We start from the raw sequence: 142209 nt of genomic DNA on the forward strand, positions 1-142209 counted from the left end.
TCTAAGCGCTTTACACGAATTAACTCCTCTGACCCTGCGCACCACCCCGAGGCAGGAGCCGTTGTGATCCCGGCAGGTTGGAAGAAACTGAGGCCCAGGGGGGCAGTCCCACGTGGGCGTCGCGCGCCGAGCCGGGTCGCTCCAGGCCCGGGGGCGGATGGGCGACGGGGGCCGCAGACCGGGCTGGACGGCGCGGGGACGGCCGCGCTCCCGCCCTCTGCCGGCGCCGGGCGGCCGCCCCACGTGACGGGAAGCGGCGGCGGCGGCGGGGCCGGGCCAGCCCAGGAGCGGCGGGCCGGGAGCGGGCGGCGGGCGGCACGGGGCCCCAGGCCCCAGGGTCTGCGCGGGACGGCGGAGGCCGACGGGCGCTGCGCCGGTGAGTGCGGAGGGAGACGGCAGGGCCGGGCGCGGGGTGCGGCGGGGCGCGCGCGGAGCGGGGTGGGCTGGAGGGCAGGGGCCTTGCGGGGGGGGGGGGGCGGGGGGGGGGGGCCGGGGGGGGGGGCGCGAGCCGGCAGAGGGCTGTTTGTGTGTGTGTGTGTGTGTGTGTGTGAGTGTGTGTGTGCACGCGTGTGCGGGGAGCAGGTGTGCAGGCTTGGGGGGCCGGGGGCTTGTTGGGGTGAGCAGGTGTGCACGTGCGTGTGGGCTGGGGCAGGTGTACCCAAGCGTGGGGTCAACGGGTGTGGATGGTGTGGGGTGTGCGTGTATTTGGGGTAGGGACAGATCGAAAAAGACCCAGTCCCGGGTTTGGGGTAGGCTTTCGGTTTTCCGAGGGGAGGAGCCCAGGACTCCACCCCTGCGCCCCAAGCCCCGCCACCCGGTGTAAGGAATGGTTTTGTCGCTTTAATAGATGTTTCCTGGAGCTCTTGGGATTTGAGAGTTCAAATTCCGGGTCACGTTCGGGCCTGAATTTTTGCCCCGCAGTGGGAGACTGGGCAGGGGTGTGTCGGGGAGGAGGGAAGAGACCACAGGTGCTGGAAGCTGCCATCCCTGTGGGAGTTTTCCTTTCCATTGCTGTCTGGAGGTGCAGGTTGAAGTTGGGTTCTCCTCCAGCCTCCTGTGCGTTATATGGGGACGACTTTCAAGACAGAAGCTGTGGTCTTCAGTTGTGTGCACCTGTCATTCCTTCTGTCCAGGGCCTGTTGGGTAACCTGAGAAAGCACCCCAGGCTAGTCGCCCTGGGGATTCTATCTGGCTGCTGGAAATGGGGGTTCCTACAGTGCTTTTTATTGCTAATGGACTGTGTTAGGCGCTGGGGTCAAAACGTGTCCCATCAGGATTTAATCCTGGATGAAGTGCTTGTGGGTAGGCACCTGTCCATCCAGAGTGAGGGCAGGCAGCTGCCATTGTGATTCTAGTGACACGTTAAGACACTGACAGAAGTGGGTGAGGAGGGTCCTAGGGCAGTGTGAGCTGGCCAACCCCGAGTCAGAACCAGAATGGAGGTCGTGGAGGGGCCTGCCAGTGCCCTCTGCTCCCTCCTGGTGGACTTGCTTCTCTCTGCTGCTCAGCTGGAAGCTCCCAGAGCTGGGGTCAGATAGGAAGGAACTTCTGGCTGGCTGCTTCCTTTGCTTTTTTCCTTCCATTTCTGCTAGCCGGGCAGATTCAGCAGTCGTTGAAGTGGCCTCTTTGATGTGTGGCACCAGGAAGAGTACTGACCAGAATCCCCTGGAACTTGTCTACAACTACCCTTCCCCGGCTCTAGTTCCTCTCTGAAATGGGGACAGAGCTACTCCATGATGGTAATGAGTATGGAGCTGCCGCTGGGAGCTGCCGCTGCCCTGCGCCTTCCGCTTCCTAACTGTGAGCCTTGGACAATTTACTGGTTGTTCTGTGTCTCGATTTCGTCAATCAAAATAGTGGTAATATTGGAAAGCTTGCATGCGTTCTGACAAGAAAATGTGCGTTTGGCACAGGGCCTGGCACTTAGTAGGTGCTCGATAAATTATTAAGAAATATAAATAAGGATCTGGAGCTGTAGGTCTCTCAGCTCTGGAAAGCAGTGGTTTTATGCTCTGAGAAATTGTCAACCCAATGAGTATTGTACTCCAGGTTAGGCTCCTTGTGGGTTCTGAATTCCCAGTTTTGCTGTACACATCACAGGATACATTTTACAAAGAGATCGGATGAGAGGTGTGCCCCTCGCCTTCGAGTCCTCTGCCTTTCCTCCTCTACTCATGACCATGAACGGCAGCCCTGTGGTCTGACAGTCGGCGGGGATCTTGTCCAACCACCACGAGCTCCTGGGCTGCTTCAGCCTCACCTGACCCTCTAGCCACAGCAGCTTGTAACAGGGCATCTTCCTCTAGTTGACAAGTTTTAAAAGCACAGAGCTCACTATTCTAAAAATGCTACATTTTCTAGGCCTGATTTGCGGCTAGCATTTGTAGTCAGGGAGAAAGAAAAAAAAAAAGTAGTTACTGTGGCTTCTTCACGCTGATATTAAACATTTGTGATCCTTTAAGAAAACTTGAGCGAATTTTCCTTATTGGCTTAAGCATCTTCAACTTGGTCTGAATCCAGTCCTCATTAGAAATACATTAAAGTAATCATTGGTGGTGGCCAGGTGTTTGGATACTGCTGGAATAATTTGGCTGGGACTTTACAACTCATCTCCTCTGTGGCAAACCTGACCCGTTTTTCTTTATTAAAAAATGCGTGGCTACTAAATGAATGTAGAAGTAACAAGTTAATTTGGGGCTGCCCCAGACGAGCTTGGGTGCTTCGTGCAAAAGAACGGGCACACTCATTGAGCATTTTGTGAAATCTTGCAGAATTGAGAGCAAGATCTAGTCTCGATAGTCCACCACTGTTGAGTAAATTGAAGACTCAGGAAAATAAGGTATGTGAAAGAGACCAACTGCCTAGCTTCCAGCAGGCGCTTGGTAATTCTTTATGGCTGTTTAAAGGTATTGAGGAAGTGCTCTAAAGGAGATGCCCTTGAGACCCATACTCCCACTCTGGTCCTCTTCCCCCCACCTTCCCCTCCCAAATCCCTTCAGTTATAACTGTTGATGGTAGGATGTATACATATATACATATATATACACACACCACGTGTATGCACAATGGTGTGTGTGTGTAACTGCATACATAGATACCTATATGTTTGTAGTATATATATACGTATGACGTCTTTATACCATATATGTGCATATAGGGCGTGTGGGTGTATGTGGTATATATAAGTAGTTATGTATGTATATACTTTTGTATGTTATGTTTACATGCATCTAAATAATTTTGATTAGTATTGCCAAGGAAAAGGATACCAACTATGAATAGTTACATATAGGTATGTGCCAGGATAATATCAAGGTGACAAGTTAGATGTTAGACCTTAGCTGTGTTTTTTGTTTTTTTGTTTGTTTCTCCTTTTGTCAGGTACACTTTTGGGTCACTGGAGCAGGTTTACTGTGCTATAGCTAGTCTTACGCTATCTCTGTCACACGAGTGCAAAGATAACATGAAATGGTTGTCAGGTAGTGTCCTGACTGATAGCAGGAAACATTGTGGCACAAGTCAGTAAATTTGCTGTTGATTCCTGGCAGATTTCATGTTTGAGTCATTCAGCAGATGGCCATGAGAACTTGGTGAAGAATTCAGGGGCCAGCATGGGGTGCCGTTGCAGAAGAACAATTTACGTCACACGAACACATACCCTGTTTTCCTAAGATTACTAGGTTAGTGGAGAAAAGTGTAAAGATATCATATCTGTGTCTGAAATGTAGCAAGGCAGTGCTGAGACTGAACCCCATTTGGTAGGAGTCAGTTATTTGTGACAAAAGTTGTTTAGGGTGCTGTAGAGCAGATGCCCGTCCTCAGTCCAGACATGGAGCAGTCATTACCCCTGGGCAGGCTGTGTGCGCGGTGCTTCTGGGTGTGGGCTCTTGAGTCAAGCTGCCTGGGTTGGAATCAGCTCTCCATGGTCGTTTAACCTTTCTAAGCCTGTTTGCTCTCCTGCAGAATGGAATAACGATAGTACTTGCCTGTAGGCTCCTTGTGAGTATGGAGATAGCACTTGATACAGAGTCTGGCACCCAGTGCGCATTCTGGAAGTCTTCTCTCCCCTACAGTACTCGCCTATAGTACTGTTATTAATACCCTTCCTCCAGAGGAGCTTGAGAATAGTACAGCGTAAGTATGTAGTCCAGTCCAAATTCCTATTTTTACAAGGACGCATTGGGCCCAGAAGTTTTAAGATCGTCAACAGGTACCCAAGCCATGAGAGCTCAGGATCCCCAGATTAACACTGAGAATGCCTGCCTTGGATCAGGCTTGCCTTACCACTCACTGTTCGCTGGGTTAGCCCTGGAGTCTCAGTTCTTACAGAGGGCATTGGAAGGTTACATTTCTGCTCTTTTCCAGTTCTGCTGACCCAAAGCCCTACTGTTCTCTATCAGAGTCCTTCGCCTGCCTGCTTCTCCTGAAGCTCATAGGATATCAGATTTTGGACCCAGTGGGAATCAGCTCACATTTACCCCAGTTCTGAACTTGTCTATGGGAAGAAGTACTTCAAATGAGCAAAAGTCCAAAACTCTCCTTTTTGAAATGTATTCTCAAGACAAAACCAAACCAAAACAAAACTTAATTTGTAGGTATTATTCCATACCTGTCATTTTAAGCTAGGACACCAAACTTGAGAAAAATCGTTTCCAAAAGTAACTGCATAAAACAGCTGGTAAAATCACCCCAGTAACCTGAGGCACGCAGGGTATTCTGCTGGAGTGCTGCCCATTGTGTGCTCCTTTTGGTCCTGTTTGGTTACAGACACTCAAGAGCATTCTGAGTGTCTCCTTTCCTGCTAGAAAAAGGACATTATTGGAGGTCTCTCATTCTCTGTTAGATTAAGGCAAGATAATAAACCAATAAACTGGGATTACATTTGTCTTTTCAACTTCCTGTTTTGAAGGTGACTCTGGGCTTACTGAAGAGTGAGAAAATAGTACAGATCTCACATGCACCCTTCCCCAACGTCCACTTTTGTTAACACCTTGTGTGACCATGGTACAGTGATCAAAACTGGTATGTTAACATCAGTGCTATTAACCAAACTACATGCTCTACTTATGTTCAGTTTTTCCCCTGACATCTGTTTTCTGTTCCATGGTCCTGCTTCTGATCCCATTTCCCCACATTGCATTTAGTTGTCATGTCTCCTTGGTCTCAGTCTTCATTTTTTATGACCTTAACACTCTCAAAGTGTCAGGGATTTTGTAGAGTGTCCCTCTGTGGGCTTGTTGGTGTTGTCTCACACTTAGGTTGCAGTGATAGATGTTTGTGTAGAATACCACAGTGGTGACGTGCCTCAATTACATTTTGACTTAATGTTGGGATGCACTCCATGTTTCCACCTCCCACCCCCGAAACAGCAGGAGAAACTATGCTGAAACTTTACTGGATCCCTCGCACTCTGCCCAGGCTCCAGTACACGATTCCCCTTGCCCGTGTCCCTCGTGAGCCAGGACAGAAATGTCTTCTTTGTCCCCATCGTGCCTCTCTTGCTTCTACATGTACAGTCCCCTGATTACCCTGTTATATTCCTTGAGGATTTGGGGGAGATTGTCAGAGGAGCCAATTTGCAGTTTAAAAAACAAAAATGTCAAGATTTCTTTTCATTAAAAAATTGTTGTACGTAAGCAATGAATCATGGGAATCTATTCCTGAAGCCAAGAGCCCACTGTATACGCTGTCTGTTAGCTAACTTGACAATAAATTATATTAAAAAAGTAAAAAATAAGTAAATAAAGTCATTGTCAAGGAGCTTTTGAGCCCTATCAAAGCTCATCTGACTCTAGAGTGGTCAGTAAGATAAGTCATATATTTTTCTTGATCTCAATTGTAGTTAGAGTCAATTTATATCCCAAGAAGAATGCTGATTGGCCCACAGGGCTACCAAAATTCATCTTTCAGGTGTGAACTAAAGTTTGGAGACACCGGTGTGTTTTAATTGAACGTCTTACGTCTGCAGACTAAAGGCGATTGTCAGCGCCCATAGGAATTGGGGGTGTTTAGCACTTTATTTTTAGTGGGGGACTTCAATTAACATTTTATTTTGCCAGTTCAGCACTAAGAAAGCATCTGAAGGTAGCTTGCAGTGGAAGAACTTTGGCTAGCAAGATTTGCCTTTTCCCACCCAAGAGAGACTTTTTCAGTCTGTGACTTGGCTGTTCATTCGTTCAGGAACATAACATAGGAAATAGACGTTTCCAGGCCAGAGGAGAAGTGAGTGTCCAGTCCCACCTACCTGCTCTGCCTGATGGCCACGATGAGTGTGGGGTGGGAGGGAGGAGGATGGGCGGGTCAGGGTTGGTGCTCAGTGCCACCAGGTACAGAGACAGAGGCTGGACACTGAACAGCAGGTCCCAAGCCACTGCCCACACTTTCTGCTTTAGGTAGCAAGCTGACCCGAGTGGGGCTGGCACCGGCACGTGCCCTCCACCCACCCGAGTCCATCTCTTAATGTTTCTGGCTGGCCCAGTCCAGGCATCAGGTCAGCCTCCACGGCTGGGACCAAGAAAATGGGCCTCTGCACTGGCTTCTAACTTTTCCCACCTGAAATATCCCTCAGGACCAGCCTGAAACATCACAGGAATCAGGCAGAGTGTTTTGCTGTGTTGCAGAGCACTCCCTTCTGGACCCTTCCTCCCCTCCACGATGCTGTGCTGTCAGCTCTGCCCTCTGCACTTCCGCTGTCTCTCCTGATCACAGGGGACCAACGTCATGACCCGTTGACATGGAGCTGAAAACAGCTGATGAAGCCTGGAAGGCTCTGTGTTCCCTCCCACCCCCTCTCCAAGAGTGTGAGAATGGATGATGGCTTTGCTTAACTCCCTTGTAGGTTTGGTTTTTAGAGCTGATTTTTTTTTTTAATTTTTCGCAGATTTTTCCCCTGTAATAGGTATTGGCTATAGCCTATGGCTTCAGTTTTAATAAGTATGTTTACCTAGGATGAGTGAGAAACTTCTTAAGAAACATTCCCCCCCCCCCCCCCCAAAAGGAAAGACCTTTATTAAAATGGCAAAATACAAACTTTTTATAAGTTCTTGTTTTTTATAGAAATACTGCAAATCACAGGGATATTCAGGAAAGCAGGCGCACTTCGACCTGATGCCTGAATTCCTGTGGTCAGCCAGTGAAGGGCTGCGGGTAAGTCTGCAGTCCCCCCATGCACAGGTCCGACACCAACTTGACCCCTGTATTACTTCTTTGCATGTGTGCAAATGACTAGATTTGGCCAATGGGAATGAGGCAGTGTTTTCTACCTTACGGATTATTATGTTGTTAAATTCAAACAAACCACTGTAGTTAATGATAACTATTTTCTGACTAATGGTTTCAGTCCCTTGGAAAGGTACCCAGAGAGTAGTTTGGGCTCAGGATCCCTCTTCACAACTGGTTGGTTTGTAGAGCACCTTGGACACTCGCAGCAGCTAGCAGACTCAAGAATTCAGAACCGAATGTAGCTACATAATAATAAAACAAGAGACTAATGTGGATAATATGAAGAGGTTAATAGCTATAACTTTATAAATAAGAGCGGAAAGGTTGGCTGGAGTTGGATTTTTAAGGGCTACTTATCTTATGCTGAGTTTGGAGTTCATGTTTTAGGCAGTGGTATACTCTGTGAAGTGTTTTAAGGACAGTATAGTGATGTTTTAGGCATGAGATCCACGTCCCTGCCCTTCCTCATGTATGACGTCAGACCTGCCCTGACTTCGGCCCAAACATAAGGATGACCGCTGGATCTCTGTTCGCTCACGATGGACCATCAGACACTCAAAAGAAATTAATATGAATTGAGAAAAATAGCAAATCTGAGTTTAGGTAGAGTGTCCTTTTTAAAATGTAGATGAAGAATTAATCCTTAGCTTGTTCATAGGAAAGCATCTCCTGTTAAAGGCTGTCATACACGTTGGTGAGTTTTTGAGTTTTTACCCTCTAAAGTGATGGCTCCTTGGGGCACATTTAGCCGCACTCAAGAGTTTGCTTCGTTTTCAAGTGTGGACGTCACCCTCCAATGTGAGATTTTTTTTTTTTGTAGACACACAGGACACCGTCACCACCTTGAGGCTGCACTCCTGTGCACATTCTGTGACCGGAGATAACAGAGCGTCATTCTTTTGGCTCAAGAATAATAATTACTGGAAAAGATCTCATCTTAGCAAGTGTCCCTTTGTCATGGCCTTCTTGTGGCAGAATGTATTTCTTTCTGGCTCAGGTCAGGGGTCTCTATGTGTGTTTTGTTTCTGTTTTTGTTTTTTTATTTAATCTTGTAATGTGGGACCTACAAGCCACTCTCTACATCTAGATGATCTGCTTCAAACCTGGCTTTTGTTCCATGCTTATTCTTTCTGTTTGACTTTTTAAAATGAGGCCTGGCCTTGGTGAGACTTAGTGCAGAGAAAAAGAAAAGGCAAATGAGGCAGTTAGTAATACCAGTCTTCAACCAGTTGAAAAATAAGAGTGGAGTTACAGGTGACCCTTGAAAAGCACAGGTTTGAACTACACAGTTCCACTTACGCTCAGATGGTTTCCCGCAAATACAGTGCCCTAGTGTAAATGTTATTTCGTCTTCCTTATGATTTTCTTAGTAACATTTTCTTTTCTCTAGCCTACTTGATTGTAAGAGTCCAGTATATAACACATATACCATACAAAATATGTGTTCATCTGCTGAGTATGTTATCTGTAAGCCTTCCTTCCGGTCACCAGTAGGCTGCTAGTAATTCAGTTTTGTGGGGAGTCAAAAGTTCCACATGGATTTTGGGTTGTGCTGGTGTGGGGGGAGGGTAGCACCTGGGTTATTCAAGCGTCAACTGTACTTGTATGAAAACTGAGGCTAGGGAGAGGTCCAGAAGGTAAGAGGCTGGCCTCTTGGAAGCTGGGACCCCAGAAGGTACAAATACCAACCCTGTCCAGGGCATTTACCTTCTTGGGCATTCCATCACATGTTAGTATTTTCCTCTGCCTTCTAAGAATCCAGGGGGATTTGTGGAAAATACCTGATAGGTTGCCCTCGATTGAACTTTGTAAATATGGGTACAGTAAAGTAAGCACTGGGTTTAGATGAACTGAGAAACTGTAAGTAAACCACTTACATCTGTGATAAATGTTTTCATTGGTGCCATTTTAAACAAGGAACATGCATGCTGTGAATCATCGAATTTATTAAGCTGATGTTCTATATCTATTTCCACAGTAAGCTGGTTTGAGGCAATCAGAATTTTAGTGTGTGTGTGTGTGTGTGTGTGTGTGTGTGTGTATACACATGTAATTTAATTACTATTTAATGACCTTAAAGAAATAGTTACAGTCTGGATTAGGATATAGGGAGTAATAATAAAAGCAACCTCAGCGTAAGAAACAGAACATTGTTAATACCTTTGAAACCCAGCCTATCCTTATTTTCCATGCAGCTTCCCTAGATTTGTGTTTATCATTCCCTTACGTTGCTTTATGGTCTGACTATGTAGGGCTGAGACCCTAAACATTTTATTAGATGGATGGTCAGGTTTTTGAGTCATACAGAGCCTTGTCTATCATTCAGTGTAGAGTGTTCGGCGACTTGCCCTTGAGCTTGAGATCAATGTCTGTGGATAGCTGCACCTCTGGCTGTCCAGCTGTTGAGTATTCCACCCTGTCCAGGGAATGTGAGTAGTTCCCAGCTTCCCTCTCAAAGAAGATTGCAGCCAATGTTCTTGCTTATGGTGTGGTAAACATAAATTCTGTAGGGCATATGCCTAAAAGTAGAGTCCCTGGCTTACTCCCAATGTCAAGGGCTTCTGCATAATGCCAGAATGGTCTTGCCAGTTTAGAAGCTTCCACCAGCCACGTAGAGAGTGATTGCTCCGTGTTCTTGCAAGCAGCTGCTGTCATCGGATATCAAATGTTCTGTCAGTTTCATGGGTATAAAATGAAGTCTCATGGTAGTTATAACTTGCAACTCCAGATGATGAATCCGGTTGAGCATTCTTTCATGTCTGTTGACCATGTTTCCTCTTCTGTGAAACGCTTGTTCACGTGTCTTGCCGACTTGTCTATGAGATTGCTGATACTTTCTTTCTGTAGGAGTTCCCTGTATCATCCAGGGATCTTTTATTGTCAGATATGTGACATCAGGGTCTTTTCCCATCTTAATTCCTCACTTTGTTTGGGGTGTCTTTTGAAGAACACAGGTTTTACATTTTAATGCGAACAAACTTTTTTCCTGGGGTTTCTGCTTTTTTTTAGATCTTTTTTAAAAAATATTTATTTATTATTTTTTTTGAGAGAGAGAGAGAGAGAGAGACACAGTATGAGCAGGGGAGGGGCAGAGAGAGAGGGAGACCCAGAATCTGAAGCAGGCTCCAGGCTCTGAGCTGTCAGCACAGAGCCTGACGCGGGGCTTGAAATCAACGAACTGTGAGATCATGACCTGAGTGGAAGTCAGTCGCTTAACTGACTGAGCAGCCCAGCCGCCCCTTTTTAGATCTTATTTTAGAAATTCTTCCCTACCCCAAGATCAGAAACATATTGTTTTCCATATTTACCTCTCAAAGTTTTAAAGATCTGTACCTAAGTATCTTAATCCATCTGGAATAATTTCAATACATGGTATACAATAGGAATCTAGTTGTTTTTTTTTTTCCCCTTCTTTGTGGATATCCAGCTATCCTGCACTGATCACTGAACACGTATAGACTCTATATACACCCCATGATATACAGTGCCTCTCTTGTCATAGTTCATGGTTCCGTATGCGCACGTCAGTTTCTGGCACCCAGACTTGTTCTCTTAGGTTTGCCTCATACCAGTACCCTGTTATCTAGCTTTACATTACATTTTGTCTGTTGAGTCAGGTCTCCTTACTTATCTTTTCCAGAAGTGTCTTGCTTTTTTTTGCCCTTCCTCTGCCGTATGAATTTTATAATCTGCTTTTTGAGTTACACACACACACACACACACACACACACACACACACACCTGTGAGAATTTTTACTGGAATTGCATACACAGACCCTAAGTGTACAGCTCAGTGAATTTTAACAAATGTATATACCTGTGTAACCGATGCCCCAGACAACATCTTGAGTATTTCTGTCACCCCGGAAAGTTTCCTTGTGTCCCTTTCCATTTGGTCACCCCTTTCTCTCCAAGGTAAACACTGTTCTGATTTCTGTTGCTAGAGATGAGTTTTGCCTACTTCTGAACTTCATATAAATGAAAACATACAGTATGTGTATACTTTTTTGTTTCATTTGTGTTGTTACCTAGCAGTTGTTTATTCCTTTTTACTTCCAAGTTGTGTGAACACCCCACATAGAAATGGGTACAAATGGGTGAAACTGGGTTGTTTCCTGTTTGGTGCTATTATGAATAAAGCTACTATGCACATTCTCATAAAAGTCTTTTTGCAGATACTGATAGATCCTCAAGAGAACTGGAAACCTTCAGAGTAATATTGTGGAGTAACAGGATAAATGCATGTTTAACTTTATAAAAAACTCACCTGATTTCAAAGTGATGGCACCATTTTGTTTGTTTGTTTTTTTTTTTTAATTGAAGTATATTGACACACAATATTATATTAGTTTTAGGTGTGCAACATAATGATTTCACAATTCTGTAATTTGGTACATTACTCAGTGCTCACCATGACAAGTGTGGTCACCATCTGTCACCATGCAACGTTATTACAATATTATTGGCTATATTCCCTATGCTGTACTTTTTCATCCCTTGACTAATGTATTTTGTAAATGGAAGTTTGTACCTCTTAATCCTCATCACCTTTTTCGCCCATCCCCCCCAATCTCCTTCCCTCTAGCAACCACCAGTTTGTTTCACGGTTCTGTCTCTGTGTTTTATGTTTTGGGGAGGGTTGCTTTTGTTCTCTGGTTCCACATGTAAGTGAAATCACATGGTATTCGTCTTTCTCTGTCTGACTTATTTCACTAAGCGTGATACCCTCTAGGTCCGTCCATGTTGTCACAAATGGCAAGATAGCATTTCTTACAGCTGACTAATAATATTCCATTATATGTTATATATAGTATATGTAAAGGACATTTCTAAAATTTTAGTAATTCTAATAGATTTGTGAGTTTCCATGTAAACAATGATAGCATCTATAAATATTTATAGTGTTGTGTCTTTGTTTTCAGTTTTTTATAATTGTTCCTTTTTAACTGGCAAAGACTCCATGCACAGTGTTGAGTAGAGATGGTGCATTAGTTTGCTGGGCCTGTCGTAACCAAGGACCATAGACTGGGTGGCTTAAACAACATACATTAGGGGCACCTGAGTGGCTCAGTTGGTTGAGTGTCCGACTTCGCATCAGGTCACGATCTCACAGTTTGTGGGCTCGAGCCCCACATCGGGCTCCGTGCCGACAGCTCACAGCCTGGAGCCTGCGTCGGATTCTGTGTCTCCCTCTCTGTCCCTCCCCTGCTCGCACTTTGTCTCTCTCTCTCTCTCTCTCTCTCTCTCTCTGTCAAAAATAAGTAAACATTAAAAAAAATTAAAAAAAAATAAACAACATACATTTATTGCCTCATAGTTCTGGAAGGTAGAAGTCTGAGGTCCTGGTGTCTGAGGGCTCTGAGACACACTATGCTGCAGGCCCTTTCGTCTGTTTCTGGTAGCTCCAGGCGTTCCTGGGCTTATACGTGGCCACCTTCTCCCTGTGTTTTCACGTGTCTTTCCGCTATGTGTGTCCGTTTTGCGTCCAGATTTCCTGTTTATAATGACGCCTGTCACATTGTATTAGGGCTCACCCTAATGACCTCATCTTAACTTGATCATCTGCGAGGACCCTGTTTCCACATAAGGTCCTGTTTGCAAGTAATGGGAGTTAGGACTTTAACACATTTGGGGGGATGTAATCTACCCCAAACAGATGGTAATAGTCTTGTTCCTTGTTCTATGCTTTTTGCCTTTATTTTGGAAATGTGAATTAAACCAACAGATTTTATTACCTTAAGCCAATATCACATGCCATCTTATTCATACTGTGTGTCTGTGTATTCAGTGTGCTAATATTTAATACTTTAGCATGTTGATTTATAAGTGAGAATGATTAGGATTTTCTTTCTTCCCACATCCTTATCTGGTTTGGATATTACAGTTCTACTTTATACTGGCTTATAAAATGAAGTGGGATATGTGCTCCCTCCACCCCCCCCCCCTTTTTTTAATTCTCCAGAAGATTTATTATTTAAAACTCGTATTATCTGATTCCTAAATGTTTGGTAGAACTTGCTAAGAGAGCCATATGGACACGGTGCTTGCTTTATGGGACAGGCAGTGTCCATGAAAGCCGAGCGTAGCCGGTGCTCTTGCGTTGCATATAAACTCATCCGAATCAGCTCTCCTGGGCTTCCAGAAGCCTGTCTAACTGTTGTCACAGGTCTTAAGTCAAAAACACGGAAAACATTTCTGAGGCTTATGAGCCTCTGCTGCCCAGCTCGGTATGTAGCCGAAAGAATGGGATTGTCACTTTTGAGCTGAGGTTTAAGAAGCCTAAAGAATCCGAGGCAAGATGCTAAAGCAGGAAGGCCCTTCACCAGTGGCTACAGTCATGAGCATAAAAGACAATTTTCTGTGTACACCTGCACAAGAAAATTAGTATTTTTCCACTAGTGTTTATAAAGACGCTCGCTTGGATTCTGATGTCACCCATGGCGTGTGTATGCTCTCAGTTTGGTGGAAAGTCATTGCTAATGTTTTAATTTTGTTCATTTGGTCATTACATATTGCTTTGCACTGTTACATGCTTCTTTTCCTCGTCCTTTTTCCTTAATAAGATGGGGATACTCCTGGAAAATGGAAGAGTGCCTTTTTGCTCTTGTTGTACACTGAGAAGTGTTTGTTGCATATATAATGGTATCTGTATTTAAACTGTTGCCCATGAATGTACTGATACTTTTAAGTCTCTTTCCCTCACCAGGTCTGTACTGTGCAGTTTTGAAAAAAATATTAAAAAGTTGATCTTTCGGGGTGCCTAGATGGCTCAGTTGGTTAAGCGTCCGACTTCGGCTCAGGTCATGATCTCACGGTCCGTGAGTCCGAGTCCTGCTTCAGGCCCTGTGCTGACAGCTCAGAGCCTGGAGCCTGCTTCGGATTCTGTGTCTCCCTCTCTCTGCTCCTCCCCTGCTTGTACTCTCTCTCTCTCTCTCAAAAAATAAATAAACCTTAAAAAAAAAAGTTGATCTTTCAATTAATAACCATTCTTTTAAGGTGACATTCTGTCAGAAAGTTTCAATTTCAAGTCAGTGTGAGATCACATAATAAAGCGTGAATTAAAATCTCTCTGACTTCAACCCCAGCAAGTTGGACTTAATGATAATAAGGAGAAGCATGGCCTATAGTTTATGTTTTCATGATTTCTATTTTAAGTGAGTTTATCCTGTGAGTTAGAACATGGAGAAAACTTCCTGCTGCATAAAGGAATAAACCACTTGCAAGTATTAGAATGTTACTTTCTCAGCTTTCAGTAAACCCCCATGTGATTCTGTTTCAGCAGCTGTGAAGTTCATAATACAGTGTGGCTGATAATCAGGAAGCTGTGCTTTGGTTCTCCAGGACTTATTTATCCCCTAGTTCCAAGTTTGTGCCCTAAACAACGTCTCCCCAGTTCCCCCACCCCCAGCGTCTGCTAAGAACCGTTTAACTCTCTGAGTTTGGCTTTTTTAGATTCCACATACAAGTGAGATTGTGCAGTATTTGTCTGTCTTTCTCTGTCTGAGTGATCTCACTTAGCATGATGTCCTCTAGATCCAACTGTGTTGTTACAAATGGCAGGATTGCTTTCTTTTTCGTGGATGAATAATATTCCATTGTATATACGTACACCACACTTTCTTTGTCCATTCCTCAGTTGAAAGATTTTCCTGGCCTGTGAGGGGTAAGTCCCAAATCCCTGGATAGCCTAATGGGGTTCCTTTGAAGGTTACTGTGCTTTTTCCCCTGGCTGCTTTTAGAGTCCTTCCTTTCGTCCTTAAGTTTTGACAGTTTCATTTGTAATGTGTCTTTTTGCATTAATCCCTGGATAGCCTAACGGGGTTCCTTTGAAGGTTACAGTGTTTTTTCCCATGGCTGCTTTTAGAGTTCTTCCTTTCGTCCTTAAGTTTTGACAGTTTCATTTGTAATGTGTCTTTTTGCATTGAGATAATAGGGTGATCTGTTTGCTTTGTGACGTTGGATGTCCCAATCTCTCCCTAGGCTTGGGAAATCCTCAGCTATTATTTCTTTAAATAATTTTGTGCTCCTTCCTCTCTCTCCTTCTGAAACTCCAGGTTTTCCAGTATTTGTTCTTTTGAAGGAATCCTATTGATCGCTTAGGCTTTCTTCACTCTTCATTCTCTCCTCTTTGTCTTCCCCTAACTGGGTTGTTTGAGAATCCTCACCCTCTAGCCCATGTTTTCTGGCCTCCATCCTCCTTACTGCAGATGCTCTGTTGCATTTTTCTTTTTAGAGAGAGAGAGAAAGCACGTGGTCAAGTGGGGGAGAGGGCAGAGGGAGAAAGAGAGAATCTTAAGCAGGTCCACGCTCAGCTCAGAGCCAGTTGCAGGGCTTAATCCTATGGCCCTGGGATCATGACCTGAGCCGAGAGTCAGATGCTCAACCGACTGAACCACCCAGGCACACCGCCCCCCACCCACCCATTGCATTTTTCATTTTACTCACTGAGCTCTTCAGCAGCAGAATTTGTATTGGGTTCTTTTTTAATGATTTCCTTCTCTGGTAAAAATCTCATTTTGATCCTATGTTTTCCCAAAGTTTCATTGAATTGTCTTCCTGAGTTTCCTTTGTAGCTCACTGAGTGTCTTCAGAACAGCTACTTTGAATTTTTTATCAGCTGGCTCACAAATTTCGTGCCTTTGAACTCAGTTTGGAGGGTGGTTATTCCGTCATGGCGTGTTTTCCTGGTTTGTTACGTTCGCTGTCGCTTGGCCTTGCTGCGTTCACATTTGTGGCAGCGGACAGCTTCTTAAATCTGTGCGAGTTGCCTGGAGATGGGGCATTCTGTGCACCATAGATGTCAGTGTTAAGTGGGTTTCCTCTCCGTGTGCGCGCAGATTTCCGCTCTGCTCTTCCTGCTCCCTCTTGTGGCAGGACTCTTAAGCTTTTGTGTCTTTGGTTCTTACAGTCCCACCTGCCGGCTACTGGAAACTTCTCCTTCGTTTTCCCCGAAGGAGGCACTGTAGCTCGCTTGTGGTTTCTCCCTGGCCCACAGGCAGCCCTGTGGTCCGTCTGAGCGGCTCTGTCTACTGAGCTTTCCCTGGTGCTGCATGTGGAGGCACGCACAGAGCCGCTGCTTGGTGGGAGGAGGTGTGGGTCAAGTGCGCAGGCATGGGGGTGGGGGGCGGGGGCGCCTGGAGACACACTAGTGAGATCCCCGGATGTGGCACTCCCACAGGGCCCCGCTGGACTTCCTGCTGCACACGATACTATTAACGCCCTTTGAAATTCCCATCCGCCTCTCTCCTCTTCCCCTTCCTCCCCGCAGTCATGGACATCCAGCCTCAGTACTATGGGTCCTGCTGGAGAGCAGTGGTGAGCCGCATCTCGCACAGCTGGGGGAGCCGGGCACTCATGCACCACTGTCCGCCCCCCTCCGAGGCAGAGGTTGCCCCCGCCTGATAGATCAGCCCCCTGATTCCGTGGCGGGGCGCAGCCCTGGGAAAGTTTCTCTTAGAGGCTGCCTCTGCTGTGACCGAGCTCAGACTGTTTAGTGTCCGGCTTGCTCCTGCGGCCTGCTGGAATCTCCCCTTGGGAAGGCTGGCCCTCTGCACATTCTCTCTCGTGTGCCGATCTGCCCGGGTGGGCATTCTGCAGGTTTCTCCCCGGTCACAGCGAGGGGGGCCTCGGTGGGTTTGGTGGCGCCACTGATTCCGCAGCCCGTGCTGGGTTCTGGCTGCCTGTTGCTGGATGTGCAAGTGGGTGAGACTTCCCTGGACCCATAGTGGGTGGCGCTAGATCCCAACACCCACCAAGGGGCCTTTTGTGCATGGAGGTCTAATTTGTTACGGAAAGAGGGGCTGAAAGGAGGAACATCTTAGCCACCATGATGCTGACATCAGTCTCCTGCTTCTTAGAAACTACATTTAATGTTTTTTAAAGGCCTGTTGTAGGGAACTTTAGCAAGACTTGAGGAGCTGTAGTTACCAGGTAGTGAAACACTATTGCATTTCTTCAATACTGTAAAACCGTGACTTTTTAATAAACCAGATGCTTTTCTTATAGCTCTGCCTCTCCCCTGCCTCCTTCTCTGCCCACCCAGTAGTTAGACTAAATATGAGGTGTGTGTTTGTTTTCCTGTATTCTTCACCGCAGATGTGTTTAGTTTATCCCTTGTGTGAAGTGAAGACAGGCTAGAATTATGTATGGACAGTACACCTTTAAAGAGTTACATCGAGGAACTTGCTTCTGAGTGCCCGAGGCCTGTTTCCCATTCCTTCTGCAAAGGGAAAGGTACAATTCACAGTTTCAACAGTAGAATCGCTCTATCTTGCCATTTTATTTATTTATTTGTTTATTTATTTATTTCTATGTTTACTTTTGAGAGATAGAGACAGCATGGGAGCGGGGGAGGGGCAGAGAGCGAGGGAGACACAGAATCCAAAGTAAGCGCCAGGCTCCGAGCTGTCAGCACAGAACCCGACACGGGGCTTGAACCCACGAACCGTGAGATCACGACCTGAGCCGAAGTTGGACGCCTAACCTGCTGAGCCCCCCAGGCGCCCGTATCTTGCCATTTTAAAGGATAGCCTTTATTAATGAATCAGTGAAGGCAGAAGTGTTCCATAATACTTAGCTTTCACAGACTTACCATTCATTGGTGTTGAAATAGAAAAAAAAATTATCGCCTGGGTTTAGTTTTGTGGTTCTTTTCGGTCATGACAAATGGATGGTAGTGTTAAAAAACTGTTGGTGTCAGAGACTGAAGCCTGCTTTTCCCTCAACCCTGGACTGTCCCTGGGACCCTGTGAGTTCCCTCAGCCCCAGAGAGACGGACACGATTCCTTCTCTGTGGTGCCTTCTGAGCTTCGTGCTTTACTTTCTTGCCTCTTTTCCATAGTCTCTGCGAGGATGAGCTTGCGTAAACGAGTATGAAACTGCCTGGGCTGGAGGAGGTTGTGTGTTGAGTGAGTGTCTGGCTTATGTTTCAGTCTGTCCTTCAGAGGAGATGGACACAGGTTATACGTAGCTAAGGGCAGAAGACAGCATTATTTCATTTCTTGGTGCGCGGCTTGGGAAGTAAAAACTGAAAGTAGGCTGGGGCTCTGAGAGGGATGTATTAAAGATTAGATCACAATCTTGTATCGAGTACTTGCCATGTGCCAGACAGGAAGTATATCGTGTGAGCTGACTTCCTTAAATCTCAAAATACTGTATGGAGTAGGTGCCATTATTACGTTCATTTTACAAACAAGGAAACTGAGGCATGGAGAAGCCGAGTGACTTTCCCAAGGTCACACAGCTAGTAGGGGACAGGAAGATAACTCTGATGGTGTCCAGTGGAAACACCTCATCCCCAGACCTGAGATACCCTCCTCCCTGGGGATTTTACTGACTCAAGGAAAAGGACCGGAATGCAGCTGTTGCTGCCCCTGTAGACGGGGGGGGGGGGTATGAGAAATCATAGCATTCTCCATTCTTTCTCGAATAGTTTCCAGAGGTCTTCCAGCCTTGGCTAGAACGCCTCAAAGGATTAAGGAATTTAGTCTGTCTGGAGGCAGCCCTACTTCTGGGCAGCCTGGAGTGATGGAAAAGTCCACCCAGCCTCTCCTAACTGACTGTACGTTGCTTTGGAACTAGATTTCTCCCTCCTGCTTGAGCAGATCGGGGACCCTGTGTGAGTTGCCTTCCTACTGGCCAAGAGATCAGGGAAAGGCCATCTCGCTCATTTCTGCTGCCTCTAGCTTTGTGGCACGTGAAACCAGAGTCCTCTTGAGAGGAGGAAGTAGGAAGGCAGGGATGAGAGGTCGGGGCAGGGTTGAGAGGTCGGGGCAGTCTGTCGTGCAGGGGGAGTCATCTGTGAACTGACAAGTGACCTTCTCACAAACCTGCTAGGTATCCCCCCTCCTTACCTGCCAGACACGGAGATTTGAGGCACGTCTTTACCACTCTGCATGAACACGTTTCCTCGGGGAGCCAGAGAGGGTGCTGGGAAGAACCCAGAGGAGTTCAAGGTGTGGTCCCTGCCTCCATGTTTCTGACAAGATCCGAGGGGCAGGATTTAACCACATGGCATAGTTGCGTCCCACCATTCCCTTAAATGCTAAAAAGGGGCCAGAGCAGCTCAGGGGAAGATTAATGAGGATCATTTTTGCCTTTTTCGAAAACATTTCTGTCGTGTTGTCTCTGGGTGAATACGTGTGCTTGTCTTCCGCCTGCAGGTTCATCTCCCAAGAACAATGAGGAAACTCCGTGTAAATCCCAGCTGGGTTGAGAATGGGCAGGATGGCTTCAATTAGGAGCACACGCGTGTGCTCTCCTGCTGGGGTCTCCCATTTGCCTGGTGGAAGGAGACCAGGAAGGAGAGCTTTTCTTCTCTGCACTGTTTCTTACCAGTGTCGAATGGTTTCCTTTCACTGAGGTTGTAACTGAGGAATCAGGTACATTCCCTGTGACCTGCCATGGTTCTGCTTATTGTTCGTTACCCTGAATTAACCTTCCCTTCCCTCTCCCCGCAGGTCGGCCAGCAGACATGATGAGCACCAAGGCCTTCACGTTGGTCTCTGCCGTGGAGCGGGAGCTGCTGGTAGGTGACAAGGAGCAGGGGCACATCGAATGCGTGGAGTGCTGTGGCAAGAACCTGTACGTGGGCACCAGTGACTGCATCGTCTACCACTTCCTGCTGGAGGAGAGGGCGCAGCCCGCAGGGACAGCCACGTTCTCTGCCACCAAGCAGCTGCACCGGCACCTGGGCTTCAGGAAGCCAGTGAGTGAGCTGCGAGCGGCCTCGGCCCTCAACAGGCTGCTGGTGCTCTGTGACAACTCCATCACCCTGGTCAACATGATGAGCCTGGAGCCTGTCCCCTCGGGGGCTCGCATCAAAGGGGCCGTGGCATTGGCCTTGAACGAGAACCCCGTGAGCGGAGACCCGTTCTGTGTGGAAGTCTGCATCATCTCGGTCAAGCGCAGGACCATCCAGGTGTTCCTGGTGTACGAGGACCGGGTTCAGATCGTTAGGGAGGTGTCGACGCCGGAGCAGCCCCTGGCCGTGGCTGTGGATGGCCACTTCCTGTGCCTGGCTCTGACCACCCAGTACATCATCCTGAACTACAACACGGGCGTCGCCCAGGACCTGTTTCCTTACTGCAGCGACGAGAAGCGACCCATCGTCAAGAGGATCGGGAGACAGGAGTTCCTCCTGGCAGGCCCCGGAGGACTGGGTGAGCCCCCGCCAACCTTCACCTCCCGTCTGTCCGTTCCTTTTGCCGTATCTCCGTGAACCCTTGTGGAGATCCGAGAGGGAGCGGTTAGCTGTGACGATAGATACTACACTCCTAAAGGGTGTTTGCAACACTGAGGATATGTAGCAAGATACAAACAGAACCGCGTAACCAGCATTTGCTACAGCTTCCTTAGATTGTTTTGTGAATGGAGGGTTAATGGAATAAATGGAGGCCCATCATAAAGGAAAGCCAGCCTTATTTCGTGCCAAAGAGGAGCCTGCAGGTGGCTCCGGGGAGAAAATCCCTCAAAGTAAATAACTACCAAATAAGAGTCTGTAAGCCTGCCTTACACAAATTTCTCACGTGTGTGGCTTTGTCAGTGGATTGTTTTTACTTTCCTTTATAAAGAGGAGTTGAGCTCTCTCGGAGGCATTTTCAAATGAGAAAACTTCAGTGCTCTGTCCCCAATTTTATCGACTGCAGTTTGATTCCACCACAGTTTCTTGTAGCTAGCTCCTGAAAAGGGCTCTGTTGTATGGCCTTGCTAATTCTCTGTGCTGCCTAATCGAAATTAAGACTCAGAACGGTTAATGGCATGGGTGGCTTGTACTTTCTTTCTGCCGTGGATGGCTCATTTTAGCGTTAGTGTGCGTCTGGGACATACAGGTGCTGGGGAGGGCGGGTCCCCTGACCGCTGGTACTCGCTAACCATAGTTTGGGTGTAGGTGTCTCATTTCAGGGTGATGGGCACAAACATATTTTCTGGTAACAACAAAAGTTGAGGTCATGAGCTAGTGAGCGTACACTGGCTGATTTTTAGGTTTTTAAACAGATTTTATTTTTTTTAATTTTTTATTAAAAAAAATTTTTTTTTAACATTTATTCATTTTTGAGAGACAGACACAGAGAGAGTGCGAGTGGGGGAGGTGCAGAGAGAGAGGGAGACACAGAATCCGAAGCAGGCTCCAGGTTCTAAGCTGTCAGCACAGAGCCCGACGCGGGGCTCGAACCCACGAACCGTGAGATCACGACCTAAGCCAAAGTCAGACGCTTAACCGACTGAGCCACCCAGGCACCCCAACGGATTTTATTTTTTAAGGAAATTTGGGGTTCACAGCAAGACTGAACAGAGAGTACAGAGTTCCCATATGCCCACTGCCCCCATACGTGCACATCCTCCTGCACTATCCACATCCCCCTCCAGAGTGGTATACTTACGATAATGGATGAATCTACACTGATACATTAACATCACCCAAAGTCCACGTTTACATTGGGGTTCACTCTTGGAGTTGTACATTCTATTGGTTTGGGCAAATGGAGCCATCTTTATGGTGCCATGCAGAGTATGTTCATTGTCTTTAAAACCATCTGTACTGCACCTGTCCATCCCCTCACCCCCAGCCTCTGGCAACCACTGATCTTTCCAGAGTGTCATACAGCATGTTACCTTTCCACATTGGTTTCTTTCACTTAGTAGTATGCATTGAAGGTTCCTCCGTGGCTTTTCATGACTTGATAGCTCAAATTTTTACTTTCTGGGAAAAAATTCTTTATCCCAACCACCTTCTTCTTTAACAAAAATTTCAATTTTAATGAAAAAAAGTTGTATTATGGAAAGCCTACATAAATATATATAGTAAAGAGAATATTATAATGAACTCAAATGTACCCATTCCTTGCTAGTTGTTTGATTTATGCACCTGACCGTTTCCTCTGCTCGATTATCCTAGCATCCTGGGCATCATAGCACTTTACCTATAAACCTTTCAGTATGTAGTTCTAAGTCACTTAAAAAAGGAAAAAAGAGGGGCGCCTGGTGGCCCAGTAGGTTGAGCGTCCGACTTCGGCTCAGGTCATGATCTCGCGGTCCGTGAGTTCGAGCCCCGTGTCGGGCTCTGTGCTGACAGCTCAGAGCCTGGAGCCTGCTTCGGATTCTGTGACTCCCTCTCTCTCTGCCCCTCCCCCACTCATGCTCTGTCTCTCTCTCTCTCTTTCAAAAATAAATAAACATTGAAAAAAAATTTAAAAAAAAAAAAGGAAAAAAGAGGGGCGCCTGGGTGGTTTAATTGGTTAAGCGTCCAACTTCGGGACATGATCAGGTCATAATCTCACTCACAGTTCATGAGTTTGAGCCCCGTGTCGGGCTCTGTTCTGCTTTGGGTTCTGTGTCTTCCTCTCTCTGTGCCCCTCCCCTGTTCACACTCTGTCTCTCTCTCTCAAAAATAAATAAACATTAAAAAATTTAAAAAAAGAAAGAAAGCCACAACACCATTACATACCTAAAAATTTTTAACAGTAATTCCTTAATATCATCAAATATCAAGGCATGCCATATTTCTCCTGTTGGTTACATATATGCAGAGAAACATGTAAATACCTATCTACATAAATTTATGTTTTAAGTATATGTTTATTTTTCAGCTTGATTGAATCAGATTCTGCATGAGGCCAGTATACTGCAGTTGACTGATGTGTTAAGCTTCTCTTGGTCTGTGAGTCCTCTTCCCTCCTTCCCTTTTGATTTTTCCTTAATTTTTTGTTGAAGAGGTTGGATCATTTCACCTATAGCATCCCACGGCCTGCATTCTGATGATTGTAACCCCTTATATTGTTTACTACGTCAGGCTGACCTTCATGTTTCCTGCCAGCCTGTACTTAGGATGACAGGTTTTATCAGATTCAAGTGTTTTTTATTGCTTGTTTTGGGGAGAGAAAAGGCTTCGTGGTGGGACTTCCATACGGTTGTGTAGTTTCTTTTTTTCTCTCCGTGATGTCAGTAGCTATTGATGAGTGAGATGTAGATCCTTAAATCATGGCGGGGGCGGTTGCTAAATGGCAACATTCTGTTTCTGTCCATTCCTCCTCCATACCTTAACTAGATTGCTTCAGTGAGGAAAAACTTCTTGTATTTGGTCGCCCCCAGGTACATTGTGTAAGACAGGCAGAACAAGAAGGTGATCCCTTCTCTTCCAGAATGACACTTTAAAAAGTATCATTACGCTTCATCTATCTGTGCTTGGTGGGGGTTTATCTAGGTTGACTGCTGAGCCCCCTTCACATGACCCTGGAACTTTGATGTCTTCCTTGCCTTCTGGTGTGACAAGGGGTTCCAGGTTCATTTTGTGCATTTCCTGCCCTAGATCTGGTTTCAGCCATTTCTCTATGGACCCCTGATGTTTAGAGACCACAGTCTGGGTGCTAGAGCTGCTTGTTGTGCATTGTTTTGAGGTCTCTTCAGTGGACAGGGTTAGAAGGATGCATTTTTTTAACGGTAAAGTCCATTCTGAGATCCTATTGATAGAACCACTTCAGGGCTGCAAGGGCATTGACCTCATCTGTCTCTATTCTTGTATCTCCTTTCAACCACACCAAAAATCTTAGTAAACCCCTAGCCCGACATGGCTGTTCCTTTGATTTATCTCACAGGACACACAACAGAATGACAATACTGACACCATTGCTCCCGTAGTGTAATGGCTGGAAAAAGTTTGATTGTTATAGTTCTTTTTGTTCTCAGGGTAGGGCATATATAACCTGTCAGGAATGTACAGTCACATCACTGTGTTCTAAAGTCCCTTGGAAGAGTTCCCCTCTGTGTGGTTATGCCACCACCTGCATATACAGTTCGATTAATTTGTTTTATTTTACTTTGGATATTTAGGAATTGCTTTATTTTATTTTATATTTTTACATGTAAATATTTATAAGGTTGCAGCTCAGGTGGATGCAGCAGGGTATATTCAGAGAACTGCTATCCTGTCTCCTTCACTTACTCTCTTCTTCTCCCATAGGTAACTTTTATTTTTAGGGTTTATCCTTTCATTTTTAAGGGAAAAATACAAACAGATGTGTAAACATTTGCATCTCCCTCCTTCTTGGCTTTTTTATTTTATTTTAATGTATTTTGGAGATCCTTTTGCCCTATAACACAGAAATATTCCTCATTTCACAGTTGCATGCTCCTTAGTCGTGTGGGGGCACCATGGTTGTTTTAAATCCCCTATTGGGGCATATGGGTTTTTGCCAGTTTTATGGTATTAATAAGGACTTATCTTTTTCTATTTTCCTGATGGATCTATGGGAATGCCTTCTATAAGTAGGATCATTGAGTCAAAGTAGATATGCATGTGACTTTTGCTAGGTATCGCCATATTCCTTTGATTAGAGATTGTCCCATTTTCTAGGGCACCTGGGTGTCTCGGTTGAGCGTCCGACTTCAGCTCAGGTCATGATCTCACAGCTCGTGAGTTCAAGCCCCACGTCGGGCTCTGTGCTGACAGCTTGGAGCCTGGAGCCTGCTTCAGATTCTGTGTCTCCCTCTCTCTCTGCCCCTAACCCACTCACATTCTGTCTCTGTCTCTCTCAAAAATAAATAAACATTAAAAAAATTTTTTTTTAAAAGATCGTCCCATTTTCTGTTCTCCCCAGCAACATATGATGATGCCTGTTTCCCCTCAGCTCTGCCAACAGAGTGGAGTATGTTGTCAGATTTTTGTGTTTTTCCCAGTCTGGACATAAGAAATGGGATCTCAATGTAGTTAATTGCATTTCTCCTATTAGGAGCAAGAGTGAACATTTTTCATACATTTAAGAGTCATTTGCATTTCTTTTGATGGGAATTATCTGTTCTTTTCTCTCCCCATTTATTTTGTGTTCTTTACGTATTTAGATACCAACCTGTCTGGTGTATGTTTCAAATATTTGTTTACAGTTTTTGGTACATAAAAGCTTTTCTTCAACATTTCTATATAATCAAATGTATTAACCTTGTTTTTCACTTTATTGCTTCTTGATTTTGAGTCATAATTAGACAAGAACTCTACCACTGAGCCACCAATCCAAGCAATTTTGAGTCATTGTTAGAGGTTTCCTTCTCTTCTGGTTATGGACAGATTTACCCATGTTTTCTGCTAGTACTTTTATGGCTTCCTTTTTTTTTTTTTATAGGCAGAGTATAAGGAATGGATTCAATTTTATCTTTTTCTGTATGACTGTCTGTTATGTCCACAAACTGATGGCAGAACCCACCTTCTATCACTGATTTAGGCAGCTGCCTTTAATGTACTCTCAATCTATGCCACTGGGCCTGTCTCTGGATTTTCTGTTTTGTTCTGTCAGTGTGTTTGCCTGCTTATAAACCAGTAGCTGACTGTTTCTGTTATAAAGGCTTTATAGTGAAAACATTTGACTAGTGTCACTTGTAAGTGCTTTCATACGTTACCTGTATACAGCTTCTGTATACGGCACAGCCATCACACCATCGTTACGCGAGTTCAGAAACTGAGTTCAAATAAATGAGTGTAATGACTGCAAATGCACCTTTCAACATGTGAAAGCCATATATTTTCATTTTGCTCTCGTTTCTCCCTGAAGACGGTATGTGCTCACCCCCCGTGTCCTGAGAAACCACTCTTCCCTTTTTGTGTTAGCTTACATCTTCCCATTTTCAGCAATACTTGGTTGAAATTTTCATACTGTGATTGAGCACTGTCACTTTCAACTCTGTATTTTGCTAATCCTTCTTGGAAAATGCAGATGGTTTAGCTACTCCTGACTCCATGTGGCCCCCTCCCCGCTCCCAGCTCAGAGAAGGGGGTCCTCTGACATTTAAAGGGTGCACAAGTTGAAAATAATGCTTTTTTTAAAAAGATGTACAATTTACACATTTGTTACATTTGCACTTGACTCTGACAATATAGAGACAGTAGAATTTGTCACCTGCTTAGCAAGTGTATAATTAATTAGTGTGTGTTAATGACAGTGCCTTCTGTTCCTACGTGGTTTTGTGGCACCTTATGCTGTTTGACCTGGGCCCCTCAATTGCCAGTTTTTGCTCTGCTCTTTTATTCTAGTGATGTCTTCTGCTTTTTGGGTGTGTAGAAGCCTTTGTTCTTGGCCTCTGGTTTCTGCCCTTTTCATTTCGAGAACATTCATGTCAGGGCCTCTGCGCTGCATACTTCCCAGGTCGGGCGATACCCAGACTAAGCAGGAAATGCAGTCACCCGGATTTAATGCCAAGATGAGGCTGGACCACGTCTTGCTGTCCACGTTCCCACGAGAGTGTGCTGTTCAGAACACGGTTACTTGACGGGAAGTTTCGCAGCATCTCAGGCTCGCTGTATGCTGGTCCCTCCGGGGGGTTACGTTGGCCAAGTGCCTGGCTGAGTGGCGTGCCAGCACCTATGCCCTTGGGTTCTTTTCAGCTGGCTGGCTCTCAACACACCCAAAAGTCAGGATAGTGCTAACTGAATTTCCTCCTCCAAAGCTAAGTCCTCATTCCAGATTCTTCATGCTTCCTAGAGCTCTGCACCTCGGGTTTCTCTCCAGCATTTTTTTTTTTTTAATTTTTTTTTTCAATGTTTTTTATTTATTTTTGGGACAGAGAGAGACAGAGCATGAACGGGGGAGGGGCAGAGAGAGAGGGAGACACAGAATCGGAAACAGGCTCCAGGCTCTGAGCCATCAGCCCAGAGCCCGACGCGGGGCTCGAACTCACGGACCGCGAGATCGTGACCTGGCTGAAGTCGGAGGCTTAACCGACTGCGCCACCCAGGCGCCCCCTCTCCAGCATTTTTTAATGCTGGCTGAATACTTGGGCGATGCAGCTGGTGGGCCAGTTCAGACTGTAATTATGTCCTCTTTGTTACTGTAAAACACTGGAAACGCCAAACCCCGTGCCTTCGGTCCCAAGTTCGTCTACCTCTGGGACGGTAGCAGACGGCTCTTACTGATCGGTTCCGCCTTCTAGCTCTGAGTTTTCTCGGTGGAGTTTTCCGTGTCTCCACTGAACTCCTGACTTCTTACCTGCTTTGGAAAGAGCTGAGATCAAAGGGGCCTCACCAGCCTCAGGAGCAGCCAGCCCTTGGTTGCGCTCTGCAGAGACGTTTTCTGGTTTCTGTCCTGTCCTCCTGTATTCTGCTGTGGCTTTGGATGTGCTCAGTGCACCAATTTGTTCCCCTTCAGGAAGCATGCTGCTATCGCCCGAGAAAGCGCTGAAACCCCAGTCTCCCCTCTCCCAGAAGTCTGTGACCTTGAGTTTGTGAAGTGCAAACATTGCCTCCTACCCGCATCCTAATCTCTGTTTCATTTTAGACTCCACGTGGTCGTGTTAATCCCGAGGCCAATAGCCGCATGGTGGCCCTTGACTCACCTTCTGTCTTGTTCCCACTGAGTCAGATGCCAGGTTCCCTGATTCAGCTCTGGAAGTCACTTCCCCTCCGTTTTGCCCCAGTGCTGGGCTGACCGAGACCTCCTTCTTGGTGGTGGGCAGCCGCCTGGCCTCCCCTGGGTCTGGCTCCTTGCACACAGCCCCCGTCCCCACTCCTGCCAGGTTGGCCTTCCGAAGCACCTGTGACGTGTGACAAACACGTTTTGTTATTTACCGCTTTACTGTTCAGCCTGACTACAGCCCGCACATCCCATTCCAACCCCGACTTGACTTTCCGACAGGGTTCACCCTGTTCTGGCGACACATGCCCTCCCACACTGCTGCCCCCTGTCCCGGTCACCTTCCTGGTGCAGGCTGCTGTTTGATCGCTGGGCTCTGTCTACACTTGAACTCTGTCAGCACTCAGAAAGCTTTTTACACCTTTCTGTGCCCTGGTCTTTATCTCCTGTGTGGTAATTTTTATTTTACGAATTTCCCTGTACCCCTTCACCACTTGTGAATCCTTGAAACGCTGGTCTATCACTTGGTAGCTATCTCTGTGCTCCATGTAGTAAGAGTTCACTGAATTGAAATCGCTACTTTGTGTTTGCCCTTTTTTTATATCCACAGTTAATAGGTGAGCTTTCTTCTCTGTGCGTGATGCGCTCAGCCAGAGCCACGTATTCTTTTAATGTGTTATATACTCAATTTTATGCTGTTACTAAAAACACTGCAGTGACCATCTTGGTACTTACTAATTGGCGCTAGATTTAAGAGTAGAATCAATTAAAGTGTAAGTGTATACTCAGGGGCTCCTGGGTGGCTCAGTCGGTTGAGTGTCCGACTTCAGCTCAGGTCATGATCTCACAGTTCACAAGTTCGGGCCCCACATCGGGCTCTGTGTGGACAGCTCAGAGCCTGGAGCCTGTTTCGGATTCTGTGTCTCCCTCTCTCTCTGCCCCTCCCCCACTTGAGCTCTGTCTCTCTCTGTCTCTCAAAAATAAAGAAAAATAATTAAAAAATTTTTTTCAATAAAACAAAGTGTAAGTGTATATTCAGTTTTGGTAGATAATGCCAAATTATTCTCCACAGTGTGTTTTCCTTATAGTAATACTGGTGTTATCAGTCTGTAACCTTTAGCCAATCTGATGGATAAAAGTTGTTTTTTGACTGCTTTTTTTTTTTCATTTAAATTTGTGCCCCTGGTTATTAATGAATATGAAAATCTCTTTGTGAATTTACCAGCCATTTGCATTTTTTGTCTTTTGTGAATTACTAATTTATAGCCTCTCTTTCTGTGTTTAGTCTTTTTCTTTTTTTTTTTAAATGTTTATTTTATTTATTTTTGAGAGAGAGAGAAAGAGAGAGAGTGAGAGTGTGAGGGGGAGTGGAAGAGATACAGAGAGGGAGAAAGAGAATCCCAAGCAGGCTCCATGCTGTTCGTGCAGAGCCTGATGTGGGGCTCGAACTCACAAACCGTGAGACTATGACCTGAGCTGAAACCAAGAGTCGCACACTCAACCGACTGAGCCACCCAGGCGCCCTGAGTTAGTCTTTTTCAAAATGATCTTTGGAGACTTTGGAGGGTCAAAGGGAAATATGTAAGGTCAGAATGGTTTACCTTAGGCAGTTGTAACTCCTTCGTGGGACACATAACACACACACACACACACACACACACACACACACACATACACACACACAGTAGGCTTAGTGTATTATCCTCTTTTTAAAAAAATAATTTTTTAATATTTCTTTTTTGAGAGAGAGAGTGCAGGTGGGGCAGAGGCAAAGAGAGGGGGACAGAGGATCCAAAGCAGGCCCTCCACTGAGAGCAGCGAGCCCAGTATGGGGCTTAAACCCATGAACTGCAAGAGCCTGACCTGAGCCAAAGTTGGACACTCAACCCACTGAGCTACCCAGGCACCCCAGTGTTCTATCCTCTTGTCAGAGTTTCGGTTCTTGCTACCACTTGCCCAGAGCCCGTAAGTAGCATGTTAAGCAGAGCCCAGCAGTGTTCAGAGCAGTGTCGTTCTTCATGGAGGGCCTCAGCGTGTGTCCGTTGAGAGCAGGGCACATACACCCCTGTGGGTCCTGCATGATACCCATTTTCAGCAAGCGCCTAATTTAGAGGAACAGAGCTATGTCTGTACTTGGTTGGCTGCAGTATGTTTCAGTCTTTGTAACTACAGAAAATTTAGGTGAGTTGACGATTTCATGGGTTTAGGAATTTTGCTCATATGGTATAGTTGAGATATTTCCCCTTGTCCTTAATCTTAAAGCTGTCTCCAGATCTCTTCCTGTGTCTCCCCTGCCCTCTCTCCATCCTGTATAGTAGAAACCATTTGTCGTTTCCAGTAGCAGCTGACGATTTGCAGGCACCAGCATGCTATTTTAAAGGTGTTTTCTGTCAACTCGTTTGAAAACCAAGTTAAAATGAATTGACTTTCCTTCATGAATCTATTAATTTTGGTAAACCCAGTATCTGTGGACTGTATATGTGTAGCTCATTTAGAAATGGCTAGTTTGGTGCTTTATGTACAAGACAGATAAGCAGTCATTTGACGTGGAACTTACAAACACTTAACAGCAGTCTGTCTCTAAGTGCAAATCTGGTTCTCTCCCTGCATTGTAGAGTATGTGTGTCCAGTAGTAGCCTTCAGCTCTGAGCAGGGCCAGCTCCTTATGGGACACCTTGTGGAGTGCCTGGCACATAGTAGGAGCTCAATAAATATCTGAGTGACAGTGTTCAGTATTCATTTGACAAGGAAGAGCTGTAACTTAGAGATGCAAGCCAGTTGGAAGACTGGATATGAGAGAGAGCTTGCGAAGCTGCTTACATTGTTTGGAGGTAACTTTTTCCCCACAGGTGACGACATGTGCTTTATATACCTTCGTGTGGGTATATGTAAACTTTTTTCAAGTTCATCTTTTAAAATTGTATTTTAAAGAGAGAGAAAGAGAGCTTAAGCGAGGGAGAGGGACAGAGGGGGGTGGGGAGAGAGAGAGAGAGAGAGAGAGAGAGAGAGAGAGAGAGAGAATCTCAAGCAGGCTCCACGCTCAGCACAGAGCCCAACACAGGGCTCAGTCCCACCACCCTGGGATCATGACCTGAGCCGAAATCAAGAGTCAGGTGCTCAACTGACTGAGCCACCCAGGCGCCCCTAAGTTCATTTTAAGTTAGAAGTAAATACAAGGTAGACATTCAGGGGGAGGTGGTTTTCTACACAAAAATGAAGCCATGTAGGGGTTTTCACCCCTGCAGCGTAGGACATCATCCCTCCTCTCCTGAAATATAACGAAGGAGGGGGTGGTGTGCATTCTGCGTCCAGACATGTCTACGGACAGAAAAAAATGCCGTACTTATTTGGAGGCCTGACTGACCCTTCCTATTTTTATAGGCATGTTTGCCACGGTTGCCGGTATATCTCAGCGAGCCCCCGTGCACTGGTCGGAGAACGTGATTGGGGCAGCCATCTGCTTCCCGTATGTCATAGCTCTGGATAACGAATTCATCACGGTGCACAGCATGTTGGACCAGCAGCAAAAGCAGACCCTGCCCTTTAAGGAGGGCCACATTCTCCAGGATTTTGAAGGTACCACTTTACACAGAAATCATAATGGAATTTCGTTATCGACCCTCTTGTGACATTTCTACAGTAAACGTTATTAAGGGTCCATCGGAGCCGGGCCTCATAGTAAGTTTGGAAGATGCACAGGTGACGGTGGTGCAGTCTCTGTGCCCCAGGGGCCCCAAGGTTAAAGGGAGACGGATATTTGAACAAATAGCTGCGGCAGTTTAAGAGCTTGATAAACACAAAGCAAGGCCAATTGGAAGAGCAGAGGAGGAATTGTTTCCTGGAAATAATCAGGGAGGGCTTCCTGGAGGAGATGGTATTTGAGCCAAACCTCTGAAGATGAGTAGGAGTCAGCCGAGCAGATTTGGTGTGAAAGAACCTTCAGGTAGAGAGAAAGGTGCCTGCTGAGAGGGAGCCCTGGGCTTCAGGACATGCAGGCAATTCCGTGTCACTGGAGTACATCACGCGTGAGGAGGCCTGGCATGACACCAGGCTGGGGCAGACCCGGGCAGTCGGGAGGGACCGCCCCTCATGTGCAGCCGTGAGCTGGGCGAGGGATTTATTTTACTTTTCCTAAATTTTATTATGAACATTTTTTTTTTAATTTTTTTTTTAACGTTTTATTTATTTTTGAGACAAGGAGAGACAGAGCATGAACAGGGGAGGGTCAGAGAGAGGGAGACACAGAATCCGAAACAGGCTCCAGGCTCTGAGCTGTCAGCACAGAGCCCGACACGGGGCTCGAACCCACGGACCGAGAGATCATGACCTGAGCCGAAGTCGGCTACTTAACCGACTGAGCCACCCAGGCGCCCCTATTATGAACATTTTCAAATGTACTGAAAAGTTGAAAGAAAAACAAAGTGAGGCACCATGTACCATTGACCTAGACTCAACACTTGTAAACATTTTGCTGAGCTACTTAAAAACAAGTAAAAGACATCATGGCATTTAATCCGAAATAGTTCAGTGTGCAATCTCCTAAGAATTAAGGTATTTCCCCATGTAACCACAAAGCCCTTTTCACACCTTAGAAAGTGAGCCATGTTCAGATTTCCCCAGTCGTCCTATGAATGCCTTGTATGATATTTTCTTCAAACCAGGAGCTGATCTAGATTTATATGTTACATGTGACACTTAAGGATGTTAGCTTACCAAACATCACCCTTCCTGTTCTGGATGCTGGGGATATAAACTTACTAAGACTCTCGGCCCCCGCATTAAGCATGGCATATCCAGTCGGGGGCCCTGACACATGCATCAGGAGTGCATGTTTCGTAACAATATCACGGTGCCGTGTACATCGAGCGGCAGAGGTGGGCACGGGGTCACAGGCACATAGAGGCTGCCGACATAACCCACTGTAGGTGCAATTCAGGGGAGACTCCTTGGGAAAGGGGACCCCAGTGCAGAGAAGGGACAGCATCTCCTCTGAGTATGAGAAACGTTACTTCGGCCGTGATATAGAAGGCAAATAACCTGGACAAGAGAGCAGAGCGGAAAGACTTAGGAAGATGTGACAGTAATCCAGGCAAGGAAAGATGAGGCCTTCAGGCAGTGGGGCCAGAATGGAACAGTGGGTTCCCGGGAGAGAAAAGCGGAGGATCAGAGAAGGGTTGGCTGATACCCAGTCATCCTTCAGACAGGAAGAGAAGATCGTTCTGTTGCTTGCTGCGGACAGGTGATGGTTTGCTTCAAGAGCATCTCCAGACGGGAGCGGAACTCAAGGCTTCGGAGCCGGAGCGCAACTTGCTTTGCAGCTCTAGCTTTGTGGACTGTCTGCACCGGGTCTCCCAAGTAAAACGAGGGCGATGGGTGATGGGGTTGGCCACAGGTCAGGTGAACTCACGGGGCTGCAAGGAAGTGATTGAGGTCACGCCAAGACCTGGGCATATTAGGGTGGGAGGTGAGTATGAAGTACAGTTCAGAATGTTGTGTTGTATAATTTTAGTTTCCTATAAAGTATCATGGAAAGAAAAGAATTCTTAAAAAACATTTTAGGGGAAGTATATCATAATCTTCACTGATCATTTGCCATAATTGATCTGTACAGCTTCTTTGGGCTTTATGTTATGTACCTACTCAACTGATTTTAAATTTACCCACACTTTTGAATAAACGGCAAAAAAGCCTGTCTCGTACTTTGGAAATGTGGTATTAGTGTCCCCCCCCCCCCCACTTTTTCTGACCATTGGCAGTATGTGAGGAAGAAAAGAGAAGCACTGTAATTGATAATTTCTGAAGGGATTCTGTGTTGAGAGAACTGTGATGAAATCAGTCATCAGATCCGTAATGATCCTATTGGGAAGAGCGTGTGTTCTTTCTCTTTCCAACACTGTTGATTTTTTTTCCCAGGAAGAGTGATTGTCGCCACAAGTAAAGGAGTTTACATCTTGGTTCCGTTGCCCCTGGAAAAGCAAATACAGGATCTTCTAGCAAGCCGTAGAGTGGAAGAGGCTTTGGTTTTAGCCAAAGGAGCCCGGAGGAACATTCCAAAAGAAAAATTTCAGGTTTGTAATTAGCTGGTTACAAGAAAGCATGCCTCCAAGCCACCGGTTAAGAAACACTCAGATTTCATTAACGTACGTCGGCCCTCCCGATGCACCACAAGATTGCTTTCATGTCTGTTAGTTTACTTCCTCAGCCTGTTCACATCATACAGATATGGAGGCAAGTTGCAGTTGGACAGCTGGACCAAGGTCTCACTGCTAACAGAGGCCGAGTAATTCCTGTGTCTGACATATATAACACCTTGTGTTTCTAGTCAACTTTCTTCTTCTGTGGGCCTTCAGAGAGGGGTCGGGGATAGTTCTCATAAAGGGTAACGACGTCAGCTTCATTTGTCTCCTAATTTAGAATTTGTGTTTGTTGGGATGGGGTTCAATTTTAAAAGTTTAGATTTATCTAAACTATAGGAAAAGCTTTGTGAGTCATGCTCATAAACTACCTAAGACTGCAGAAATCCATCTGGTTAATTTCCATAGAAGGACACTTTTAATGCCCTTGAGGCACCAACTTTAATGTGGTTGGTATGATAAATAAAACCAATCCAAGAATCATAAGGTATTCTTACATCCAGTGGAATCAGGTTCCCTAAAAATTGCTTCTCGGTCAGTCGTTAGTTAGTTCACATTACTCTACATGTTTGAAAATAATGAAACATAGTAGGGTGTGTGTATGCTTCATTGAATATGGAAACTGATCATGAAAAGTTCTCATGACTTAATCATGATCCCTTGATGGTTACCCAGCAGTCAGATTTCCACATGACTAAGTGATTGTTGTGGAGTGAAGTAATGCCTTCTGGCCTCAATTGCTTTATGCTGTCAAATGAAAGAAGACCAGACGTGTAATTTATGGTTATGGGTATGAAAGAGGGTTTTTTTTTTTTTGAGTATAGTGGACATATAATGCTATGTTACTTTTAGGTGTACAACATAGGGATTCAGCTTCTCTAAATGTTATGCTGTGCTCACCAAAGTGAAGAGGCTGTCTTTTCTATGTTGAAAGATTGATGAGCCTTCCCTCTTTATTCCCGACTTTTTAAAATTTCAGTCCAAGTTAGTTAACATATATAGAATTTAGTGATTCATCGCTTACATATAACACCCAGTGCTCATCCCAACAGGTGCCCTCCTTAAATGCCTATCACCCATTGAGGCCATCCATCAGCCCTCTCAGTTTGTTCTCTTGTATTTAAGAGTCTCTTATGGTTTGTCTCCTTCTCTGTTTTTATCTTTTCCTTCCCTTCCCTTCCCATATGTTCATCTGTTTTGTTTCTTACAATCCACATATGAGTGGAATCATATATTTGTCTCTCTCTGACTGACTTATTTTGCTTAGGATAATACATTCTAGTTTCATCCACTTTGTTGTAAATGGCAAGATTTCATTGTTTTTGATCACCGGGTAATATTCCATAGTATACATATACTAAATTCTTTATCCGTTCCTCAGTTGATGGACATTTGGGCTCTTCCCGTAATTTGATGATTGTTGATAACACTCCTTTGGATAAATACCTACTCGTGCAATTACTGGTTTGTAGGGTAGTTCTCTTTTTAATTTTTTGAGGAACTTCCATACTGTTTTCCAGAGTGGCTGCACCAGTTTGCATTCCAACCAACAGTGCCAAAGGGCTCCCCTTTTGGGGCACGTGGGTGGCTCAGCCAGTTAAGTGTCTGGCTCTTGATCTCGGCTCAGGTCATGATCTCACAGTTTGTGTGTTTGAGCCCCACATTGGGCTCTGTGCTGACAGTGTGGAGCCTGCCTGGGATTCTCTCTCTCCCTCTCTCTCTCTGCCCCTCCTCCACTCTCTCTATCTCAAAATGAAACAATAAATAAACAGCTTCATAGTTTACTAAAAAAAGGGGAGGCTACCCTTTCTACACACCCTCGCCAATATCTGTTGTTTCCTGAGTTGTTCATTTTAGCCATTCTGACAGGTGGGAGGTGGTATCTCATTGTGGTTTTGATTAGTATTTCCCTGATGATGAATGACGTTGAGCCTCTTTTCATGTGTCTATTGGCCATGTGCATGTCTTCTTTGGAAAAGTGTCTGTTCATGTCTTCTGCCCATTTCTTCACTGGATTATTTGGCTTTTTGGGGGTTGAGTGTGATCAGTTCTTAATATCTTCTCCCATTCCGTCAGTTGCCTTTTGATTTTGTTGATGGTTTCCTTCCCTGTGTTCCTGATTTTGGAAAGTGAGACCAATCTCCTAGTGTTCAGCAGGGGGCAGCAGAGGCAAAAAGAAGAGAGCTCTTCAGTTCAGGACTGGTGCTGTGCTGAGTATACTTGCCTCTGCAGCCTGTGCATCAGCTCCTGGTGGGGTGGCCGGGCTAAGAAGGGTCAGGATCAGACCTCCAAGACTCTGAGGCCTGCCCCTGCCCTGCTTGCTCTCGGCCCCGTGAGCTGTCCCAGTGGACGTGTTGGGTGTCTAGGTGGGCCACACATCGGGGTGCCCCCTCTTTGCATACACACATGTGCACACGTTAAGTGTGCAGCATTTTCTTATGGGAAGGTGCAGTGTTTTTTGTGTGATCTTTTCTCCCTCGCCTCTCCTTTCACCAAGTAGCGATGTCCAGTCGATATTTGGCTCATATTAGTCATCGTCTTGCTCAGGTGTCATCCGAGTGTCATCTTAGTTTCTCATTTGGAGTTTTTTTCTTTCTAACATGCTCCCTGCCATCTCCTGGTTGCTGCAACCTTGTATATCCAGACCTGGAAATACACCTTCAGAATGATCTCGAATTCACCCCATATTCCCAGTGTCTGTTGCTACTGCTGACAATGCAGACCCTTCTCCTATTTTGTATGAATTATTTTAACTGCCTCCTTTGTGTGTGTGTGTGTGTGTGTGTGTGTGTGTGTGTGTGTGTGTCTGTGTGTGTGTTTGGTCCATACTCCATGCCACTGTGGGAATGATCTCTTTGAAATACAGACTCCTTTGCCCAGAGTGCTCCAGTGGGCACCTCATCCACACTTTTTTTTCCTTCCCCTTTTAAAGAGAGCACATGCGTGAGTAGGGGGCGGTGGGCAGAGAGACAGAGGGAGAGAGAATCCCAAGCAGGCTTCACATTCAGTGCAGAGCCCTACGTGGGGCTTGATCCCACAAGCCTGGGATCATGACCTGAGCTGAAACTAAGAGTCAGACACTCAACCGACTGAGCCACTCAGGTGCCCCTCATCCGCACCCTTGAAGCGCCCGTGGTCTGGCCCGACCCACTTCCATGAACCCGCATTCTACCTGAAAGGGTAGAGGGGGGAAGGGAGCCAACAGTTCTTGAGCCCTTCAGCATGCAAACACTCAGCAAGGCATTTCAAAACATTTTTAATTCTCGAAACGATTCAGAAATAATCCACACCACTGTCCGAAGACGGGAGGCAGACAGCTGAGATGGTTTCGTGTGTGACACCTATCTGGTCACATCAGCGCTGGCCCCCTAAAACAGTGCTTCACCCTGCGTGCTTTCACACACCTCCGCTTTCTCCTTTGCCTGACTTAGTATTTATGCTCGTGTCCATTACTGGGGTGCACGTCCATACTCGACAGTAAGATTCTCTCTCTATCTCTGCCCCTCCCCTGCTCGCTCTCTCTCTCTCCCTCTCTCTAATTTAAAAAAATAAATAAAAAATAGCATGTCAGTTTTGTGTCACTGACTTCTGAACTAGGGAGGGATTTATCAAGAAGTTTAACTCTGGGACCGGGATTAAAAGAAGAATGCTTCTAGAGATCCCGAAGGGCAAGAGTTTAGATCTTTAAGAAAGTCAGGTTTAGGGGCGCCTGGGTGGCTCAGTTGGTTAAATGTCCAACTTTGGCTCAGGTCATGATCTCGCGGTTGGTGGTTCGAGTCCCGTGTCCGGCTCTGTGCAGACAGCTCAGAGCCTGCAGTGAGCTTTGGATCCTTGTGTCCCCTCGCTCTCTGCCCCTCCCCCACTCGTGCTCTGTCTCTCAAAAATAAACATTAAAAAAATTAAAAAGAAAAAAGAAAGCCATGTTTAAATTATAGTAAAGTTTAAGACGTCATAAAGCAGCAGTAAGGAGACCTTATATTATAGACGAAGGCTTGTGCCAGAAAGTTCTCTTGATTTGTGTTGTGTGCTATGGATAGTATTCATAATTAAGGTTGAACTCCTAATACCTGTGGTTTTGTTTTTTTGTTTTTTTCTATTTCACCTGAAACTCTTCGAGTATGTCTCTTTAAGAGACAAAATGTCCCCTTTGAAATGTAAACACTGCACGGTCTGCAGAACTCCCTGAAGTCATAACGAAGTCCTTTATGGAACAATGTCCCATCGACATTGACATTTCCCCAGTTGTCCCATAAGTGCTTATGTCCCACCATTATTTCTGTCCCTGGGGGTCCCCCCCACCCCCGCCAGGCTGTGTGGTCAGGTGACTGTGCCTGAGCCACCTGGGAGGGTCCTGTCCTCCAATTGCCACCACATCTTTCATATATGTGCCCAGGGCCCTTTGTTCCATTTGCCTTTTGTTTCCTAGGGATTGCTTTTGGAAATTTAATTTTGTCTCAGAATTATGTAAAATATTTACCTAATTCAGAAGTCAGATCAACCGAAGTCCATTTAAAGGAAGCTACATTCTTCCCTGTCTTTTGGTGTGAAACTTGCAAATTTTGTTCTAACGGTGACTGTAATAGTATTTACTTTATAAAAGCCTTTTGCTTTTCTCTTTTTCTTGCTGGGGGGAGCTCCTGCTGTCTGCTGGTTGCCCACTTTGAGCAGCTTTTGGAAATAGCTGGTAACCTCTTAGCACCTTGCCCTTCTCTCCCCCAGCACCTGTGTTCAGGTGGCATCCCTCTGTTCCCAGCGGGTCAGCGAGCGTATTGCACTTCGGTTTCATCTCCCCATTTCCCCCTCATGTTCGATGGTCGTATTTTCTCTACTGTCTCTTTCAAAGCCTACAGCCGTCTACTGTCTCCCGTATCTTTATCTGTCTTCGTTGAGGGGAGGTGTGTACCAATCGCTCACCAACACATTTCATGCTGCTGATTCTCTAGTCTTCTGGTGTTTTGAAGCGATCGATCCTCCGGGAGATATCTCAGGATAAGCACATGGGAACACCGTCCCAGAGACTCTGCATGTTGGTTAACAGTTCACCTGCAGCCTTTATGCTTGCAGGCCAGCGAGGCTGGATAGAAAACGTTTGACTCACATTATCTTTCAATGAGGAACTGAAATGAACTCCACCATTACTTTTCGGCATAAAGCATCAGCGAATATTGGGTGACAGTCTGAATTCCTTTCCCTTCTGGGACTTGGTCCTTTGCCTTGAATGCCCAGAGAAGTCTTTCCTTGTCTTTAAAGCTCAGTTTCTCATCGTTGGCACTTACTGGCACATTGGAGCTGGCCATGGCCCCTTCCACTGCCATCCGCAGATGGCCTGCCAGGCTTTCGGGTGGTTCCTGATAGTGGCTTGGGGACTCTGGCTTCTGTGGCCCCACAGCCTCTTTTCCTCTCTGCTTCTCCCCACAGTTTCTAACACCACCCAGTTCCTGTAGTTGGGTGGTGACTTCTCCCCAGTGGCTCGTGCTTTTGGGTTTGTGGGTACGCTGTGTGCCACTTCGTGCTGTTATAAATGTTGTCAGCGAGTTTCTGGTTTTGCTATCCCAGCTGTTTTTGTGTGTTTGTATTTTACTCATGGTAAAATACACGTTAACATAGAAATTACCATCCTAACCAGTTTTAAGTTTACAGGTCAGTGGCCTTAGGTACGTTGGGCAGCCGTCACCACCAGGCATCTCCAGAACATCTTCTCCTCTTACAGAACTGAAACTCTGTCCTCATTAAGCACTAACTCCCCCTCCCGCTCCCCGCGGCAACTCAATGCTTTCTGTGTCTATGATTGTGGCCATCCCACGCCCCTCGTATAAGTGGAGTCATGCAGGACTTGTCCTTTTGTGCCTGGGCTTACTTAGCATGGTGTCCTCAAGGCTCTTCCATGGCATAGTGCCTACATGTCAGAATTTCCTTCCCCTTTGAGGCTGAGTCATACGTTCCATTGTATATATGTACCGCAGTTTGCTTATCCATCATCCACTGGTGGACACGTGGGTTGCCTCCACCTTTTGGCTGTTGTGAGCTGCTATGAAGTAATTGTTCTGTTTTTATGCAGAGGCTGCAAGGTTAAAAGGACAGCCTTGCCACTCTCTTCCCAGATACCTTGGTTCTGGAACATTCTAAAGTAATTTTTTGAAATTTAATAAATTTACATGCATGCACATCCACTCATAAACATGTTCTGCATGGCAAAGCCTACTATACATGAATGAAAAACACGAATTTTTGCAGTATTTGCAGTTTGAAGCACAGAAGGTAGGCTCGTTTCTCTAAAATGTCAGGACCTCCTTCAACATATAAATAAGAAAAACATGAATAGCCCAATGGAAAAATGATATGAATGGATATTTCCTAGAAAATGAAATCACCTGTCTTACAAATGTATGAAAAGATGTGTTGTCTCACTCATACGGAGATGTGCAAATTAAAAGTTCACTAATGCATTTTTCACTCAGATTGTTAAAGACCAGAGGGTTTGATGAGCCCTCATTGAGGGTGTGCGGAATTGGGCCCTCGTATGTATCACTTCTGAGAATGTGAACAGAAGTGGCCTCTGCAGGAGGGCACTTTGATGGTATCTGTCCAAGTTACATGGTACCATTCTCCTAGAGGGGTATTCCATGGATCTAATCACAAAAACGCAAAATAACCAGTGTAGAAGACTTTGTTCTCACATTGTTTGTTCAAAACAAAACAAAACAAAAAAACAACCAACCAGATGCTGCCAGTGGAGGAGTTATTGGGTCGCGCGGGCTGTTGGGGTGCCACAGAGCCAGGAACGAGAACCAGGCACTTTGTGTGTCGAGGCAGAAGGATGTCTAAAGACAGTGCAGACAGATAGCACTACTAAATTGGGGGAAAGGGTTTGCTTATAAATACCTAACACGTTTCTGTGTAGCTGCCCGAGAAATCGATAGCATCAATGACCTCTGGGGAGCTGCTGGGTGGGGGCTGCAGTAGGAAGGAGACTCTCCAGAAAGCCCCTTCGAATGTTTTCAAATTTGAGCCATATGACTGTATCACATACATTGTAAATCCTAAAATATACAGCAGAAAAAAAATACATGCATGTGTTTAAAGAAAGAAAAAATCGACGAGCAAGTCGGCTTTTGGCCCCAGAACGTCATTTTCCTTCCTAAAGAGCCTTATGTTACTATTTCTTAGTGTATCCTTCGCGAGAGTTTGGACCTGTGCTTTGGGTAGATTTCGTAATGCATGATGAGTTCCTCAGGCCTCCCGCCCCCCTGGCCCCGCCCCCTGGCCCCGCCCTCACTGCCCCGCCATCCCCACCTTTGGAACTGACCACTTTTCCTGCTCTGCATGCATATCCATTGCACAGCTGCCTTCTGGACCAGCGTTTCCAGTTTGCATTTTCTCCAGACCCTTGCTCTGGGACAGCGATGGGTGTGGGGTGGAAGAGGTTCTGTTTTACAAGTTCACATTAATTGGGTTTCTTCCTTCCTTCCTTCTTTCCTTCCTTCCTTCCTTCCTTCCTTCCTACTTTCCTTCCTTCCTTCCTTCCTTCCTTCCTTCCTTCCTTCCTTCCTTTTCCCTTTCTTATCCCTACACCTGACCAAGCCAGCCAGGTTTTAATGGTGTTTCTTAACTGGAGGATTTCTCAGAGCTTTTACTATACTAATATCTATTGTGATCCCTAAGTAGGCATATATCATATAGTTTTATTATTGTCTTTCTGTGAATTCCCAAAAAGGGATATATGTAAAGTATGTTATTTTATACATTATGTATTTGTATTATATATGCAGGTGTGGGCATGCATGTGTGTATATATATGGCATGTAAGTCCTTTTTAGGTATATATTTACATACCAACATTTACTACACACACACACACCACACATATATATGTATACACACACACACATCTGTTTCCAAGCTTAATCAGGATGGATTGCCTTTTTTTTTAATGTTTATTTATTTTGAGAGAGACAGACACAGAGTGTGAGTGGGGGAATGCAGAGAGAGAGGGAGATACAGAATTCGAAGCAGGCATCAGGCTCTGAGCTGTCAGCACAGAGCCTGACGAACTCATGAGTGTGAGATCATGACCTGAGCTGAAGTCAGATGCTCAACTGATTGAGCCACCCAGGCACCCTTGGATTGCCTTTTGATTAAGGAGAGAATGTCCTGGAAGCTTAGGCAGGCTACTGTTTCACCTAATATATTTTGAGAAAGGTGTTTCTATTTAGGCAATAATTAAGTAAGAAGAGTTTTAAGATAAGTTGAAAAAGCCAGAAACCTAGCACTGAAGTATGTATTACAGGAAAAGGTATGAATACAGTTAAAAGTATAACATTCATACCAATTTTTGTTTAAGTGTTGGCTGTACTCATGTTACAGGAATGATACGTATATACCATATATCCCAAGTCCTCTTGGTCTTAACAGAGCATTGTAACCTAATTAGCGGGTAGTCTCATGTCAAGAATAGGCTGTCCTCCACATTTGTATCTGGTTGTAATGGCTGCACCTGGCAGTCCCCAACAGATCTGCGGTCATTTTCGGTAGGAAGGGGCTGTGCCCGTTGGCCCTGCTCTCCTGGAGATAAGCCCACTGGCAAAGCCAAAGTGCTGAGCACTTGAGGTGGGAGGGGGAGCCAAGCCTGACCCTAGAAGTGGGCTTTTCTGCCCTTGAACAAGCCTCTTTCTGAATTGAATAGAATCTTCTGTTTCACAAAATTTCTAGTTACCCAAAGCACGAAAGTTAGAAATCTCAATTCAGAAATGTCATAGTCAAAACATAGGTTTTGACCTCAGTTTCAGAGTACATGTGACCTCCTACACCTGGCTGGTTGTGGCGGGGGCGGGGGGGGGGGGGGGGGGGAGGGCTTCTTTTCTGCACAGAGCCCGTGTTGAATGGCACTGCTTAGAGATAAGTTTTGCTAATGTACTTTCTTGGCCTGGGACTTCTGGCAGCTGTCTTACTCCAGGGGACAAATTAGTAAGTTAAACAGCTGAAAATCCCACTGTTGAGTTAGCTGTGATGTTGGGGAGATAAACAGACTTTCATCCTCCTGGTCTGTCCCCTGGTGGCCAGCCAAGCCCCAGGTCTGTAGTTCAGCATCACCTGAGCAGAGTGCCAGGGACCTGTCAGTCACAGCAGGCAGTCTGGAAAGGAGACAGTCGCTTTCAGAGCACCCGGAACTGGCTGTGCTTCCTCGCGCTTCTGTCCTGTGCTCCATCCACAGCTCCACATCTACGTGCTTGTGTTTGGGATGATGGGACCTCTTTGCATGCCTGTTCTTTAGTCCACCTATGGCATTTGCGGACTAGACTACAGAGAATAACCCCAGATTCTTGGAGATTGGGAGTGTTCACAAAAGTGGTTTTCATCCCTCTCTAGGAAGGGAAAGAATAGATCGCTGGCCTTTGAGTCCTGCAACCACGAGGAGTCCATTGTCTTTTGGCTGATTTCTCATCAACAGGCCAGGGTGTGATCGAGAATTCTTCTGCTGCAGTTGATGGGTCCTTTTTATCCTTTCTGCTAAGTGGATGGTCTTTATTACCTCTGCTTCCAGAGGAGCTGGCATCCCTATGCAACAGGACCTTGACCCACTCCTGTCCGCCGCTTATTGTTGGGGGGGGCATGAATAGGCCAGTTTTTAGGCCACACATGGCTGGTGTCAGGGAAGAAAAACAAAGACAGGTGGTAAGAAGATGAAAAAGCAGCCTACCTCTTCTGACTTCTCTAAAGGAACTTCTGTGGGGAGAGGGAGGAAATGTTACACTTTTGAAAACTCTTCGAAACTATAGCGAAAGCCCCTTGAAAAGCTGCTGTGAGGGCACAGGAGTGACAGCGTCCAGGTGCTGACCATCTGCAGCTCCTCGCTTCTTCAGGGGGTAACAGCACTAACTGCCTGCCGTGTACCTGGGCGACTCCATGAGTGGAAAGAATTGGGCTCTAGCATCAGAAAGATCTGCTCTTTTAAAATCCCGGCTTAGCCGCTTACGACTTCACTAACTTTGGGCTGAGATCTTAACATCTCTGAACAAAGCGTCCCTCCCTCAGGGTTCACGAGTATGGTGGACAGAGCCCTTCAGATCCAGAAGCACTTCCTGAATGGCAGGTGTTGGGGCATGGGGCTGCAAAAATGAATCATGTATATGCCGTGCCTCCAAGGAATTCGTGGCTTCTGTAACAGCACCATGGTAGGAAGGGGGAGGCATTGAACTCACAGGGTCTGAGACACAATTGGAGTCTTTGTTCGTGAGGAGGTGACGGCCTGGCTGTGGGATGGCACCAGTAAGAAAAGAGCAGAGAGGTATGTCCAAAGTGTACTTGAAACAGAGGATGCTTCAAACCCCAACCCTGACCAAGTTGGACAGAGACGTGGAAGGGGTGGAACTAAAACACACAGGCCAGCTCCCTTTAGCGTGCTTTGCTGTTGCCAGATGTTCCAAGAACAAAGGAGTTCAGAGGTCAAGGAAATCTGGGTAGTACTGGATTATAAAAAATCACCCGGCACCTTGATGGCTGGAATTGTCAGGCTGTAGTGTGTGACTGTGGGGTCCTACAGCTCCAGGAAAGGGAATGTGCGGTGTTTCCGCAGCTTAGTAGGAAAACTGGTTCATTTATCCGTTTATTGATTGGCATTGGCCCTGTGCCCTGGGGATACTCAGAAGTGAAGTGTCAGCTCTAGAACAATGGAAGCCGGGTGAGCCGCTCCCAGACTGCCAGAGACACTGGAGCTCTTGATTACCCTCCTGAGCAACCAGAAGGAGAAGCGATCACGGCAGCCCCGTGAGCTAAGGAGGAGGAGAACAGAAGATAAAAGAACACATTTGGGAAGGAAATGGGATTTACAGAAAAGATCCATGGGGAAGGTGAAGGAAGAATAGTCAAATAGAGAACAATTTTACTTCAGGAACAAAGGGGTGATTCTCTCTCTCTCTCTCTCTCTCACACACACACACACACACACACACAAATATTTTCATCTATGTTGAAAACAATTTAATATATGCCATGTTTTCTCTTTACCTTATAACTTCCGGTTTCTGTGTAATAATGAGCATCTAGCTCATCTAGCTTGGGTTATGATTAGAAAGGTAGTTTCTCCCCACCGCGTTGGTTTCAAGGTACGTCTAAGAGATTAAACCTGTCTTTCCTTGCAGGTAATGTACAGAAGGATTCTGCAGCAGGCGGGGTTCATACAGTTCGCACAACTTCAGTTTCTGGAAGCTAAAGAGCTCTTCAGGTAATTTGAGGTGTTGGTAGCAAGCCCTCCTGTGTGTCCCTCTGTGGTCAAAACATTCACCTAGACTGTGTGGCCGTGATGGGAGATGTCGCCGCGCTTAGCTTGTCCCTCACGGGGAAGTGGTGAGGCTTCTTGACAGTAGCAGCCATCACCAACACTCGTTCCTTGCCCCCACCCCTTAGCCTCAGTTTACTTGCCCTGTGTCCTGAGGAGGGCAGAGGCTGACGAGGGCGTGCCCCTAACAATCCCACGAAGAGAGGAGAAGGGAATCCCGAAGAGTGAATTTAATAACGTGAAGAATTCCTAGGAAAATACTGTTGCCCACTTTTCCTTTCCTTTGGAGATTGCACAGGAAATCAGGGAGCTTAGGAAAAGAGCGGGTGCTTCTGGGAAGACTCATGAAAACTCCTTCCAAAGACTTCACAAGGAGAATGTTCATAAGAACAACTTGGGACATACGTTTCAAAATGTCTAACTAGAATAGATTCTGTGTAGTCTGGAATCATCTAAAAGATAAAATGTGTGCTAAGCACCAGAAGAGATCCTTCACATCCAAATAACAACCAGAGCAGGGCACCGCTGTTTTGTCAGGCATCAGACCTGCCACAGCTCCGACCTCCTCCTCTGGCACATGCTTGGTTGTAGGAGCAGGTATCTGAGTAAAGAAGGAACCACTCAGCGAATCACGATGCCCAATGTAGCTTACACTTCGTAAATTCTGTGTGCTGTTACCATCGGTTCCTGGCAGGATCAGTCATTTCGGGGCTTAAATAGATTCTTTGTCCCTTTGGACCTGGGCGCTTTTCCGTCCTGCCTGCTTTGTCCCTGCAGTGTCGAAAACCTCATTTGGGTCACGGGTACATCTTTTTTCTTGGGTTAATTTGCAAAAGTGGGCGAATGGTCACAATATATTCATAGAAGAGTTCGTGGATTTTGTAATAGACTCGTGTAGGGCCTGTCAGTCATTAATAGAAGGTTCCTGTCTTTCATGCTTCAGCCTCTTACTGGTTTACATTGACTGCTGCTCAGTTTTTGTCAAAAGTGTGGCTGAGGGGTGCCTGGTGGCTCAGTCAGTTAAGTGTCCGACTTCGGCTCAGGTCATGATCTCACAGTTCGGTTCGTAGGCTCGAGCCCCACGTCGGGCTCTGTGCTCACAGCTCAGAGCCTGCATATGCTTCAGATTCTGTCTCCCTCTCTCTCTGCCCCTCCGCCTGCCCCTGCTCGCTCTCTCTCTCTCTCTCAAAAATTAATAAACTTAAAAAAGACAAAAGTGTGGCCGAAGGAATTGACGCTTGAGGAAGACACTTCCAAGACAGACGTGACTCCACTTTCCCTTCCTGTGTCCATGACAGATGTTGCTAATAACATGAATTTTTTTTTCTCATTGGTGTGGGACATGTCCTCAGACTTCCTTCTCAGTTCAGTGCTAGAAGCCCCAACTGCCAGCCAGCATGCTGGGGGTCCGTACGCTCTGTGTCTGTTTCTCTAGATGTTACACAGCCTGTCCTTGTGTCCAGTCAGGCCAGCACTTGGCTCAAGCCCCAGAGCCAGAGCGGCAGGGTAAGACTGCACCCGGCTTTTGCGGCCTGCCCATACAAGTCTGGAATCTGGCTGTGTGCCCATTGGGCAGTGCAGGTGCGGCTCCATGGTGTGGGTGGAGGTGCTCTGGGGGACAGTGGAGAGCATGGGCTTGGATCGGGATTTGGCCGGATCTCAAATGGTGAGAAGCTTCCCAAATGGAGTCATGCAGTCATGACCTTTTGAGCTGGATAATTTGTTACGGGCGCGCTCTCGTGCATTGGAGGAGCCCTGGCCTCTACCCACTACGTGCCAATAGCACCCTCCAGTGGTGATCAAAAGTATCTCCAGACATTGCTAACTTACCCAGGGAGCAAAACTGCTTCCCTGGAGGACCGTTGCTTTAGGCAGAGGGAACACACAGGAAAGGCTGAGAGGCATGAAGTGTGTAAACTGGAGAGGTGATGAGGTGGCGTTGAAGCCTCGGAACATGAGAGGGACAGTAGAAGCCAAAGCTGTAAGGTCATCGGGAGCAGCTAGGAAGGGCCCTGAATGCCGAGCTCAGAGGTCTGACGTTCATCCTGGGGAGGCCCAGAACCGCAGGAAGTGGGGAGAGGGCAGGAGTGGAAGAAAGGAGGGCCAGAGGCCGGAAGTTGGGGAGGAGGAGACTCAGCTTGAAGGAAGGCGGACGCAGGGAACATCGCAGAAAGTGTAGACCCCGGGCCCTACCTGAGGTTCCCATTCATGTCTGGCGGCCCTGCATCTGTTTCTGCAAGAGGGGCCCCACAGGTAGGGCTGCTTCTGAGCCAAGGTTGAGCCCCGCAGCTCGGTAATGCCACCACTGTCTTGTTGTGGACAAGATGAGCAGGCGCGGTGGGGACAGGGTTAGTGGTGAAGCTGAGGTGGGATGTCACCAGATGGGCTCCCTGGCCTTCCGAGGGTAGGACACCACACTGGCCATTTCAGCCACAGCCTCATCTTATGCTCTGAGAGGCCGTCGAGAGTCACCACGGATGCGGCCTCACAAATGCTCTCGCGGCTCCTGTTAGAAGATCTCTGAAGGGGATGTTGTAAGTCATGTTCTCGCGAAGTCCCTTCTTTGTGGACCGTGCAGCACACCTGGTTATAGTTTGTGCCAGGAGAAATGTCGGACTGTACTTCGCCTTTGACCGGACAGTGACGTGTTCCCTTCACGTTCCTTTCTTGGCCTCGGTTTCCAGGGAGTCCGGCGCTCCCTTGGTGTTGGGACCGCCTCGGGTGTCTTGATGTTGCATGCCGGCACTGGAGGGGGGCGTGTGTGTCTCTCGCCGTGGTCCCCTCTCTGCCGTCGGAATCGCGTGGTGGCACTCCCCTGAGCAGTGCTCTACTGGGCTCGCGCATCCGGACGCTCGCTCTGACGTGCTCCCCCACACATCCAGCTCTCCGTTAACGTGTGCGGGTGTGCATGCCCCCCCCCCCGTGTTGTTTTGTGTGCCTATGTGTACTCTCTCTCTCTTTTTGCTTCATTTAGTTTGACACTGTAATTGCAGAAGCGGCCAGCTTGACGTCCGGGAGCTGATCTCTCTCTACCCCTTCCTGTTGCCCACCTCTTCCTCATTCACACGGTCCCACCCTCCTCTCCACGAGTATGCAGACCTGAACCAGCTGACCCAGGGGGACCAGGAGAAGATGGCCAAGTGTAAGCGCTTCCTCATGAGCTACCTGAACGAAGTCCGCAGCACAGAGGTCGCAAATGGCTACAAAGAGGACATCGACACGGCCTTGCTCAAGCTGTACGCGGAGGCCGACCATGACAGTCTGCTGGACCTCCTGGTCACCGAGAACTCCTGTCTTCTGACAGACAGCGCTGCCTGGCTCGAGAAGCACAAGAAGTGAGTGTTCCCTCCCCACACGCGGCCAGGGGCCGCACGCTAGCCTTTCCGCCACCACAGGGAGGCTGTTAGGAAGCGGAGACTCGTCACGGGACCCCTGTGACACCGTGGTGACAGCCCAGTGCCCCTCAGGGTAGATCCCCCCGGCACAGTCTGCAGACCAACTGGAAGGGTCTTGGAAGGCATTAGGTCTCATACCAGTTCTTTAATGATGCTGACCCTGGCCAGTCAGAGACCCAGTTAGAAAAGGATGTGATTCTTAGCCTTCATATCCGTAGCGTTCCACATAGAACTCACCCACGCAGGACGCCATGTGTGTGTTGGTAAAATCAGCAGCACACTTGAGTCATTGATGACCGGATTGCACAGATAGATAGACATCCGCATGAATAAAAAGGGGGACTTGGTCTTGTTGGTAAAAGTTTATGGCTTAAAACTCTGCTTTTATTATGAGCACGAGATGGTAGGCAGCCGCCCCTTGCCGTACGCACAAGGGCGGTTAATTGTAGTGACTGACGTGGGAAGAAGGGCCCGTGTCGTCTTCATTCTGGGCAGGTGCGGGAAGGCTTTCTTCAAAAGTGTTGGATGATCCCTAGAGTCCTGCAAGCAGTAAGATGCTTTATCTGTGGTTTCTGTTGTGTATTCGAAGTAGCAGAAGTACTGACGAAATCCCACGGAAACCACAGGGGTTACAGTGCTGGATCCCATTCAAATGCCAGAGACAACTCGGGGCTTGTGATCGGCCTCAGCGTGGGTGTTCGCTCCTCCTGGAGCTTTCCCTCAGTTTCCCAAACACGCTATGGGAGGGCGTTATTTTGTTTCAGAACCAGAAAATAACACTGATGCCTCATGGTGGTGACTTGGAATGGTAGGGAGCAGACAGGGTAACTGCCTGAGAGGCTAAGGAAAAGAGGAGGGCACCAGCGAATAGTTCGTTATCTTACGAGTTTGCTCTCGGAGGGAAGAAATCCAACATCCCCCTGTGTTCGCTTCTTCCAGTCCCCAGCTGGGGAGGGGGATGACCTGGAGCAGGACACCCCAGTGGAACTCGGGAGGCTGGAATGGTTCACCACCCGGGCAGTGTCAGTGCCGTCACTAGTCTTTTCCACTCACGAGGGAGAAAATGGGTGGTGGAGACAGGAGGCCATGGAGGCCCTAAGTCATGAAACCTGAATTGAAGCTCAGGGCCTAGAACCCTGGGTGCCCTCTCCCAGGGCTCACCGCCCCTCCCTGCTGTCCTCCGCGGTGGCTGGGCGCTCTTGGCCCGTATTGCTGTCGTTCGTATTCAGACTCCTTACCCCTTCTTTCCGTAATAGCTCAGACGGCACACTTTCCGACCACTCTTTTAATACCTTGTGATGGTTGACGGTGATTATCTGAAAAGATACAGAATCGTATTAACATTTGAGGAAATTGTGAAGCCATTCCAAACATGATTTTCCATAGCATAATTATTGTTTTATTTTTCAGCTTATGCTAGACTTGAATACGATCCTTTTTGGAAGTTGAGGGGGCATACGTTTGCACACCCGAAGTAAATAAACAGAAATGAGGATCTTTTTGTCTTTGGAAATTTGTTGTTGAACTCAATACGAATACAAGGGACCGGGGCGAGGGGCGGGGGTCGGGGGGCGCGGGGAGGCTGTCGCTGGGTGGGCGCCACCCGCAGCCGCTGGCGGAAGAGGGTGCACTTAACGCGGTGTCTCCTTTCAGGTATTTTGCACTTGGACTGCTCTATCATTATAATCACCAAGACGCTGCGGCAGTGCAGGTTAGTGCAAAAGCGTTCCAGCATTACTTAAAAGCCTCTGTCATTTAGCTCCGTGTTACCTGGGGAGGAGATTCCCAAGTTGGCGGAGGCTGCTTTTGCCCAGTCTACACCCCTTTTTACAGAATAAGAACAACAACTGTTTTAGAAAGTGACCTCCTTGACAAATGTCAGCCAAGGGCTTTCTTTTCCTTGTCTTTACGTCTCTTTCAAGGACATTTTCAAGACTGAGTTTTGAAAATTTAAGAACTAAAAATACGACTTCTTACTGAGCCACAAGGCGTGGGGCACCACTGCCTTATTCGAAAACTAAGCCTGCGAATATCAGCTTATTTATAACCTCCGCCGTTAATGACACTAACCGCTGCCAGTCGGGAGAGTAAATCATTATCCCCATGTCACCTGTGACAGAACTAAAGCTGATCAAGGCCAGTCACTGGCCCAGGGTCACAGCCTTGCTCCGTGGTAGAACAGGGATTTGAACCACGATTCCAGGTGGCCCTGGCAGGGATACTGCACCTGAGATAAAAAGGCATCAATCCCTAGTCTCCTCTGTCTCGTCTCGCCTCTCACGCCTTGTGACAGACGTCATCTCACACTGTCAGGAGACCTTCTCCCCTTCTGTCACTTGGTATGCACTGGTATCGTTCTTTTTCTGTTGTTTTGAGAGTGGCCGAGAACATTGGCAGTAGTCCCCAGGCTAACGTCAGCCCTATGACTTTGGCAAAGCTATACATGCAATCACTGTCATTAACCTGATGGCAGATGAGGTTAAAAAAAAAAAAAAAAAAAAAAAGGTTTCTATCAACACACCCAATGGCCAAGAGTAGATTTGGGCGTCAAGAATAACATTTTTATATTGTAAAACACATGGCTATAAGGATTATAGCTTGATGGCAGTCTAATAATAACAGCGGGGCTATAGAGTGGGGTTTGCAAAATCCAAGTGATACGAAATAAATCTTTATATATGGCAGAACTCTACTGTGAAGAAAATGACATGTTTCCGTGTATGTGTGATTAGGTTATTTGGTTTGAGGAATACAGTGTGGAAGAAACTGGGACCATAAGAAAGGTTCATATGCTAATATCAGAAGTACAGTCTACACCAGCAGCCCTGCTTCTTGGGCCTCTTGCGGGTGGTGTGGTCCTGAAGTATGGCGCACTGGGCAGGTGGGTGAGGTACAGGCGATGCGGTACAGGCTGAGGGGCCTCCGTCATCTCTTCCACTCCCTTGTGATGCAGCCTCATCCCCGGTTTCCGAAAGTAAGCTTTGGTTTACACAGCGGGGAAGTTTCTGGATGAAATAGCAAGGGACTTTTATTATTAGCAGCTGTCATGAGCCCCTGTGCACAAGACAGAGCACTAGGGGACAGAATCACCAGTATTTTTGAAAGCACAGTGTCTGACCCTCCTGGTCCACAAAGGACGTCAAAGTCCAGGATCCCTGTGGTGGGGAAGGTGGAAACAGCCCCGCCGATGGAGGCAGGTAGGTTTTGTCTGCATCAAGATGCTGTCAGTGATCGTTTTATCTCATGAGGAAACATTTTTAATACATCTACGTCTTTCTACCTATTGTGTTTACTATTCGTATTACTATGATCTCATTAAAAAGGAAAGAAAAAGAATTTGGTGCTTTATTTTCTTGATGTCCTGGACCCCGTCTTCTATATTGCTTTATTCCTCTGAAAAGCTTAAAATTCGTTTAGGCCTTCAAAGTTTAAAATTTGTCCTACTACTTTAAAGGATCAAAAGGCCAAATAAGTAAACGTGTGCCCTTCCGTAGGTAATTCTGAAAGGTATGTAACCTTCCGTTTCTTTTTGTTCTTTACTCCTTTCCAGTTATGGGTGAACATTGTGAACGGGGACATTCACGACTCCACTCGCTCAGACCTATACGAATATGTCGTTGATTTCCTTACCTATAGCTTAGACCAGGAACTCGTGTGGAAGTACGCTGATTGGGTCCTGCAGAAAAGTGAGGAGGTTTGTGCTTCATAAATGCATTGGGGGGGGTGGGGGTGGGGGGAGTGATTTTAAATGATTGATTTTAACAACAACCGTCCATGTTGTTCCTCCCCTTCTAATGGCTCATCTTGAGCCTTTGGAATGCCCAGTCTTAGGAAGTTCTGCATTTCAGCACTTCTGAGATACACTGTTCCGCACATCAGTGTGGGGCAGGCCCCTTCTGTAGAAAAGCAGAAAGCGTGGCCGGGGTTCCTTTGCATCTTCTGAAAAACGTATGTGTGAACCCCCATGCCTGACCGAGTGTGACCCTTCTGATATCTGTGGGCTGGCGCAGGATCAGATGGTCGCCTTGCAGGGCGTGGTACCCCACCTGGGCCACACCGGGCAGACCCTTGTCCTGTCTCTGTGCCGCACCCCCTGGCATGGCAGTCGTGGTTCTGGAGGTAGGAGGGAGCCCTGCGCAGGACTTGCCATCTTGGAGGCTGAGGAAGGGCAGCAGTGAGGAAGCACCCGAGGAAACTCCTGCTGGCTGCAGGGTGTGGGGGGAGTAGCGTGTAAGCTCAGGACTCCTCTGTGAAGCCACTGGAGGACTGGAAAAGAGATAGTATCTCAGCCGTCACCGTTAAAAACACACATTTCCATGGTTCCCCTTGGAGGAGAGAAACGTAGCTTCCTGACTCGGGACCTTCGTCTTAAACGTAGAGTTTTCTGCATGTCACATCTGCCTTTGAAAAATCCGAGCTGGGGTATGTTCTCCATGGTACTCTCTGAACTGGGAGGTCTGAGCCCATGGGCTTCATGTGCTTTTAACTCCCTCTTTACTTGGCCTCTGTGCACACACACCTACAACATACCCTGACACACTCAGGCACACCTGCAACATGGATCCAAAACGGTTGAAAGCTTTGGGCTCCTCCCAGTGCTAATAGATGGTATCAGCATGTCATTCCCAGGATTCTGTGTGCCTGGTGATGAGCCAGCCACTCGACCTGTATCATTTCTTTCAACAACGCCACAAGGGGGAATTACGAGGAGAGCAAAGCTCAGCTCTAGAAACTTCCCAAGGTAGGGGCGCCTGGGTGGTTTGGTCGGTTGAGCGTCCGACTTCGGCTCAGGTCATGATCTCACGGTCTGTGAGTTCGAGCCCCGCGTCGGGCTCTGTGCTGACAGCTCAGAGCCTGGAGCCTGTTTCGGATTCTGTGTCTCCCTCTCTCTCTGCTCCTTCCCTGTTCATGCTCTATCTCTCTCTGTCTCAAAAAAATAAATAAACGTTAAAAAAAATTAAAAAAAAAAAAAAAGAAACTTCCCAAGGTTGAATAGTTGGTACAGCACAGACACAAATCCAGGCTTATAGAACTCAGACTTCACACTCAGAAGAGCGGTGCTGTATTTCTCGTGTGTGTGTGCGCACATGTGTGTGATAGAATGCCCAGGGGAAGTACAGCATGCCTTTACTTGCCTACCTGACCCATTAGCATTTCTGTTGAAGATGGAATTGCCACAGGGAGCTCCATTCAACAGGCACAGGAAGGCCGTCTGGAAACTTGCTCAGGGACAGGCCTTGGATCTACATAGATGATCCACATAGTGGATCCCTGTGTGCAGAGAACTGAGTTTACTGAACGTTCAGTACTGTATTTGTTCTTTCACTTACTGGCCAGCAAGTGACCATCCTTGTCTGCAGATCGCCTTAATATTACAGAGTTGGTGCCTCTCCGGTTAATTAATGTTTCATTCTTTAATTTCTCACCTTTAAATTTTTTTTTTATGTTTATCTATTTTTTTGAGAGAGGGAGACAGAGTGCAAGTAAGGTAGGGCAGAGAGAGGGAGACACAGGATCTGAAGCAGCTCCAAGGCTCCGAGCTGTCAGCACAGAGCCCAATGCGGGGCTCAAACTCACGAACTGTGAGATCATGACCTGAGCTGAAGTCGGACGTTCAACCGATGGAGCCACCCAGGCGCCCCTAATTTCTGACCCTTTTAGGAGAAATTCCGATGAGGTGTATGAGGTTTCCTGTCTTTGTGCCGTGCTCTTTGGTCTTTGCCAGTGCCCCACCCCATACTGTTTTGCTGTATCTCCGTGTTTTTGACAACAATTTTCCCCAGACATAAATGTCCATCGATTAGAATAAACATAAGATGGCATCCGGAGAAGGAAATAGCTAAATTACTATTCTCCTTTCAGGTTGGAGTTCAAGTTTTCACCAGGAGACCTTTGGATGAACAGCAGAACAGTTTTAATCCCGACAGCATTATCACTTGCCTTAAGAAATACCCTAAAGCCCTTGTTAAGTATCTGGAACATCTGGTCATAGACAGGAGACTGCAGGTGAGTGCCTTTGAACTTGGACTACCACGAGCAGGGCTGCCATGTCCTAGTAGTAACGTAAGAGAGAGAATTTGACTGGAAAGCATGTTGGCAGATGGTTCTAATGTAATATCTTAAATGTAGATGTTTTCGGTGTTCTAACGTAATAGTTTAAATGCCCTGCTCCCCGGATGCTCAGTCCGTGCTCGTGGATGGTCTAGAGGCCGGGAGGCTAATGAAGGAGAGGCATGTCGCCTTTTCTTTGCCCTCCATCTTATATCCATCCAGCTCCTATTTTTTGTCTCCTTTCCTTCCTTGTTTCTATCCTCAAGGGAAATGAGAGGAGCCGTACCTTTTTGGGAAATGCCTAAATCCCGTGGCCCTTCTCAGATGAGAAGTGACCCTTTTATATTTTGCTCTCAGAGCTTAAGTCTGCCTTCCCCGTATTGGCGGTTTCTGAGATGTTTCCGATCCAACAAATATGTCCCGTTCAGTGCCCTCGAGCCCCTGCCCCGGCTCGCCTGGGCACAGGCCTGGTGTCGGGAGCGCCCGCTGGCTGGGAGCGCTCCGGCTTCCCGCCTGCCAACACCGTCATCTCCTGCAGAAGGAAGAGTACCACACACACCTGGCGCTCCTCTACCTGGACGAGGTGTTGCAGCAGAGGCCCGGCGCCAACAGCAAGGGTGCGGAAGCGACAGAGACTCAGGCGAAGCTGCGACACCTGCTCCAGAAGTCTGACTTGTACCGAGTCCACTTCCTGATAGGTGAGCAACATCCCGCCAGCCTCTCCTTGACCTGCTCACCTTGGCAGGCGCGGATGAAGGCTCTGCCATAGCTCCTCGTTTTGATGGGGCTATTCCTTGGGCCTCTTCTGGCACAAAGTCAGCCGTCTTGGAGGGTGGGGCGAAGCCTCTCAGGCCTCCACCTTCTAGAAAGGGACGTTGGCCCTTTAGCCAGGGACACAAAGCTGCAGGTGGCGGGGAGGGGCGGGGGTTGGAAGGCCGCTTATCTGTCGAGCCTACCTTCGCTAGACTGCCTTATTCCTCTTCGGCCCGCTTGATTCTCAGTTCCTTCTGATGGCACCGGCGTTTGGGCGAGGCTGTGCCAGCTAGCACCGCCCCCAGCAGCCCACTCAGATTTCTCGAGGCTCCAAACTGTGAGCTCTGAGCCACAGGTGTCTTGGATGGGAGCCTGGTTTTCATTTCCTTGGGGTGCAGAGCCCACGGTTTTTGTGTTGCGTAAAGTGCCACAAAGCAGCATAGTGCTTGCACCTGGTAGAATGAACTAGATTCTTGATGTACTTGACATAGTAGAGTTTTCAGGTTGGTCCTTACTGGCATTAGTAATGTATTTCTCCTTAAATGTGCAGTGTTTTTTGACCATAACTACAGTTGGTTCTCATTATTCGCTGTAGTTATGTTCTATAAAGTCTCCACAGACATTAAATTACTGAATCCTGAACAGTGCTATCCAAGAAATACAGGGTCAGCTTCCTGCAAACCTCTGCTCACATTTTTGTCAACTGATCAGTACATAACCTTGTTTTATGAGTGCTTCTGTTTAAAGACACCTCATTTAATAGGTATTGTTGATTCATTAACATTGAACTCAAGGCCAACAGAACTCTAGCTCAGGCTTGAACAAAGCTCATTGAATACACACATTTTCTCTGGAAGGCACGTCACAGCCTTCCTGTGCTTGGAAACGGTGGGCCCCACTTCGGCACTGTGCTTGGGGCCCATTCTAAATGGCAAAATTACCAGCAAAAAGCACAAAAACGCAAAAATCGTGGCACTGCACACACCATGGAGAGGACCTTCAGCCGTGATGCTCGCCAGCCACCCTGGTCCCTCACGGCCGCTGTCCGTGCTTTTTGGGTGGGGCCCACGCTGTATGGTTGTTAAACAGTTTTACTGTCACCCCTGACTTCCGTCATGCTTCATGCTTTACAAGTCTCTTCGTGCAAATCTCACACTAGTCATGGGTTTGTTGATCAGGTTCTCGGTCAGCTAACGTTTGTGAGTGTGTGTAAAGTATCAGACGCTGCACCGAGGATATAAAGGTGGATGTTACTCGGTTCTGGCCTTCAGTTTAATGAGCATGCCCATAGCGGCCGATAGCAGCTCTGCGTGGGGTGGAGGGGAGGGAGCACGGAGAAGGCTCTGTTTGAGCAGTCACAGAGATAAGCCAGGGCTTGCAGATAAGACTGGGGAGCTTGCAGGAAAGGGGGTGTCCTCCAGGACACTGTGGAAGAACACTGGAAGCTGAGAGACTCACTCTTTGCCCTCGTTGGGTGACTTTGGCGGCATCAGCCTGGGCACGTTGTAGTAGCATTTCTTGTGCAGCCTGCCCGCCCGGGGTGGCCGAGAACCAAATACAAACGGGATGATAGACGTGGAAAGTGCAGTCACTGCCATGGGCTTTTCTCAACCAATCTGCGCCTCTCCCGTGCCCTACATGTGGTTGCCACTCAGCAATTATTTGGTGACCTTTCCTTGTGAGGATGACAAGGATGTGCGTTGCAGCTTCTGTGTTTAGTGCTGTAGGTGACACATGTTGTGGAACCAGCCGTTTGCTGCAAGTGTCTGCCGTGTACCTCAGGCCGGAGTGTGGCCACGCTCCTAAGTCCGAATGCCCAGAATTCCAGTATTAATGTTGGCCTCTGAAATAGGAGCTGTCCCTCAAACATCCTTCTGCAGCAGGAGGCGATCTGATGTTACCTTCCTCGGTTGCCGAGGGAGCGGAAAACAAGGGGCCTCTACCAGTGAGACACAGCCCGCTGCGGGCAGGGCCTCGGTCAGAACTTTCTGTGGTGGTGTCGTGTTGCTCATAGCCTGGCACCTTAAATTGCAGGAGACACAACAGCTTTAGAGTAATGTCGATATGGATGGTTAACAAGAGGGACCCATACTCCTTTCTGTGAACTGTATTTTCAGTTGGAAGAAAGGGGCTCGCCACACGTTTTTGGCAGGGCAGGGTTCTTGTCGGAACGTAAGTCAGCGTAGTGCCTTTCCACTGTGGTCGAAGATCCCGTACTGGGAAAATGGGAACAGTGCTGGATTAATTAGAAGCCTGAAGCCGTGATACTCCCGTTTGACCAGGGCCCGCTGAGATGACAGGTCATTTGTTTCCTTCAGCCGCTAAGCATTATGAAAAATAACGTATTCTGCCGTTAGGCTCTGCCTATAAGTAGGGTCCGGCCTCCCCTTTGGGGACGCCAGATCTGCAGCACGGAGGTAAAGGCAGGCCTCGTGTGAACCGTCTAGGTGGCCGGCTCTGCTTTACCCCTTCTTAGGCTGAGAGCACCCGGGGGTTGGGGGCACGCCGGGGCTGGCTCTAACCGCTGGCTGCTGCCGCACAGATAGAGTCCGGGGTGCCGGCCTCCCCATGGAGAGTGCCATCCTGCACGGCAAGCTGGAGGAGCACGAGGAGGCCCTGCGCATCCTGGTGCACGAGCTGCGGGACTTCTCGGCGGCTGAGGACTACTGCCTGTGGCGCTCCGAGGGCAGAGACCCGCTGTACCGGCAGCGGCTCTTCCACACGCTGCTGGCCATGTACCTCCAGCCCGGCCCCTCCGTGCCTGAGCTGGCCGTGGCCGCCACGGACCTCCTGAACCACCACGCGGCCGAGTTCGACGCCGCCCACGTCCTGCAGCTGCTGCCGGGCACCTGGTCGGTGCAGCTCCTGCGCCCGTTCCTGACCGGGGCCGTCAGGGACAGCGTGCACACCCGGAGGACCACTCAGGTGGCCCTCGGCCTGGCCAAGTCCGAAAACCTGATCTACAAGTACGACAAGGTGAGAGCTGGGCTTCAGAGAAACGCCCACAAGTGGAATAGCTGACCGTGTGGGAATTGTTTTTGCACTCTTGAGGAAGCTCCATACCGTTTTCCAGAGCGGCTGCAAGAGTTTGCATTCCCACCAGCAGGACACATCTTCCTGTCACGGCCCGAGTCCTGTCCTGGGAGCCCCACCCTCATGACCTCACCCAACCTCTGTCACCTCCCAAAGGCCCCCAGTACATCACATTGAAAATTAGAACTTCTGCATAGGAAGGGCCTGGGAGAGGGGGATACAAACGTTCTGTCCCCGACAGTCCCCAGTGTATATCCCTTTCTGGAGACTTCTCTCTTGTGACACCCCACACTCTATGCAGCCGGCAGAGGGATCTTTCCAGAGCAGGAACCCGATGTGTTCCTCCCCCGTGGAAGCCTTCGTGAGTCCCCAGTAGAGGAGTTGAGGCCTGGAGGGTTCCATCTCCTCTCCTTTGGTCTGGCCCTTTCCGTCTATTGCTGCTTCCCAGGACGTGTGGAATCTCCTAGATGTGATAGGTTGCTTCACACATACAGGCTTCGTACCTGTGGTGCCCCCTGAGATGGTCCTAACCTTTCCTTTTATGCCTGGTGAACACCTACTCAAAACCCAGCCTTGGTATTTTTTCCTTTGTGAAACCTTCATATCCCTTCAAGCAGATAACTCCCCTCCTTCGCCCACCGCATGTTCAGCATGCATTCATAATTGTCTCCCTTCACCATTAGACTCTGGGTTCTTTGAGGGCACAGAACTTCATCTGTGTATGTCAGTATCCCTAGAGCCAAGCCTGGCATCTCAAAAGTGTTTAATAAGTGTTTGTTGAGTGACTGATGAAACTCATGAGTACAGGGTGAATTCACTGAATTAGTAATTGGTCCTGCCGGTAGGCAGAGTTGCCTGGGTTGACACCAGTGAACGGTGCAAAAAGGCTTTTTACCTCGCAGAACTGAGGGGGTTACAGCCCGGTTTTGTTCGCTGCCTTTAAACAAATGAAATTATGTTTTCTAGGACCAGGCAGGAATGTGCCATGAATGAACCATATGGCTTTGATGGAGTCCCTTATTTGTGCCTTACATTCCCTGTTTGCAAATGAGAGGGCCAAGGAATTGGATGATTTACACAGCTTTATTCAGCTCTAACATGACATGACTTTCCAACAGGAGTTGGCTCAAACACAGAGCTCAGAGAACGTTTGAGAGAGGGCCTGTTTAGAAATGCCCGTGGCCGGCGAGCAGCAGTTACTTTTATAAAATAAGAAAGCAGTTTTGTAGCATTTTTTTATCTCTCTGGTTCCTAGGGACGTTTTTGTTTATTTTCACCTCTAATGTTCTGGTGGGTTTTTTTGTTTTTTTGTTTTTAATGTTTATGATTTTTGAGGCGGGTGGCAGAGGATCTAAAGCGGGCTTAGCACTGCCAGCACCGAGCCCGATATGGGGCTCAAACTCGCAAACTGTGAGATCGTGATCCGAGCCGAAGTTAGATGCTTAACCGACTGAGCCACCCAGGTGCCCCTCCTCTAATATTCTGTTCAAAGAAATGGACGTTAAAGCAGTCCTCATGAGTAGTAATCATCCACGGGGTAACGCATGTCCACTCTGAAAAACTGGTATAACTCTAGCTGACAGTGTCCTCGGTCTTTTTTTTGCAGATGAAGTTGAAAGGAAGCTCAGTTCGGCTTTCGGACAAAAAGCTCTGCCAGATGTGCCAAAATCCCTTTCGTGAGCCCGTGTTTGTTAGGTATCCAAATGGTGGTCTCGTCCACACCCACTGTGCTGCCGGCAGACACACGAACCCCAGCCCCCCCGGCCCTGGCGCACGGACTTGAGGAGGCCCACCCGAGGGCGTGAGAAGGACCCTGAGCTCTTTACCAAGGCTGCTGGGTGCAGAGAGCAGAAGCCACTGCACTTGTGCCAGCCAGGACGAAAGGGTGACATCTGGGTGCTGGGGAGACGTCGGTCAACGTGAAACAGGGGCTCTTCACTGCTGACCACTCTACATTGAATGTAAATGGAAAATCCCACAAATAGAGACATGTTAGGGTTCGCCCGTCCCGGTACTTTGTAATCCAAAACGAATGCCTACTTTGAGAGAAAAATGAGCCTTCTCTCTGCAGTGTGGACATCCTGGATTCCCCCACTCCGGTACCCTAGTCTCCAGATGTGCATTTGCACTGGGAACGTGCTCCAGGGTGGCACAGGGATGAAAAGCTCGCTCGGCAGGGTGGGGAGCCGCACGGTTGCGAGCAGGGGTTCGGGGGGAGGGGGGCTGTCTGTTTCCAGGATTACCTCGTGGGCTCCGCCTTTGCCCTTAGCTGACCTTGGGGAAATCTTTTTGTTCTTTCTACTTCCCGTGTGACTCTCAACCCCTAAAGGATTCTGCCTTGTTTACCCGAGCACCCCCTTTCGGGGGAATTTGTACGCTTCTGGCTGCCTCGCCAGTGAGGACCTGTCGGAAAACGGTGTAGCCCCAAGAGAGAAGCCGCTCGCCCCATCTGTAAGAGGACAGTGGACGGGAGACCTGTGGCAGGTGAGGGCCCAGGTTTTGGTCCCTGTACTGTCACAACACCTGCCAATTTGAAACTCCGCAATTGACATGTTTGACTAAAAAGTTTTATTTGAAGTTCTGTCATCTCTGCAGTTTTTCTCTTGTTTAGAAATTCATCCGTCATATCCATTAGGGACATTTTTTTTTTTTCCTTGTTAAAATGTACCTCCTACTGAACACTCGGGAAATTAAAAGGGAAGCGTTACGAGCACAAGCCGAGCAGAATTTCAGGAGAGGCCGGTTTTAACCTCACACCCTCAGCAGGACGGGCAGCGGTGACAGCTGCCTTCGCCCGTGACTGAGGTGTCTGTCATCTTTCCTGCCGGGTGCTTCTGCACACCCCGATGAGGAAGTCCAGTCAGGCTGCCTTACCTCCCAGCACTTTACACGCCTGCTCTGAGGTTTCCTGAACTCACAGGAGGAGTCCCTCTTGTTCACCACAGACTGAGTCATTTTGTGTCTCCGCCTAACGTCGTGGAGGAGCCGAAGCCGTCCCTCCTTCGCTGCCCTGTTTTGAATTTCATCGTTGGGATTAATGATTCTATTAAGAACTAACACTAGACACTTGTACCCCCGCTGTAGCATTAGGGAAACAAGCATTAGCTCGTGTGTCACAGGAGAGGACCCTAGAACAGAGCCTCTCGCCGTCGGCCCGGGCCTTACAGAGCAGGGGTGAAGCGCTCCTTGTCCGTTGTCTGAACAGTGCTCTCCTGTACTCATAATGGTCAGTATTCTTTGTCCTTCTGTGATTCCGAGTGGCCCAAGAAAGCAAAGGCACCTCCGCGTTCTTCCCTGTGTCTCCGTCTAAAGAATAAATGAAGAAACTCTTGCAACTCAGCCACACACTGCGTACGTGGGGATGAAGCCCAAGTCCGGTCATGAGTTTGACACCTTGACCCTGTGGATGACTGTTCCGGGATGGTCATATTACTGTGCATGTTATGGTTACAACTCACGAGCTCGTGTTTATTCCTCCAAGAACAAGCCCCTAGCACGTACCGTGTCACGCTTCCGAAAGCGCTGTTTCGCTGGACACGACGTGGGTAAAATCTTGAGAGCACCTTGTGATTGCTCATTCCTAACTTGGGGACACTAGTCTCCGCTCTCTCCGAACACTGGTCGGTTTTTTTTGAAACGTTTCTCATCCTTTAGAATGATGGGGATTAAAGCTGAGTGGCCTCCTGTGTTCAGAACCGTACCTCGTTCTCCTCTTTCTCTGACGTCCACAGGCCCTTTTTTGCAAATCAGATTTTTAAAATACATAGTTCTCTCTAAAGGCCTGCTATTTTGTGACTGTGCCATTGAGTGGAACAATTAGAACATTGCTCAGCCCTTTTCTCCCCTCATTAGGTTCTGTGTAACCATTCTAGTTAAAACAGCATGAGCCGAACCCAGTTGGCATTAATATTCGAGGGGCACTACTGTTAGATTTTATGAACTGTTTCTCTGCTGTTGCCCCGCAGGTGTTCATATGGGCGTGTCCTGTAGGGTGTGGAGCATTGGGCCTGAGCTCAGAGCAGGATGCCTCCTGCCCATGACCTTGGTGAGTGCAGAGCAGCTCAGGAGGCCGTGGGGTCACACCATCAAACCCATGCCAGTCACACAACGAGGGTAGCCCTTGCTTTTCGCTTGCTCTCCTACGGAAACTTTTGTCCTTGCAACTTTATCCTTCACCCCTGGTCGGGTCCCAAATACACAAGATGTACAAATGTAAACTTGTTGATTTTATTAAAATTCTTTTAATTCTTTGTTCTTTCTGTAATTTTTTTTTTTTTTTTTAATAAAAATTATCTCGGTGAAGTGGTGCTTTCCACTTGGTGCAATACCTAGTCCAAGGAGTTCCGGAACTTACTCATCCGTACCTCGTGGCTCCTACCTGCACCTGCAGAGGACTTGCATTGGCCACCTCTGAAATTCTTTGTTATCACGTTACTAAATTTTATAATTTTTGAAATGTTTTTTAAGTGTATTTATTTTGAGAGAGAGAGAGTGCACGAGGGTGGAGCAGAGACAGAGGGAGAGAGAATGCCAAGCAGGCTCCCCACTGTCACCACAAAGCCCCAAGCGGGGCTCGAACCCACAAACCGCAAGATCATGACCTGAGCCAAAGTCAGTCGCTTAACTGACTGAGCCACCCAGGTGCCCCGTTACCATTTTACTGAGTTTTAAATGGTCCTCTTCTGTGTTTATCTCCTGCATATTCTCAAGGTGCTCCTTGACATCTGTTACCTTTAGATCAATCATACCCTGAGAAATTTAGCCAAGGAGACTTCTGGCAACTTCCCACATACTTCACCTTTCAGCCAAATGCCCTTTAAGTAGACCTGTTGCCGGTGGATTTCTAACTCTGAACATATTCAAGGAGTAGAACTTTTTTGTTTGTCTCACCTTTAAAATTTTACTTCATCCTTGTTCATAGCAAGTCTTCGAGAAACCCTGTCAAATGAATTTCACAGCATATTCCCATATTTCTTTTTTTTTTTCTTTAATGTTTATTTACTTATTTTGAGAGAGAGAGCACAAGTAGGGGAGGGGCAGAGAGAGAATCCCAAGCAGGCTCCACACTCAGCGCAGGGCTTAACACTAGGCTTGATCCCACAACCGCGATATCATGACCTGAGTTCAAATCAAGAGTCAGACGCTTAACTGAGCCACGTAGGCGCCCCTACCGTGTTTCCTTTTTCATTATAGGTGCTGTGTGAGCCCTGAGGAGAGGCTGTGTTAACACAGCTGATCGTCCCTGAGTGCTCTAACCCTGTACCGCATGCCATTCCGGTTGGTAAATTCCAAGTACGTGTGGGTGATAGTAGAGGTGAGGTGTCAAATCATCCGCATCTCAGACTGAAGACACTGAGGCACAGGTTGGTGGGATGATTTTCTTGGGAGGACAAGTCCAGCCAGCTAGAGTTCAAGTCTCTGCCGGCAGAGATCCCCGCCTGGTGCTTCTCAAGCCACGAGAACCTGCAACCTAGCCAGCCTTGACTGTAGTATTCACACAGTGATGTCACTGCTTTCAGAAAGTCATAAAGCAGCAAGTTTAAGATCCTTTCCTTATTTCTGTGTTCTTGGTATCCTGTGGCTCAGCGTATTAAAGAGTAGAGGGGAGCATGCTTAGGCTTACAAACCTGCCTGGAAAGGGAGAAGTGGTAGGTTCCCACTGCCTACAAGAACATCGCAAGGCCAAGTGGCTGAGAGAGCGTGAGTTGATGTCCTAAATGTGACTGTTGGTAGAAGCAAAGACTGGCGCCTGACTTCGTGAAATGGGCTGTGACTCGTGTTAGATTAATTAAATACCAACTACCACCCCCGTTTGCTCCTGGCAGGTCTGTCAGCCTCAGCGTCTGAAAGGAAAATGTACGAGAAGCTAGACCATATGGACCAGAGGCCCTTTCACCTTCTCAAAAACACTAAATGGCTGGAGCATCATCTAAACGCTTGTTAATACCTTGCTCGGTGATAAGCACTGGAATTAATGAAGCCTGCTTTTCGTTAGCTTGCACTGCAGCCAGGGAAGGGAAACAAATAGCTATAATTCAGTCTGCAGTCCGGAGCCGTAAATTAGCTAAATGAGACGTGTGGCAAGCTGGGGCTAGAAAGCAGCATATACAAGTCAACGGGCCAGGTGTGGTTCCGAAGGAAAATGTCACCACTGGATGCAGGGGAGCCTGGGTCTCGTCAGGCTCCGACACTCAGCTGTGGTCCTGGGCCAGTCACATCCCCTAGACCATGATGGTGTCATCAGTAGACTGGAGTTGGAGCTGGGTGGCATCTGAGGACCCTTCGGGAAATCGGCAGCGGTGCAGGTACGGTCCAGCCTTTGAGCTGCCCCAGAGGCTGTGGGGTCTCAGGCTGTGCCCGAGCCCCCCCACAGTCCTTCACCGTTAACAGTTCTCTTCCTTTAGCGAGCGTTTTCCATTTGTCTCACTTGATCCGCTTTTCAGTGGTGTCCCCAACTAAGCCTGGGAGGCAGGTTCCTAACCTCATCTCAACAGGCAGTGACGACACAGCCCATGGCACGGGTGGTGCCCGTCTGACTGATTCCTCCTGGCCTCTGCCTCTTCCACCCACACACGCGACTGCCCCCCCCCCACCTCTGCCATCAACGTGGTATCAACCCCCACATCTGTTCCTCAAGTGGTTTTCAATGCACCGCTGATTTACCGTCAACTGTTGACTTAAGCTTATAAATAAACCAGAATGCTAAAGTTTTGCTTTTTTAGAATTAGCTTTTTCCCAGTTGCTATACATGTCTAAAGGTATTTGATTTTTTTTTTTGCTTTCATTTAATTTATAAGAATGTATTCACTTTTTTAATGTGATAGTCAAACTCAATTTTCTATAAAAAAAAAAAGGTTACCATATTACTAAAATGGCTGTATGTAAATACATTTTCCATGTGCTAGTCTTCTTGTCATTTTTGTGTTTCTTTTTTTAAATTAAAAAAAAAATTTTTTTTTAGAGAGTGAGAGCAGGGGAGAGGGGCAGAGAGAGAATCTTAAGCAGGCTCCATGCTCATTGCAGAGCCCAACACGGGGCTCAATCCCATGACCCTAGAATCATGATCTCAGCTGAAAGCAAGAGTCAGCTGCTCAACCAACTGAGCCACCCAGGCACCCCTCCTGAAATTTTTAGTTATAAAATTCACATAACATAGAGTTAACCGATTATGTTTCAACCGATTACCATTCAGTGGCATTAAATACATTCACGATGCACTCACCATCCATCTCTACAACTCTTTGCTCTTCCTAGCCTGAAACTCAGTCTCCATTAAACACTAACTCCCCGTCCTCCCTCCCCCTCCCTGGGAACCACCATTCTACTTCCTGTCTCTGTCAATTGGACAACCAGGGACCTCGTGTAAGTGGAATCACAGTATTTGTCCTTTTGTGGCTGGTTTATTGCACTTCGCATAATGTCCTCAAAATTCCCCCATGTAGCATGTGTCACAGTTTCCTTCCTTTTTAAGGCTGAATAATCCTCAGCTTAATGGCTTTTAAGTCGTATATTTAGTTGTACGAAGTGTGCGTACATAGACCATTTGGTGATATGTATTTTATATAAAATTAGAATTGCTATATAAAATAACAATTTTATACATTCTTATCCACATGTAAGATACAACCCTGTACCAATCATCTAAAAGTCACCCACTTATTGTCCTGATCTCTTCCATTGGGTTCAAAGAGACCCACAAACAGCTCACAAATGGCCATATGTGGGGTCCTTTGAAAATGGGTTCAGAATCAACACAGATCTTGGTCAACAAGGAACGACACAGCTTTCCCCAGCGTGAGGTGACACTGTTCACCTGCAAGAATCTGCGTAAAGCTTGATTCAGAACCAAGGCCCAGACTAGCTTATGTGACAAAGTGGCCAAAGCCAGAGCAGCTGTCCTACAAGCCAGAGCCTATGACGAGCAGGCCAGCAGAGGGCAAGGGGGCTTCCCTAGCAGGCCTCCTATTGAAGGTGTGCTCGTTTTCCATGATTTTTCCAAGCTCTCTTTACACAAACCTGTGGAACATCTTCTGGGGAGGGAAGGAGGTATGCCTGCCCCCAGATTCCTGGTCATGCCCCTTAGGCTGTTGTTCAAATATGGCTCCAGTTCCTGCTTCAAGTAGGTCCCAGGAGTGTGGAGCCTGAAGTTGAACTCAGGGTAGGAAGGAAGGGGGCACTCTCCTCACTTTCCTGGGAGAGCAAGGACGCGACAGCATACGGGTGTAGACAGCATGCGGTGTGTAGTACGCGTCTGGGCCTGGGATGGTGAGAGCTGTATTCCCTGCTTCTTCCAAACACACGCACCCGGGGAACTGCCGCGGCAAATGGGAACCAGCCTGTTTCCGTTGGTCAAGGCTCCCGCTGCCGTGAGGAGGCTTGGGGCTGGGGACTTTTAGCATGTTTCCGCACCTGCACTGCAGACTGTTGCAATCCACGGCGAAGGTTATGTCGTCACAGGGCAAGGCTGGGTGTCTTGACACCTCAAGTGCAAGAGCACGATCCCTGCTTCGGTAACTAATCTCACGCAGTTTGAACGTCAGCAACATTCATTTGGATGTGCCAAATTCCAATTTGTGCACCTACTGGTGTAATTTCCAGATACCTTGTGTTTGTGCAACTACCAGAAAATGAGCTGCTTCCTAGCAGCTGACGGGGAAGGTCAGCCATTCCCAACCTGCCGGGCTGTGCCTGCACGCACGTGCAGTGGGCCAGAAGGACGCGGGAGCTGTCCAGGGCCCTCCTCGGTGTGGAGCTGTGATCCCTCCTGGGGCAGTCACAGCCGTGGTGACTCACTCCAAGTTACTACCCTGTTCACGCAACTGCAGAAATAGAACCGACCTTGCCGCAGAGGGAGGCAGTGGCTAAAGGGCTCACGTTACCAGGAACTGTATTTAATGCCGAGGGGGCAGTTTTCCCTTCTCAATTCATGATTCCATCATTCATAACACTCAATCATTCATTCGTCCCCCAAGCGCATGTTGGAAGATTGCTCTGTGCCAGGCATTGTGCTAAGCGCTGTGGATAAAATAGCGAAAAAGACACATCCGGTCTCAGCCCTGCCGGAGCTCACTGTGGAGATTACGACACAGTGGGACGAATGCCAAGAGGAGGCAGTGCAGGTCCACGGCACAGACAGGAGCCCTCGGTAGGAAAGGCAGCGCTCTGGGCAGAGGGAAGAGCAGAGCCAAGCCTGGAGGTGGGGAGGATGATCGCCCCTTGAAAATAGAGACTCAGTTTGCAGCCCGGGGAGAAGGCAGGGGGTGATGCCAGATGAGGCTGGGGGCTGAGGCTTCATCCCGCTTCTCAGCAGAAGCAAAAACACAAGTGACTGTGCTGTGGGAAGACCAACTGTCCAACCACCACCAACTCTTAATTTTCACATATTTCCTAGTGACGTGGGAAGGGACCCCACCAAAAAGACAACACAAATTGTTTTAACCAGTTTATTTGGAGAATCCTTCGTTTTAAAATGTAGTGTATTGGGGCTACTGGGTGGCTCAGCGTGTTGCGCATCCGACTTTAGCTCAGGTCATGATCTCACGGTTTGTGAGTTCGAGCCCTGCATCGGGCTCTCTGCTGTCATCGCAGAGCCCACTTCAGATCCTCTGTCTCCCCCGCCCTTTGCTCTTCCCCCTCTCACGCATGCACATGCTCTCGCTCTCAAAAATAAACGTTAAAAAAATAAAATAAAATATACTCTATGAACAGAAGATTTGAGGTATGGTAAAGCCGGCAGACCAGGAGATGATTGCTATTGAAAAGATAGTTTGGGGGGCGCCTGGGTGGCTCAGCTGGTGAAGCAACCGACTTCGGCTCAGGTCATGATCTCTCAGTCTGTGAGTTCGAGCCCCGCGTCGGGCTCTGTGCTGACAGCTCAGAGCCAGGAGCCTGCTTCGGATTCTGTGTGTGTGTCTCTCTCTCTGTGCCCCTCCCCAATTTGTGCTCTGTCTCTCTCTCAAAAATAAACATTAAAAAAAATTTAAAAACCAAAAAAGAAAGAAAAGATAATTTTTATATTCAGGTCCCGGGAAGAGGGGCTATGCCACACCATAGGGGTCACTCGAGGAATCACCAGCGTTGGTCAGGATGTACAAGGAGTGCGTGGGTGGGTACTGTGGGCACTAAAGAGTGTTTATTGTGGTTCCCAGGGAAGGAATGGGTCAGGCAGGGGAAACAGGCTTAGGGTCGGGTAGTTTGGATTTCAGCAGGCTCAGGGGTATAGAGGCTGGATGTCTGGTCCCAGGTGCTGGGCTGATCAGGGCAGGGGACAGTGGTCCAGAGCATGAGAGCCCGAAAGGAGGTGGTGGGTGTGGCCTCTGAATTGGTGATTTGTATCTAAGAGATGCACTGGTAGGCCAGCTGTATACTCCCTCTGGGAATTAACTAGCCCTGAAAGTGGCATCCTCTCCACGGGCAGCAAAGCATCAGAAGACAGAAAATAAGAGATGAGCTTAATACTGCCTTTTGATTAGGCCACCAGGGGCAGCCACAACTGTATTCTACTCTGCCTCTCAGTTCAGAGAATTGAACTTAAACACTTAATATGCTTCTAACAGCAGGGTAAAAAAGGTTGTCTTAGAGAGTATAAAGGTGAGAAACGGAAAACAGAAGGGTCTGGAAACGCTTCCTAGGCCCAGCCCAGCAGCCAGCCAGACTTCTGCTGTGTTCAAAGGGTGTCTCGAGTCTGGCTGACTCAAGCTGGCCTGCGATTGCCACAAATAATCCTGTCAGCCCAAATTGGTTTCTGGAGAGGTGTAATATCTTTTTTTTTTTTTTTTAATGTTTATTTTTGACAGAGAGACAGAGCATGAGTGGGGGAGGGGCAGAGAGAGAGAGAGGGAGACACAGACTCCAAAGCAGGCTCCAGGCTCTGAGTGATCAGCACAGAGTCCGACGCGGGGCTGGAACTCACGGACCTGAGATCATGACCTGAGCCGAAGTCGGACGCTCAACCGACTGAGCCACCCAGGCACCCCGGAGAGGTGTAATATCTTTAACAGTTATTTCTGTGACACCTTTCTACATGTAATTACTGAATATATATTCATTGGCCTTAGCCTTTGCAAAAGTGCAGAGCTCTTGAATAATGCCTCCTTGGTCAAAATGGCTGCGTGTTTTCTCTCCCAGAAACCTTGATGTCCCAATTCATGACCCAAGTGAGTCCCAAAGGAGCCTCTGCCCAGCTTGTTGGCGGAGGGGCCATTGGTGGTTAATGGGAAGTGCTTTATGACCTGCCCATGCAGTTTCTCAAGTTGTTGGCAATTCTTAAGTACATCTGGTGAGAGAGTAAATTGCCATAGACTTCCTAAAAAAAAAAAAAAAAAAAAAAAAAAATGTATTGTCCTAAAAGCCACCAGTTCCACTTTTCGAGTTTATTTTAAGAAAACAGTCAGTGGCTTGGCGGAGAAATTTATGCCAAGGATGTTCATTACAGCATTTTTAAAAAATAATGAAAAATAGAAAAAAATTATGCAAAAAACAGGGAGTACTTCAGGTAATTAGCTTATGGTGCATCCACACAATGGAAGATCTCCAGCCATTAGAAAGCACTTCAAAACACCCACAAAAACAAAAACAAAATTTTAAAAACCAAAAATACCAGGCTACAGACTTTTAGTGTGGTATATAGCATGATCTGAGCTTTGCAAAAGAAAATATACACTTTTTATATTTATTACATATGAATACAATTGTGGTTTTTTTTTCTTTGTGCTGGGGTAAAAAAAATTCAATTACTGTTTTCATCTCTACAAGCAGCAAATTATAACTGAAATAAAAAACCTATCATTGAGATTTTTTTAAAGTTTATTTTTGTAAGAGAGAGAGACAGAGCACTAGTAAGGGAGGGGCAGGGGGAGAGAAGGAGAGAGAGACACAGAATCTGAACCAGACTTCAGGCTCTGAGCTGTCAGCGCAGAGCCCGATGTGGGGCTTGAACTCACGAACCATGAGATCATGACTTGAGCCGAAGTCGGACACTTAACCAACTGAGCCACCCAGGTGCCCCATAAAAAATCTACAATTGAAAAAAAAATTAGTAAAAAAAAAAAAAAAAAGAAAAAAAAGAAAAAAAAATTAGTAGATATGATTTTTACAACTTTCCTTAAGGCCAGCGAACATTCATTCATTAGGATGGAGACTATATCATTCTTTTACAGAATCTAAATCTAAACTTTAATAGTATCCTCTCATATCTAGTTGAAAGCTTACCCATATGTATCTATTGTATTGTCAGAAGGAGAAAGAAAGATTGGAGAAAACCAGAGAAAGGGTCGGGGAATGAAGAGGACCTCTAGGCAGAAGAGGCTCACACAAAGTGTAACAGAGATTGAACTCCAGGTGACAAAATATTGTGGGACATCCTCCCTGTCAGGAATGGGGAAGAAGGCAGGAGTCTCATCTGGGCCTGAGTGAACCCAGAATTCCCCCAATCACCATGTAGGTCTCAGGTGGATGCATGTTGGAAGCCCCAGGGCTCTCCACAAGGGGGATGAAACCTTCTGAGTAGCTTGGACTGACCGCTTCCAGAGAGGCCCAGCAAATTCCAGAAAGTGTGGGAAGCATTGGGAAGAAAGAGCCTCCTGTTTCCCATAATGTTTCCCCCTTGCCTTTGTTCACACTTTGAAAGCAAACTCTGTTTTCCATTTTTCCTTATGCATTTTTTAAATTGTTCAGTCTTGTTTGTCTTTTATGGCGAGGTTAGTGACCCTGTCTTCGTGATTTAATAAAACATTGGAAGACTTCGTGACGCGACAGAAAAAGACTGCGACAAGGGAATAGGGCAGCAGCATTTCAGTGCGGGAGGAAATGAGAAATACAGTCCCTCAAGGACAGTTAATAAGGAGCAGCAAATCTGTCTTTTAAAATGCTTCTGAAAATGAGCTTGGCTATTTCCCCCCTCAACTGCAGTGATTGGCGAAGGCAGCAGCTAAGAACACAGAGGGGGTGGAACGCACAGATTCAATGCAAGGGATCTATTCTTTCTTCTTCTTTTTTAATGTTTATTTATTTATTTTTGAGAGAGAGAGCATGGGGGGGAGGGGCAGAGAGAGAGAGAGAGAGAGAGATAATCCCAAGCAGGTTCTGTGCTATCAGTGCAGAACCCCCCCACGTGGGGCTCAATTCCACGAACCGTGAGATCACAACCTGAGCCAAAATCGAGAGCTGGACGCTCAACCGACTGAGCCACGCAGGCGCCCCAAGGATCTGTTCTTATTACCCCGGGGTCTTCGGGCATTTATCTGAGCACCTCAGAAGGCTGAACTTGTATATTAGTACCCTCAGATTTGTGATCAAAACAAGGTAAAGTTCTGGTCACATTCAAGTGTTTCTCATACGGGTAAGTTCTTTCTGCTCCTATCAGACTAATCAGAAAATAATAGGGCGCCTATCTGTAGGGGCGCCTGGGGGGGCTCAGTCGGTTAAGCTTCTGACTCTTGATATCTGCTCAGGTCACTATCTCGCAGTGATGAGACAGAGCCCAGAGTCGGGCTTTGGACTGTCAGCGTGGAGCCTGCTTAAGATTCTCTCTCTCTCCCCCTCTCTCTGCCCTTCCTCTGTGCGCACTCTCTCCCTCTCTCTTTCTCTCTAATAAATAAATAAATAAATATTAAAAAAAAAAAAAAGAAAATATATTTGTGCAGTAGCCCCTCCTGGTTCGCTCTCTGAGCCAGGCAGTCTCAGGAAACTCTCTTGTTCCTCTCATATCTTGTCCTGGATTCTCCAGGATGAAAAATGAGGGAGCAGAAGGTAGACTGGAACTGTCTGCTAAAGCAACTTTGGACACCTGCCTCAATAATGCCGGTGCAACGCACACAGACACACACACACCATGCTTTTGCCTTCAAACCTCCTTTTATTCTTACAGAATCAAAACGCCAGCCTCCCAGCTAGGGTTCCCAGGCCCTCCGTTTCCGTGGAGAGTTCAATCGCCTCAGCCCGGCCTGTGCCCCTGCCCTCACCCTCTTGTCACAGGCAACCAGTCTCTACCTTGCAATAGGCACAATTTTGAAATTATGCTCTTGCCTTGAACATATTTAACTTCTTAGAGTTGGTCTCCATCACTGTTGACTGTTGTTTGAAATAGTAATTTTTTTTTTATCCTGACCAAATTCATTTCTTTGTAGCTGCAAATGTTCTTTTCATTTTTTTTTTTTTAACATTTGAGAGAGAGAGAAAGAGCAGGGGAGGGGCACAGAGAGAGGGAAACACAGAAGCCGAAAAAGGCTCCAGGCTCTGGAGCCAGACTCAGGGCTCGAACCCACGAACCATGAGATCATGACCCGAGCTGTAGTCGGATGCTTAACCCACTGAGTCACCCAGGTGCCCCTGTAGCTGCAAATTTTCAAATAGTTTATCTTTCATGTTGTTCTTCTTTTGTGTCTGAAATATTAAATGTGGCCGCTTTCTCTCCTTATGGCACAGGCATAAATGCATGCAGGTTTTCTCTGTGGATGTAGGTCCCTTTATGTTGACGGCTAGAGGTGCAGAGACACCACTGTTGGGTTGATGCAGTAGAGGTGTTTTTATTTTACAATGAGCAAAGCTCACTTATGACATTTGTGCTCAGGATTTCAGAATTTGTGTGCTAGGATCCCTTGTTTTTCAAAATCGTGGAATATTTTGGCAGAAACTGCTGGGAATCCACCAAATCCTTCTCCCCTTCCATGCTAAGAAAGCTGTGGCTGGGCACATCCTCTCTCCCCACTAGGCAGGGACTCCATTTCCCAGCCTGCTGTGCAGCTGGCTGTGGTCATGTGACTCGGCTGTTGGCCAGGAAAGATCAGGGGAGTGTGATGTGTCTTATGTCATTGTTCCTTTCCTCAGGAGGCAAACCCGACCACAAAGATAAGGACAGTGCCCTGGAGGGTTAGTGGGAAACTGGATCAAAGGAACCTGATAACTGAGCAACCCCACAAGCGGAGGTCTCACCTAGCTGCCCCGGGACCAAGGGAAGCAAGGTTATTGTCTTAAAGCCATTTTCCTTTCTCCTTCCTGCCTCCCTGTGGTCCTAACTATGCTACTCTGCTCTCTGCAGACCTCAGAACCGCCCTCGGAACAGCCGCATGTGCACCTTAGGATGCTTTCCCAGGCATGGGAATGGGGGTGCATCCCCCCCCCCCCCGCTCCCATCCAGCCCATTCCACCAGCAGTGCTGGGAGGCCAACTCATCGCCCAGGGAGAGCTTCCAGTAGAATGAAATGGTGCAGTGCCGGCCACTGAGAAATTTGCCCTTTGAAGTCAAACCCATGCTCTGGGCCTCGCTGCATGCTGTGTTCTTGTCAGCTGAGCCCTGAAATCTTAGGATTTGGACTGAAGAGCCAGTCTCTGAAACAAATTTCTACGCTTGCCCCCAAAGAACAAATCTTCGCCATAAAACAAGTTGGCAATACAACCGTGATCATTATGGCCACCGTTCATTCAGCCTCTACCCTGGACCGGGCCCTGAGCTAGATCCTTTATACACATTATTTCACTTATTCTTCACGGAGGCCCCCTGGCTGGAGTAGTTCTGCCATTTAGATGAGGAAGCTGAGGTGCAAAAATGCTCCATGACTTACCCAGAATCCCACGGAGAGCAAGGTGGCCCTGGGGTCTGGACTGTCCCATCCCAGAGCACGCGCCCTCCGCACGCCACTGCCCGTGCATTTCCATAACAGCAAATGCCTGGTCTCTGGGCATTCCCCCAACTTCGAGGGTCCGAGCCACACTGCTTTGTGGCACAGCCCATACCTTATTCCATCACTCTCAGCTGAAGCAAGCAGAGCCATGTAGGAAATACTTAACATGGTGGGGGTTTTAGTCCAAAAAAAACATGTGATGTAAATGATGTTGGGGAAAACGTTCCCAGGGCTCAGTGCAGCAACGTGGGAATTGATCTAGATTTTTTCTTGCTCAGATTGGCTATCAGAACGTCCTAGCGAAACTTTGCTTTTATTTCGCCCCAGCCACAGGGAATCAAGATTCAAGACAAGAAGGCACTGGATTTTTAGGGGTAGTCAGTATTAGTTTGACAGTCTGAGGCTAGGCTCTCCCCAGGAGCTTCTGAGATCATTGTTACCACAGTCACTGCCCAGGCCCCACAGAAAAAAAGTCAGGTGCCCCAGGGCTAAAGAGAAGATATAAACCAAAAGCCAACAGAGGGCTTGACCGCAAGCCTCAGGGAAAGATGTAAGAACTTGGTAGTTATGCACTACTTTAGGAAAGCTAAGTTCATTAAAGGCTCATTGAAGTGGGGGAGAATTCTGAAGGTGGCAGGCTGAAGTCAGAGGTGAAGACTAATTAGCTGGAGGTACTTAGTGGGGCCATGAATGATTTTTAGTTGGGAGCTCCAGTTGTGACCCCCCCATTGTTTAAATAGTCTCCCCATTGTCATCTTATCGCGTTAATATCCTATAGTCATTTGCGCTTGGTTAGCAATTTCAAGGTTCTAGATTTCCTGAAGTTGTCCTAGGAGGTGTAGACACCAGATTTGTGGCTTACTATTGATGGCCCTGGTGCTAATTCTGGTAAGGACATAGTCTTATACACCAAAAGAGCAGTAATACTTTATTTAAAATATATACAAAATTATTATTTTAAAACATATATATTACTGTCCAGCATACGTCATATAACACTGAGTGATACAAATTTCGATACCTTCATTCATTCAGTGTGTGATTTCTCTTTTGCTCCTCAAGAACATTCTCTTAAATGCCCCCCAGAGGGGAGGTGCCCAGTGGCCTGTTACCCTGGCTGGTCTGGCTGTGTTTTTTGGACACCACGGAGGCCACGCTAGTTGCCTCGTGGGAACTGAAGGCAAACCATGGCCTTACTGGGTGCACTAGGGACACAGAATCGATGGGACCCACCTCAATCAATCACACACCGATTGCCAGACTTCAGTCTCTATGTCTCTCTGTCTCATCTGAATACAAAAGGATGGGTAGTGGGTAGGAAAGAAGTGGTATTTTCTTCACAGACCTTCCTCTAGGCTTAGATTAATGTAAATGGCGTTCTCTTTCTTTGCCTCTGTCACCAGTACCACAGGAAGAGAGCATTAGTTGGCCTCTTAACACAATCTTGGAAAAGAAATAGGAAAAGAGACACAAAGAGAGCTTCTGTGCTGTTAGGCCAAGTTGGGAGTCACCATCATCCTAAAATAAATTGGACAGCTGCTTCTGCTCATAGCCCATGCCATATTCATCACTAATCCCCCCACAGTGCCTTGCATCCAGTAGGCACTTAATAAATGCAGGGGATCTGGTGACTCTGAGTAGAAAACATATACATTTAGAATCTGAGAGAGGGGCACTGGAGATCATCTAGACTTCCTTCCTCACTTGGCAAATGGGGACAATGAGACCCAGAGAAGCGAGGTAAAATGAACACGCTCGCGTGACTGGTTCCCTGAAGAGTTAGACTCGGAATCAGATTTTCTGAATCTCTCCTTAAACTTCCCGTTCTCTTCGGATCTGAAACTCTGAGGAGAACTCGGTGGAGTCAGCGGCCCGCCTGAACTTGAAAATCATCCGCCAACATCGGAAGCTCCTGGCAGTGATGGGTGGCCCTGTGCACGGCGGCCAAGTGTGCAGCACAAGCAGAAAGGTCCCCCTCCAGGCAGCTTTAGTCGTGGGCTTCCAGGCCCACCTGGGGTGGGAAGCCCCAGGTTGGGGTAGGTGGCCCAGACTGCAGCAGTCAGACGGGCGGCTCTGAGTGAGGTAGGAGGAGAGCTCAATGGGGAACTGGGTCTGTGTGTATGATGCCCCCTGCCGGCAGCCCCAGCGCTGAAGTCCATGTAGCAGCTCGCAAAACCTGCAGCCTCGGGGAGTTGAGAGGAAACATGTAAACAAAGCCTACTGACCGCTTCTGAATCTGAAAGCAAGTCACTACAGACCCTTGCTGAAAAGATGAATTTCGGGAGGAGTGGTTTTCTTTCTTTCTTTCTTTTTTTTTTTTCCTGTAGGCTGGATGGATGGGATGAAACAAAGGGAGAGGCGGGGAATAGTGGAGGGAAAGAGAGAGGACAGTCACAGTTACGGCAGGCAGGGAGGGTGAAGGGCTTCAGGGCACAGGGGACAGAGCTGGGCCAGGTAGGAGGGGCTTGGTACATGCACGAGCCCTCTGCTGAACGGACCCAGATCATTCTCTGGGCTTCAAGCCACTGAGGCTTCCCATGTGTCATACTGGGGAATTGACTAGCACAGGGGCTCGCTCTGCTTCCCAGCATGATTCTGGTTTATAGAAAGGATGATTCGGCATGATCAGAGATGTACAGCCGACCAACACGGAGATCCTTGCTTGTTTCCCCACGTGCCACAAACATAAGTACCTGTTAAGAATACTGGCGTCAAATAAAATGAGGGGTAACCTGTGAGATGACAGCTACTGGGTTTCTCATGTCAGAATATGGCACCACACGGGGCGCCTGGGTGGCTCAGTCGGTTAAGCGCCCGACTCGGCTCGGGTCATGATCTCGCGGTCCGTGAGTTCGAGCCCCGCGTCGGGCTCTGTGCTGACAGCTCAGAGCCTGGAGCCTGTTTCGGATTCTGTGTCTCCCTCTCTCTGACCCTCCCCCATTCATGCTCTGTCTCTCTCTGTCTCAAAAATAAATAAATGTTAAAAAAAAAAAATAAAAAAAAAAAAAAAAAGAAAGGCAGAATATGGCACCACAGGGTTTCTCTTAAGCAGGAGCACTGGAAGCCCTTTGGACAGAGCCTTCCTCCCTGACCCCTCCTCTTCCCTAACTTCCTGCCCACACAGCCCACCCCATCCCCATTTTGTCCCAACTACCTTCCAGTTTCCATCAGACCCACATACTGCTCTCCTGTAGCAAGAAAAAAAAAAAAAAATTCATCTTGCCAACTTGAAGCAGCAGCTTATCTGGTAACAGAGGCGTACCTTTGTGCTTACAGGGCCACCGGAAACGCTGGCTAGGGCCAAGTGCCAGGACTCTGAGCTCGGTCCTGGAACCTTCCGCGCGCTCCTCCCTCCCGTCCCTTAAACCGCGGACTGGTTTTCATTGCACACATAGACGGTGCTTGGCTGGATTCTCCTTCTGATCCGCTCAGGCACTTTGGGGAGGATCTGGACGGTCTGGGGCAGCAACTCTATGCAGGCCTCGCGGAATTTTTTGATTCTCCAGCAGTAGACGATGGGGTTGAAGACAGACTTGAGGTAGCTGAGCCACAGGACACAGGCGCTGGTGGTGTAGAAGGAGGAGCTACAGTAGAACCCCCGGCTGAACACGGACAGGAGGCTGTAGACCGAGTGCGGCAGCCAGCAGAGCGAGAAGCCCACAAAGAGGATCAGGATGGTGGTGCAGGCCTTGGTCTTGAAGCTCAAGTCCAAGCTGACCTGCTGTTGCCGCTGCCGCCGCCGCAGGCCGGCCCTGGTGAGCTGTCTGAGGTCCAGGCTGTCGGACTGGTTGTGCACGCGGATGGCGTTCTTGCGCACGGTGTGCAGGATGCACAGGTAGGAGCACAGCATGACGCCGAAGGGCACGAAGAACACGGCCACCACCAGCGCCACCACGTAGGCGCGCTCCGCCGCGAACTCCGTGTAGCCCAGCACGCACTGGGGAGCCCGCGCCGGCACCTCCACGAACGTCCGGCCTGCCAGCGACGGGGCCGAGATGCAGAACGACAGCGCCCAGGAGACGGCGATGATCCTCTTGGCCCGCCGCGGGTTCAGCCTGTCCTGGCGTTGGACGATGATGAGAAAGCGGTCCACGCTGATGATGAGCAGGATGGCCACGCCCTCCAGGACAAAAAACCAGTATAGGGTGGCGGAGAGCCGGCAGAAGTAATCCCCAAAGTGCCAGTGGACCGTGATCAGGGTGACGGCCGTGAAGGGCATGCAGCATAAGGACAGCATGATGTCGGAGAAGGCCAGCGTGGCCAGCAGCAGGTTGATGGCGGAGCGCATGGCTGGCCTCTGATACACGATGATGCAGACGACAGTATTGCCCAGGAACCCCACCACGATCATCAGCATCATGATTATTGCCAAGGATATCCTGAGGGGGGCGGGTGGTGGGGTGGCCCCGGAGTCGGACACATTGCTCTCGTTCAGCAGCAAGTACTGGTAGGTCTCGACGGTGGAGCTGTTGCAGGCCATCATGGGAAAAAACTTGGAGCCGGGACAGAAACGACTGGAAGGGCTCCCCTCAGCGCTTTGGTGGCTGCCATTTCCTGTCTGCGGGTTGCATGTCTTGGATCTGGAGGATACTGGAATGGTAGAGAGAGCCGTTTTCTTTGGGAGCACTAGCCAGGATTTGCAATTCATCAATCACAGCCTCATCATCTGCATGACAGCCGACTGTGTCTGCAGCCTCCTACTTGGATGCTCTCTGTAGCCTAGAGCAAAGGCGAGCAGGGGAGAGAAGGGAGTGAGACTTTCCAAGCACGTTTTGAATAGAGCAGTGTTTAGATTTTACAAGTATTCTAAACAGAATGGAGAGAAAGAAGGGCTCGTTGATTTGCCATTCAGGACAAGGCTTGGTATTCACAAATATTATGAGTCTTGTCAAGTAGCCTAGGGAAATCTAATCAGACCTACTTTATGGGGATAAGGACGTGAATCCAGCGTTAGCCAATATTTCTGTGATGAGCATGCATTTAATAACTTTTATGATAAGGAGCCTGGCCAAATGAGCTTTGCACAGGGCAGCTTCCATTAGAATGCCAGCTTCATGAGGGCAGGGGTGTGTGTGTGTGTGTGTGTGTGTGTGTGTGTGTGTTGTTCTCCGCTATATTCCCAACAGAGAAAGAACGGTGCCTGGCACAGAGAAGATGCCCAATGTCGAATTGAAATTAACAAATAAATGGTAGTTGATGCTGCTACTATAATATTTGTTTAACTTTATTTTGAGAGAAATGTAGATTCACATGCAGTTGTCAGAAAAAAATCCAGGGAGCTCTCAGATGCCCTTCACCCGCTTTCCCCTAATGCTAATATCTTAGATAACTGTAGTGCTGCTGAGGATTACTTTTGGAACTGCCAATGGGAAGGAGGAAACTCTCCCTGAAGATAAGCTCTTTTCAAAGACAACATTCAGTTTTATTTCATTTCTCATAGGTGTGGTCAGAACAGTGTTCGGTAGCTCAGGAATGGAGTCAGATTGCCTGGGCTGGGTAAAGCCTGCCTCCGCTACTTTCTGGCACCCTCTGGCAGGTTAACCTCTGCTTGACCTCAGCTGATAGGACCTCCTCATCTATAACATAGGAGTAATGATCAGGCCCCTACAGAGGAGCTGCAAAGATTGGGAGAATACCCATAAAGTGATTTTCACCACGCCTGGATCCCAGACGGCATTCGATCACCCACAGCCCTGAAGGAAACCAATTACAATGTTACAATTGGCTATTGCTTCATTTATAGGTAATACCTGCGGGTGCACCTGAATCTGCCGTATACCTGCCAACAGGTGACGTGGCTCTACCCAGAGCGAGGATGTTTATAGTACGTTTCCCGTTCCCTCACTCCTCACCATTTCCAATACAGGCATGCCTTGTTTTACGGCACTTCCCTTTACTTTACTGCACTTTGCAGATCACTGCGTTTTGTTTGTTTGCAAATCAAAGGTGCGGGGCAATCCTGTGTGGGACGAGTCTATCGGCACCATTTTTCCAACAGCATTTGCTCACTTTGTGTCTCTGTGTCACATTTTGGTAATTCTTGCAACATTTCCAACGTTTTCATTATTACTGTGTTTGAATTGCTGTGATCTCATGATAAAACTTTAATGGGTGAGGAGTTGCTTCTTACGGATGAGCAAAGAAAGTAATTTCTTGAGATGGAATCTACTCCTGGTGAAGACGCAGTGGGGATTTTTGAAATGCCAACTAAAGATTGGGAATATTATATGAACTTAGTAGATACACCAGAGGCAGGGTTTGAGACGATTGACTCCAATTTTGAAAGAAGTTCTACTGTGGGTAAACTGCTACCAAAAAGCATCACGTGCTCCAGAGAAATTGTTCGTGAGAGAGAGTCCATCAATGTGGCAAACTTCATCTTTGTCTTATTTTAAGAAATTGCTACAGTGGCCAGCATGGCAGTGGTGGGGGACAGGAGGAGGAAAAAAAAAGACATTGCCACAGCCACCCCAACCTTCAGCAACCACCACCCTGATCAGCCAGCAGCCATCAACATGGAGACGAGACCCTCTACCAGCAAAAAGATTGTAAATTACTGAAAGCTCAGATTATGGCTAGCATTTTTTATAAAAGCAATAAATTAAATTATGCTAAATTAAGGCATGTACATAGTTTTTTTCAGATATAATGCTGTTGCATACTTAAGAGATTACAGTTTAGTGTAAGCATAACTTTAATATGCTTACAGGAAATTATAATATGCCAGGAAACCAAAAAAGTCATTTGACTCACTTTGCTTCGATATTCACTTTATTGCAGCGGTCTGAAACCTAACCTGCAATAGCTTCGAGGTGTGCTTATATAGCTGATTGGACTGGGCAGATGACCCAAGGGCAGCTAATCCAGAGCCTGGCCACTGATGGCAGAGCTGAAATGCTCTCACTCGCTCAGTGGGAAATGTGACCTAAGAAATAGTGGGTCACTAAAGCAACTGCCCAGAGGGATGTAACAAAAGAATACACAGCAAGAAGCCTTAAGGCCTCAAGGGTATGGTGGATATTCTACCTATGCATCTCTAGAGTTCCTGGCCACTCTCTCCCCTACCTCTGCCTGGGAGACTGGGCTCCCTTGGCCTCTGGTATGAGGGGAGGGACGGACGGTCTTTCTTGCTCTGGCTCCCTTCTACTGGGTTGTGGTTGACAGTGGTTTATTCTTCTCCAAAGCTCTCAGCCTCTCCAGGCAGCCTCTCCTACAGCCCAGCCCTCTCTGCAGGTTCCCTGCTGTTCCCTGCCTCAACATGTAGGTTTAGGGGTGACTGGGCTTCCCGCGGCTGCTAGCCCAGGATACTTCTCCAGCCCTCCTGGGTTTCCCTTAACCTGGCCTCTCCTTTGACAAGAATCCCTTGATCTCTTTCCTATCTGCACCCTGATAGATACAAGGGGTCCTGGCAAACCAAAGCTACCAGGAAACAGAAACTAAGAGTAAGTAGCTATTAGGAGGTGGAGAAAGGTTAATATGTGTGTGTATAAGGAAACAAACACAGGCAAATCTACCTCAGTTCCTGACAGGTTTCCAACTAAAGTTGTATTTCCATATGTCTATCAATATTTACTCCTTAGGTTTTATTGCATTTTTAGCTTTTTGCTTTCATGTACCTGTTGGCCATTTGTATGTCTTCTTTTGGAAAAGGTATAATCAAGTCCTTTGCCTATTTTTTTTTCCATCCGATTGTTTTTTTGCTCTTGGAGTTCTTTACACATTTTTCATATTAACCCCTTATCAGACACACGGTTTGCAAGTATTTTCTCCCATTCTGCTGGTTGCCTTTTCATTTTGCCGATTGTTATTTTTCCTGTGCAGAAGCTTTTTAGTTTGGTGCAGGGTCCCACACGTTTCTTTTTGCTTTGTGTCACTTGTTGGTGTCATATCCAAAAAATCATTGCCAAGACCAATGTCAAGGAGCCATTTTCTTATGTTTTCTTCTAGTAGTTTGAGGTCTTACATTTAAGTCTTTAATCCATTTCTGGTTAATTTTTTGTGAGTGGTGTGCCATGGGGGTCCAATTTGATTCTTTTGTTTGTGAATATCCAGCTTTCCCAGCATGTTTATTGGAGACTATCCTTTCCCCACTGAGTACCTCTTTTCTTTAAAAAAAAATTTTTTTTTAATGTTTTTATTTATTTTTGAGACAGAGAGAGACAGAGCATGAGCAGGGGAGGGGCAGAGAGAGAGGGAGACACAGAATCTGAGGCAGGCTCCAGGCTCTGAGCTGTCAGCACAGAGCCCGATGTGGGGCTCGAACTCATGGAGTGTGAGATCATGACCCGAGCTGAAGTCAGATGCTCAACCGACTGAGCCACCCAGGCGCCCTTGAATACCTCTTTTCAAATTATTAGTTTATTTATTTTTATTTGAGAGAGAGAGAGAGAGAGCGCGTGAGAGAGGGAGAGGGACAAAGGGAGAGAGAGAATCTTAAGTGGGCTCCACCCCCACAGCAGAGCCCAGTGTAGGGCTCCATCCCACAACCTTGGGATCATGACCTGAGCAGACACTCTTGACCTCCTGCGTTTCGTCTTCAGAAGCCCTCATCCTGCCTTCCGCTGATCAACCCCCACTTCTTCAAGTGCCTGCAAGAAGTGTCTTTTCTTCTAAGCTCCTTATGGTCCGCGTTAGAGAGAAAGGGACCCCCCCCCCCCCCGCTCTCTGGAAGTTTTCCGTAAGCCACCTTGCTTTTGCGTAAAACCTACATTAGTCGGGGTTTTCGCTAACGGAAAGAAATCCGAAGAGGAGTTTGCTTTTACCAAAACAAGCCAAAAAGCGACAACAGCATTCACTGTTGTTTTCATTGGTTTTCTAGGGAGTCACCCCAGAGGGTAGTGCACACTGGACCCCGTTCTCCGGAGCTACCCTCAGCATCTCAGCATCACACCGCCAGAGCTCTGGCCTGCGTCTGTGAGCATCTGGGCCTTATCTCCATTTATTCTGTGCATCTGCCAGCAAGATGTGTCCTCAGGTATCTGAAAAGCCCAACAGCGGTTATCTTTAAGGTCTGGGAACACCGCAAAGTTGTTCCCATAGAAACTACAAATAATTGCTTCTTCTCCGGACAGCATTTTGGCTTATGAAAGGTGTCACGGGAACACTGTACTTCCAGCTAGTGGGGGACACCTGTATCACAAACTGAAGGGAGCGGTGATGTACAATCCACCGCAACCAAAACTCTCGATTTCTGCTCAGGTCATGATTTCAGGGTCGTGAGATGGAGCCCCACATCGGGCTTCGTGCTGAGCGTGGAAACTGCTTAAGATTCTCTCTCCCTCTGCCCCCCTCCCCCACTTGCACTCTCGCACGCTCTCTCTTTCTAAGGACATAGAATAAAATAAAGATTAGAAAAGTAAGGATAATTTAGCATTTCGGTCACAGCCTTGTTATTAATATCCCAATCAACAGCACTTTCACCAGCAAGTTAAAGATCAAAGTAACAGGTAACAAGTGAACAAGGAGTGTTCTACTACTGATTTTTTTTAATTTGAAACAGCACTCGCGATCGCTCTGGTGGTTTTCACTCTGAGGAACGGGAGCCATGGTGTGAATGATAAGCCGAGAAAGAAGCAAGCTGGGAACAGAACCGATTTGAGGTACTTATTATAGATCCTATCCAAACCATCTCATTCTAGAATGGGGAGGTCATGCAGGTGTTGGAAGATAAACAAGCCAAGGAAAGGACAACCAGCCTGTGCATTGACTGTGTGCTCTGGGGTGAGCAGAAGCACACTGATGATATCCTCAATGAGCTGAGTCCGTGCAAAGGACAGAAGGTGCTTTTGACCCTGAGCAAAAAGAAAATGCTGCCATCCATACGCTGACCTTACTGCAATGTTTCCTCAAGCTCCTTCAACCACACCACCCCCGCTGTCCTGTCACCTTGCCTCTACACAGCAAAGACTTTTTCCCAAGCCCCCAGGGATGCCCTATCTTGCCATCTTCACGCCTGGAAGAGTAGCTCTGATACAGTAAAGAGATCTCAAGGTCCTAAAAGCACTAAAAACATGGAGCCAGGGCTGGAAACCAGGTTTTGGGTACCAAGACACCAAAAGGGGGACCAGTCTGGTCAGGACGATGGCGAGAGTGCGGGCAGTTTCAGGTCTGTGACATTCGCAAGCACGGGGAAAAGAAAAGCAATCCCTCACCCCAAACCATCCAAGATGGGGTGCAGAAAGCTTTGTGATGGAATCACACCCTGTTCTCCTTTCCAGCAGCTGAAGCATGGTATCTTTCCAAACAGAGCTTTGGTGGTTGATAACCGTGAGGGGAAGGAAGGAATCTTTCCCTCTGCTCTCTGCATATGGCAGCTCCATGTGGAATCACCAGCTGGTGCCCTGAGGCGTCACCCTGGGCAAGGGCCCTCAACAGGTTGCTGGGAAGCACTGGTTAACTCTGATGGCTTGCCAATGCTGCTGTCACACCCGCTTGCCTCCGCGATGCCATCCCCTTCTGTCTTTGCTAACTTTTTCTTTAAATTTATTTATTTATTTTGAGAGAGAGAGAGAGAGCATGAGTGAGCAGGGGAGGGTCAGAGAGAGGGAGAGAGAGAGATAGAGAGAGAGAGAGGGAGAGAGAGAGAGAATCCCAAGCAGGCTCCGTGCTGTCATCACAGAGCCCGACACGGGGCTCGATCTCATGAACTGGGAGATCGTGACCTGAGCGGAAACCAAGATTCAAACACTTAACTGACTGAGCCACCCAGGCACCCCTCCTTACTAACTTTTAAACCTTTTTTTAATTATGTGGTGCCCGAGTGGTTCAGTCAGTTAAGCGTCTGACTTCACCTCAGGTGGGTTCGAGCCCTGTGTCGGGCTCTATGCTGACAGCTCAGAGTCTGGAGCTACTTCAGATTCTGTGTCCCCCTCTTTCTCTGACTCTCCCCCACTTGTGCTCTCTCTCTCATCTCAAAGATGAATAAACATTAAAAAAAATGAAACTTTTTATTATGATATGTTTCAAACCTATAGAAACATAGAAAAAATAGTATACCAATGCCCCATTTAACCGAGCTTTTGAGATATGTTTTTCCCACTCCCTTCCATTTATGTGGGAGGCGGCTTTGCAACTCCTTCTCCCTATACATCTCCTCTTCAGGCTCTTGTTCTCAGTCCCACGAAGAGACTCTGCCAGGTCTTCTTGGAGAGACGAGGCCAGGCTATGAGGTGGAGGAGAGCCCTGATGAGCAAGGAGAGGACACACCGAAGAGAGCCTTCTAGAGGACAGGACGTCCGAAGGGGGAGTAAGGATTCCAGGAGGCGCCTCTCCAAGCCTTTCCGAGGATTTGACCTCATCTCATAAGGATGGACCTAACCGGGAGATGAGTCCCTGATAGGCTGTTGCCCTCTGTTTTGCAAAGCTCCAAGTTCGGGCAGTGAATCTCATCTTTAGCTGGGCATAGGCTGGCTTAAAATTGATGGGAAGGATGGAACCCCCAGGGTCTTTCTTCATTTCTCATCCTTGAGGTCAGCTATGAAAAGATCGATCAGGCTATAAACTTGAAACCCGGAAAGCCATCAAGCCTGGAGGGAAGAAGGGAAAACAGTGTGTGGGCCGAATGAGAAAGACTGAGCAGAGGATGGTGGGAGTCAGGGGGCGGACACTGGTAGAGCACTGGGCAGTTGCCACGTGTGCAAGGAAGACTTCCTGGCAACTGGGGTGGTCAGGCACAAGCATGGGTTCGCGATGGAGGGCTCCGACCTCCTTCCCTGACGCCTTTAAAACAGAATGCACTCCCTGCAGCAGTGAAAAGCATTAAGTAGTCCAGAAAGTTCATGTCACCACCATCAGGCTCGTTAGGAAAGTGAGTGCATCTTCCTACAGGGCAGTGACTCGGTATGCCAGAAGTGAGCTCCTTTGCGATGACGCCTGCCTGTCCTTCAAGCACAGCAGTCACTGGCCCTTCCCTCTCCCCACGTGGCTTTGTACCTGTACTTAGCGGGACATCCCTGGCTATAAGCTTCCCAGGGTGAGTTGCCCATCTGCACCTGCCTGTGCAAGTCTCAAGGTCACCCTTGAGACTTGACTGTGTGGTTGAGGCCCCGCCCAGTGTATGCTCCTGGGGGCGGGGCCGTGACCTCCTCAGGGAATGAAAGGCTCCTTGTGCCATGCCAAAGAGAAGTAGTTCTTTTGAACTATTTTACACAAACAGTAAAGAACTCAGGTACTCACTGTATGCACAGGCACATCTAGATTTTAATTCACAGATTTAAAAATACACATTTACATATATACACATAGGTATATATGCATACAATATATATTATAGCATGTATATAGATCTCCAATAGAATTTTCTGGTTTTGCTGGCTCTACTCAAGCCAAAGGGCAGGAAGTTTGGTGGGCCCGTTCTCTGTAGTTGTTAATATTGCTTCGAGAACCAATTGGTGTTTGTAATAATGGATTTTTAATTCCTACGCCGGAAGAACGTGTAGGGTCCACAAGCGCCAAATCTAAGAAACAAAGTCAATTTTGGCAGATGGGAAAGTTCGCTGTTGAAACAGCTTGACTCCGTCATTACCTGCAACCCTGTCACCTGTCTTTTTGATGCAAACTCTCAAACAGATGGTATATTTCAATTTCAATAACTTTATTGGCAATGAAAAAATATGCAAGAGCCGCCGAAGGTAATACGTCAAGTAGCTGTGTTTAGAAACAGGTGTTACCCCGCGTGTCTGAATTTCTAAGAAAAGGGAGCTGAAGGAGACCAGATTTTTTTTGTTTGTTTGTTTCTCAACTCGGGCAGGACTCGTGGGGGACGTTTTCAAATAGAACAGAATTGGGAAGCTTTTTAAGGGAGCAAGTCTTTAATTGATTATTTTTCTTAGTAGTGCCTAAAATGTATTACGTGCCAGGCTAAGCCATTTTCATGGCGCAGGGGTTCTCTGCCCTTACACTATCGGCATCACCCAGGGGCTTGTTTCAAATGCAGATTATCAGGCCCTGCCCTGACCTACTGACTCAGAGCTCTGGGGGCGGGGCTCCGCAATCCGCGTTTTAACAAAGTGCCCAGGGAGTTAGCTGTTCTCGGTTGTGGGAACCACAACCATAGCTTATCTCACTGAACCTGGCTTTTGACCCAGTGAAACCGACGACCTTTTCCCTACCTGGAAAGTAGTAGATTCACCCCGGAGCCCTGGTTTAATCCCTGGCTACCACTTCCATGATATAAGTGGTGGTTTACTTAAGACTTAATATTTGCCACAAGTTAGCATTGCGGAGCAAGGGCAAGGATGTGTTTCAGCAGGAACAGAGAAGAAGCAAGGGTGGTGGACGTAGGGACTCTTTGTAAGAGTGGCAAGGGCTGGAGTGTAGCAGCGCCCCAGGCAGTCATGAACACCAGGCTGCTTCTGACCCGGATTACACTCTGTGGCCCAGATGGACGAGCTCCCACTGATGCTTTTGGAGCAAATGTGGATGGGACTTACTTGTCCCCTCTATTGAAATTCTGCTGGCTGCAGATGTAGGATTTAATGCTAGATCCGTGGGAGACACAGTGTAGCCTGGGGATTTGGCCCCTCACCAGTCTCTATTCAATCCTTGCTTCTTCCCCAGGACACATACAGAAAATATTTGTATGGAATACTAGAATGACCATCAGAGGGCTAAGAAGGTAAATGCCTTAGACACACCAGTAGCCCATTCACTGCTCCAGGGCCATGCACCCTAGTTGGGAAACTCTAATCTTTAGCCAACTTTTAGGGTTCCACATATATATACAGCATCTAATGCAGACTGAATTTTTGCTCTGATCAAAGAAATAATAATAACATCTCGTATTTGGATAAGATAAAAAAAATATATACAGAATGTTCTAAAAGTATGTTCTCATTTCTTTCTCATAGCCATCTGATGATAGATTATTATTCCCATTCACAGATGAGGAAACCATAGAAATTCAGCAATTTGCTTACAACGGTACAAGCAGAGGGACGTCTGGGCGGCTCAGTCAGTTAAGCGTCTGGTTTTTTATTTCAGCTCAGGTCATGATCTCACGGTTTCTGGGATTGAGCCCCACGCTGGGCTCTGTGCTGACAGTGTGGAGCCTGCTTGGGATTCTTTCTCTCCTTCCGTCTCTGCCCTCCCCCACTCGAGCTCGCTCTCTCTCTCTCTCTCTCTCTCTCAAAATTAAATAAATTTAAAAAACAAAAAGTGGCACAAGTGGAAGAGAACGTCTTGTCTTCTCCCCATAGGCTCTTATCCCCTTTCCTTTGTCCTGGGTAGGACCCAGGTCAAGGATACCTTAGTGTCCTCAGGGTTTTGTTGTGTGCACGAATTCCTTTCTCCAGATGCAGATTATGATTCAGATCAACTACTCTCGATCTAGTGACGAGAAAGAACGATTGCTGTTTTAAGTATTTCTGAAAAGCCCCCAATAACCTACCCGACACTCACAAACTGTGTTTCTACGTAGGTGTGTTACCACCTCTCTTTAGAGGAAGCCACCGTGTATTACTTGCTTAGAGTCATTAGCTACCAAGCGCATCTTTGAGAATTTTATTTGTGCATTTAGCTGTGAAAAGCCAACTTCTTATTTTGCCTTCTGAACTAGTTTCGAGGTGTTGCATCGAAGGTAGGGTTTTTAAAGTCCCTGATCCACGTATGAAGATTTTGCCGGAGGCACAAAGCATATGGCACTTGTTTAAAAATGGATCTAGCTTGGTATTTTAATGAAATCTGAGACACTTAGCGCTTCTTCAAGATGCCAGAAGGAAGACCTGCCAATGCCGGGTTCCTCCAGGTAGAACACGTGACGTCCCAAGTAGCCTGCACCTGGGGCTCCCAGGACCGCAGTGGCTTACTCGTGTTGCAGAAAACCTGAGGCCAGCACTTCCAACTTCTCAGGTTGTGACAGGGCTGCCTTGCAAAAACTTTTTCCTTCTTGAAAATCACATCTGCAGGCACCCTTCCTCCACTTTTACTGGGGGGGAATAAGCCCCCCAATAAAGCCATTTTCGAACTTCTTTCTCTATCTTCTGCAATTTTTCTAACATGGCACGCCTCTATTCTGAAAACAGAACCAAACCCTAAATCTGGGTAAAAGTGTGCCTTTTCATTTGTAATAAAGACAGGCACAGCTTATGTATTTGATTAAAATTATTTTTGATGGTATTTTGCTGTTTCCAAATAGCTTTATTGAGACATAATTTACATATCATAGAATTTTCTCATTGTAAGGTTATAATTCAGTGATTTTTTTTTTAGTCAATTTATAATGTGTGACTGTCCTCACCATCCATTTAGAGCATTTCCACCCCCCCCCCAAAAAAAAAGATCCCTTGTGTCTGTTCTCAGTCACTTGATTGAATTTTTCATTTTTCTTAATTTATTCATTAAAAAAATGTTTATTTATTTTGAGAGAGCGTGGGGGAGGGACACAGAGAGACAGACAGAATCCCAAGCAGCCTCCATGCTGTCAGTGCAGAGCCCGACATGGGGCTTGATCTCACGAACCGTGAGATCATGACCCAAACCCAAATCAAGAGTCAGATGTTCAACTAACTGAGCCACCCAGGCACCCCAACTGATTGAAGTTTTTAATAGTGATTTCAGTCTTTTTTTTTTCCCCAAAGGTGAGTTCCCCAAACCACCCAAGAACTTGCCAGTTCTAACGGAGGGCTGGTCATCCTAGAAGCCTCTGCCCTTACGTTCTTGCCCAGGCCCATGACATATGGTGGAAAATGGTATTGAAGAGGCTACCTTCCTAATCAAGATGAAAAATCAATTAAATCATTCTAGTCCTGGGGCGCCTGGGTGGCTCCGTCAGTTAAGCGACCGACTTCGGCTCAGGTCATGATCTCGCTGTTCGTGAGTTCAAGCCCCGCGCCGGGCTCTGTGCTGACAGTTTAGAGCCTGGAGCCTGCTTGGGATTCTGTGTCTCCGTCTCTCGCTGCTCCTTCCCCACTCCTTCTCTGTCTCTGTCTCTCAAAAATAAATAAACTTTAAAAGAAAAAAATTTTTAAATCATTCTAGTCCTTTGGCCCTGGCCCATGTTGACATTCATGACCCTGACTGAACAAGTATTAGCTGGGTAGGGAGCCGGGCAAACTTAACTTATTTACCCATGCCTCTACCAAAATACTAACCAACTAATGAAAAGTCAAGATGAACAAATGAGGTGCAAGGGGTAGTGGAACCTGGGCAACAAGGTAAACTCCAGAAGATCTAAGCTATGACCCTGGGCTCTGCTCCTTGGCCTTGGGATCTGGAGAACAATTCCCAACTTTTCAGCCCCTGATTCTACTTCTGTACCTACCTCCCGGGGCTGCTGTGAACATTACATGTTTATAAAAGCCCCTTGCAAATCACAAGGCAGTAGGCAAGGTCAGGGAGGGGGTCCCTATCAAGGCAGGTGGCAAGTACAATCCCATCGCACAATACGCTAGATGGGAGGGACGGTCTCAGTCAACTGTGGGTACGTGGGTCCCTGGGGGTGCTGTCCTGAGGTTCTCCTGAGGGTTTTGCGTCTAAATAAATTCATGTTTTAATTCTTTTTTAAAAGTGTATTTATTTATTTTGAGAGAGAGAGAGAGAGAGAGGTGGGGGTGGGGGCAGACAAGGGGGAGGGGCAGAGAAAGAGAGGGAGGGAGAGAGAATCCCAAGCAGGCTCCACACTGTCAGCACAGAGCCCAACTCAGGGCTCGATCACACAAACCATGAGATCATGACCTGAGCCGAAATCAAGAGTTGGGCACCTAACCGACTGAGCCACCCAGGGACTCCTGAATTGATTCGTGTCTGAATGTTTGGCATTTATGCTTTGCGAAATGTTTCCTGACTCCATCACCGGTGCCATTGAACTCTCAGGAGGTCGCAGTGAAGCGGGAACGTGGCACGCGGGTCCTCTCTTTTCAGTTCCTCCAACTGGGATCTCTGTGGCTCTTCTCCCACAGAGGTGGAGGTCTGGCAGAAAGCACAGTTCTGGAATTTCAACCCCTTCTGTCAGCAGAATTTGAGCCCCCCTGGTATTTAAGGTGTGTCCTGTGACAGGAGCCAATTTGCCTGTGGCTTTGCTCATGGTTAATGAGCTAAGAGGGTCTACATAAAAATAAAACAACCAGGGGCGCCTGGGCGGCTCAGTCGGTTAAGCGTCCGACTTTGGCTCAGGTCATGATCTCACGGCTCTGGGTTCGATCCCTGCATCAGGCTCTGTGCTGCCAGCTCGGAGCCTGGAGCCTGCTTTGGATTCTGTCTCCCTCTCTCTCTCTCTTTCCCTGCCCCTCCCCCTCTTGTGTTCTGTCTCTCTCTCTCTCTCAAAAATAAATAAGATGTAAAAAAATAAAATAAAAATTATTAAAACATTTAAAAAAGGATTTGTCAACTTCTAAGTTTTGTAAGCCCTACATGATTTCCAGCAGACAATTTCAAATGAGCCCGGCTGCATATGGCTCTCCTGCTGTTATACAAACAAAGGCCACCTATACGATGGCTGTGAATACAAAGGTGACATTTCATTGCTTCCTGGGTTTCCACCTAATAGCAAACACCAAACTGGAAGTGTTTTTGCTTGAATGATGTGTTGGATAGAAGGGCAGTGTCTCCCGTGAAGCAGAGCTTCTAGAATCCAAGACGTTGGGGTGTGACATGGGGGTAGCACTCTAAGTGGGGGGGGACCTCAGAGTGGGTCAGACTCAGCATTTGGTCTTCCTGTGAAGTCATTAGTCAGGTGTTCTAAGTGTTTATATTCTATGAGCCTCAACTACGTTATCTGTGACATGGGTAGAATAACACTCATCTGTATGTGTTGTAAGGACTAAACGAGAAAAGGTGTGGAAAACACACACATTTTGTCTTTCGTTGACTCTAAGGCCCACTGATTTTAAGAGGCTTCATTATTTTACCTACATTAGCAAGGTATAAACACTTCCAAGTAAACCCTGACTCAGAGCGTCTTTGGTAATTCTCAATTTTTTAAAATTTTTTTTTAAATTTTTTTTTTAACGTTTATTTATTTTTGAGACAGAGAGAGACAGAGCATGAACGGGGGAGGGTCAGAGAGAGAGGGAGACACAGAATCTGAAACAGGCTCCAGGCTCTGAGCGGTCTGCACAGAGCCCGACACGGGGCTCGAACTCACGGACCGCAAGATCATGACCTGAGCCAAAGTCGGCTGCTCAACCGACTGAGCCACCCAGGCGCCCCTTTAAATTGTTTTTTGAGAGAGTGCAAGCAGGGGAGAGGGACAGAAGGGAGACAGAATCTTAAGCAGGCTCCATGCCCCGCGCGGAGTGTGACAGGGGGCTCTCTCTCATCACAGACCGTGAGATCATAACCTGAGCCGAAATCAAGAGTCAGCCGCTTAACCGACTGAGCCACCCAGGGGTCCCACAGTGTCTTAATGGCCGTCCTGTGCCACACAAGAACTGGCGTGTTAGTTTTTGTTTTGCCTGGCGTGTTAGTTTTTGTTTTGCCTATGTCTTGCTAGCAAAACGCAATGCAGCTTCCTATGTATATTACAAATATTTAACATTTTCTATGTATTGTGATGTTTTGACGTCTTAGAAGACCTTCCTGGGGGAGGAGATCTGCCTCTCCCAGGGCTAGCCAATTCTTAGAGACAGCAAAGGGCCGGGCGGGAGCCTGCCCTATAGGCAAGCTGACCAGTCCAGAGCTGGACGTCCTCCCTCTGGCCCCACGCAGCCTGGGGCTGCGTGAATCGTCCCAGGGCTAGGTGTCAGGGACTAGAAATCACCGCGATAGCCCAGAGCTCGCCCAAATGATTCAAACCAGCCAATCCTACGGTGTTCACACTGCCCTGCCTTGGCCTTCCCAGGAAACCCCAATATAGGCAGTGGCCTAAACCTTCCTCTTGCTCCTGCCTCCTGACTACCTGGTGTCTTCTCTGTGTCGCCCTGTGTGGGGTACCTGTTTCTAGGACCTGGGAGTATAAGACACTGTCTTCCCGAGCCCCTCTGTCTCCTTTGGTGGCCACACCTGACTCACCTTCTCATAAAGAATACAAAGCCATCTGCCTGCGCACTTCCTTTCTTAGGCCCTATGAAGTATTTGGTTTCTGTGTTGTGGGAGCATGTGGAATTCAAGTAATTCCTGGGATACTGATGCGAAATGCACACACCGCTGTGGTGTTTTCATGTGTAACTTCGTGAGCATGCCAGAACTCTCTGTTTTGTCACAGAATTAGGATGTAACCTTTTTGAAAGCAGTTTAAACAGCCTGGTACTAGCGATGCTCATTACTGGACTGCACATTGGAGTGATAACACCATGAGCCATTGTGACCACCGCCCCCCACACGGCCGCAGACAATGGCGCGTAGGTGACAACCACCACAGTTATGCCAACGACCACAGTTGTAAGATGCATCCCAGTCTTAGAGATGTTAGAATGTGAAGAAAAAAAAAAGAACACTTGAAAAGCAAAACAAAACAAACAACAACAACCCCCCCCCCCCCCCCCAAAAAAAATGTGTGTCTTAGTCCTGACAGATTCTTTGTTTGACCAAACTTTAGTCAGGCTCCTGAACCTCCTCTTAGACCCGTCTGCACACTTCCTTGTAAAACTTGGTTTTTGCAAGAACCTGGCTAAGTCAGTTTAGCAGGAAACCCCCACCCTCAATATTTGATCACCTCATGTCTGATCGCCTCAATATCTGACTAGGTTTGTCACCCTCCACCCTTCCCCAAGTGATGTCTGATCCCCCTGACCTGCCTTCAGCAAGATTCCTGTCAGGTGGGCTTAGCCAGAACCTCCCTTACCCCTGATGTTTCTTCTCAGGAATTTTCCACACACTGACCCCCACCCTGCTCCCTGGCTGCAAGCCTTACCCTCCTCCTCCACCTCGACCTTGCTGTGTTAGAGACTGAGCGCCATTTCTCTCCCCTACTGCAAAATCCCCCTGCACCAGACCCTGTACCTATCTCAACGGTCCTGGATAAAGTCGGCCTTGCCATCTTGAACAGGTGCCATTCAATATCCACTTGATCCTTGAACAATACAGGTTTGAACTGTGAGGGTCTGTGCAAATTTTTTTGATAAATACAGTACAGTACCATAAATGCATTTTCTCTTCCTTATGATTTTTTTTTTTTAGTTTTTATTTATTTTGAGAGAGAGTATGTGCCCATGAGTGGGAGGAGGAGCAGAAAGAGAGGTAGAGAGAGAATCCCAAGCAGGCTCTGCAGACCTTGGTGAAGGGCTCGAACCTATGAACCGTGAGATCGTGATCTGAGCCGAAATCAAGAGTCGGATGCTTAACTTAACTGACTGAGCCGCCCAGACACCTCTACTTATAATTTTCTTAATAACATTTTCTTTCCTCCAGCTTACTTCATTGTGAGAACACAGTATGTAATACACATAACATACAAAACATGTGTTAATTGACTGTTTATGTCAGTAAGGCTTCCGGTCAACAGTAGGCTATTAGTAGTTCAGTTTTTTTGTGGGAGTCAGAAGTTAAGCTTAGCTCCCCTAAGTGCCTCGTTCAAGGGTCAAATGTATGTATATTTCATCAGTTCAAACAAGGTATGTTAGTAAGTTCTCTGTACACATTAGAAAGAGACAAACTCTCACACTATGCTGTTTTCTTTCTCGGTCATTTCACAAGAAAGAAAGAGCGAATTTGGATGTAAAATCTTGCCTTTGGCCAGATTTCCAAAACCATGGGAAAGAAATTAATTTATTCATTTGTTTAAGAAATACTTAGTGAGTGGGTGCCATGAACAGGCGTGGGGCATCCAAGATTGATCTCTGCCTTTTAGGAATTTATGGTCTCGTCTGTTTTTCCCCAGGTGCGGTCTGTGGATGAGCTGCCCAGAGCTGGCAGGGGCTGCTTGTTGAAAGGGCAGATTCTGGGGCCCAACCTCAGACCCCACTAGGGCAAAATCTCTGGCTGGGGACCAAAACTCTGCTCTCATGGGACTCACAGTGCCCCAGTCTTTGAGACCGGCAGTGGATGGTAACAGATAATAATAGGCAGATGACACATTTGGCTCTGCGGCACACTGCACAATCTGTCTCCTGCCTTGGGCCAAGGGAATCCGTGATCTATGATACAGCCTTATACCTGTGCCAGACTTCCGAGGAAATGAGAAGCTTCGAAGATCGTAACTCACAAGGTTGTGCTGGGGCATCCATCACCCGCTCCTCCTGCTCTGAGACAGGCGTGCTGAATTCTGCTGTGCACACTTGTTAAACCAAAAATGTTAGCCAGAAAGTGCTCACACTAGGCTGACAGAGGAGGTGACATTTGGGTGTTGGCCAATGGTGGGAAGACCGCATCCCTGGGGAGTTCCTCTATTGTTCTGACCACCCAGACACCCCACAGCTAGAGGTAGGATGTCCCATGGTCTAGCTCATCAGATGATCATCTAAAGTCACCCAGAAGCGACCCCAGTTACAACGGTTGCTATTCTAGGGGTTAACATTGGCAGGCTGCTTTGGAAAGCTTCTAGAAGTGTTGCACAGTGGTTAGTGCTGTGCACTTTGGAGTTGGTTTTTACAAAATCGATGGACTGCAGGAAAGCCCTTAGCCTCCCCAACCTCATTTTCCTGCTGTATAAAATAGGGACAATTATATTCATTACCCAGAGTGTTGTAAGGAATTGATTAAATAAAGCAGCCTATAAAATGCTCAAAAGAGTGAGTGAGGCTATTACTGATATTATTATGATGATATAATTTTCTTCGTCTTCTCCTCCCAATTCTCATCCTCCTCCCACTGCTCCTCATCCTAGGCTCTGCGGTCCATAAAGACTCGGTGCTCTCGACCCACCATAAAGACTGGGTGGGACCGCCTCCCTTCGAGCAACTACTGAATCTGACCCGAGGCCCTGTGGATGCTTGGCTCTTTGGTTTGGGGATTCTATTAGTCTCTGTGGCCGCTGTGGCAAAATTACTACAAGCTTGGGTGGCTCACAACAATAGAATTTATCTTCTGGAGGCCAGAAGCCCGAAGTCAAGTCGTCAACATGGCCATGCTCCCTCTGAAGGCCCTAGGGAAGAATTCTTCTTTGTTTCTGATGGCCTTGGCTGTGGCTGCATTGCTCTGGGCTCTTCCAGTCTTTTTTTTTTTTTTTTTAATTTTTTTTTTAACGTTTATTTATTTTTGAGACAGAGAGAGACAGAGCATGAATGGGGGTGGGGCAGAGAGAGAGGGAGACATAAAATGGGAAGCAGGCTCCAGGCTCTGAGCCATCAGCCCAGAGCCCGATGCGGGGCTCGAACTCACAGACCACGAGATCGTGACCTGAGCTGAAGTCGGACGCTTAACCGACTGAGCCACCCAGGCGCCCCCGGGCTCTTCCAGTCTTAAGGCTACCTCTTTAAATGTGTGGTCACTCTGGGGCTCGAGCTCCTGTGTTTGCCACAAGTACTAATCAGCATTTGTTTTTGGTTTTAGGAAGTTCTTAGCAGAACATCTGATCTCCTGTAGGACCTTGATTCAATCAGGAAGAAAGCAGAGAGCAACTATAGGATGAGGGGAGGCGTGGGACAAATGGTGTGCTATTTATTTAGTTTTAATTTTGCGAGATATGCTTCACATATAATATTGTATTCGTTTCCGGTGTACCGCATAACCACTGGATATTTCCATATGTTGCTAAATGATCACCCATAAGTCTAGTTAATATCCATCATCACTAAGTTACAGTTTTTTTCTTATAATGAGAGCTTTTAAGATCTACTCTCCCCAACTTTCAAATGCAGGTGTCCCCCACTATCTGAAAGCGGATTGTTCCTGTGAAACCTTTCTTTTTTTTTTTAAATGTTTATTCATTTTTTGAGAGAGAGAGAGACAGGGCATAAGTGGGGAAGAGACAGAGAGAGAGGGAGACACAGAATCCGAAGCAGGCTCCAGGCTCTGAGCTGTCAGCACAAAGCCCGATGCAGGGCTCGAACTCATGAACCACAAGATCATGACCTGGCCGAAGTCAGAGGCTTAACCGACTGAGCCACCCAGGTGCCCTGTTGTGAAACCTTTCTTAAGTTGAAACAATGTAAAGCTAAGAAGCCATGCCATTAATTTATATGGGGGAAAAATGTTGAGTATTCCTAGACCCCCAAAATAGCTTCTTTTAGGCTTTTCTTATACGGTAGGATACATCTTGCTAATGAAGGCAGAAAATAAATAGAGATAAAGCATAGATGCTCACAGATACAGTTCAAAGCTCTGGGTGCTTCATGCTGAGATGCTGAGTATGGTTCCTGGGGAAGGAGGTGGGAGGCGCCACTCTCACCAAGAGAAGTGAATCCTGCCTCTCTAGGGGCCGCAAGACAGACGCTGTCTGCTCTCACCCTATTTATTCAACCTACTACTGAAAGTCTCAGCTCCAGCATCCAGACAACAAAAAGAAATATAAGGCATCCAGATTGGTGAGAAAGAAGTCAAACTTTCACTATTTGCATATGACACGATACTATGTATAGCAAGCCCTAAAGACTCCACCAAAAATCTACTAGAACTGATAGATGAATTCAGTAAGGTCACAGGACTCGAAATCCATGTACAGAAATCTGTTGCATTTCTATATACGGGTAATGAAGCAACAGAGAGAGAGAAGTCAAGGAATCGATCCCATTTACAACTGCTCCCCAAAACCGTAAGTTACCTAGGAATCAACCTAACGAAAGAGGGGAAAGACTTATAGTCTGAAAACTCTAAAATACTAATGAAGGAAACTAAAGATGACACAAGGATATAACCATCTGCGTCGTAAAAGTCATTCTGCTGTACGTTACCTCTCCAAAACTTACTCTGGGTAGTTAGAAGAGCACATTCCGGGGCAAGCCCTGACCTCTGGGATCAGTGCTGAGGGTGGGCTCCAGGGGCTGCATTTCCAGCCCCCACCCAAGTGTCCACGTTGTTTCTACAGCTCCTGTAGCAGATCTGAAATTTACACTGCTCTAGAGCTGACACCCCACTTCTGGGAAGGAGTGACCTAGGAGCTATGGGAACAGAAGCAAAATGGGAGGTGGGAGGTTCCGGGCACGAGCAAAGGGTGAGGTTCAACGTCGGCTGCACTCTGGTGACTTGTGCCTCTCCCCGGGGAGACGTGATTGCCAGAGGGGAGGCCTGGACATTGGGATTTTTAAATCCCCCCCTGGGTGATGTCCTGGAGGGCAGCCAGGAATGAATGAGAACCCCGTGTTACAGGATATCAGATAACGTGAAAACTCGGAAGAAGACAACGGATTTGTCCTTAGGAAGCAACACAGCTCCGTGAGAGAGGGGACTCAGTAACAATGTGGAGAAGGGGAACGTATTAACTAGATTTTCTTAATTTCTATATTCTCATGCTCTGGAATCTGGGGCCTGGCCTACTGACCCCAGGGAGACTGCCTCTCCCAAGGTTGGCCAGTTCCCTAGAGATAGCAAACAATTCACCCATGAGCACGCATTTCAAATACAAATCACCAATCCAGAGCTCACCCCACACCATCTCCTTTATGGGGCTCCCACACTCTGGGCCCCTGTCCACCTGCCCTGATCACCCCAGGCCAGGTACCGGATAGCCCTTGTGTCCCAGAGCCCCCTCAGGTCGCTCAAACTAGCCAATCCTAAGCTTGCGCGCCCTGCCTCTCCCATTCCTTCCCATGGAAACCACAAGAAAAGCTCTTGCCCACTTTCTCCTAATCCCTCTGCCTCCTGGACGACCCTGGTGCTTCCCCAGGCAGCCTCCCTTGCTGTGACGTGCCCCCTCCTCTTCGGACTTGAGAGCAAGAAACTACCTTTGCAATGGCGGTCATCTCTTGAATTTGGCCTTACCACCCCTGATAATAAAACACCTCTAATGTTTAAAATGGGGAGATGAGGGGCGCCTGGGTGGCTCCCCTGGTTAAGCATCCAACTTCGGATCAGATCATGATCTCACAGTTTGGAAATTCGAGCCCCACATCGGGCTCTGTGCTTCCAGCTCAGAGCCTGGAGCCTGCTTCGGATTCTGTGTTTCCCTCTCTCTCTCTCTCTCTCTCTGCCCCTCCCCAACTTGTGTGCACATTCTCTTTTTCAAAATAAATAAACTTAAGAAAATAAATAAAATAGGGAGATGCAAGCTAAGTGCTCAGCACTGCCTTTCCCCCGGATACAGAACGAGAGGAACGTGACAACTGTCTCCTGTGGTTGTAGCTGAGCCGCTGAGAAGGTGGCCGTGACAGAGCTTTGGAAATTAGACCCAGAAAACACAATGAGCCCTCTTGCCTCGACCATCCAAGTTAACATTGTAAAGGGAAAACTATGACACGAAGTTCATGATGTCCTTTAAAAAAAGTGGTAAAACCCACAAAACACAGTGTTAGCATCTTACACATTTTTAAGGTTTATAGTTCAGCAATGTTACCTATATTCACATTGTTGTATAATCTCCAGAACATTTGCATCTTGCAAAACTGACGCTCTTTACCCATTAAACACCTCTCCTTTCTCCCCTCCCCTCAGCCTTTGGCAATCACCATTCTATTTTCTGCTCCTATGAACCTGACTGCTCTAGGGACTCCGTATAAACGCATTCTTTCCTTTCAACACATATTTCTCTTCTGGTAGGAGTGGGTTGGGCAGAGCAAAACAAGCCCAAGAAGAGGAGAGAGGGTCTCAGGATGTAAATCCGAAAGGGGCTGCTGGTGGTATTAGCTACAATTTACCCAGAGCCTGGATGGGGCCAGGTATTAGCCGAATACACTGTCTCATTTAACCCTGACCACAGCCCCCCAGCTAGGAGTTATTTCTACTTAGGGGGATTGAAGAACTGGCCTGCCCAGGGAGGCGGGGCTGATAAGTGGCCGAGTGGGTATCTGCACACCCCTCCAGTTAACATCCTTTCATCCCTGGGCTGGGGGACACCTGGGAGTCACCGCGCCTGCTCACTGGCATCCTGCAGTGGAGCCACTCAGGGAATGCCTGCCTGGATCTCCAAGACGCGGTCCCTGGTGCAAAAATCTGCTAAGAAGTACTGCCACCAACCTACTGTGGCCCCTGGGAGCAAAGAGGCTGACTCTGGAGAAATGCCTGCCCATTCTCATCCACGTTCTTGTTCTGGAGAAACTAGGTATACAGGGAATCACACTTCCAAGAAACCCCATCAGACCAATGGTAATTACTGCTTTTTTTTCTCCCTTTTTTCTTTTCTTCTCCTTCTCTTCCTTCCTTCATTCCTTCCTTCCACCCTCCCTCCTTTCTTTCTTTCTTTCTTTCTTTCCTCCCTCCCTCCCTCCCTCCCTCACTTCTTTCTTTCTTTCTTTCTTTCTTTCTTTCTTTCCTTCTTCCTTCCTTCCTTCCTCTTTCTTTCTTTCTTTCTTTCTTTCCTTCTTTCTTTCAGAGAGAGAAAGAGAGAGAGAGAAAGAGAGAATCCCAAGTAGGCTCCATGCCCAGCGTGGAGCCAGATGCAGGGCTCGATCCCACAACCCTGGGATCATGACCTGAACTGAAATCAAGAGTCAGACGCTCAAATGACTGAGCTACCCAGGTGCCCCCATTATTGCTTTTAAATGGACTACCATACATGGTCCCTCTGAGTATGTGGCACAATTTGCTCATACTTGTTTAATTTACAAAACAAATAGACCCTGTGGTCACCTTGAAAGGCTTGACTTAGAAATGCCACCTCTAGGAATTGATTCTCGGGAAACAATTATTGATATTCACAAAGACTTAGCCACAAGGATGCTTATGGCAATGTTATTCATAAAAGGCAGAACAGTAAGGCGGTCAGAGGGGTGGGACCTCGAGTCTCAGCCCTTGGGTTGGATATTAACTCTACCATTTGCAAATCGCTATGCAGCTGGGCGAGTCTCATGCCTTTGGTTTCCTCATCTGAAAATGGGCATAGTGAGATTTCCCTGTTTCCTAGTGCAGTGCCTTGAACACGGTGATCCTAGATCAGGCCAGCTTTTATTACTTCTGCTTTTGCCATACAATGTCCTAAACCAGAATTGTGTCAGGCATCAAAAATCATGCTGTCGAGAGATATTCAATGGCATGGAAAGGAAATATGTTCACGAAATATCAAAGGAGAATGGAAAGTTAAAGAATAGCTTACAAAGTTTGATCCTTCGTTCATAATTGTACGCGTTAAAGGCAAAGACCTTTTACAGCGGGTCTCCCTGGCTATCTCCCTGCCTCTACCCTCCACTTCCCACATCGCCTCCTCAGCACGGCAGCCTGGGGTTCCTGGTAAAACGTAAGTCTAGAAAGACCAACCTCCAGACCCAGCTTTCCTCCGTGTCACCCTCTCCCCCTTCTCCCTCCTCTCTTACTCTGCTCGTCCACACTGATTTCCTTGCTTTGCTACCAAAAAATGGGGTATGCGCCTGCCTCAGGACCTTTGTACTTGCCTTTCCCTCTGTCTGAAAAACTCCTGCTCCAGCGACCCTCACGTCTCCTCCCTTCACCTTCTTCAAAAGTCACCCTGGCAGGGGGTCCCTCCCTGTCCATCATATCCACAATGTTAACAACCATCCACTGATTGTTTGTGTCCCGTCTCCCTTCTAAGCACTTATCGCGAGAAATGGGAAAGGGATCCTGTCGGTGCGGGTCACTGTGGTATCCCCAGTACCCATTCCAGTTTCTAGAACTTAATAGCTGCTCAGTAAATATTTATGGAATGGATGACTAGTGCTTATTTGCTTCCATTACTATTCCATATGTTTGAATCTTTCTGCAGGGAACTCACCTTAGCTTTTTTCTAATAAGAAGAAATGTTGGTTTAAAAGATCAGTAACATTGTATGTGTACACGTTGATTTGATATCATTTCTGTTTTGAACTCCAGATACATGGATGTGATGGACAGGGATAGAAGACAAGGACCGTGAGGTGGAGGGAGGGAGAAAGAGACAGGCAGAACCTACCATTTCGGGCCCCTTCCTAGACAGCAGCCAAGTCCTTTGCTAAATCAAGGGGCTGGAATTTAATACTCCTCCTTATCAAGAAAGCCAGTCACCAATTTAAACCTAGGGCCAAAGTATTTCAATACCAGCTGCTCCAACTTCTAATAATTTTCAACATCTTTTTATTGTTCAGGCTTCTAATAACATCAAACACAGGCCTTCTCCAGCATGAGGAATACATTTAGTTCAAAAGCAGCCAAGATGGAAAACATTTGGAGTTACGTGGCCAAGCCACAGGGGTGAGACGGCCCCCAGGTTAGTGATTCCATGCCTGCTTCCCCCATATTCAGCCCGGAGAAGAGGTTCATTCACCATAATGGAGGCTCAGCTCAGATTTCTTGAGATAATGTTTAACAATCAGCTCAAACACACAGACCCGTTCTGTGTTAACCTCATCTGGATAGTATTATCCAAAGGTCTAGAGTGTATAGAAGATGATCACTTGACTCTTACTTGGAGGCAAAGATTATTCTAGAGAAGGGACTGTGAATATCCCAGGGTCTGTCTTTGCTTTTTTCGTGTATCTTCCCTAACAGATATCCTCTATTCCAAGTTTTCAAACATCCTCAAGGTACTGCTTGTTCTACAAACCCAATCCCCCACCGCATCTTGAGCTCCAAAGTCCATGGAACGTCAACTGTTGGGTACCTCCCACCAGATATCCCAAACCAGAGCTCCGCATCCTTTGCCCCAAATGGGACTCTGCCCACTGCTCTTTATCTCAACAACCAGCGCCGTTGTCCTCCCAGTGACCAGAGCAGAACCCTGGAGTCACCACTGACCTCCTGTTCCCCGCTTCATGCTGCCAACCAATGACCCGTTCTCCATCTTAAGAATCTCAAAAATGAATCCACTTCTCTCTGTCCGTAGTGCCACAGCTTGCATTTAGGGTGTCACAGCAACCAACCAGCCCTAGGCTGCCCCTCCTCACTCTCACCACAGCCCACCCCCTGCTGCAGCTGGAGCATCAATCCATGAAGGAAAGTAGGCCAGCTTGCTCGTGGCTTAAAGCCCAACAGTGGTTTCCTACCAACCATGAGAGAAAGTCCAAGCTCCCGATCAGGATTTATAAGGGTGTGCAGAGACTCACGAGAAGGTTGTAAACTCAACTTTCGGGGTCATAGTCAGCCCTGAAAAAAAAAAAAAAAAAAAAAAAACCCGGAACAGAAATAGAGTACTTTGCGCGTGGTAAGGGTGAGCGGTTCGTGACCATTGTTTCATGCACATGTTTGTGTCCTGGGTTATGACATCGGATGTATTTCTTACCACGGGTTGCAGTGAAGACAGGATTGAAAAACCTAGGATTCAAGACCTTTCATGATCTGGCCTTGGGCAAACTCTCCGGATTCCCCCTCTGCCTTCTCCCTCCGCTTGCAACATTCTCTCGGTACATATGGGAGTCTCCCTGAAGCCCTTTGCCTGCCCTGCGCCCTCCTCCCTACTCCACCTTGGCTTTGCATGGCTAGTGCTTAGTCTTTGGATCTCAGCTTAAATGTCCCTCATTCATGGAAGACTTCCTTGATCCCTAGGCAGGGGTAGGCCACCTGCCATTTGTTCCCCCAACATCCCGTTCTGCCCCCATGTAGCACAGGTGACACCAGCACAGTCCCCATTTTATGTTGATTTCTAGCTGTTGCCTCCATTAGGGCAAGAATTACATTGATCTTTTCACCTCTGTGTGCCCAGCGCACGGCAGAGCATCTAACATATAGCAGGTGCTCTGGGACTACGTGTAAAACAAAAGTCATTAATCTAAGGGTTATTTATCGAAGGTCGCTTGAGCCCCTCTCAGGTGCAAGACCCCAGGGACATATAGAAACAGACAAGGCAACATTATTGCCTTGAATTCAAAGATAACACGTCCTGACATCTACAGCAGGATTGTGTCTCCCCTAGAGAATGGCTCAGAGACAAGTTCATGAGTAGAGCATCCTCCAGGGTGATGCTGGAGGAATAAGGGACACTCTTTTGTGCTCCAAATAAAAAAACAAACTTCCAGCTCACATGATTTCAGCATGCCATTTCCAGCCTGAAAATAGATTATTTTATATGAAATGTTTATATGGAAATTATATTCCATAAAAAAGTACATAGGAAATAAACACGAAATCCGTGGTTTACTCTGAACTTTAATATTTTGGGGCAACGGTAAGGTGTCATTAGGCCTAAGCCAGACACAAGGGCTTTGCCAAGCTTCTAATGCATCTACCCAGGGAAAAAATTACACTCTACATATCAGTTACTCACACCTCATTAATTCACACTCATTCCTTCTTAATTCTTTCTTTCTTTTTTTATTTTAACATTTTATTTATTTTTGAGAGAGTACAAGTGGGGCAAAGGCAGAGAGACAGGGGGACAGAGGATCTGAAGTGGGCTCTGTGCTGACAGCAGTGAGCCCGATGTGGGGCTCGAACTCTTGAACCGTGAGATCATGACCTGAGCCGAAGTCGCATGCTCAACCGCCTGAACCACCCAGGAGCCCCAAATTCTTTCCGAAGTCAAACGGTGTTGAGCAGAAGGGGAAGGGTCTGCAAAATTCTTGCCCCTGTGACTAAGAGTTTGAGAGTGGAGGAGGAGAGGAGGAAGCGGGGCTGGAAGGATATTCTCTGACTTTGGCCTTGGTATGGTGGAGACAGGGTTTGGGGTCAGCCAGCTGGGGTCAGGACTGGGGTCCTGAGCTTTGCCCTGCCCTGCTGCCTGGGTCACCCTGGTCAAGGCACTTAATTTGCCCAAATCACATTTACTTACATGAAAGGAGGGGCAATACGGTCTGTGCCTGAACTTGCTAGAAGAATGAAGACAGACAAAACTTCGAGGCTAACTATAGTGTAGGTTCCCAATACGGGTGCCCCTAGCAAGCAGGGTTGGCTGGGGAAATATCCTTACTGGTGATGAGGCAGGGGGCAGGTGGGGTCTCTAAAACAGAGAGGGAGTCCCTGAGCTCCCCGGAAAACTTCGCCAAGCCAAGGAGGTGGGGAACTAGGATCAGGCAACTGTCAAAACCCGGGGCTGAGGCGTGGTTGGGAGCAACGGCCGTGACAATGCGACAAAAAGTCGCATTGCCCAGGATTAAGGAAATAGAACTTATTAAAACCATTAGGCCACATGACATACTTGTTCATTTGTTTCTGTTTCTTTCTCCTTTATGTATATTGCGAGCTTCTGTGTCTGGTAAACATCCACCCCCAGCAATAAAAGTTTTCTTCAGTGACCACATCAGTTTGAGGAAATAATTAAGGAGTGAATAACTCCTGCTTTATTATTCCCCGTCAGCCCTCCAGTCAAGCTGCTTATCTGATGTAAACGCGGGCAGGAGCGTCCCGGGATGGCGTGTTCTCCATTTCCTGATGTGCTGGAAGCTTGGAAGGAAATGAGAAGGGAGGCCGAGCCAGCTGGACCCAGGGAAATCAAATACCCGTCGCCTTTATTCAAAATAATTTTAGCCGATACCTTTGAGAATGCTAATGCAAACCATGCGAGGGAGTCTTTGCATCTTTTCAAACATTTGATATGAAACATTCACAAAATAGTCATTGGGCTTTGAAAGAAATGTCGTTTGTTCTCTGCAGAGAAGTCTGGAGGTCAGATTTTCAGGGAGTTTCTCTAAGAAATCTAAGTAAGAAAAGCGAGAGGCCCTCTCGGCCTTTCTAGTTTGGGGGGGGGGTTGGTGAAAGGTGGGGCAGATGGCATTGAGGGGAGTAGAAGGGTGGGTAGGTCTTCCCTCCAGACCAAAGTGGGTGTGATGTTGAATTTTTTGTCAGCTTGACTAGGTCATGCTACCCAGATATTGGTTGAACATTATTCTAGATGTGTCTGTGACAGTATTTTTTAAATATTTATTTATTTTTGAGAGAGAGAGAGAGAGAGAGAGAGCACAAGCTGGGTAGGGGCAGAGATAGAGGGAGAGAGAGAATCCCGAGCAGGCTCTGTGCTGTCAGCACAGAGTCCAACGTGGGGATCGAACTCATACACCATGAGATCATGACCTGAGCTGAAATTGAGAGTCAGCTGCTTAACCGACTGAGCTGCCCAGGCACCTGTGACAGTATTTTTTTTTTTTTTTAGATGAAATTGACATTTAATCCAGTGGGCTTTGAGTAAAGCAGATTACTCTCCATAATGTGGGTGGGCCTCATCCAATCAGTTGAAGGCCATAAGAGAAAAAGACTGACCTTCCTCCCCAAGAAGGAATTCTGCCTCCAGCCTGCCTTCCAACTTGAGCCACAACATCAGCCCTTCCCTGGGTCTCCAACCTGCTATCATGCCCTGCAGAATTCAGACTTACCAACCCCTACAACTGTGTGAGTCAATTCCTTAAAATAACCGCCCCCCCCCCCCCATACATCTTATGGGTTCTATTTCTCTGGAGAGCACTGATTAATAACCCAACCCAGATATGAAGAACATTGTCAAGGTAAGAAAGGAGCCAAGGAGGGGGCTGTGATCATTACAGATCTACTAGAATATTTGTTGACGGCACAGGTGGAGTTAGGTTAACATCTGAGTAGTGAGAGTGAAAAGAGATTCACGTGCCTCCACCAAGCTAGGACATGGCAAGCTGGTTCCGAAAGGTCCAGGGTCACACATCTACCCATTCACCCATTGATTCACATGACAAAATCTGACTACGAGGCACCCTCTAGGCACCGGGGAGTCAGCAGTGAACAAGGCAGATCCTGCCTTCCTAGAGATTACAGTCTAGGGGGAAGGAGACGATAAATAGATAATTAAGGATAAGAAGAGAAGTAAAGTAAAAGGATGAAGTTTGATGGGCTGCTTCTCTTGGAGGTCTTCAATGTAGCGGACACTGTGCCAGGACAGTGAGGGAAATCAAGCCCTGCCCTCAAGGAGGTTATAGCCTCCTGCCAGAGGACAACTACTTAACGGGCAGTTAAAGCGCAAGCTCTGTACAGGGACCAGGCAGCATGCCGTGAGGCCATCAAGAGCCCTGGGGCACTGAGGAATTGTTCCTGGAGGATGTGGCCCCCAAGCCTCAAAGCAGGGATAGCCCTCCTCGGGCCTTCTGTTTAGGGAACATTCGTGCACCTGTGAAGCCCTTCCAGATGGGCTCTCAAGGGCTCCTTCTTGGATCAGACACTCTCTGGACATTGCTTCCTGGAGTCTTTACCTACTGCGTTAATCCAGACCACAAGGCTGCCTCCTTCATGGATGTGGATTCACGCAAGTCTGCATTGTTTCTAGTCTAAGATGTAGGAAACATTTTTCTCCTGTATCGAAAACCCCAAGTCCATTAAGAGGATGGGAAAGAGGGAGAGCTTAACATTGGAGTCCTGGCAGGGAGGGCAAATCAGACTGGAAGAAGCCAAATTGTTAAACTACTATGGTCTCTGTGGTCTATGCAGAAATCACCAGAGGGAAGAGCCCGGGGCTGGCTTTGCAGCAATGGGACTTCTGAGTTAAACAGAAAGTGTTCTCTGTGGCCAATGACTTAATGGAAATTAAGACTGCCCACACTGAGTGGAAAGTGATGGCCCTTCTCTGCCATTATTAACTGTTCCTGAAAGGTGAGGCTTCATCCAGCATTAGTAACATTTGTAATTTGTCTGTCTTCTTCAGAGTCCTTTCATTTGGCTCAAGTGCCTGATGGAAATGTCCTCTTAATTGCTAGAGTTACAGTGGTAACAAAGCACCTCTGCGTCTCACGCAAAATGACTGTGGATGAAGCCCAGCGGGAAACAAGCAAAACATTAGTAACTGCAAATGGAATTAGTGATTGCACCCTTAGCAAGAGCAGAGACTGCGAGTGAGCAAAGAGTTGGCTTTGTGAATATTTTATCTTCTGGACTAGACATTATTTGAGAGTACACATATGTCTTTCTACTTTTGTATTCCTGCCACTGGAGTTAGTAGAGAGATTTGTATGTGAGTAAGCACAAACAGTCTTTATTAGATTAAAATGCATGATAGTAAGCTCTTAATTTTCCACATCAATGGCAGAAACATTTGTGGATAACCCGGGTAAAAGTAATAACAACAATATAAATAATAACTACACCCTAAAGACCTAAACATAAAACCTGAAACCATAAAACTCTTTAAAAAAGACATAGGGGAAAATGTTCATGACATTGGGTTGGGTAATGATTTCTTGGATTTGACACCAAGAGAACAGGCAACAAACCCCAAAACAGACCAACAGGACTACAGGAAACTTAAAAATCTCTGCACAGCAAAGTCTATAATCAATAGAGTGGAAAGGCAACCTATGGGATGGGAGAAAATATTTTCAAATCGTGTATCTGACAAGATTTTAATATCCAGAATATATGAAGGACTCCCACAACTCAACACAACAACAAAAATAGCCAGATTAAAAAATAAGTAAAAGATTTGAATAGACAGTTCTCCAAAGAAGTTATAAATGACCAAGAAGCTGATGAAAAAATGCATGACATCGCTAATCACCGGGGAGATGAGATTCAACACCATAATGACATATCACCTCACGCTCAGAGGATGGCTACTACTGGAAAACCAAAATCAAAACCAAATAAAACAGAAAGTAACAAGTGTGGATGAGAATGTGGAGAAAGTGTGACCCTCGTCCACTGTTGGTAACTGCCGTCATTGCAATGGAAATCAAGATGGAGGTCCCTCAAAAATTTTTAAATAGAATTACCATACGATTCGGCAATCCTATATCTGGATACATACCCAAAAGAATTGAAAGGAAGATCTCAAAGAGATTATTGCACACCCATGTTCATTGCAGCATTATTCACAACAGTCAAGAGATGAAAGCAATACTTGGGATACCCAAGTATCCATCAATGAGGAATGGGTAAAAAAATGTAGTATATGCATCCAATGAGGTATTATTTAGCCTTAAAAGAGAAGGGAGTTCTGTCATATGCTACAACATGGATGAACCTTGAGGACACCATGCTAACTAAAATAAGCCAGTCACAATAAGACAACTACTTTATGATTCCACTTATATGAAGTATCTACAAGTAATCAAACTCAAAGAAACAGAGAGTAAAACAATGGTTGCCCGGGGCTGGGGGGGAAAGGGAAGTGGAAAGTTGTTCAATGGGTAAGGACTTCCAGTTTTGCAAGCTGAAAAGACTTCTAGAAACCTACTGCACAAAATGGGAATGTGCTTAACGCTACTGAACTGAAAACAAATAAACAAACAAAAAAACTGGGTAGGATGGCAAAGTTTATGTTATGTGGCACAATTAAAAATGGAAACATTTCACAATTCAAAAATACTACCATTTACTGATCACCACGTAGCAGGTGACAGATAAAGCTCCTCACCGGTATTATTTCACATTAATCACGGCAATGCATCCTGCTGTGGTTGAGACTATTAACTCGTTTTGCAGAGGAAGCAACTAAAACTAAGAGGGTAGCAATGTGCCCAGTGTCACATGCTTAGAAAGCTTGAGTAATGTGCCTTAAATGATCCCGCTGATAAATGGCTGGTCTGGGTGAGATCTCACCGCGGGCCCATCCCTATAAGCTAGTGCATCATCCTGTGGGGCAGTCAGAGAAGCCCGGCTGGGTGACCTTTCCCCCCCCCCAGATGTGAGGCTCAGTCTCTGGTACTGCTGTGAGGCCAGCTGGGTGATGGGGAAGGAGGCGGGCTACAAGGCTTTTTTGTTTGCAAGATGGGATGAGTGATGGTTCTTGTGCACCATGAGTACACATTAAAAACAACTTTTTTAAATTAAGATATAAATGACTTATACTATTATATTCGTTTCAGGTATACACATAGGGATTGGACATTTGCAGGGAGTATACATTTCAGAGTCAATGCAGAGAGTCTGGGGAACGGTGGCGAGGGGCCATATTTTCCTGGTCCACCCAGCTTCCCTCTCCCATGATCCATTTCCTCTCTGGAATCCTGTCACTTCCTGTGATGTCACTTCCTGCTTTCTGCTGCAGGTCAGCGGAAGTAAAGGAGAACAGAACGGCCCCAGGCCACCTCCCAGAGCACCAGGGTGCGTGCGTCTGTGCACAGACTGACCCCTCACGATGAGGGCTGAGCTGTCCTCGGTTTGAGGTCATCACATCTTTATAATAGGACTCTGTCCAGCAATTCTCTTTTCTGTCTCTTGCAATACCTAGTTTCCTTCACTATTGAATCACTCCCATTCAGCAAAACTGTTTTTTGTTTTGTTTTTGTTTTTGTTTTGTTTTTTTTTTGGAGGACACCCATTGACCTCCGCAGAAAGATGTTCCTAGCGTGTTTGGTGACCAAATGAATCGTTTCAGCAATCCTCCACTGTTTCACACAATTATATTCAGTGATAATCACCGTTTTCTTGATTCATTCTCTAGTTTTAAAGCAATTAACAATTAAAAAAAGAAACTTCCATTGTAAGACTATTCGAATTCAATATATTTCGTGATTGAAATCTGCATTTATCTGAAGGGTCAGGAGACTTAAGTGGGGTGAGGTAAGGGGAGATGGCATCTCTGGAGCCCCTAAATGGCCACTTCCAGAGATGACTTATAGAGTCGGGCTCCCTGGAGGCCTTCAGAGCAGCATAAGACCCCTCATTCATCCCAATTCTGCAGAAAAATACTCTCCCTGGAGTTCAGAATCTCCATTTCTGACTGTCTTCTCTGCTTGGCTCTCTCAAAGGCTCCCTTACACAACATGCCTAAACCAAAGTCATGCTCGTCCCTTCTAAACAAGAGCTTTTGTCTCCCAGTCTCAGCAAATGGCCCCATCAGCCACCCACTGCCTGACCTTGGGGGGGGTGGCTGGACCATATTCCATATTCCTTTCTAACTCATCACCAGTGCCTGTTGCTCATATTCCCCAGTCACTGTTTTGCTGCCCATTTCTCTCCAGACCACCACCAAGGGGTCAATCACAATCTGAATTAGCATATGAAAGTTCCGAGGAGTTCTGCACAGAAGGAAATCTTGTAACTTGGTTCACTGAAGCCTTCTAAATCATGTTTGATCTGCACCCCATCTCCCAAGACTGTGCCATGGAATGTTCTTGGGGAGATATCTCCAGGCTCTCCAGGCAGGCCTATTGCATTTCTACTCTATCCTGATCAGGAGCGAGGCCACCCTACCGCTGGTGCCGAAGCTGTGTCACTTGGCCTTAGCACACTTCCTTCACTCCCCTTGAGAAGGAATGAAGTCATTGAGCCCCTCACATGGAGCATATTCCGGGGACTCTTGCCATGATGAATGTGAGCCACATCGAATGTTTGGGAGCTTCTTGTCGTTTTTGATCAACAGCCCTTCAGCAGTGGCACCAGGAAGTTCTCTGTAGGCTCAGACAGCAGGCCTGAGCACTTTTCTGGCCAGTACAAGCAGCGACATGTAGCCAAAAAGAGAAAACATGCCCTTCCAGGCTTCCTAACACTTGTTGGACCATTTACTCAGATGCTTCTGTCTATAGTTTCTTTCCCTCCATGCCTACATTGTTTTTTTTCTTGTAGGGGTACATTTACTAAGGCCCACGCCAGTCCCCAGGCCAGGGAGGTGTCCCAGCCCTCTCCACATTCTTCTGCGTGTAATTTTTGGCGCTCCGATCTCTAAACGACATTCACTCATTCGGCGATTGTTAACTAGCACGTTCATTTAGGTGTCTATTTACACATGTGTTTATTTATTCAACCAGTGGCTATGGTGCTAGGCACTGTTTTAGATGCTGGGAACTCAGCGCTGAACAAAATCATCGAAACCCCTGCATTCAAGTAGCAGGGAGATAGACTATAAACAGAGAAATAACAAAAACTACGAAAACAAAGTCCCGGGGTGTTAGGTGCTACGAAGGAAAATAAAGGAGGGCTGCAGGCTGAGGGAAGGGCCTGGATCTTTTGATTCAGGGGGTTGTCCAGGAAGGCTGGGTAGGTCGGTTGCCTGGGGTTGGGATCTCACAAGGGAACCGGAGGCCCGTATAGGCTAATGGACCGCAGGTGCCGTGGAAACCATCCAAGGTTTTAGGATTGGCCTTTTAACAGTCAGCTGGCATCGGTAGCGGCGTCTTTTATTTCTTTTGTAAATGAGCATGTGAACACATGTGGGTCAGCCCCCCTTCCGCGTGCCCAGAGAAGGACGCACGTGCTTAAAAAAAAATGCCGGTGTTAGCAGACACATTGCAATCATTGCCCGTGCCTAAAAACGTGCCTGTTTTCTTGAAATAAGCATTTCAAGAGATGTTGATCTCATCTGTGAGTCTAAATGGAGAAAGTGCGTCTTGGAGACGAGCTTTTCCTAACTTTGGCTACCAGACGGATCTGAGAGAGACACAGGAGCGGAAAGGCCAACGACTCCCCAGGACACCCACTCCCACGTAGGATTTGAGACTGTGGCGCAGATGGCCTCTGTGGCAGCGGGGCCAGGGCTGGGAGTCTCCCTCGTGTCACCTGGACTGTCTTCTCAACCAGGTACTGCTTTCCTGTTTAAAAAAATTTTTTTTTAACGTTTATTTATTTTTGAGACAGAGAGAGACAGAGCATGAACGGGGGAGGGTCAGAGAGAGGGGGACACAGAATCTGAAACAGGCTCCAGGCTCTGAGCTGTCAGCACAGAGCCTGACACGGGGCTCGAACCCACGGACTGTGAGATCGTGACCTGAGCGGAAGTCAACCGCTTAACCGACTGAGCCACCCAGGCGCCCCGCTGCTTTCCTATTTTAGCAGTCACCATGTCTCGGATAAAATGTTGCGCTGCAGGAAAACATAGCGCCTGGGGCAGTTTAGAGACCTCAGGGGCTTCTGCGTATGGAGACAGTGGGGTGGTTGAGTGAGAGGGATGTTGTACAATTTTTTAAGTGCTAATGGATCTGAATCTTAACTAATTCCCTACAGCTTGACCTCCTGTGGGTAGATGTCCCTGACTATCCCAGCCCACAACACCAGCTTCTTTCTCTAGAATCCCAGGCTCTCTCTATCCGGCTTCATTTGTGTCACTCCCATAATGCCCTGTGGTTCGCACTTCTCCCCTCAGTGGTGCCTGGCCGAGCGGGTGGAGAACGGAGTCTCTCCAGCTTCCCTTGGAACCACCTGGGGTCTGGTTACAAGGCAGAATCTCATTCACTAGGTCTGGAGTGGGGTCTGAGTTTCTTCACTGCCACCAGGCTCCCAGGGGAAGCCCATGTGGCTGGTCAGAGCCCGTGCTTTGAGTACTGAGTGGGCAGGGGATTGAGTGTGGCCCGCAGACAGAGGAACCTAGGCTCACATTCTACTCTCCCCCTTAACAACCTATGCAGGCTTAAGCTCTTTACAACCCAATTTTCTTAATTTAAAATGGGCATATGCACGTGGTAAGTTTGTGGATAATGGCTATTCTCCACAGTGTTGCATATGTTTTTTTCAAAATTTTATTTAAAGCTTGGGGCGCCTGGGGGGCTCAGTTGGTTGAGCGTCCGACTTCGGCTCAGGTCATGATCTCACGGCCCGTGAGTTTGAGCCCCGCGTCGGGCTCTGTGCTGACAGTCAGCTCGGAGCCTGGAGCCTGCTTCAGATTCTGTGACTCCCTGTCTCTTTGCCCCTCCCCCACTCTTGCTCTGTCTCTATCTCTCTCAAAAATAAATAAAGATTAAAAAAAAATCTTAAAAAAAAACCAGAAGGGTGTTGGGGCGCCTGGGTGGCTCAGTCGGTTGAACATCCGACTTCGGCTCCGGTCATGATCTCGCCGTCCGTGAGTTCGAGCCCTGCGTCGGGCTCTGTGCTGACAGCTGGGAGCCTGGAGCCTGCTTCGTATTCTGTGTCTCCCTCTCTCTCTGCCCCTAACCCACTCACATTCTATCTCTGTCTCTCTCAAAAATAAACAAACATAACAAAATTTTTTTAAATAAAAAAATAAAATTTTATTTAAATCCAAGTTAATTAACATAGAGTGTAATAATGGAGTAGAATTTAGTGATTCATCCCTTACATGACACCCAGTGCTCATCCCAACAAGTGTCCTCCTTAATGCCCATCATCCATGTAGCCCAACCCTCCACCCACCTCCCCTCCAGCAACCCTCAGTTTGTTCTCTATATTTTATAAAGAGTCTCTCATGGTTGGCCTCCTTCTCTGTTTTTATCTTATTTTATTTTTCTTTCCCTTCCTCTATGTTCATCTGTTTTGTTTCTTAAATTCCACATATGAGTAGGGTCATATGGTATTTGTCTTTCTCTGACTATTTTGTTTAGCATAATACATTCTAGCTCCATCCACGTTGTTGCAAAGGGCAAGATGCCATTCTTTGTGAACACTGAGTAATATTCCAGTGTGTGTGTGTGTGTGTGTATACATACCACATCTTCTTTGTCCATTCATCAGTTGATAGACATTTGGGCTCTTTCCATAATTTGGCTATTGTTGCTAGTGCTGCTCTAAACATTGAGGTGCATGTGTCCCTTCGAATCAGCACTTTTTTTTATCCCTTGGATAAATACATAGTAGTGCAATTTCTGGGTCCCAGTGGGTATTCTTTTATGAGATAGTCATCCAGGTGTGGCCACAAGAGGAGACACAGGGAGGCTCAGGAGAACAAAGTTTACTACACTCAAAGGTCCTAGGGACGGAAGGCACACCAATCAAAGCCTCACAGAAAAAACACCAGGGTGGTCAGGAGGCAGAAGACAGGAACGAAGGTTTAGGACACAACCCTTATTGGCGTTTCCACAGGAAGGACAAGCAGGGCTGGGTGAACATCGTAGAATGGCTAGTTTGAATACTTTTGGCAGACTGTGGGCTATCGGGGTGGTTTCTAGTCCCTGACACCTAGCCCTGGGACGATTCACGCAGCCCCGGGCTGTGTGGGGCCAGATGGAGGACGTCCAGCTCTGGACTGGTCAGCTTGCATATCAAGGGTCGGCTCCTGCCTGGCCCTTTGCCATCTCCAAGAATTGGCTGGCCCTGGGAGAGGCAGCCCTCTCCCGCCAGGAGAGTCTTGTAAGATAACAAAACATCATAATATAAATAGGAAGAAAGTACGAGATATACGATACATACATAAATGGAACTCCTAGATCGTGAATTCTTTATAGCTTCCGTTGTTTCTCTTTACAGCGCTCATACGACAGGCCAATCTGCCACCTTCTGACCCTCGTTGGGGTGATTGGCCGATGGTTTAGCGCGCAGCCTGGCTCACAGTACTCCATAAATGGCTGCATCGATCTGGTTACTTTTATGATGCTTGCTCAAAGCTTTCCCAAACCTACATGATTCACAGCAAAGAACTGTCCCATGATCCGCACCACCGGTGCTTTCCAGGGCGAAATGATGAGGCACTGTGTGCGCTGACTCTGAGGACGAAGCCGGATGTCTGCCACGATCTTATTCCGAAGAGCACAAGCAGAACATCAGCCTCTCACTCCTTGTGTGTCTCTTAAGCCTGAGCCCATCCATCAAGACTTTCCACAGAGAGGAACAAATGGTAACGATCTTGGTACGAGGCAGTTTAAACTCGCCTTCCTGTTGCTTATAAACTAACTCGCCCCCCAAACTGCTGAGAAATCCCTGCCTGTCAGATATTTTTTCTCCTAATTGATAAGAAAGTGCTCAAAAATAGAACTGTCATCTGACAAATTCTGGAACTAATTGCCTTACACATGGCAGGCTGCTAAATGTGACCAGCATTCTCCCCTCTGCTCAGTGGTTCCCAAGGAAACGAGGTTAATACATTCATGACTAACATTTGCCTTGTGAGCCCCGGTTCACTGCAGTAGGCATATAGCATGCAGGAAAAGTGCTGAGAACATCATTTCATGCATTTTCCGTCTTCGGCATGAAGTGCACACATCTCAACCAAAGATTAAACAAATGCTCAGTCAACCATCAAAAATTAATCAGCATCTACACTCACCCCACACTTTAAATGCCTGCCTGGGTATTCTGCTGGTACCACAACACGAAGGTAGTCATGATCCTGAAGGGTAGTTAACCCTTTGGTTATGAATGGTTAAATTTTGCTTTGGTGCTTTTTGGTAATTTCTTCATTTTCTTCCATGGGCGTGTGTTACGTTATTTAAAAAAAAAAAAATACTACAGAATACCAGCCTACGGAAAATTGTAGATATCATTATTTTTTTAAGAGTTTATTTATTTATTTTGAGAGAGAGAGAGAGAGAGAGAGAGTAGGAGAAAGACAGAGGGGGGAGAGAGAGAATCCAAGCAGGCTCTGAGCCGTCAGTGCAGAGCCTGATGTGGGGCTCAATCCCAGGACCCTGAGATCATGACTTGAGCTGAAATCAAGGGTTGATGCTTAACCAACTGAGCCACGTAGGTGCCAAGTTGTTTTTTTTTCTTTTAAGTAAGCTCTACACCCCACATGGGCCTTGAACTCACAACCCCGAGATCAAGAGTCACATGCTCTTAAAAGATTTTAAGATCTTTTATCTTTGGGATTTCTCTGTTATGACCAGATACAGTGGTCTTTTTTTTTTTAATTTTTTAAAAATGTTTATTTATTTTTGAGAGACAAGAGAGACAGAGCACGAGGAGGGGAAGAAGCAGAGAGAGAGGGAGATACAGAATCTGAAGCAGGCTCCAGGCTCTGAGCTGTCAGCACAGAGCCTGATGTGGGGCTAGAACCCACAAACCATGAGATCGTGACCTGAGCTGAAGTCAGTTGCTTAACTGACGGAGCCCCCCAGGTGCCCCCAGTTGTCATTTTAAATATCCTACTTGACATTAGTTGGGCTTTCTGAGACTGAGGAAGCTAGTTCTCCCATCATTTCTAGAAATTCTCAAGAATTTATGTCACCGAATGTTCCTTCTCTCTCATTCTCTGTTTTTTCCTTTCTGCCACCTTAGTTAGACATTTGAGGGGAGTTCTCTTTATTCTCTGGTCTCCTAACATCTTATATTCCATTTCATCATCTCCCAGTTGTACTTCCCCGGTGACTTCTTCAGGTTTTTCCTCCAACTCGTGAAGTCTTTCTTTTGCTGAGTCGATTCTGCTCTTGAATCTGTCCAGGGAGTTTCAGTTATTACTTGTTTTCATTCACATGTTCCTGGCAGAGAGCTTTAATCCCCCTTGGAATTTCTGATGGGAGCGTCTTTGTTAGGCTAATGAGACCAGGATGGGCACCGGTCACCAGAAGGACCAACCTGTGATGAAAGGGTTGGAACTTTCAGCCAGCTGGCATTCAGGAAGGAAAGGGGCGATGCAAATTGACTCCAATGACATGGTCAATGATTCTGTCAACTATGCCTACCTACGAGCCCCTGAAAAAAGTGCACGGACATCAAGGATTCCTAATTGGTGAACACACTGATGTGCTGGTAGGATGATGTGTCCTGACACCAAAGGGAGAGAGTTCAGAAGCTCTGTATCCCTCAGAACGCGCCTAGTATGTGTCCCTTTATTTGTATCCTCTGCCCCACTTATATCCTTTACAATAAACTGTAATCATAGTGCAACACTTGCCTGAGTTCAGTGAGTCACTCTAGCAAAGTACTGAACCTGGAGGGGGTCATGAAAACCTCTGGATGTATAGCCAGTCAGTTTGTATAACCCAAAGTGTGGCTGGCATCTAAAATAAGGGTAGTGTTGTTGGGGTCGTGCCCTTGAACTTCTGGGGTCTGTGCTAACTCCAGGTGGTTAGTGCCAGATTGCGTTACGATAGATCAAGATGCAGTTGACATAAAAGAGAATCTCAAACCTCCCACTTACTAAGTGTGAGACCTTGGGCAAGTCCCAAAATCTCTCTGTGTCTCAGTTCCCTTATCTTAAAAAAATGATAGCTTCAGCCGTACCCACCCCAGACGATGTGTGAACAATAATAAGTGAGACAACTCAATGTCTGGCTCACATAACTGCTCCATAAATGTGAGTGCCACAAGTTCCTGCTCAAATGTCACCATATCCAGAGAGTCAGCACTGCTGTCCCAAAGAAAATGTTACTCCTCTTTTCTTGCATGGGTACTTTCTGTCCCTTATGCTGCTCTGTTTTTCTTTTAGCCTTTACCACCACTTCTGTCGGTCAGCTCTTTCAGTGATACTGCTTTGTAACAAATCTCCCTTCAAACTCAAGTCACTTCCTGTAGCAAACATTTCTTCTCATGCGCACAGATCTGCAGGCCTGCTGGATTGGTGGCTCTCGGCGGGGCTCAGCTGAGTGCCTCTGCTTCGTCTTTAGTCTTCTGGGCTTGCCTCCAGGCTGTGGGTTGGGTTCAAGCCAGCTCTGCAGTGTCTCATTATTCTGAGTCCAGAAACTACTTCAGGGCATGTGCTCCTGGCAACGGCAGAAGCAGAAGAAGCAGGCCAAAACCCCACAGGCAGATTTCAGGCTCTGCTTACAACATGGCCACAAATATCCCATCGGCCAAAGTGAGTCACGTGACCAAGCCAACATCGAGAGAAAGGTATCTACCTTCAGTCAGAGAACCTTCACTGTCAGTGGCAAAGTGTGATGCGCAATTCTAAGAGGAGCACGGCGTGAAGAATTCCGAAATGATGTGCCAATCTGGTGCACCACTTGACATAGTGTATTTTCGTTTGTTTTGGTTTTTTTGTTTTAAAAAACATTTTTTTTAACATTTATTCATTTTTGAGAGTGAGAGAGACAGAGCATGAGGCGGGGAGGGGCAGAGAGAGAGAGAGACACAGAACCCAGAGCAGGCTCCGGGCTCTGAGCTGTCAGCACAGAGCCCGACGCGGGGCTCGAACCCACGGACCACGAGATCACGACCTGAGCCGAAGTCGGACGCCCAACCGACTGGGCCACCCAGGTGCCCCTGTTTTCATTTGTTTTTATCTTGAGTACCTTTCCTGCTCCTCTACCATGCATTTCATGAGGGCAGGTATCTGTCAACTGAGTGTGTGAATGATTGAATGCACTAGCCAAGTAGGAACAGCAGTGATGTAGTCATAGCTCTCGCCATTCCATGGTACAGCTGCCAATAAGGTGTTTAATGGCCAAAAAGAGGGGAGAGGCAGGCAGCTGGGGCTCCCTTGATGCGGAAGAGATGGGGCACTGCCACACCTGATGGCCAACTGCCTCCTTATTCTGGAAACCCACAGTAGGATTTTGAAGTAAGCCCTCAGCTATTCACGTAGATAACTTTACATTCATCTTCAAGGCAAAATTCTAAAGCAGGAGCCACATGGAAGTTACCAAAAGCCAACAACGAAACAACATTTCAGTATCTCAGTTCCCCTGATTTTTCCAGCATTCATTCTAAGGAAAAGTTGTAGCACTGAGTTGACTTTACTAAAGCAATGCTCATAAGCTGGCCAACAGAATTAACCAACTTTGATTCAGTCAGTAGAATGCTACCCTTGAAACTGGAAATATTAAGCGTGGTCTTATATATACATATGAGATATACTTGATATATATATCTCATATGTATATATTAGTTTCCTCAAGTAGTAACAACCATGAATGGAAAGAGCCCTAAAAATACAAATTCTCTGCAATTTCGCAAATGCAGGGACAATGCAAAGTCTAATAATAAACTTGAGACAGACTAAATACTGCATAATTAGCACACTTGAACCAAAGGCAGCAGAAAAACATGTAATTAAATCTGAATACTTTAGGAAGAAATAAAGATGGTCCAATAAATAGCGAAATCAACCAGAATGAGAAAGATTAGAAAAGGCAACCTCTGACTGATTTCCCCGATAAGAAGATTTGAGGCCAAATAGACCAAAATGGAAGAGATGGGGGAAAACACACCTACTGGTACAAAAAAGCAAACATGATGTCACTTCAAAGAGCAAATGGTTACTTTTCCAGCAGCATCCCCGAAGGCTGAGTTCTTTTAAGGCTGCTAAGAACAAATAAAAGTGTGTGAAATTCAGTTTTCATGTGCTCATTAAATAGTAACTGTGCATAAAACCTGAGGTTAAGAGCTCTGGGGACAGAGCTATAAGGGGCTTGGCCCTTGTCACTTAAGACCCTTGGAGGAAGCCCCTTCAGTGAGCGAAAGGAAAGGAAAGAAATGGAAAGGGAAGAGAAAGGAAGGAAAGGGGGGGGATGGGAAGGGAAGGGAAGAGAAAGGAAGGGAAGAAAAGGAAAGGAAACGAGGATGGAGGTGTCCACATTACTGTGCATCACACAAGACTGAAGTTGTCTATGCCTTTGCTGAGATAGGGTCTCACCACAAGGTCTGCTTGAAGGGCCATAAAGGTGCCCCTGGTGAGAAATCTGGCCCAGATCCCCTTTCGGTCTGCAGTTTCCCTCAAGCCCTTTCTTCAAGTTCAGACAGTGTTAGACGAGAGGAAGGTACAGAACCCCCTTGGCCTAAGTTACTTTAATCAGAACTTATTTAAATGAGCACCAATATTGATGTTGGAGTGAACTACTTGTGTTGTGGTTCTTACACAGCCAGAAAACCCAAGAAAACTACAAATCCAACATAGATCGAATGCTAACATTTTAGAAAATCAAAGAAAGAGCAATAAACTTTCTGCCCCTGCCAGTGCCCAGGATAAAGCAGACACCTGTTGCGTATGTATGGAATGAATGCCGGAGGGTGATTTTATCATTAGAGGCCTTGGAACTGACTTGGTAAAGATGTAGGAAGAGGCTGCAGCCAAAGCTGTTGGTGAAACATCTCTGAGCTCTCTCTCTCTCTCTCTCTCTCTCTCAGGGAAGGAAGGGATGGGCGCTGGGCTTGGCGAAGAGTCTCCCCCTGGCGGAGAAGTACCCCAGAGGCAGGGACCTCTGCCAGACTAGTTCCCTACACTCCATGGCCCTGGGATATTCTCACACAGAGGGGAAGCTGAACCCATGTCTCAGCCCCTCTGAGCTGCGGTAACAAAGTACCACGAACTGGGTGGGTTACGAACGATAGAAATTTCTTCCTCCCTGTTCTGGAGCCTGCAAGTCTGAGATCAGGTCTCAACATGGCCGGATGTTGGGAGTCTCCTTCCAGATTAGAGACTTTTCCTTAATCTTCATGTAGTAGAAAGACGGGGAGAGAGCGGTCGGGGGTTCTCTCTCTCTCTCTTTTTTTAATTTTTTAATGTTTTATTTATTTTTAAGACAGAGAGAGACAGAGCATGAATGGGGATGGGGCAGAGAGAGAGAGAGACACAGAACCTGAAGGAGGCTCCAGGCTCTGAGCTGTGAGCACAGAGCCCGACGCGGGGCTCAAACTCACGAACTGTGAGATCATGACCTGAGCTGAAGCTGGACACTTAACCAAATTTGAAAGTGACTAATCCCATTCTTGAGGATTCCTCCTTCATGACCTAATTGTCTCCTAAAGGGCCCATCTTCTGATACCATCATGTTGGGGGCTAGGATTTCAACATATGAATTTGGGCTGTGGGGGAACACACACTTTTGGACCATAGTCTGATGTATCTGTGAAGTGATTTTGTGTCTCCTCTGCCCCAGATGCCAGCCCTCTTTCCTGGGCCCACATGCGGCAAGCTTCTGGAGACTCTCACCCTGCTTCCCTGGCACCTGCAGCTATCCTGGCCTATGTATGTCTTCAGAGCATGCAGACTGGCAAACATCAGAAAAGTGAGCCGCTATTTCAGGAAAGGCAAAAAAACAAAAATCCAGAATCAACACAGGACGGGAGGCCCCCCCAGCCACAGGGGGTAGGTATTCAGTCGCTGTCCACCACTGACAGAAGAGAAGGACATCCCTGACCTGAAGCTTAGGCAACCTTGAAGAAGGGAATACCTTGAACACTGAGGTCATTTCAATAATCCACTGGTTTGGAAATTCTGTCTCTAACTCCTCTGGCCTTCTTGTCTTTCTTGTAACAGAGAAAACGGAAAAGCTGAATTCCCAGCCGTTCACCTGGTTGCTGTGAAAAGAATCGCTGGGAGAAAGGCGAGTGTTGGCTACAGCTTGCTCAAGGCCCCAAGAGGCTCATGGGATGCCTCTCGTTGGTTGGTGGCCTGCCTCAGGGCACCGAGAGCTGCTCCCGAACCCGATTCTTAACAGCAGTGAGCCGTGCTCTCACGGATCCTACAAAGTTCAGGAAAATGTTCTAGGAAGCTGTTTGCCTTCTGGGGTTGGAGGATGCAAATGGGACCCACAGAAGCTTTCTGTGGCTTAGGCAGACCCCTGTGACCTTCTGCAGGGACCTCTACAGAATCCTCCCCTCACATGCACAGACACAAACTCAGTTCACAAGGCTTTATTAGGCCTTTTTATCTCTAGAACATTTTGTGCTACCTCGACCTCCTTCAAAATCTTCCAAGGCTTCCAACCATGCTTAGAATAAACATCAAGAGCCCAACGTCACTGTCATATTCAGCCCGGCTTCCCCTCACTTCTCTGCCGCCCTGCAAGCCTATGGTTCCTAGAACAGCCAAGAGTGTTTCTACCCCAGGGCCTTTGCATTGTCGTTCCCTGCTGGGAAGTTTCTCTAAATGATGCCATGGTTCACTTATTCACAGCTCGGCTCAAATGTCACCTCCCTCACCCCCTGGTGAAAAGAACTCTCTCTCCTTCTACTCTGCTGCCTTTTTCCTTAAAGCACACACCTCTACTTAGCCCTACATCATACATTTGTTTGTTCTTTGACTTATTCTCTGTCTCTCCACAGGCACTGAAAGGGATGGGGCTTCATCTTTTACTGCCCACCATTTTCCCTCATGCCTAAAATAGTGTCTGGCTGGAAGTGTGGGAATAATAAGTATTTATTGACTGGCCAGATAAACACAGCTTCCCAGAGGACAACACAGTCAATCTATCCACAAGCATATAACAAATGCTTCTGCAGAATTTCTTGACTTATCTAAAGGAATGCACATATTCCTTCATCTACACCATCACTCTGATAAAAATTAGCATTGAATGACAGCCCCAACTGTGGAGGACTTAGCAGGTACCGGGCACTAGGAATGCTGTTAGCAGGGAATTTGTTTCTCCCAAACACCTTACTAGGGAGGTATGCTGTCTCTGGGAGAGAAGGGGCCACTGAAACCCAGCGATCTTAATGACCTGCTATTTGAGAAGCGAGACTCTGGACTGTCCAGGTGGGCAGCAGAGGGAGCCGGGGATGAGCCGGCAGGCAGCCTGCTTCGGCAACGAGGCTCTCCAGGAACCAGTGAATCTCGGATTGGCAGAAAGACGCCTAGCATTTTGGCTTTTCTCCAACGTCTGCACAGAAAAAATAAGACTATAATTACTTGCTTCCTCCTCTCTCTGCTAGGAGAGCCCCCAGAGGAGGGATGACTGGCTTTCCAGGGAACCCCCCAGGCTCTGGTGGTAACAGTGATTACCAGCACAGGCTGCACAATAGAACCATCTGAGGAATTAAAAAAATACAGATACTCAGGCCCCGCCCCCTGACACGCTGTTTGCTCCCCCGGAGTAAGTCAGGGCATTGTCTTTTTTAAAAAGAGCAACAATTGTTTCCAATGTGGGGGAGGGACCCACCAGAACCCCAGAAGACCTGGGAAGGAGGGGGGGGGGGACTGTGGGGAAGAGATTGAGGCCTTCATGTCTAAAGTCGGGATCAGAATGACTGATTCGTCCTTTTGCCTCAGGCTCCAATATGACTCAACACTGTCAAGGATCCTGTCTTTATTTAAACATTTTGATATTTTGCTCATTGCTGACTTTTTACATTTGGATTCCCCAAAACATTTTGCATTAAAATATTATTTATGCTGGCTACTGAGGGTTTTTGTTTTGGCCACCTTAAATTTTGTGGCCTCACCCAGGGGAAGGGAGTGGCCATTGATTGAGAGCCCGCTGCTTCCGGGCCCTTGGCAAGGGGGGGCTTTGTACATTTCATCTCAGCGATTGTTCATTCATTCATTCATTCATTTAGAAATACTTTGGGAGCATTGATTATATACCAGGAGGTTTTTTATGCACAGTGGTGAACGTGATACCAAAGATCAGGTTAAGGACTCGACTGCATTTTATTTTATTTTATTTTATTTTATTTTTATTTTTATTTTTTTAAACAAATTTTTAAAGATTTTATTTTATGTTATTTTTTTAATGCTTATTTATTACTGAGAGAGAGAGACACACACACACACACAGAGTGTGAGTGGGGGAGGGGCACAGAGAGAGGGAGACACAGAATCTGAAGCAGGCTCCAGGCTCTGAGCTGCCAGCACAGAGCCCGACGCGGGGCTTGAATTCCCAAACCGCGAGATCATGACCTGAGCCGAAGTCGGATGCTTAACCGACTGAGCCACCCACGTGCTCCAAGAATTGAGCACATTTTAACGCAAAATTCGGCAATAATAATAATAATTTTAAAAAGCAACCGCAAGCACCACTTACGAAGAACGAATTATCTGCCTGGCCCACTCTGAATACTTTAATACCATTCTCCCTAATCCTCTCAAGGGAGACAGCATTCCACAGATTCTCAGAGACATTTGTTGAGTGACCACAAGGGAAGCAGCAGAACAGGATGTAACGTAGGGGTCTCTCTTCCCCTAAAGCTGCACTCTTTCTGGTCCAGTATACCGACTCTCAAGATGGAAGTGTGTCCTTTATTTTGGTATAGCACATGCCCAGGGCTTTTGCATTATCTGTAATCTTCATAACAGCCCTACATAAAAAGTGCTGTTAGCTCCATTTTACAGATGAGCAAACTGAGGCTCAGAGAAATTAGGCTAAGTTGCCCAATTCACACAAGCAATAAATGCCAGAGCCAGGGTTATTGGCGACCTCACCCAGGGTTGGGCCACACAGCAGGCTGCCTTGGGCAGATCCCTTTGCTGTCACTCTACAATTTTTTAACAGATTATTGTCATCCCCCAACTTCTGTTATCCATCCATGTCTCTTCTGTCTACTAGGATGTCATGAAGCACATCCCCTTCACTTCTTTCTCACGTTTCCTTCTCACGTCTTTTGCCTGGGTTCTAGAGTCAACGCTAGGCTAGTGATGGGGAAATTATTTTGTTCGGGAAAAATCAAAAAGAGCAGCTGAGGCCTCTGAGAGAATATGGTGGAAACAGGAAGAAGCTTTCTGTCAGCAGCCCGGGGGTTGGAGGGGCCACAGCAGATCCTTTTTTTTTTTTTTTTCAGGGCAGCTGGTGTGCTGAGTCTCTGGAAGTTTCTATGGAGACACGTCTGCTGCTTTCTCTGTCTCGCTCACCTGCAGCAAAGCTCCGGGCAGTGGCTCTCACCAGATCCACCTTCGAGGTCCGGTGAAGACCACTGTCCTGAGCGAACCCACGGCTCTATTGGAACAGGTCCCCCGATGAAGTGGCCCTTGTTTGAAGAGGGAGTAAAACGGAGGCAAGCCCCACATTTGCCAGTGAAATTCCCCAGAGTGGTTTTGTAAAAGGTTATCCTAAAGTGAATTTTCTTTTCCACAAGAATGATGCTCTTGTTCAGGCCGTGATTCTGTCTCAGAGAAGCCATGGGTACCACCCAGTTGAGCTGGAGTGTCCTCACCAGGTGTCTGTTCTTCTGCTGGCGGAGCTCAGGTTTGGTCCAGACATACCTGGGCATCTGGGAAGTGAGCTGGACCCTGGTCTGGGGGACACATGACCCAGTCCTGGCCAATGTGATATAAGGCGAATTGGCTGGGGTGCTTGTGGAGAAAGATATATGCCCTCCTATCAACATCCAGGGCAGGAAAGGCAGGAATGAAGCTACTTTGTGCTCTTGTGGCTACACAGGACTGGAAAACCAGAGAAGCACTCAGGAGAAGAGGGATGTGATGTTCTGGGGGTTGCTAACAAGTGGCCAGTCAAGCCTTGGACCTTTTGTTCCTGCATTAATCAAGTGTCTGTATTGCTAAAACCACCTTTGGCTCAGTTTTGTCTTCCTTGAAGCCAAGCACACAAGTAACAGAGAGGCCAACACCAAGCTGAAAAAGCATGGTTAGAGCTCTAGTTAGTGATGTCAAGGACGCCACAGCCTGAAGGGTCTCTGGTTTATCTAGCCTGACACCCTCAGTTAACGCGTGAGGAACCCTGAGGTCGAGCAGATGGAGTGCCTTGCACAGAAGAGCCAGCAGGAAGAACCACCCTTTGCATGTGTGGGGTGCGGAGGCTGTGCACCTCCATTCCAGCCACCCATTCTGTCCATTTTGGGCTCCAGCCAAGCCCCCGCCCACCACAGAGGACAGGAAAGCCTCTGGGGACGTGCCTGTCTGAACTGACCCTTCCTTCCGGCTCCCTCGGTGCCCTTTATACCATGCGGGGCCCTCCAGTCTTAGAGGAGAGTGGTGTAGCAAATTAATTCTCTCTAGGGTGGTGGGGACTTACTGAGGTACCACTTACACTTTGGAAGATTCAAGTGCACAGCTCAGAATAAAAGGAGTAACTTCCCTGCGCTGGAATTTCAGGACCTTTGTTTAGAATCCCTTCCTAATCCCCCTAAAACCACACCACATCAGGCCCCGGGTATTCTGCCCACCACCGGTCAAGGGGCAGCTTCTCAAGCCAGTCCATTTTCTTCCTGAAGTTGGAGAAGACGGGAACCATCTCGTGCTTTCAGAGCACAGACTTGGCAGCTGTTGAAACACTTTGAGGAAACCAGGAGACTCAGCACCCTGGGCTCTCTTCCCACTTTGGTTACTCAAAGCAGAAACGAGACTTCCATGTGCCGGGTGTGGGGCCAGCTTGCTTGTTCAACCTTTCCATTTATTTGCATGGTAATAGCTTGGAATTGGAATCTAAAGGGTTAATTTTTATTTTTTTTTAATTAATTTATTTTTTTTTACTACCGGGTGAACAAGGCTCAGAATGAGAATAAACTTTCTGGAAGCCACACGCACCTGCTGAAGCCTCATAGCACGAGAGGGAATCCCAGTCTGACTGGGGCCAAAGCTCATAGGCTCTTTCCCTACAAGTACAACTTCCTGTTCCAGAACACATGACGGCGGCTGAGTTCTCACGACTGGGTCCAGGCCACAACTGCTTACAGGAGGTTATGTAATCTGAGGGTAAAAGGACACTGGAATGACAGACCCAGGGTGGTCTGTCTATATTTATGAGGTACAAAATCATAACTCCACACACGACCAGAAGCTTCAACAAGCTCCGGAAAGATGAGAGCTAATGCATGAGAGGAAAATAAATACCTAATTTTCATCTTAAAATAGAGTGCTTCTTGGATGGGGTGCTCATTTCCTAGGGCTGCCCGAACAAGTTCCCACAAACTGGGTGTCTCAAAACAACAGAAATGTAGTCTCTCACGGTTCCGGGGGCTGGAAGTCTGAAATCAAGCTGTCGCGAGCATTGGCGCCTTCTGGAGTCCTGAGGAAAAATCTGTTTCTGTGCCTCTTTCCCAGCCTCTGGTGCTCGTTGGTAATCCTCGGCGTTCCTTGGCGTGTATACACCTCATTCCGATTGCTGCCTCCACCATCATGTGGCATTCTCGCTCTGTGCCTGTGTGCCTCTGTGTCCAAATTTTCTCTCTGCTTATAAGGACATCAGTCAGAGGATCAACGCCACCCTAATCCAGAGATACCTCATCTGACCTTGATTATATCCGCAAAGACCTTATTTCCAAGTAAGATCATGTTCACAGGCACTGGGGTTAGGACTTCAACCCATATTTTTGGAGGACACATTTCAACCCGCAACTGTTGGTAGAGTCTTTATCTTTTTCAAGAAATGCTGGACTATTTAGAGATGAAAGACTGTGATGAGACACAGGGGGTCTGCTTCTAAATATTTGGAAGTGGGGCAACCGGGTGGGGGTCTAGATTGTAACAAACCTGGCCAGGAGTTGGTAATTGTTGAAGGTGAGTGATGTCGTTATACGTGGGGTTTGTTATACGTGTTGTGGTTATCCATAAATCCACAAGATTTAGAGGCTTAGGACAACAACACTTACTATTCTCTTTCAAGGTGCTCAGGGTTGAATGCGCTCAGCTAAGATGGGGCTTGCTTTGGGTCTCTCATACAATTACAGTTATCAGATGGCGGCCGTGATGGAAACAGCTCAAGGTTCACTAATGTACCTGCCTGGTACATGGGCTGGGAAGACTCCAACATCTGGAGCTCCTTGGGTTCTTCTGTCTACTCTGTCTTTCTGTCTCTCTCTCTCTCTCTCTCTCTCTCTCTCTGTTTCTCTGTGTGTATGATTCTCCTATGACAGTGAAGCAATAGCAAACTATGCCACCCCAAAATATGCCACTCTGGCATGAGAATTTATTTTGAGCTGAAAGCAATGAAGAAAAAGCAGATACAAAAAAAAAAAAAAGCTCTCTGCCCTCCTCCTATTTCCCTAAAGGCAGGACAGAAATTTGTAACGGCGTTTCCCTCTCTGCTCTCTCACAGGAAGGACAGAAGGTAATCACCAGAGGCAGCTCTAGACCCTTATTGGTTCAAAGATGGCACGAGAGAAATCTACATAAACTTTTTTTTAAACATTTATTTATTATTGAGAGACAGAGAGACACAGAGCGTGAGCAGGGTAGGGGTAGAGAGAGGGGGAGACATAGAATCTGAAGTAGGCTCCAGGCTCCGAGCTGTCAGCACAGAGCACGATGCGGGGCTTGAACTCACAAACTGCAAGATCATGACCTGAGCCGAAGTCACTGGCCCAACCAACTGAGCCACCCAGGGGCCCCTACATAAACTTTGCTAAAAGTAGCCCTTATTTACCATTCGTGTCCTCATATATCTGCTTTTCCACAATTTGCTGCCCTCAGAAGTTCAAAATCCTTTTCCTTTGTCTTGTCAGTTTTCTATAATATTATAGGTCTTTACTAGGATGCTATATAAGTCCAAGTTCAACGACCCTTTGAGCAACTCATCACAGAGTTGTTCCGTGTGTGTGTGTGTATGTGTGTGTGTGCTGTACATGTTAATAAACTTCTGTTTGCTCTTGTTAATCTGCCTAATTTACAGGGCGCCAACCAATGAACCTTAGATGGGTAGAGGGAAAACTAATTTTTCCTCTCCTCTACAACAGCTCTTAAGATTCCTTTTACAGTAGCCAGGGCTCCCAAGGTGCATGCCCCAAGAGAGACCCCCACGCTGACTGTGTACTGCCTTCTCTAGTCTAGCTTGAGTCACACAGCATTATTTCCGTCACACTCTTCAGTAGGGGCAATCACAAATGTCCAGCCGGGTACACAGGAGAGGGACACAGATAGTGAGAGGAATGTCAAATGACTTGCGGACCTGTTTTTAAACAACCACAATGCTATTGTCTCTACTTTTGTGTATGTTCAAAATGTTTCCCTCATAACACACACACACACGCGCGCGCACACACACACACCCTCCCAAACAGAGGGTTTGCTACTGGGGAAGTCCCTTTGCTTCCTTAAATTAGTTTCAAATTAAAGTAATATAAAAGTTTTACCTGCATTTTGGAGGCAAGGAAAAAGAAATAGACTAGAAAAGAATGTTCTTCCACTGCCGCATATCATGCAGAAAAGTAAACATTAACATTAGGATCTGAGGAAACCGAAACCCTGTTTTCTTACATCTTACAGTCTGTAATTTTGGTTCTCTTTGCCTATCATCTTCCTGCCCTGGGGTCTGGTAATGTTTGCCAACATACTTAAACCGCCACAGAAGAAAGAATGAACATCTTGCTCCTTCTTAGCCAGGTGGAGGGAGGCAGCCTGGGGAAGCAGAAAGTGAGGTGTGCAAGAAATGAATGGGAAGACTCGTCCATGAAGGGGCTCTGCCATCCAGGGAACCCTTCAGTGCTTCCCTGGGGGGCAGAGAGGGTTTGTGGACAGAGAATGGGTGGTGGTTATTGGTGGAGCTCACCAGGTATTTTCTGTGGGTCTCCAGTGCACTGTAAGACTGCCTTCTCTGCTCCCTTGAGGTTGGGAATGGCAAGCAACTTGTGTTGGCCAGCGGACTGTGAGTTGTACCCTTCTGGGCTGATTTGAAGGGCAATGTGGGTTGATATACTCCTTCTTCCCCCTTGGCCCTTGGCAGTAGAGCCTCCCACAGTCTGGGTCTCTCATTCATCCCTGGATGAACGTGATAAAAGGAAGACCCCTGGCCAGTCCATGGCCAACATGGGGGATGAACAGCAGTAACGCTTTGTTGCTCCACGGGGTTGTTAGCCACAGCATAACCTTGCCCCACCTTACTGCTACAACAGGCGTGGACTCAGGGCCAAACCTCTACCACCAACTGGGGGTTTGAGCAAGTTAGTTGCCCTGGCTGAGTAAGATGTACATATCACGCTTCCAATAAGCTATAGAAAATATTTATGAGGCTTCAATGAAAGACATATGGGGAAGCACATAGTAGGTGCCCAGTGAAAACATTCTCTGACGTGCTGGTTCCCTCCAAGGCCTTGGTTTCTTCATCATTAAAATGAGGTCATGAGCTTGGACTGGATGGTCTCCAAGGGCTGCTCCTGCTCCCATTCTATGATAGACTGAAAGACTTTTATACAGTCACATTGTAGAGTCTGACACTGGATTTGTCATGACAATGATGGATTATTTGGAGGAGGGCACCAAGTGCCCAGCCGTGCCTTTTTCCTTCTTGGAAGAGAGATAGGATTGTTTCTCTGTCCTGAGAATCATTTATTATGTTCATAAAACAGTCGGCAGTCCCTCACAAATAAATACGTACTCAGAATCGTTGGATGTCCCCATGAAGCTTCATGGAAATGCACCCAGAAGGTGACTGGCAGACCTTGGAGGAAATCGCATACGTTCATTTTTTTTTTTTTTTCCGGCTTCTGATTAGCCATTCCAGACATTGGCTGTTTATTTTTCACTTGCTTTATGTGATTAGATCTGCTTGGCTGACTGCATTTTAAAGCTTCATTCTCACTAAAACCGGTCTGCCATTTAATAAGCCTAAGGGGAGAGGATGGCTGCTGTAAATCGTAAGAAGCCAAGTTAAACTTGACCCTTCCTTCAACCCCTTTGTAGCGTTTTCTTCTCCATCAAGCGCTCTTCCATGGCAACACAAATATTTGCAGACTCCTCCCCCAACAGATCTTACTCCCGCGCACGATTCCTTTAAACAACAATTACTGAGCACCTACTTTGCGCTGGGCTCTGTTATTAGGTGTTAGGGTGCAGCATGGGGTCTACCCTCACAGAGGATGATGGGAAACAGACTTTTAATGGAACAGTCAGCTAACTAATGAAAAGTGACAAGGATGGTAAGACCTGAGAAAGTGATATCTATGGTGCAGAGACCACAGCTGCACGGGCGTGCGGTGGGGTCAGGGGAGGGCTCCCTCTCCCCACGTGCATGTTCTCCAAGCGTGTGCTTACACTTTCCCGCTTCTCCCCTGGGGATCTTACACATTCCCACCTCGTTGCAAGGATTCCCAAATCTTTACCCCTAACTCCTATCGGAGCTTCCGGCTTGCATTTTCTTTTGTAAGTTGTTATTTATTTATTTAGAAAGAGATAGAGAGAGAGAGACCAAGGAGGGCGGCAGAGAGAGAGGGAGACAGAATCCCAAGCAGAGCCTGATGTGGAGCTCGAACTCACCAACCGTGAGATCCTGACCAGAGCCGAAATCAAGAGTTGGACACTTTAACAGACTTGAGCCACCGAGGCGACCCCCAGCTTGCATTTTCCAATCCCTTGTAATAATAAAATCAAACAGATATCAAGCATTTCCTATGTGCATGTTTTACATATATTTATGCAATTCTTATAAGTCCTCTTGTTCGTTTTACTTATTTTATTTTTAAAATTTTTTTTGAATGTTTATTTTTGAGAGAGACAGAGCATAAGCGGGGGAGGGGCAGAGAGACAGGGAGACCCAGAATCCGAAGCAGGCTCCAGGCTCCGAGCTGTCAGCACAGAGCCTGACATGGGGCTCGAACTCACGAACTGTGAGATCATGACCTGAGCCGAAGTCGGACACTCAACTGACTGAGCCACCCAGGCGCCCCATTTTTGAGGACACTAAAGTGCAAGTTTTTACACTACTTGATCTTTGTCACAAGACTTAGGAGTAGCAGAATCCAAATTTGAACTCTGAGCTCTGATACCAAGTCTGGGCCCTGGACTACCCTCCATTCCATGGCCACCTGGATGGCCCTGGGCATCTCATATTAAAATATTAAAATGCCTAAAAGCAAGCTCTTCTTTCTCCTCTCATCCACTCACCCTATCAGAGATCTGTCCCTCTTTCTGTCTTCTCTGTACAATGGTATCTTTACTCTCTCCGCCACTTTGACTTGTCACCTTGATTCATCTTTGGCTCTCTCCCTGCCTCCTCCATCCCGTGTAATCACTTTCTGAGTTCTGTGACTATCCCCTTGCAAAGTCTTCTAGATCATTGTAACAGCTCCCATGCGACCCACTCTCAGCCTCGTTTCTCTCTGACTGATCCTGCAAATGACATGCAATGTTTGCCCTCCCAAATGGCTGGGTCTGTTGGGTTCCTCCCTCGCTCAAGGGCCTATGGCTTCCTAATGAAAATCACGAATCCTAAGTCTCATTTTCCCCTGAGACCTCTCTTCTGGGTAGCAGGTATGTCCCCTGGCATTCATCCACGGGCACCCAAAACTCAATATGCCTCAAACCGAACCACACCTTCCACGGCAAAGATTCCTTTCACCCTATCCATTGCCCCATTCTTTTTGTCTGCGGAGTGTTAGCTGGGCACGAGACAACATTTCCCATTTTCCCTGCAGTGAGGTACAGCCATGGGACTCAGGTCTGGCCAAAAAGATGTGAGCAAAAGGGATCTGGGAACCCTGGGGTCATGGCCTTCAGGAAAGAGGTATGCTGTCTCCTATTTCACTGGAGCCAGGTGGACTTTGGTGGTGAGCCATCGTGGATCACGTAGATGACCGAACAAAGGAGAAGGAGCCTGTGTCCCAACACAATGGAGCTAAACTGCTAATGCTTCCACATCTATGTGGAAAATAAATAAGCTTCCCTTCTAAGTCATTTCATCTGTGTCTTGTAGGGGTGGGAAATATTTTTTTTTTTTTCCCAACCCTTCTAAGCTCTTGACTGGGACTCCTAAAACGAAAGACAGGTTGACAAGAGGTGAGCATACAAATTTATTTAACCTAAGTTTTACATGACACAGAGCTTTCATGAGGAAAAGAAGACCCAAAGAAATGGTTAACTCTGAGTGTTTTTATGCTGGGTTTGACGAAGAGTGGAAGGTCGGGGAAAAAAATATGATCGGATGAAGGGTATGAGCCAAGTGTGCTAAACTGGGGGACACTTAGCAAGGCCCGTTCATTCCGATTCCTGGGGCTGTCCAAGATAAGATGCTCTTTTTCTCTGAGCATAGGGAGGGCACTTCTCACACGAGGGTTTTATGACCCGTTTCAGGGAAAGGTCAGACAGCCCTTGTACACGTCATTTCTCAACTTAATTTATGCTTGAAATATGCAGTATGTCAAGGAGCCATATTTTGGGGGTCGCTGTGTATGTGTGTGTTTCATGTGGGTAGGCACCCAGGCCATGACTCACCTCCGCTCAAATCCCCTCAATGACCAAACCCATTATGCAGGACAAATCACCTGTTCTCGACAAATGAGCGCCGGAGTGGGGGGGTGGGGGGGTGGGGGGTGGCAAGACGAGAGAGGAGCAACTCTTACTGATTTAACGAGACTCAAGGGCAACTAAGTGCCATGGGTAGATTCTGTTTGGACCCAACACACCGCTGTTAAAAGATGTCTCTGAGGCAGTTGGGGAAATTTGAAACCTGGCTGAATATTCGATGATATTTGGAGTTCGTGTTAATTTTTCAATTGTAATAATGGTATGATGGCATGTTCAAAAAGAGTCTTTTCTCTTAGAGATACATACTGAATACTGACTCAAACGATATATCTGGGGTTTGGTTCAAAATAATCCGGGGGGTGGGGGAGGGGGCACTGGAAAAATATCAACGAGGCAAGACTGGCTATATATTGATACAGTTCAATGTCAGCAACGGGTATGAGGACGGTTCGTTATACTATTCTATTTTTCATGTGTTTTAACATTTCCATAGTACATTTTTGAAATTAAAAAAGCAAGTGTGCAATGAAATCTACTGCCTTCACGGTCAAGTACTGAGGGTGCCCTGCAAGCGTTGCAGGCTGCCAGTCCTCATCCCTAACCTCTGCCGTCTGGACGCCCGTCACTCCCCCTACCCATCTGGGCCTCCAGCCTTGCAGAGCCCACTGCTTCTCCCAGGACTTTGCAAACATTCTCGTACCTACTAGAAACATTCTTTCCTGTCTGCTCTTCCCTGCTCCCTCAATGGCTCTGTTGGGCCCTGTGTGCCTTTCCACGACCCACCCCACCCCACCCCCATCACCTTCACATTGTTTAGGGCCCCATCCTCTCCTTCCAGAGTGGCCTAACAACACCTCAAAGGCAACCCCCTCCACACAGTTCTGAGTCCCTTTGCTTTCTGCTGTCTCTCCTTCTACAGCTGCAGTTCCTTGGAGGTGGCAATTATGACCTCTGAAGAGTGTCCCCAGAGGGCTAACAGTGTCTCAGAGTATGCTGGGTGTTCAGGGCAGGAACAGAATGAGTTCAGGGGCAAAAGGCTAAGCCAAGTGAGCCGTCACTTCAACCACGGGTAAGCGCCCGTGAAGAAATGCAGGGCAACAAGCCCTGAAGAAATGCAGGGCAACAAGCTAGAGGAGGGCTTCCCGGTTGTAAGTGAACCACCTCTGGTCATCCCAAAGTAGGGGGAAGAGTTCCAACCTGGCATTAAAAAAGAAGACAACAGGCCCCAAATGGAGTCATTCATGCTAAGCTCCATGTCACCAAACCAGGATTTACCTTCGTTATGGTCTCAGCCTCTTCCAGAAGTGTGATCTGAAACCGGTCAATCGGGAATCATCTGGTCACCACTGGTGAGGTTATCTGCCTGATAGACCACAGTTGTCCCCTACAGGAAAATGACTTGGCACAGCCAATCTGTTTTTTTGCTAGCATAACTTCCTTGTTCCTGCCCCCTTCTGCCTGTAAACGTCCTTCAAACTGTAGAGGCCCTCAGATCTTCTTTCTGTCTGCTGGGTGGAATGCTGCCCTCTTCATGAATTGTTCCAGAAAGCCAATAAGATATTTTAATTTTCACTTAGTTGAATTGGGGGTTTTAACAGTGGGGACGGCATCGTTTTAAAAAAGACACTAACCTGGGTTGCCAAACTTCTTCCAAAGTGAGGAGAGCAGACCGGGAAAACGTCTCTGCTACGAATTTGCTTTTTCCAACATGGAGACTAGATGCTTCCCCTCCTCCTGGAAGCCCCAGGTGGCTCTGGGCCACCTAACAGGCAGGTGGACTGTCTGGCCTCTTTAATGAGAGCCCTCCGGACAGGGGTTAGCACCTCTAGTCTGTTCCGTCAGCAGAAGAAAACTACTCAGCAGCAAGGATGGGAGGCTAGCACCCTCTGGGAGTCTGAACTATAAATATCTATGGAGACAGATTGCTCTGTGGGGAATAAAAATGGAGAAATTTGTGATTAACAAATATGGAAGCGCCTCATATCTCTTCGGTGAACAGGATTCCAATTATCCTCACTTGCCTCTGGGCTCCACGGGCCAGTCTGTTTGTAATTTCCCATAAATCCTTTAAGTCTGCAAAGTTCCTCCCACAGATGTTGCCACGAGCCGCTGCCCTTTCATGGGGGGTGGAAACAGCACCCAGAAGAAGCCACTCCATTCACTTCCTGACCAACTGAAAGGCAAGAGAAAAACTAAGTGACCAAACGTGCCAGGCCTTGTCTCACTCTCTTCTCAGATTGGGAACTTGAGAAAGAGGAGATTATATCGAATCAGATGAGGCAAAAACGTTATTTCCTGGAAGCAGGTCAGTGGCCAGTTGTGACTGGCGAGGGCTCTCTTGGTGGCGCCCTGGGCGCCGGGACGCAGCCCTCAAAGAAACCCACGGAAACTCCTTGGAGCTCAGAGTAACACGGGGAATACAGGCACTGACCAATGTGGCTACAACAGCTCTCCCAGACCGACCCCGGGATCTGGGGACGATCTGTGAAACCGACACATGAACACGCGCCTGACCGTTGGACCCCAAGCACACTCTGTTCCACCTAATTGACTTAGGAGCCTGTTTTGCAGAAACTTGACCGATGGTCACAAGACCAAGGAAGACAGGAACCAACCGGGAAGAAGTCTGGCAGCTGCGAAGAATGGACCGAGAGGGAACAAAAGTAACCTCTGCGACCACACAGGTGAGACCTCCCCACCACGGTCACGCCAGCGCCTCCACCCTTGGCACATAGGAAATAAAAGCCTGGGTCGCCGGGCGGCGCCTGCGCAGAAACGGTGAGGGCCTCCCCTGTACCTCCCCACTTCCCAACTTCCAATCACCTCCATCCACCTTCCAGCTCCCCGCCCCCCTCGTAAAATCCCATAAATACTCTGCTTCCCCTTAGCCTCCGGGAGGCAGTGCCGGTGTCAGCGTTCCGCTTCCAGTGCATCGAAAAACGGCCCCTCGCGCTGTGACATTTGGAAATAAGTCATGGAAGAAAAGGCGAACTACAAATCGGGCCGAGCTTCCAAGGACAAACAAGCCCGGTTTTCAGTCCTGCCCTGCCACCAGCTCCTTTCTCAAGGTGCACGTGAGTGTTTGACGAAAAAAGACGTGGAGAAAGCAGATGATGTCGTACAAAAAGCAGAAGTGGTTTTTCTGTCCACAGGGTCTTGGCCATGTGGTCTACCACTAGTCTGTTGTTTAAATTAGTAACCTCCTAACAAGTAACTCCACCCTTGAAACTGCTCTGTCCACAGCAAATGTCTCATACAGTAGGAGGGGGACGGAAGGGGTTATTTACTGAGAACGTGCTACGTGTTTTACACATGCTGTTTCATTTAATCTTCTAGCAGCTCTGTAAGGCACTTTCCGTTTTTTCCCTCTTCTACAGATGAGCAAATAGAGGCTAAAACTGGTTACATAATGGTCTGAGTTCAAAGCCCTGCTCTTTCTAGAATGTCATGACTTTTCAAACGTGCTCCAGCAGGACAAGAAAGGCCTAAGCTTGACTGGGATGTTTCGCTGAAAAAAAAAAAAAACAACAAAAAACAAAAAAAAAACCCCAATAATAATAATTTATAATGATAGCCTTTTTCCAATTTGCATAAAAAGCTAATTGAGAGAATTTTCTTAATTCCGTGTTTTTCTCCTACTAATTTCCCAAGCTTGGGTGCCTGCTTATACCCCCTTATCTGAGAATGGCATCAGCAATCCTAAAAGGAATAAAAAATTAGAAAAGGATAATTAACAACTATTCATGCTTCATTCGGTGGGTTTTCTTTTAATTTGGAATGAATTCTCCCAATTTTGATTTTTATATTGAATTTGTGTTCCAAGGGCCTTGGGGGCACACGGGAGAGTTACATGCACAAAGTTCATTAAAAAGGTGTTTGGATTGAATGTCCCGAGGAGGGCTGTCCATCTGAGGGAGAACATCAGGATGAACCCAGCTCCAAATTAGCAAGGACACACCAGGGGCGATGAAATTAATTTCCTAGTCAAAAATAGCTGGTCATGTTCCTTCCTCACCTTCAGCAAGTAGCTTATCTACACCGGTTTCTATTAGGAACAGAAAGAGTCTTCGGTCACTCAATAAATCACCGATTTCCCACAGAAGACATGTCTCTTTCATTAACGAAGGAGGGAAATTAGGCCATTGCCTTACAGCTATATAACAGTATTGTTATGCTGCAAACAATTATATAAAAGCCAGGTCCCACTGAGAAGCAACCTCCCAGGACAATAAGAAAGGAAAGAAATAAAGAGCTTTTGAAAACAGTCAGGTCTGAGGCTCTGTAGTCCTGCTGAGAAGCCAATTTCTTCCTTCCTACAGCCATTTATTCAGTTACCTCGATATTTACTTATCCAACATTCTTTCAGCCCCTCACTGTGCTGTGTAGTACTTTACTTGGTTCCAGGATGAATAGAAACATCCTACCATCAGGAATTCTGTAGTCTGGTGGGATACAAGAGTGGTAAAGAGAATTTACACAACACTGTGCCCCCCAGGCTCTGCTAAGTGGGTAAAGAGTGCTGGGGGGGAGGGGCACAAAAGAGTGTCATCTCATTGAGAAAAGAGGTCGTATTTCCACATAGTAGTGATGCTCCCCCAAATCTCAAGATTTCACACAAGCAACAAAAGAAAAACAGATATATTGGACTTCATCAAAATTTAAAACTTTTGTGCATCAAAGGACCCTATCAACAGAGTGAAAAGGCCACCGATGGAAAACGTTTGTAAAACATATATCAAACGAGGAATTAATATCTTGAATATGTAAAGCACTCCCACAACTCAACCATAAAAACAAGCAACCTGATTCAAAAATAGGCCATGGACTTGAATAGACATTTCTCTAAAGAAGGTACACAAATGGACAACAAACCTATGAAAATGTGCTCAACGTCACTAACCATTAGCAACATGAAAATAAAAACCACAATGAGATGCCACTTCACACCCATTAGGATGGCTATGATCAAGAAAGAAAGAAAAAGAAAAGAAAGAAGAAAGGAAAGAAGGGAGGGAAGGAAGGGAAGGAAGGTAGGAAGGAAGGAAGGGAAAGGAGGAAAGAGAAAGAAAGAACGAATGAACAGAGCAAGTTTTGGGAAGGATGTGGAGAGAATGGAAGCTTGTGCATGGCTGATGGGACATGAAAAGGTACAGCCACTGTGGAAAGCCGTACGGTGGTTCTGCAAAGAGTTAAACCTAGAATTATCATATGATTTGGCAATTCCACTTGTAGGTAGAGATCCCCAAAATTTGAGAGCAGAAACCCACATTCATGGCAGCATTATTCACAGTAGCCCAAAGGTGGAAGAAGCCAAGTGTCCACTGGTGCATGAGCAGACAAGCAAAATGTGGCATATCCATACAACAGAATATTACTCGGCCTGAAAAAGGAAGGGGGTTCTGACACGTGCTACAACATGGGTGAACCTTGGGCGCATTATGCTAAGCGAAATAAGTCAGACAAAAGAAAAAAATCGTCTGAATTTACCTATGAGATCCCTGAAGTAGTCTAGGTCATTGAGGCAAAAAAGTTGAATGATGGTTGGCAAAGGCTGTAGAATGGGGAATTGGTGTTTAATAGGTACAGGTTCAGGCCGAGAAGATACAGTAGTCCTAGTGATGGATGGTGATGATGGTTGCACAACAATGTGAGTGTACTCAGTGCCACTGAACTGTAGACTTCAAAACAGTTAGACTGCTAAATTTTATCTTTGGTGTTTTGTGCTAAATTTTATGTTTTGCCACAATTTATTTTTTTAATACATTAAAGAAAAATTTTTAACATTTATTTGTTTTTGACAGACAGAGACAGAGAATGAGCAGGGGAGGGGCAGAGGGAGAGGGAGACACAGAATCCGAGGCAGGATCCAGGCTCCGAGCTATCAGTACAGAGCCCGATGCAGGGCTCAAACTCATGAACCATGAGATCATGACCTGAGCTGAAGTCGGATGCTCAACCAACTTAGCCACCCAGGTGCCCCTTAAAATATTTTTTTAATATTTATTTATTTTTGAGAGAGAAAACAAGCAGGGGAGGGGCAGAGAGAGAGGGTGGGGGGACAGAGGATCTGAAGCAGGCTCTACACTGACAGCAGAGATCCCTGTGCGGGGCTCGAACTCATGAACTGTGAGATCATGACCTGAACTGAAGTCAGGTGCTTAACCTGACTGAGCCACCCAGGCACCCCTATTCTGCCACAATTTAAAAAATTAGAAAAGACTCTCCATGTCCGAGATAACACCCTTCTTAGTTATTTTCCCCTTTCTCCCATTGAAGAGCACAGCATTCTTTTCTCATTTAGATAAACAAAGGCAAACAAATTCTGTGAGAGATGTAGTGTTCATTTATCTTCATTCATTCAAGAATTATCTGAGTATTTTTTGAGCACCTTCTATGTGCCTGGTGCTTTTCTAGGCACTGGGGTTATGACAGTGAGGTGAACAAAAACTGGCAGAAATCCCTGCACTCCTGGGGACCAGTCTGAAATTGAAGGTTGTATCAGCATCCCAAGCAGAAAATACATGGCCTCAAGTTAGGGTCATGTCAGGAGAGGTTAGGAAAAGGCCTCTTTCCAATGATATGCACAGATATAGGGAAACCACATGGGGAAGGTTCAGAAGCCCAGAAATCATAGACTTCTAGTTCCCACTTACAGGCAGAATAGCAGAAGGGAGGAGAAAGTAGATACTGGAACTTAAGAGGGGAAGAAAATGGTAAGGAAGGCTGTCATGGGAGCAACAGTGAATTTGGTGGAGGGACACAGTCACCCAAGGCTACCCCACGGTCACCTGAGACTACCCCATAGTCACCAAAGACTATCCCACAGTCACCCAAGGCTACCCCACGGCCACCCAAGGCTACCCCATGGTTACCTAAGACTATCCCACAGTCACCCAAGACTACCCCACAATCACCCGAGACTACCCCATAGTCACCCAAGACTATCCCACAGTCACCCAAGGCTACCCCATGGTTACCTAAGACTATCCCGCAGTCACCTAAGACTACCCCACAGTCACCCAAGACTACCCCATTGTTACCCAAGACTATCCCACAGTCACCCAAGGCTACCGTTCGGTCACCCGAAGCTACTCCGCAGTTCGTTCAGGGCTACGTTAGTCCCAGGCTATCCACAGTTCCCCAAGGCTAACCCATTGTCAGCCCAAGGGTACCCACAGTTGCCCCAAGACTATCCTACAGGGAGTAAATACTCAACCTCACTCTCCTCTCTCCTCTCATCCCCTGCTAGTTCCTTAAGGGGCTAAACCCAAGCAGATGACACAATGCACGAGAACCCTTTTCTGTAGAGTCCAAACTCAGCAAATGGGGAGGGGGGGTCTGGACGGGCAGACAAAAGGTATTCTACGTTGTGAAGAAAACAAGGTTGGTGACCATCCTGGGCCTCAGCTCCCGAAAGCTAATGCCAGGCCAGGCAGTCTCCTGGGAAGCAGGCCATGCCGAGCCAAGGGGAATCTGGGAATTTTCCCAGCTTGAAGCCACCGCAGGAAATCAAGCTCAGCTGAGATTTGATGAAGAGACCAACACAATTTTAGTATCTGTCTGAGCAGGCAGAGTTACATAGTTTCAGGTATCCTGAACCAAACTTTGGCTGAACACAAAGCTCAAACTGCATGAAGATTGGACTTTTCAGCAAATATTCATTTTCTATCCCCATTCACTATGGGTGGAGCACTCCTCCCCAACCTCTGTGTTATTCTTCTGCTTTGCGAGGGAATGTTAGCTGATCTGAGCAAGCAGAGTCTGGAAAAAAATGCTCTGGAAATCTGCCTTGAGATGTGGCCTAAGCACCTATGGCCCTCAGCCTGGGCCCCACCCCCCGCCCCGATGAACACAGGTGGGGCAGATCCAAACCCCAAATGACCTGATTAAGAACATTGACTTTATGCTGTTCTGCTACAGAAATGAGGCTCAGAAATGAAGTGGTTTATTGGACATAACATGTCTAACTAATTAATGGAAGATCTCATTCTAGAATCCAGTAGTCTTGATGTGCCTCCCAATAGTTGGAAAACGCTTGTTTTCTCTGGTGAAATGAAAAGACTCCGGGGAGCTGTATGTTAATATCAGTTCTGCTCCATTGACAACCCAGAGTCCGCATTCTTCCTGCCAACAATTTGTCCTCCTCTTCCTACCTCATAAATATCCTTATTTTCTCCTTTCTTTCCCCTCCCTCCCTTAGCAACCACACTACGGCCTGCGGCTTAATTTAGCCTCATCTTGGGTTCAGATGCTCTCAAAATTCAGACCAGTATTGCAGGCTGTCTGTTCACATATCCATCCAGTGATCACGCCAGCTCTCCCAGTTCTGTGTCTTCTTCCCCAAACGGCTCTTCTCCAGACTTGTACATTTCTTTTACGATATTTTTTCGCTTTTTACTTTTGAAGTAATTATGTATAGGTTCGCAAGAAGTGACAAAGAGAGCCCAGAGAATTCCTTTGTACCCTTTACCCAGCCTCCCCCGGTGGTTACATCTTGTGTGGCTGGTGTCAGACCCAGGAAACTGACATTGGAACGGTGGATGTATATAGTTCCGTGTCATTTTGTCACATGTGTGGATTCATGTAGCCACTACCACAATCAAGATAAAGAGCTATTCCACCAGCACAAAGCTCTGCCCCGTGTTCCTCCTTTATAATCACACCCGCCTTCCTCCCTTCCCTCCATCCCTAACCTGGCAGCCATTAAATGATTCCCATTTCTGTAATTTGTTGAGAATAGTATTCAAACGAAATCATATATTACATGATCTTTGGAGGTTGGATTTTTTTTTTGTTTTTGCCATACGAGTCGCCTAGAATAATGCCCTTAGCAACCAGCCAATTTGTTTTTTGCATCATTAGTTCATTTCTTATTATTGCTGAGTAGTATTCCATGGTATGGACATACCTCAGTTTATTTAACTATTCACCTATTGTAAGACATTTTGTTTCCAGTTTTACACGGTTGCAAACAAAGCTGCTATGAACAATGGTGTACAGGTTTTTCTGTGGACAAGTTTTCATCACTCTGAGATAAAGGCCCACGATGAGATTGCTGGGATATATGTTAAGCATATGTTTAATTTTTTTGTGTTTTGTTTTTTTTTTTTCTTTCACGGAGCACCTGGGTGGCTCAGTTGGTTAAGTGTCTGACTTCGGCTCAGGTCATGATATCATGGTTTGTGAGTTCGAGCCCCGGATCAGGCTCTGTGCTGACCGCTCAGAGCCTAGAGCCTGCTTCGGATTCTGTCTCCCTCTGTCTCTGCCCCCCCCCCCCCCCCCCC

General features: G+C 47.0%; 2 protein-coding genes, 1 long non-coding RNA gene and 1 other non-coding gene across 6 annotated transcripts; 1 reads left to right on the top strand and 3 right to left on the bottom strand.

Moving 5' to 3' along the window:
* Positions 1 to 275: 275 nt before the first annotated feature.
* TGFBRAP1 (transforming growth factor beta receptor associated protein 1) lies at positions 276 to 62449 on the top strand. Of its 2 annotated transcripts, none has more exons than XM_049651250.1 (12): positions 276 to 376; positions 19680 to 20381; positions 30936 to 31130; positions 33468 to 33622; positions 44827 to 44909; positions 47957 to 48298; positions 50012 to 50069; positions 51909 to 52052; positions 54221 to 54364; positions 54948 to 55107; positions 57705 to 58138; positions 59802 to 62449. In XM_049651250.1, exons 2-12 carry the CDS (start codon positions 19694 to 19696, stop codon positions 59976 to 59978), a joined length of 2580 nt encoding a protein of 859 aa, XP_049507207.1. In that variant the 5' UTR covers positions 276 to 376; positions 19680 to 19693; the 3' UTR covers positions 59979 to 62449. The 2 variants fall into 2 exon arrangements, with proteins under 2 accessions (XP_049507207.1, XP_049507208.1); XM_049651251.1 differs by lacking the exon at positions 276 to 376 and adding an exon at positions 19360 to 19601.
* On the bottom strand, positions 21374 to 21458 carry TRNAQ-UUG (transfer RNA glutamine (anticodon UUG)). The gene has a single exon. It is a non-coding gene; the product is annotated as a tRNA-Gln (tRNA).
* Positions 62450 to 77176: 14727 nt separating the features above from the next.
* On the bottom strand, positions 77177 to 78310 carry GPR45 (G protein-coupled receptor 45). Its single transcript, XM_049650360.1, has one exon. It carries the CDS (start codon positions 78296 to 78298, stop codon positions 77177 to 77179), a length of 1122 nt encoding a protein of 373 aa, XP_049506317.1. The 5' UTR covers positions 78299 to 78310.
* A 43393-nt stretch (positions 78311 to 121703) lies between these two features.
* Positions 121704 to 134852, bottom strand: LOC125936892 (uncharacterized). Of its 2 annotated transcripts, none has more exons than XR_007462166.1 (3): positions 134201 to 134852; positions 130940 to 131034; positions 121704 to 122678 (listed from the first exon to the last, which is right to left on the bottom strand). It is a non-coding gene; the product is annotated as an uncharacterized LOC125936892 (long non-coding RNA). The 2 variants fall into 2 exon arrangements; XR_007462165.1 differs by lacking the exon at positions 121704 to 122678 and adding an exon at positions 128778 to 130291.
* Between the last annotated feature and the right edge of the window lie 7357 nt (positions 134853 to 142209).

This window comes from Panthera uncia (genome assembly GCF_023721935.1).
Source record: "Panthera uncia isolate 11264 chromosome A3 unlocalized genomic scaffold, Puncia_PCG_1.0 HiC_scaffold_11, whole genome shotgun sequence".
Lineage (NCBI taxonomy): Eukaryota > Metazoa > Chordata > Mammalia > Carnivora > Felidae > Panthera > Panthera uncia.

Coding starts and splice junctions, on each gene's coding strand:
- TGFBRAP1 (XM_049651250.1), top strand. CDS start 19,694: ATGATGAGCACCAAGGCCTTCACGTTGGTCTCTGCCGTGGAGCGGGAG. Junction 48,299..50,011: donor TGGCTCGAGAAGCACAAGAA/GTGAGTGTTCCC, acceptor GTCTCCTTTCAG/GTATTTTGCACTTGGACTGC. Junction 50,070..51,908: donor AAGACGCTGCGGCAGTGCAG/GTTAGTGCAAAA, acceptor ACTCCTTTCCAG/TTATGGGTGAACATTGTGAA.
- GPR45 (XM_049650360.1), bottom strand. CDS start 78,298: ATGATGGCCTGCAACAGCTCCACCGTCGAGACCTACCAGTACTTGCTG.